The sequence below is a fragment of the Pongo pygmaeus genome, chromosome 4 (genome assembly GCF_028885625.2).
Source record: "Pongo pygmaeus isolate AG05252 chromosome 4, NHGRI_mPonPyg2-v2.0_pri, whole genome shotgun sequence".
In the NCBI taxonomy this organism is placed as follows: domain Eukaryota; kingdom Metazoa; phylum Chordata; class Mammalia; order Primates; family Hominidae; genus Pongo; species Pongo pygmaeus.
In genome coordinates this window covers 25,768,948-25,913,126 of record NC_072377.2, presented here as the reverse complement: position 1 = coordinate 25,913,126, position 144,179 = coordinate 25,768,948, and positions in this window count along the sequence as shown.

Sequence of the window (144,179 nt, the reverse complement as noted above, 5' to 3'; positions counted from 1 at the left end):
AACAGAGTATGCAAAGTCAATTATTTTAGTTTTGAAAATGGTATAAGATTATGGTCTGATTTTATTGTAAGTCTGAAACAAATAAAAATTAAGTAAACAAATCAATATTAAGCATCCTGAATTGATAATTATTCATTAATAATCGCATTATTCAATCATGTGATTAATACTTTAATTAATAATAACTTTTTTACATGCTGTACACTTTCACTTGCCAGAAAATATACATTATTAATGCAATATAGTGAAGCCACTAGGCAGTAATTATTAGAAAAAGTCAGAGTGTGAGGTCTGCACCAGCTCTGCCATTAGTGCGTGATAGGATGCTGAATACAGTTTATTCAACATTTTGCTGTTTGCCTTTTCTTTTGTAGCTCCAATTTTAATCTAGAACTATTTTTCCCAGTTTGAACAATTCAATTTAATCTTCCTTGTAGTGTGTGGCTGGGTGCGGTGGCTCACGCCTGTAAAACTCTCTCCTTTTTTTTGTCTGTCAGTCTGTCACCCAGACTGGAATGCAATGGTGTGATCTCGGCTAACTGCAGCCTCAACCTCCTAGGCTCAAGCAATCCTTCCATCTCAGCTTCCCAAGTTGCTGGGATACAGGTGTGAGCCATCATATCTGGCTAATTTTTGTTTAATTTTTTACAGAGACAGAGTCTTACTATGTTGCCAGGCCAGTCTCATACTCTTGGGCTCAAGCCTCCTCCTGCCTTGGCCTCACAAATTGCTGGGATTACAGGTACAAGCCACCACACCTGGCCTCTTTCTTCTTGTGATTGCCAGACAACTCCTTCTTTTCCCTCAGCACTTTAAATTTTATTCCAATTTCTGGCTCACATTGTTTCTGATAAGAAATTAATAGTAATTCTCATCCCTCCCCCTTCTCCCTCCCAATGCAATATGTCTGCTCTCCTACCTACTCCTTCTTTTAGATTTTCTTGAACTTTCCATCATCTTTGAAAATGTTTCATGACAGCCACCAATTATCAAGTATTTTTTCTTCCTGTCTTCATCTGGAAAACCACTTGCTCAAAGCTGAACATTTTGGTATTTGTTCCCTTCATCCTTGAAGAACCGGTTCATTTTTTAGTTTCCCGCTCTATGGTTAAGTTTCTATAGTTTCAGTTGCTACATTTGAACATGTGAAGTTCATAATGAATATTCAAATGGGTAGGTTGAGTAGGTAGTTGAGAATTTAGGACTATAGACTAAGCTACAGATATGTGTTTTATTGTGATCTGAATGTAGATGGTATTCAAACTCTGTTAGTGGATGATCATCAAGGAAATGAGTATAAAAAGAGAAAGCAAACATTGAATACTGAGCCTTGCAGTACTACAAAAGTAAGAGATTGGGAAATCAAGAGAAACTAACAAAGGGCATTAATAAGGTCCAACCTGTAAAATAGAAGAATTAAGAGTGTATGGTGTCCTGGAAGCAAGGATGGGAAGTATTTCTGAAGGAAAAAAATCATATAGGTCAAATGCTACTGATCTGACATTAGATGAATACAAAAATATGCTGTTGGACTGACACACTTGGAAGTTATTAGTGACACTGAAAAGAGCAGATATGATTAACTGTGGGAGATAAAGATTGCAGTGAATTGCTCAAATGAATCAGAGATAACGCAAACAAATGGAAAACCATTCCACGCCTATGGGTAGGAAATATTCTTATTATTAAAATGGCCATATTGCCCAAAGCAATTTACAGATTCAATGCTATTCCTATCAAACTACCAATGACATTCTCCACAGAATTAGAAAAAAAAAATTTAAAATTAATATGGAACCAAAAAGAGCCCAAATAGACAAGGCAATCCTAAGTAAAACAAACAAACCTGGAGGCACCACATTACTTGACTTCAAATTATACTGTAATGCTACAGTAACCAAAGCAGCATGGTACTGGTACAAAAACATACACATACACCAATGGAACAGAATAGACAGCCCAGAAATACAGCTGCACACCTACAACCATCTGATCTCTGAAAAAGCCAACAAAAACAAACAGTGAGGAAAGGACTCCCTGCTCAAGAAATGGTGCTGAGATAACTGGCTAGCTATATTCAGGAGACTGAAACTGGACTCCTTTCTCACACCATATACAAAAATCAACTTAAGATGGATTAAAGTCTTAAATGTAAAACCAAAAACCATAAAAATCCTGGAAGATAACGCAGGAAATAACCTTTCCGGACATAGGATCTGACAAAGATTTCATGACAAAGTTGCTGAAAGCCATTGCAACAAAAACAAAAATTGACAAATAGAACCTAATTAAGCTAAACAGCTCTACACAGCAAAAGAAACTATCAACAGAGTAAACAGACAACCTAAAGAATGGGAGAAAATTTTTGCAAACTCTGCATCCAACAGAGGTCTAATATGCAGGATCTATAAGAAACTTAAATCAATAAGCAAAAAAAAAAAAAAAAAACCTTTAGAAAGTGGGTAAAAACAGGAGCAGATACTTTTCAAAACACACACAGCCAACAAGCATATGAGAAAATGCTTAACATCACTAATCATTAGAGAAATGCAAATCAAAACCACCGTGAAATACCATCACACATTAGTCAGAATGGTTATTTTTAAAAAGTCAAAAAATAACGGATGCTAGCAGATTGCAGAGAAAAGAGAAGGCTATACACTGCTCGTGGGAATGTAAATTAGCTCAACCATTGTAGAAAACAATTTGAAAATTTCTCAAAGAACTCAAAGCAGAATTGTGATTTGACCCAGCAATTCCATCGTAGGGTATATACTCAAAGTAATATAAATTGTTTACCATAAAAACACATAGACATTTATGTTCATCACAGCAATATTCACAATATTAAAGACATGAAATCAACCTAAATGTCCATAAAAAGTAAAGTGAATAAAAAGTGTTACATATTTCACCATGAAATATTACACAGCCATAAAAAATAATACAATCACGTTCCTTGCAGCCACATGGATGAAACTAGAGACCATTGTCTTAAGGGAACTAACTCAGGAACAGAAAACCAAATACCACATGTAATTGCTTATAAGTGGGAGCTAAGCATTGAGTACATATGAACACAAAGCAAAAACAAACACTGGGGCATACTTGAGAATGGAGAGTGGAAGTCAGATGAAGATAAGAAAACTGCTTATTGGGTACTATGTTTAATACCTGGGTGACAATATAATTTGTACACCAAACCCCGATGACATGCAATTCACATGTATAACAAACATTCACATGCACCCCTGAATCTAAAATAAAAGTTAAAAAATAAGTTTGTAGTGAATGTTATAAAGAATAAAAGAAAAAATTGAGAGATAGTTAATAAATCTTTGCACTTTCATATAGACACATTTTATTCGCACATATATTTTCTTCATATACTTTGGAATATGTATTACAGAATAATGGTCCTCAAAAGATGTAGGCATCTTGTCCCCCACAATTTGACTGGGGCCCAGATTCAAGAATTGAAAAGTTACTAAATAAAGCTAAGTGATTTGCTTCACTTATCCATGAGGGGGCTGAGTGTGGTGGTTCATGCCTATAATTTCTGCACTTTGGGAGGCCAAAGCAGAAGGATTGCTTGAACCCAGGAGTTTCAGACCAGCCTGGCCAAAATACAAAGACTCCTATCTCTACCAAAAAAAAAAAAAGAAAAAAAAAAGAAAAGAAATGGGGCATGGTGGTGTGTGCTGTAGTCCCAGCCACTCTAAAGGCTGAGAGAGGAGGTTGGCTTGAGCCCAGAAATTCAAGGTTGCAGTGAGTTATGATAACACCACTGTACTCTAGCACGGGCAAGAGATTGAGACCCTGTCTCAAAATAAATAATAAATAGGCATGACATGCAGAGGCACATCTCTATTCAAAGCAAGATTATTATGATCGTGACAAATAAGTAGACTGCTTGAAGTATTGCAGCCAGCTCAATTTCCTTTATAATTGCTTATATAATATGTGAAATACAGCAGACAGCTTAAAGTAAATTATCATTTTAGAATTCGTCCCCGATTCTCCAACACATAAAATCCAATAAATGGCTTTCAGGGATATATTAAGTGACATGTGGTTTTATCTATTTCCAGAAGTAATGAGCCAAGAAATATTCATAAAATTTAGAAACAATTATTTGAGACACTGAAACGTAAGAATCTTAGTTTTTGTTTTTTTTTTTTTTTTTGGCAAACATATGGTTGAATAACAACAAAATAAAACTTTAAGGCCTAGTTTTTTTTTTTTTAATTTAATAAACCTGTATTGTGTTTTAATCATTTTATTCATGTACAGAAAATATATTTTTTAATTATAAAAATAGAGTAGTACATGTGACATCATGTTAAAAACTCTTAGATCTCACTTAATAAGTTTTATTTTAAGTTTTGGGGTACATGTGCAGAATGTGCAGGTTTGTAACATAGGTATACATGTGCCATGGTCGTTTGTTGCACCTATCAACCCAACATCTAGATTTTAAGCCCCACATGCATTAGATATTTGTCCTAATGCTCTCCCTACCCATGACAGGTCCTGGTGTGTGACGTTCCCCTCCCTATGTCCATGTGTTCATCATTCAACTTCCACTTATGAGTGAGAACATGCAGTGTTTGCTTTTTCTTGTGTAGTTTGCCGAGAATGATGGCTTCCAGTTTCATCCGTGTCCCTGCAAAGGACATGAACTTCTGTTTTTTATGGCTGCATAGTATTCCATGGTGTATATGTGCCACATTTTCTTCATCCAGTCTATCATTGATGGACATTTGGGTTGGTTCGAAGTCTTTACTATTATAAATAGTGCTGCATGCATCTTTATAGTAGACACATACGTCTGCATGCGTCTTTATTGTAGAATGATTTATAATCCTTTGGGTATATGCCCAGTAATGGGATTGCTGGGTCAAATGGTATTTCTGGTTCTAGATCCTTGAGGAATTGCCACACTGTCTTCCACAATGGTTGAACTAATTTACAGTGTAAAGTGTTCCTATTTCTCCATAGCTTCACCAGAATCTGTTCTTCCCTGACATTTTAATAATCCCCATTCTAACTGGTGTGAGAAAATATCACGTTGTGGTTTTGATTTGCATTTCTCTAATGACCAGTGATAATGCGCATTTTGCATATGTTTATTGGCTGCATAAATGTCTTATTTTGAGAAGTGTCTTTTCATATCCTTTGCCCACTTTTTGATGGAGTTGTTTGTTTTTTTCTTGTAAATTTAAGTTCCTTGTAGATTCTGGATATTAGGCCTTTGTCAGATGGGGAGCTTGCAAAAATTTTCTCCCATTCTGTAGGTTGCCTCTTCACTCTGATGATAGTTTCTTTTGCTGTGCAGAAGCTCGTTAGTTTGGCTAGATCCCATTTGTCAATTTTGGCTTTTGTTGCAATTGCTTTTGGTGTTTTACTGATGAAGTCTTTGTCCATGCCTATGTCCTGAATGATATTGCCTAGGTTTTCTTCTAGGGTTTTTATTGTTTCGAGTTTTGCATTTAAATCTCTAATCCATCTTGAGTTAATTGTTGTATAAGGTGTAAGGGAGTGGTCCAGTTTCTGTTTTCTGCATATGGCTAGCCAGTTTTCCCCACAACATTTATTAAATAGGGAATTCTTTCCCCATTGCTTGTTTTTGTCAGATGGATATAGATGTGTAGTGTTGTTTCTGAGGTCTCTGTTCTGTTCCATTGATCTATATATCTGTTTTGGTACCAGTACCATGCTGTTTTGGTTACTGTAGCCTTGTAGTATAGTTTGAAGTCAGGTAGGATGATGCCTACAGCTTTGTTCTTTTTGCTTAGGATTGTCTTGGCTATGCAGGCTCTTTTTGGTTCCATTTGAAATTTAAAATAGTTTTTTCTAATTTTGCAAAGGAAGTCACTGGTAGCTTGATGGGAATAGAGTTGAATCTATAAATTACTTTGGACAGTTTGGTCATTTTCACTATATTGATTCTTCCTATCCATGAGCATGGAATGTTTTTCCATTTATTTTTGTCCTCTCTTATTTCCTTGAGCAGTGGTTTGTAGTTCTCCTTGAAGAGGTCCTTCACATCACTTGTAAGTTGGATTCCTAGGTATTTTATTGTCGTTACAGCAGTTATGAATTGGAGTTCACTCAAAATTTGGCTCTCTGCTTGTCTATTATTTGTGTATAGGAATGCTTGTGATTTCTGCACACTGATTTTGTATCCTGAGACTTTGCTGAAGTTACTTATCAGCTTAAGGAGATTTTGGGCTGAAACGATGGGGTTTTCTAAGTACACGTTCATGTCATCTGCAAATTTCACTTCCTCTCTTCCTATTTGAATACCCTTTATTTCTTTCTCTTGCCTGTTTGCCCTGGCCAGAACTTCCAATACTCTGTTGAATAAGAGTGGTGACAGAGGGCATACTTGTCTGGTGCCAGTTTTCAAAAGGAATGCTTCCAGCTTTTGCCCATTCAGTATGATATTGGCTATAGGTTTGTCATAAATAGCTCTTATTATTTTGAGATATGTTTCATCAATACCTAGTTTATTGAGAGTTTTTAGCATGAAGGGCTGTTGAATTTTATTGATGGCCTTTTCTGCATCTATTGAGATAATCATATGGTTTTTTGTCATTGGTTCTGTTTATGTGATGGATTATATTACTGATTTGCATATGTTGAACCAGCCTTGCATCCCAGGGAAAAGTTGACTTGATCGTGATGTGTAAGCTTTTTAATGTGCTGCTAGATTTGGTTTGCCAGTCTTTTATTAAGGATTTTTGATCAATGTTCATCAGGGATATTTGACTGAAATTTTCTTTTTTTGTTGTATTTCTGTCAGATTTTGGTATCAGGATGATGCTGCCTCATAAAATGAGTTAGGGAGGAGTCCCTCTTTTTCTATTGTTTGGGATAGTTTCAGAAGGAATGGTACCAGCTCCTCTTTGTACCTCTGGTAGAATTCAAACACCAGATGTTCTCATTCATAGGTGGGAATTGAACAATGAGAACACATGGACACAGGAAGGGGAACATCACATACCGGGGCCTATTGTGGGGTGAGGTGTCGGGGGGGAGGGATAGCATTAGGAGATATACCTAATGTTAAATGACAATTTAATGGGTGCAGCACACCAACATGGCACATGTATACATATGTAACAAACCTGCACGTTGTGCACATGTACCCTAAAACTTAAAGTATAATAATAAAGAAAAAAGAAATAAAAAAAAAGAATTCAGCTGTGAATCTCTCTGGTCCTGGGCTCTTTTTGGTTGGTAGGCTATTAATTACTGCCTCACTTTCAGAACTTGTTATTGGTCTATACAGGGATTTGACTCCTTCCTGGTTTAGTCTTGGGAGGGTATATGTGTCCAGGAATTTGTCCATTTCTTCTAGTTTTTCTAGTTCATTTGCGTAGAGGTTTTCATAGTATTCTCTGATTGGGTAGTTTGTATTTCTGTGGGATTGGGGGTGATATCCTCTTTATCATTTTTTTGTGTGTCTATTTGATTCTTCTCTCTTTTATTCTTTATTAGTCTGGCTAGTGGTCTATCTATTTTGTTAATCTTTTCAAAAAAAAAAACAGTTCCTGGATTCACTGATTTTTTTTTGAAGGGTTTTTCATGTCTCTATATCCTTCAGTTCTCCTCTGATCTTAGTTATTTCTTGTCTTCTGCTAGCTTTTGAATTTGTTTGCTATTGCTTCTCTAGTTCTTTTAATTGTGATGTTAGTGTATCAATTTTAGATCTTTCTAGCTTTCTTTTGTGGGCATTTAGTGCTATAAATGTCCCTCTTAATACTGCTTTAGCTGTGTCCCAGAGATTTTGGTACATTGTGTCTTTGTTCTCATTGGTTTCAAAGAACTTATTTATTTTTGCCTTAATTTTGTTATTTACCCAGTGGTCATTCAGGAGCAGGTTGTTAAATTTCCATGTAGTTGTGTGGTTTTGAGTGAGTTTCTTAATCCTGAGTTTTAATTTGTTTTCACTGTGGTCTGAGAGACTGTCATGACTGCCATTCTTTTGCATTTGCTGAGGAGTGTTTTACTTCCAATTATGTAGTCAATTTTAGAATATGTGCTATATGGCACTGAGAAGAATATATATTCTGTTGATTTGGGGTGGAGAGTTCTGTAGAAGTTTATTAGATCCACTTGATCCAGAGCTGAGTTCAAGTCCTAAACATCCTTGTTAATTTTCTATCATGTTTATCTGTCTAAAATTGACATTAGGTGTTAAAGTCTCCCACTACTATTTTGTGGAAGACTAAGTCTCTTTGTAAGTCTCTAAGAACTTGTTTTATGAAGCTGGGTGGTCCTGTATTGGGTGCATATATATCTAGAATAGTTAGCTTTTCTTGTTGCATTGATCCCTTTACCATTAGGTAATACCCTTCTTTGTCTTTTTTGATCTTTGTTGGTTGAAATTCTGTTTTATAAGAGACTAGGATTGCAACCCTTGCTTTCTTTGCTTTCCATTTGCTTGGTAAATATTCTCCCGTCCCTTTATTTTGAGCCTGTGTGTGTCTTTGCATGTGAGATGGATCTCCTGAATATAGCACACCAGTGGGTCTTGACTCTTTATCCAATTTGCCAGTCTGTGTCTTTTATTTGGGGGCATTGAGCCTATTTACATTTAAAGTTAATTTTTTTTTTTGAGATGGAGTCTTGCTCTGTCGCCCAGGAAGGAGTACAGTGGCGCAATCTCAGTTCACTGCAACCCCCCACCTCCCGGATTCAAGCAATTCCCCTGCCTCAGCCTCCCGAGTAGCTAGGATTACACATGCCTGGCACCAAGCCCACCTAATTTTTGTATTTTCTGTAGAGACGGGGTCTCGCCATGTTGGCCAGGCTGGTCTTGAACTCCTGACCTGGTGATCCACCCACCTCAGCCCAGTGCTGGGACTACAGGCATGAGCCACAGTGCCTGGCCTAAGGTTAATCTCGTTATGTGTGAATTTGATCCTGTCATCATGATGCCAGCTGGTTATTTTGTACATTAGTTGATGCAGTTTCTTCATAGTGTCATTGGTCTTTATATTTTGGTATGTTTTTTCAGTGGCTGGCATCAGTTTTCCCTTTCCATGTTTAGACCTTCCTTTAGGAGCTCTTAAAAGGCAGGCCTGGGTGGTGACAAAATATCTCAGCATTTGCTTGTATGGAAAGAATTTTATTTCTCCTTTGCTTATGAAGCTTAGTTTGGTTGGATATGAAATTTGGGGTTGAAAATTCTTTTCTTTAAGAATGTTGAATATTGGCCCCCACTCTCTTCTGGCTTGTAAGGTTTCTTCAGAAAGCCACTGTTAGTCAGATGAGCTTCCCTTTGTGGATAACCTGACCTTTCTCTCTGGCTGCCCTTAGTACTTTTTTCTTTGTTTCAGCCTTGGAGAATCTGATGATTATGTGTCTTGGGGTTGCTCTTCTCAAGGAGTATCTTTGTGGTGTTCTCTGTATTTATTGAATCTGAATGGTGGCCTATCTTGCTAGGTTGGGGAAGTTCTCCTGGATAATATCCTGAAATTTGTTTTCCAGCTTCTCCCTGTCACTTTCAGGTACACCAATAAATCATAGGTTTGGTCCTTTCATATAGTCCCATCTTTCTTGGAGGCTTTGTTTGTTCCTTTCCATTATTTTTTTCTCTAATCTTGTCTTCATGCCTTATTTCATTAAGTTGATCTTCAATCTCTGATATCCTTTCTTCAACTTGATCGATTTGGCTATTGATATTTGTGTGTGCTTCATGAAGTTCTGGTGCTGTGTTTTTCAGCTCCATTGGGTCATTTATGTTCCTCTCTAAACTGGTTATTCTGGTTAGCAGTTCCTGTAACCTTTTATGAAGGTTCTTAGCTTCCTTGCATTAGGTTGGAAAATGCTCCTTTATCTCAGTGGAGTTTGTTATTACCCACTTTCTGAAGCCTACTTCTGTCAATTTGTCATCTCATTCTCTGCCCAGTTTTGTGCCCTTGCTGGAGAGGAGTTGCGATCATTTGGAGAAGAGGCATTCTGGCTTTTGTAATTTTCAGCATTTTTGTACTGGCTTTTCCTCATCTTCATGGATTTATCTACCTTTGGTCTTTGAAGCTGACAACCTTTGGACAGGGTTTTTGTGTGGGAGTCCTTTATGTTGATGTTGATGTTGTTGCTTTCTGTTTGTTAGTTTTTCTTCTAACAGTCAGGTCCTTCTTCTGCAGGTCTGCTGCAGTTTGCTGGAAGTCCACTCCAGACCCTGTTCACCTGGGTGTCACCAGTGGAGGCTGCAGAACAGCAAGGATTGCTGCCTGCTGCTTCCTTTGGAAGCTTCATCCCAGAGGGGCACCTGCCAGGTGCCAGCCAGAGCTCTCCTGTATGAGGTCTCTGTCGACCCCTGTTGGGAGGTTTCACCCAGTCAGGAGGCATGGGGGTCAGGGACCCAGCTGAGGAGGCAGTCTGTTCCTTAGCAGAGCTGGTACACTGTGATGGGAGAGTCCCTCTTGTCAGGATCAGCTGCTCTCTTCAGAGCCAGCAGGGAGGAACAATTAAATCCAGTGAAGCTGAGCCCACAATTGCCCCTTCCCCCAGGTGCTCTGTTCCAGGAAGATGGGATTTTTTCTATAAGGCCCTGACTGGGGCTGTTACCTTTCCTTCAGAGATGCCCTTCCCACTGAGGAGGAATCTAGAGAAGCAGGCTGGCCACAGCCACTTTGCTGCACCCAGCTCATACCTCCCAGCCTCCTTAGCACTGTCAGGGGAAAATCACCTACTAAAGCCTGAGTAATGGCAGACACCCTTCACCACACCGAGTTTGATCATCCCAGGTCGACTTCACACTGCTGCGCTGGCAGTAAGAATTTCAAGCCAGTGGTTCTTAGCTTGCTGGGCTCTGTGGGAGTGGGACTCACTGAGTGAGGTCACTTGGTTCTATGGCTTCAGTCACCTTTCCAGGGAAGTGAACGGTTTTGTCTCACTGAGGTTCCAGGTGCCACAGGGGCACAAAAAAATACTTCTGCAGCTAGCTTGGTGTCTCTAAATGCAGCCCAGTTTTGTGCTTGAAACCCAGGGCCCTTGTGGTGTAGGCACACAAGGGATTCTCCTGACCTTCAGATGGCAAAAATGATGGGAAAAGCATAGTAACCCAGCTGGGTAGCACAGTCCCTCATGGCTTCCCTTGGCTTGGGGAAGGAAGTCCCTGGCTCCTTGTCCTTCCCAGGTGAAGTGTCCAACCTGCTTCTGCTCTCTCTCTTTGGTTTGGACCCACTGACTAACAAGTCCCAGTGAGATGAACTGGGTACCTCAGTTGGAAATCACCCGCCTTCTGAGTTGGTCTCACTGGGAGCTGCAGACTGGAGCTGTTCCTATTTGGCCATCTTGGCCACTAAGTTTTTAAATAATGACGTTATTCATTTTATATCTTACCAGTGCATTTATAGTCACAATTATTTTGAAGAATTGCCAAGATATAATCAAGACCAAGTGATTTTAAAAATGTATGCTCAAGTATTTGATATTTCAAATTATAAGAAAAGAGAACTTTTCTGGTCACTTATATTTAAATGTCTAAATTATTTATCCCTAAAAAGATATTTTAATAGATTCAATGCCCAAAATATGCTTGATATCAGTTAGGGAAATATAAATTATGAAATTTGATTCAAAATATTTGGTAGTAAAACATCACCAAGTGGGGTAACTAAGTGTTGAACAGTATATTAAATTTAAATACAGATGATTCTTGACTTAACAATTCTTTGACTTAAAGTTTTTCTACTAAAATGTTGGGAAAGCAATACACATTCAATAGAAATTTTACTTTAAATATTAAATTCTGATATTTTCCTGGGCTAGCAATGCACAGTAACATACTATCTCCTGATGCTGGGCAGCAGCAGCAAGCCACAGCTCCCAGTCTCTTTCAGAATTATGATGGTAAACAATGGATACTTTATATTTTCCTGAAGAACCCTAGACCTGCTAATCCAGCAAATATCCATGACCCAGTATCTTTTTTTTTTTTTTCTGAGACAAAGTCTCACTCTGTCACCTAGGCTGGAGTGCAGTGGCATGATCTTGGCTCACTGCAACCTCCGCCTCCTGGGTTAAAGTGATTCTTCATGCCTCAGCTTCTCGAGTAGCTGGGATTACAGGCATGTGCCACCACCCCTGGCTAATTTTTTTGTATTTTTAGTAGAGATGGGGTTTCACCATGTTGGCCAGGCTAATCTCAAACTCCTGACCTCAAGTGATCCACCCACCTCGGCCTCCCAAAGTGCTGGGATTACAAGGGTGAGCCACCGTGCTCAGCCCATGTACCTTCTAACAGCTGTTCTTGAGCCTCATCAGAAGCGACAGAGGTTGATGACTGTATTAGTCTGTTCTCACACTGCTAATAAAAACATACTCAAGACTGGGTAATTTATAAAGAAAAGAGGTTTACTTGACTCACAGTTCCATATGGCTAGGGATGCCTCACACTCATGGTGTAAGGCAAGGAGGTACAAAGTCATGTCTTACATGGTGGAAGGCAAGAGAATTTGTGCAGGGGAGCTTCCACTTATAAAACCATCAGATCTCATAAGATTTATTCACTATCGTGACAATGGTATGGGGGAAACCACCCCCATGATTCAATTATTTCCAACTGGCCCCATCGTTGACATGTGGGGATTAATACAATTCAAGGTGAGACTTGGATGGGGACACAGCCAAACTGTATCAATGACCCTGTCACTATAATATCCTCATCATCCAACATTTAACTTTAGTTCAGTGCTTCAGATATTCTTCAGGCTCAGTATGCTTTTAGCTGCGTATATTAATGATGAGTACCCATACAACTGTTTTTCACATTTGGTGCAGTATTCAATAAATGACATGAGATATTCAACACTTTATTATAAAATAGACTTTGCATTCGATGATTTTACCCAAGTATAGACTAATGTAAGTGTTCTGAGCATGGCTAAGGTAGTTTAGACTAAGCAAAAGTGCTTGGTAGGTTAGGTGTATTCAATGCATTTTAGACTTAGACATTTTCAATTAATGATGGGTTTTTCAGTGCATAACACCACTGTAAGTCAAGGGGCATTGATATGGATATATTATGCAAAACTAGCTTTATAAACATTTTTCAACTGTTTACTGTATTAGAGATTTACATTCAATATGGTAAATAAAATAATTTTTTCATTGTTATTAACTATTCCTGAGACTCTGATCCTCATATCAATATGAAGGTGGGCCATTGTCCAGATATTGGCATCATAGAAAGCTCTTGATGTTATCAAGAAATAAAGGAACCAACTTTGCATCCCAGGGACAAAGCCTACTTGCTCATGGTGTATTAACTTTTCAATGTGCTGCTGGATTCAGTTTGCTAGGATGTCCTTGAGCATTTTTGCATCTGTGTTCAAGGATATTAGTGTGAGATTTTGTTTGGTTTTGTTTTGTCTGTGCCAGGTTTTGGTTTCATGATGATGCTGGCCTCACAAAATGAGTTGGGGAAAACTCATTCCTCCTCAAGTTTTTGGAGTAGTTTCACAAGGAATGGTACCAGCTCTACTTTATACATCTGGTAGAAATTGGCTGTGACTCTCTCTGGTCCCAGGCTTTTTTTTGTTGTTGTTAGTAAGGTTTTTCTTATTGATTCAGTTTTGGAACTCATTATTGATCTGTTCAGCAATACAGTTTCTTCCTGGTTTAGTCTTGGGAGGTTGTATGTGTTCACAAATTTACCCATTTCTTCTAGATTTTCTAGTTTGTTTGCATAGAGCTGTTCAAAATATTCTCTGATTGTTATTTGTATTCTTGTGCTGTCAATTGTAATGTAAACTTTGTCATTTCTAAATGTGTTTATTTGGATCGTCTCTCTTTTTTTCTTCATTAGTCTCATTAGTTGTTTATCATTTTTATTAATTTTTTTAATGGAGCAATACCTGGATTCATTGATTTTTTTGTATGGTTGGTTTTATTTTTGCATTTCATTTTCTTCAGTTCGGCTCAGATTTTGGTTACTCTTTGTCTTCTGCTAGCTTTGGAGTTGGTTTGCTCTTGTTTCTCTAGTTCCTCTAATTGTGATGTTAGGTTCTTAATTTAATATATATTTCTAGCTTTCTAATTTGGGCATTTTAGTGCTATAAACTTTCCTGTTACCCCTGCTTTAGCCATGTTCCAGAGATTTTGGTATGTTTTATCTTTGTTCTCATTACTTTCAAATAATTTCTTGATTTTTGCGTTAATTTCTTAATTTACCCAAAAGTCATTCAGGAAGAGGTTGTTTAATTTTCAACAAAATTATATACAATTTTGTAATTGTATACAAAAATCAACTCAAGATGGATTAAAGACTTACATGTAAAACCTAAAACTATAAAAACCCTGTTAAATAACCTAAAAAACACAATTCTCAATATAGGACCTAGCAGATATTTCATGACAAAGACTCCAAAAACCATTGCAACAAAAACAAAAATTGATAAATAGGACCAAATTAAACTAAAGAGCTTTTGCATAGTAAAGGAAACTATCAACAGGGTAAACAGACATCCTACAAAACGGGATAAAATATTTACAAACTATGCATCTGACAAAAGTCTAATATCCAGAATCTATATCAAACTTAAACCAATTTACAAGCAAAGAAACAACCCCATTAAAAAGTGGGCAAAAGACATGAAAAGATACTTTTCAAAACACATACATGCGGCCAACAAGCATATGAAAAAATGCTCAACATCACTAATTAGAGATGCAAATCAAAACCACAATGAAATATCATCTCACAGCAGTCATAATGGCTATTATTAAAAAGCCAAAAATTAACAAATGCCAGCAAGGGTGCAGAGAAACAGAATGCTTATACACTGCTGGTGGGAGTGTAAGTTCATTCAGCCATTGTGAAAAGCAGTGTTGTTTCCTCAAAACTCAAACTGGAGTTACTACTCTACCCAGAAATCTCATAATTGAGTATATTCCCAAAGGAATAAAAATGGTTCTATTATACCATAAGGACACATGCATGTATATGTTCATTGCAGCACTATTTGCAATAGCAAAGACACAGAATCAACCTAAATGCCCATTATTGGTAGACTGAATAAAAACAATGTGGTACATATACACCACGGAATATTACTCAGCCATAATAAACAACAGCAACATGGATAGAGATGAGGCAAACTAACACAGAAACAGAAAACCAAATATTGCATGTTCCTACTTATAAGTGAGAGCCAAACATCAAGTATACGTGGACACAAAAAGGGTAACAACACACACCCAGCCTACTTGAAGGGGGACGGTGGGAGGAGGGAAAAGATGACCCAAAATACCCATTGGGTACTATGCTTATTACCTGGATGATAAAATAATCTGTATGCAAAACCCCCATGAGAGGCAGCTTATCTATATAACAAACATGCATGTGTACCCCGAATCTAAAATAAAAATCAAAAAATAAAGAAATACAGGAACAATTTTATATGCTTATGACAGTTCTTTTTTCATGAGGTGCTACCTTGAGAAGTTAATCTTTTAGAAGGGAAAACTTCCAGAGGATAAGAGTTCTTATTTCTTTTTTTTTTTTAATTAGGGTATTTCTAGCTCTTGAAACAGCGAACAGCCAATATTAGCCATATACCAAATAATTTTCAATTAATTTAAAATAAAAAGCCTCACATATTTTTTGAGTTCATTTATAACAATTATTTACTTATAAATGTGACCTAAAAATATACAGAATTATGAACAGTTTATGCTTGTAAACATATACACAATTAAAACTAAAATCTATAGAGAAAAAAATCAACAACTGTATGTAAATATTTTGCATTATAGCTTATCTTCTCTGAATAGAAGTTTTTTTCTGAAACAAAGGTAAACATTACATAAATTTGATGTGTTCTGTTATAATCTTGAGTTAGAATTTATTATTAAATACAGAACTAAAAATTAAAAGTATGCGTATTCACGTATTTACAGTATTCAATATGATTGTTTTGACTTGAATATTATCATTGTGCCCAGTTCTCTATTTTGTCAGGACAGACAATTTCAAAATGAATCTCAAAATGTAATGCCAAAGGAAATAGATCGTGAAAAGACTGCTTTGCTTTCTGACAATTATGCTTGATACTATTGAACTGTTGGAAGCTGATGTATACCTATCAAGTTCCTACTGCAATTAAATATATTACTGGCTCAATATTAAATCTTGCTTTATTTTTTCTTATGAGTAAAAAACTATTACATAAATTGATTCTTTAGATTACAATGTTATTTTTGTGACATATCAAAGACAATATATAACCAAAAAATAAACTCATTGTCTGTAAAGATGAATTTTTATAGTTAATTTTTTGCCATAAAATATACCTCAATTGATTAAATATTTTGATACAAGAAAACGTTGGAGGAAAATTAACTCATGGCTACATCATTCCAATTATATGTGCATACCTGTACATTAACACTTAAACTTTCCTTCAGTAATGTCACAAAGTGATCTTTAATGTTTTAAATTATTTTTTAATTACAAAATATGACACGTAAAAATATTCTAAAAGTGGCCAGGTTACAGAGATGTAATAAACAAATATGCATGGATTGTTACCTACAAACAAGCTTAAGAAAATCACACAGAATCAGAGCAATTAAAAGTTATTGTGACATGCCCTGTCATATCTTTCTCCCTTTACAAAATAGATATGTAATATCTAGGTACATATATTCTTTAGTTCAATTCTTTTAAATATTTGTATGAATGTACTTTGATATATATATATATTTCATCCTAAATATATTCATTGAAACTTTTTAATACACATTCCTTTTAATTAGAGTAGCTTTATGTTTTTTCATGGTCATACAGAAATAATGAATACTGTATTCATCTACTTAAACTTTCATGGGCAGAATTTTTTGCTATTGCAAATGAAGATATCATGTGAATACTACCAGGTATTCTTTTAGCTATATAAATGGAGTACAATAGCTTTACTTACATTATGAGCATGTTCAGAATTATTTGTTAATGCCTAGTTGTTTCCTAAGGTTTTGGGGTTGTTATTTTTTAATTTACTTTGGTTTAATATCCTCACAGTACTTGTTTTATCCTCTTGGTATACTGAATCTTGTATCATTGTGTGTGATTTTACTTAATTTTTTGACTTATGCATATTATTGTCCAATAAGATATTACCTAGTCTTCTCTGGGTACGTATCTGCTTGGAATATGCCTATCTTTCACTTTACTTTCAACAAACAGTTGGCTTATATTTAGGTATGTGTCTTCTGAATGGCTTACAATGAAATATTTGGGTTTTTTATGAAGTTTGAGACTGAATGACTTTGAACTGGGAGTTAATATGTTTACTTTTAGTATGTTTTTATTCTATATCTAGATTATTTCTATCATCTTATTTTTTGCTGTCTCTGCTCTGCTTTTCTATATTCGTTGTTTCTTCATTCTTGCCTTTATTTGAGTTGTGTATATTCTCCTCTTTTCATTATTTTCCCTAAAGTTGTTCAGATATCTTTCATGTATTTCTAAATATTAGTGGAAAATTTGAAAATATAATTTAACTTAATAACTCTAAATTGCATTTAATAAACAATTTTGTTCACATACATCAATGCAAATGTAGATATTTCTTGAAATCATTTGGCTATAAAAAGGTTATTGAGATGAATATAAACACACTTCCATTATTCCATTTAGATAATTATAGATAAAAAACATGTTTGTGGCTAATTTTTAGTATTACATTAAAAAAAAAATCTTTGTGTGTGTGTGTGTGTGTGTGTGTGTGTCCCAGGCTGAAGTGTGGTGGTGCAATCTCGACTCCCTGCAACCTCCACCTCCTGGGTTCAAGCGATTCTCCTGCCTCAGCCTCTCGAGTAGCTGGGATTACAGGCATGTGCCACCATACCCAGCTAATTTTTGTATTTTTGGTTGAGACGGGATTTCACCATGTTGGCCAGACTGATCTCAAACCTCTGACCTCAGGTGATCCGCCCACCTCAGCCTCCCAAAGTGTTAGGATAACAGGCATGAGCCTCCGCGCCCGGCAAAAGAAAGATCTTGAGCTAGAAAAGTAAAATATTTGTTAAGTAATCTAAATAAAAATAAACCTCATAGGTAGTTGTTTATGCATGTAAAGGAATATTTTCAATGATAGGTTTTATTGGCAAAAAATAATATATTGAATTAGGTTAAGATGAATACTAATCAGCAGAAGAACATAATTTGAACACCAGAATACTTGGAAATGTAGATGCATAAATAATTTTGACAGCTTGATAAAATATAGAGGAAATGGACTGAAGTTTCACAAAAGCTTGAGTGAAGTGGGTAATTACAGATATTAAAATGGAAAGCATCTGAACTTTGAGCATGAAAAATTATTGGAAGTGGTTCCTGTTTATATTTCTCACAAAAGATGACATTACAAAATTTGTATATAACCCAAGTCTTCATGAATTCGTATAACCTTACCTAGTCTCCTAATCATCTCACATTCATGCAGGAAAATAAGGAATGAGAGTGTTGCTCAATATTCTCTGGTCTTTCACAATTAGTTGATTTAAATTTACAATGATTATGACAGTTTTCTTCTTCTGTTGCCCTTAATATTACTGCAATGCTGACATAATAAATGTCACCAAAATCTCAACCACTTAACATGATAAAAGTTTATTTTTTTCTTATGCAAGGTCTGTTTTGAAAACATAAGGACATCTGCAATGCAACCATAGTCCTTGTGGTAATTTAGCACTTCAAACAGCTTCAAATTTCACATCTCTCACTGCATTTGTGTTCTGTTTGTTCATTTCTACATTTGTGATTGATACAGTGCTTACCAAAAGTCTGGGCCTAATTCAACACCAGGAAATATAATCAGCTCATGTGCTTAGACTGAGAGAAGAAGCCAGAATAGAATACTAAAAATGTCCTATCCTTTGCTGCCACCAAAGAGCTTCAAGTCCATTTCAAAATAACACATGCTGATCACGTTTAAACAGAATGTTACCTTTCACATAACATATAGCTTCTACTCCCTAGTGATAGCCACAAATTACAGGTCAACGAATTTTTAAACTGTGATGCCTCAGAAGTAAAAACATCTAACCACTTTATATTCATTTATTCTATTAGTCACATTGGTAGGTCTACATAATAGGCTTACATTACTGTTTCTTGATACATCAACTTTCAGGGTATTGATTGAATTTATTTTTAAAGTATTCCAGCAGATAACTTTAGGGCTCCTTGTAATGCTCTAAAATACTTATTTATTTTTAGCCATAAAGAATGTTTCTGTCTTTCAAGGATGCTGCTTCATCTTCTGCACTACATTTATTTCTAAATGTTTTCTTTAAGGTGCTATAATCTTCACACTTTCAAATTATATTATTCAACTATAGTGATGGCAGCCTTTATTTATTTATTTATTTTTGAGATGGAGTCTTGCTCTGTCACCCAGGCTGGAGTGCAGTGGGGCGATCTCAGTTCACTGGGCTCACTGCAAGCTCTGCCTCCTGGTTTTACGCCACTGCCCTGAGTGGCAGCGTTTTATGGGTAAAGATTAATTAAAAACGGAATAATTAATGACAACATTTATAATACTATGAACATATGAATGCCATACCAAATTGGAAGATTTGGAATGAGGAGAAAATAAATCTTATAAACATACAGATAGCACTACTCAGGAATATTTAACTACCAAAAAATAGCCATAGGCTAGTAAACAAGAAAAATAAACTGTAGTTTACCAACTTATGATATTAGAAATATAATACTAATTTTACTTACTACCTTATATTGGCAGTGTCTTTTTTGATACATTTTTATAAAAATCAGTCAACTTCCTAACAACATTATTTAGGAAATGACATTAATTTCTTCTTAGACATTGGACACAATTGAATCCCTCATCTAACTTGGACCTATGGATTCTTAACCTTATTGAATAGTAATTATCCCTGAATAACTTCAACTGAACCCTTGGATAGTTCCCTTGTTTCCTTGTCATTTTTTCACATATCATTTTTTTCTATTCTTTTAGCATATTCTCTAATTACTTAATCCTTAGAGCATACACAGGTGGTAAAAATCTTAAGTTATTGATTTCCATAAATATGTTACTCATATATCATGGTAGGTGACATGAATGGGGTATAAAATTATAACTTAAACTATTTTCTTTTACAAAATTGAAGGCATTGCTTCATTTCCTCTATTGTGTGAACACATGAAAAGCTTTATGGCAATCGGATTATTGTTTTATTTTGTAAGTATGCCTTTCTTTCTAGAAGCATTTCAGTTTTTCATTCCATCTCTGATACTTTAAATTTCACCCACCCACCCACACACACAAGTGTATGCATTTTGGCCTCTTTCAGTTCAGACTACTTGGCAAATAGATGCTTTCTAGTTGAGGATATAACTTTGTTTAATGAGTATTTTCTGCTATTGTTTTTCAATATTTCCCCATTTATATTCTCTAGTTAAAATAGTAAGTGAGTTTGGACTGTTGAAATGGTCCTTATTTATTTAACTTTTATTTTCTGTTTGCCTTTTATTTGTCTTTGTTTTAGATTATTCAGAATTCTGCCAAATGCCCTTCATCTATTTAGTGATTATTTTCTAGGTTTATTACTCATATATATTTACACACTCTTTCTCCTTGTCTAAATGGTCCTTTTTAAACAATCAGACTTTGTTTTATGGGTGCAAATTTCTTTTTATTTTACACTACACTAATTTTAAAATATTGACAATTTTGTTTTTTCTGTTCTCTGGTTTATTTTTTTTTTCTCTAAGGTTTCTTGTACATTTCCATTATCTTGAATTTTTTATTTGAAAACTAGAAATCTTAAATTTTCTGGAAAATTCTTTAAAAATTTACTTACGTCAGAAAATGATTTTAATTTTTGAAAAATGTGTATCAAAAATGGAAGGACATTTTATAGAAGAAATCTACTTTTCTTACAATTTAAAATGATACCTATGTCTATATAGATTCATATATTTATATTTCTGTACCTAAAAATTCTTGCTGATAATAATCGACTTTTGTTCTACTCTAGTCTGGTCTATAGCCATCTTCATTTGTGTGTATATGTGTGTGCACCTATATGGTATTCTAACTCTTTTAATATTTTATACCTGTTCTTTGTTTTTATGTTGTTTTTGTTTATGTCTCTTTCTTTTTACATCTTAAAGTTAGTGGTAGGCAAAGAAGTCACAAAACACTTTATATCTTTTGCATCAAAGGTAAATGTGTACATTACATTTCTGCAATATATTTCTCACGTTTACCAAGATTTATTTTCAAATAAATTTCTTCCAAATTTTTTCATTTAAGTTGACACAAATGTCCCTAGAATAGTAGCCCTGATAAGTCAATTCTTTTATCTTGCAACTGCATCAAATTCACACTGTGGCATTCAGGTCCCCAGAGATTGTTGTCTTCATACTGGAACAGAGAAAATAGATACAGAATAAAATATTGTAAAGGTCCAACAGAGAAGTGAGGCAGATAAAATAGATCAGACAGGAAAAAATTACTTTACTCTCTAAGGTTATGATGGTTACTTTTTTTACTTTTTTAGTTAAAAAAAAGTAGAATTATCTGTCATAGAAAGGAGAAATTCATTAAATGTATAAGGACATGATATATTATAGAATTATTCCATATTAATTCCAATCATGGTATCTGTATTCAGTTTTCCTCACTTGTTTTGTCTGTCTGATTTTAACCTATTTGCTGCTGACCACCAGTTCTTCTAAATGCTGCTTAATGTGAGTTTAAGACCTTAATTCAGTTTCTAGTGGTCAACAGTATCCTAAGCCTCTATACTCAGTCCTGGTAACTTAATCAAAAAGAGGTAAAAATATAGATTGTATTTTATATACATAGCAGTGAAGTATGAAGTGTCAGATTTTGGGGATGTTGAGCCAGTTGTTCCAGTGACATGGTTATGTCACTTAAAACTATTGTGAGAGAGGTTTGGGAAGATGGCAGGGCAGGAATCATTGGGAATCTGGTTCCCCACCTAGACAAAAATTGTACTTGAAGAATCTGTGTAATATAACTATTTCGGAACTCTGGTATTTACTGATGGCTTGCAACTTCCAGGGGGATTCTTGGGCAATAAATTGTGATTAATTGTGGTCAATTTCAGCTCTTAACTGAAAGCAGCTACCCACTTAGCAGCTCCCACTCCACACACCCAGCTCTGTTGCCATGCACGTGTTCCAGGAGCAGGTTGCATGCAGCTTGGGAAAGCCAGGGTGAACAAAAATGACCATGTTCTCCAAATATCTCGGGTCTGTGTTGGATTATTGAGTGCTGCTTCTGATCACAGTGGTGCAGACAAAGATATAGCAGATGGCCTTTGTTTTCTTTCCTCCCCACATTGTTGCAAGCTCCTCTCCAGCTGAAGTGATTTCCAGGAGATTTAAAGGGCCAGAGGGTCCCCCAGCCCCTCCTATGTTTTTCTGTTTTTCCCCTCTTGGGATCCAGATATTAAAGACTAGAACATTCAAAAGCAATTGCACATATGGAGGAAATTAGAAAATGAAATCATAGAACATGCCCATGGTAAGGTACAGGCTTATAAAAGACCTGAGAAGACCTTAAGTTTACATCTCAGCCTGATCGTTGGCATAGGGACAGCTACAACAGCCTACAGAGTTGTTACCACTAGACCTGCCCTGCAAGAAATGCTCATGCAAGTCCCGCATGTTGAAATGAAAGGGCACAGACAGTAACTAGAAGCCGTATGAGGAAATAAAGATCTAAGTAAAAGTAAATACATGGGAAGTTATTAAAAAAAAAAAAAAGAATGGGCCAGGCGCAGTGGCTCACGCCTGTAATCCCAGTGAGAGATGACAACGTGCTAGCAGCCCTCGCTCACTCTGGGCACCTCCTCAGGCCTTGGCGTCCACTCTGGTTGCACTTGAGGAGCCCTTTGGCCCACCGCTGCACTGTGGGAGCCCCTCTCTGGGCTGGCTGAGGCTGGAGCTGGCTCCTTCTGCTTGCGGGGAGGTGTGGAGGGAGAAGAGCAGGCGGGAGCCAGGGCTGAGGGTGGTGCTCGCAGGCCAGCATGAGTTCTGGGTGGGCACGGGCTCGGCATGCCCCACACTTGGAGCGGCCAGCCAGCGCCACTGGCCTTGGGCAGTGAGGGGCTTAGCACCTGGGCCAGCAGCTGTGGAGGGTGCCCTGGGTCCCCTGGCACTGCTGGCCAGCCCCCGTGGCGCTCGAATTCTCACTGGGCTTCAGCCTCCTACCCGTGGGGCAGGGCTTGGGACCTGCAGCCCGCCATGCCCGAGCCCCCCTGCAGTGGACTTCCGTGGCCTGAGCATCTCTGACAGGCGCTGCACCCTGCTCCGCAGCGCCAGGTCCCATTGACTGCCCAAGGGCTAAGGAGTCCATGTGGCACGGGACTGGCGGGCATCTCTGCCCACAGCCCTGGCACGGGATCCACTAGGGAAGCCAGCTGGGCTCCTGAGTGGGGTAGGGACTTGGAAAACTTTTGTGTCTAGCTAAAGGTTTGTAAATGCACCAGTCAGCACTCTGTGTCTAGGTAAAGGTTTGTAAATGCACAGTCAGCACTCTGTGTCTAGCTAAAGGTTTGTAAATGCACCAATCAGTGCTCTGTGTCTAGCTAATCTGGTGGGGACTTGGAGAACCTTTATGTCTAGCTACAGGGTTGTAAATGCACCAATCAGCACTCTGTGTGTACCTCAGGGTTTGTAAACGCATCAATCAGCACCCTGTCAAAATGGACCAATCAGCTCTCTGTAAAATGGACCAATCAGCAGGATGTGGGTGGGGCCAGATAAAGGAATAAAAGCAGGCTGCTGGAGTCAGTAGTTGCAACCCGCTTAGGTCCCCTTCCACGCTGTGGAAGCTTTATTCTTTTGCTCTTGGCAATGAATCTTGCTGCTGTTCGCTCTTTGGGTCCATGCCGCCTTTATGAGCTGTAACACTCACCCGGAAGGGTCTGCAGCTTCACTCCTGAAGCCAGCGAGATGACAAACCCACCGGAAGGAAGGAACAACTCCAGACGCCCGCCCTTACGAGCTGCAACACTCACAGCGAAGGTCTGCAGCTTCACTCCCAAAGTCAGCGACATGTCCGAACATCAGAAGGAAGAGACTCCAGACACACCATCTATAAGAACTGTAATACTCACTGCGAGGGTTGGTGGCTTCATTCTTGAACTCACTGAGATCAAGAACCCACCAATTCCGGACACGCCAGCACTTTGGGAGACCGAGGCGGGCAGATTACGAGGTCAGGAGAGCAAGACCATCCTGGCTAATATGGTGAAACCCCGTCTCTACTAAAAATACAAAAAAATTATCCTGGGTGTGTTGGCAGGTGCCTGTAGTCCCAGCCACTCTGGAGGCTGAGGCAGGAGAATGGCACGAACCTGGGAGATGGAGCTTGCAGTGAGCCCAGATGGCACCACTGCACTCCAGCCTGGGCGACAGAGCTAAACTCTGTATTTATAAAAAAAAAAAAAAAAATGAATTTTTGTTCAGTTCTGGCAGGTATCTGGAGTAGGAGCGTGTCACTTTAGCCCAGTCTTTAATTTAGCTGAGTGAAAACAAGGTTTCAACCTCCTTAAAGTCTGAACTATTTTCAGTTTACTCTTATTAAGGGTCTTCCTTAACAGAGCCACCTGTATTTTTCTGAGACATATTTCTATTCCCAAGGCCTTTATTTTGTTTATTCTAAATTCTATTTTCTGTCTAGCTGTGTGAGAGTGCAACTAATATTGCATTTAGTTTCATCTTTGGTGCTTCTCAGTCTGCATTGCTTAGGTTTTAAGAAGAAATATAAAAAATCTTGGGTCACCTTTGATCTAGAACCTTCTTTTCTCAATCACTAGCTGCCTTGATAGCTCTCTAATGCTTTCAAAGACATCAGCATTTGCTTCTTTCTTCACTTTTTTTGTTGTTACTCTCAGTAAAAAGAATGCATTATTGCAAGGTAGTTCCATAGTAGGTAGAGGTGGAAGGAACTTCCTAGGGACTTTCTTAAAATAAATCAATACCTGTGTTTAAAGGGTGGCTTCAGCTACCAAGAGAGAAGACTGATTGAGCATATCATTCAACAATGCCAAAAACTATATTTTTAAGTATTCATTATGATAATTTCTTTGATTTAAGCAGTGTTGAGAAGTACATCTATTGCCCTATTGGTAGTAAATCAAGACGGAAATAAATATTTCAGAGGCAGAGTGATCAGAAAGGAAAGCTAAATATCTGGGTATGGGCACTCTGCTTTGTTTCCTCTATATTGATTAGAAAATTGGTTATTGTTAATGGCCATTAATAATCATGTTTAAGTATTTTGCATGTATTAACACATTTATTAACCTTTATAATCATCTTATGAGATACGTTGTATGATTTTCTTATTTCTACAAGTAAGAAAACTGGAATACATCATACGTTAAATAATAGTTCAAGATCACACGTCTGATAAGTGTTGATGCCTGAATTTAAACAGAGCAAACTGACCTTAAAGTTTGCTTACTTCATGACTATTTTGTCTCTTTTCTCTTTAAGTTATAAGGGAGAAAACATGGACTTTTGCCACTGTAATGAACTTTTTCACTTTATTTGTCCTTTTGATTTCTAATGCTGTACTTGCAAATTTTGTCATGGGATAAAAAAGTTGCATATTGCAAAGTTCTTTACTCAGCAACTCTTATGTATACTGGATGATATGTGAACTAAGAAAACTACCATAGTTTCATATCTCTGGATAGGACTGCATAATATTATTTTAATGCTATAACTTTTGTCTCATTCAGTAATCTGATTTTATACTCTGGCATTAATTTGTTCCAGTTTATTTCAAATCTCTTGAAGTATCATTTGTAAAGTGATCTTTTGGGGTGCTCTTTTTCATTTAGCATTCAACTGGATTATTATTGTGAATTAAATATTCAATTAATGTAACTTAAGGTTGTTTTAATATTGCTAAATGTCATTTTTATTTATTTTGAGACGGAAGTGTTCAAATTAAGTTTATTCTACATTAATATTAAAAAGTAAGGTTTATATATATATCACACTACATATGATACTACAGTTGATTCTGCCTCATAACTGAATTATATATTAAAGGTGATTTGTATATGCCACCAATATAACATGCCCAGGTCCTTTTGGGCTTTATTGTGAAGTGCATAGATGTTTATAATTGCTATAACTTCCTGATGAATGAGCTCTATTATTATTAAATGACCTTCTTTCTCTTTATTAATAATTTTCTTCTTACAGTCTATTTTACATAATGTTAGTATAGCCACCCAGCTCTCTTTTGATTACTGTTTTCATGGTATACCTTTTCCCATTCTTTTACTTTCAAATTATTTGTGTCTTTGGAGTAAAATATGCCTCTTTTAGACAGTGTGTTGATAGATCATATTTTAGTTTTTAATCAAACCTTCCAATTTCTGTTTAATTGAAAGGCTTGATCCATTTATCTTCTATATTATTACTGATAAAGACTATTTATGTGTGCCTTTTTTCTGTTTAGTTTTTATATGTCTGTTTCGGTTTTCATTTTTCTATTTCTTTATACTGCCTTCTCTGGAGTTAAATAGATGTTTTCTACATACCATTTGAATTATCTTGTTGGTACTTCTATATTCTTGAGTTATCATTATCATTATTATTATTTTAGTGATTACCCTGGGTATTAAAATGAGCATCTTAAGACAATCTAGTTATGAATAATACCAACTACAAGTGAGAGACAGAGGTAGAGGCTGGTTAGGCAGATAGAGAGGGAGGATCTTGGAAGTGGAAAAATACCCATGGGACCACACCTGCACAGCCCCCTTAGCTAATGGAAAGAAACGTGTTCAAGAATTTCCTCTTACGCCAGGGTGTCTGTTCAGAAGGGACTGCCCCAACTTAGGTGCAGGCACAATAAATTAACCTAAATGTCCTTAACTTGACCCGGCTGATTATTATGTCATTAACATAAAAAATAGCATTGTCATTTTATCCCCGTCTTGAGTTTCCCTAAGGCACTTGTCGGTAATAACCAAGATGGAGCCAATCTGGTCAACCCCAGGCATGTGCATATGCAACACCCTTAGGAGGGAATTTCACCTCTCCCATTTTGTGCAGAACCCAGAGAGGACTTTCTGGCTCTTGCCATAGAAAATACCCAGAACTCAGCCCCATTTTGGGCAACCTGCTTTCAGGCCTCCTCTCTTTGCTGAGAGCTTTACTTTTGCTTAAAAAATCCTATTCTACTCACTCTCTGGTGTCCACGTGTCTTATTCTTCTTGGTCATGGAACAAGAATTTGAACCTAGCTGAACAAAAGACTAATCATACTGCAACATTTTGGGGGCTTGTCTGGAATCATAGGAAGGGTGAGTAGGAGCAGACCTCTAACTTTTTACTTTCATTTCTGAGGCTTCTCATTCTCAGTTTATTTATTTATTTTGTTTTATTTTTTATTTTTATTTTTTTTCTGCAGATCAAATAAAATGCTGGGCTTCTGTTGGCAAGTTAAGAACAAACGACATGGCTGCCAGACTTAAGACTCAGAGAACAGGCTTGATGGGGAGGATTTTGTCAATCCCCCATCACTCTTGGGTGTTGGGAACATTGGCTCTGTTCCAATCCAGTTTATCTTTACAGAGGTCTAGCTATTGCTGTGGGATCAGAAGGAGGTCCTGGGGCAAATGTGGGTATCTGGCTAAACCTACATCTTGGTGTTACCCAAAGGCCCTTGAATTGACCCAGAACCCAACAGCCTGTTGTGTGTTTACATGAGAATCTCCAGTCTTCTATCACATTTTCTTTGTTTTGTGGCTATCATGGCTCTTATTTCTTCTTTGTATGCAGTGTTGCAGGTGTTTTTGCAAACTTGAGATATAATTTTGTTGGGTATAGTCAGCAAATGCATTAGTAACCAGAAATGCAACTCAAATAATTGTTGTCTTTGTAATTTTCTGGAGATAGGGATTTCAAAATCTAGATCCAAAGACCTCTTTATCCCCTAATGATAGCACCCAATGGCACTGCACAGGGATGGTTTCTCCCCAAGTCAGTATCCTCTCCATTTAAGCTGTTTCTTTTTCCCTGTGAGAGCTCAGCACTGCCCAGCGAATTTGGATAGCCCTTCTATGCGGCCAATTACTTTTCTCCTCTTAGGAGGCTTATTGTGGGGGTGCCCTCAAAGCCCCAGATTTCTCTTTTGAACCTCTGTCTGAAAAAGATTTGGACACAAAGTTACAGGCTAACATTGCAAACCTTATCAAAGTGCCTGAAGAGGTAAGGATTTGTTTTTGTGGGGAGACTTATCAGCCCTATTCCAGGGGAGCCCTAATTCCTCACTACAATTGCAGGAATGAGCCAAGCCAACTCCTTCATTTTCTAAGATACCTATTCTGCCTCTGAGTATAAGGATTCCTGCATGGGAAGAAGGGGCTATGTTTGGAAGTCAATCACTCCCATTTCCTAGAATCCTGTGATCTGGCTCTGTTCATTACCTATCAGTCAAGGAATGCTCTAAAAGATTTAAGGACACAACCTCCATTAGAGTTCCTTGCCCAAATTCGATCACTTCAATGTATTTTCCAAGCTCCAGTTTGGAAAATCAAAGGAAGAAATAGATCTGAGGGACCTCAAAGGTCATTGACACCAGAGGGCTGGGGCACAGCATAGGTAAATATGACTGTTCCTACTTGTCAACCCTCCTGGCCTGTGATTGCAAGTCACACTTGCATCCATGGATGGCAACTATGAAAGGCTCTGGGATCCAGAGAATACCGAGAGGGAATGAGGAGAGAGGGGACTTCTTTTCTCTCTCTCTCTCCATCCCAGGTCACCCCAAAAGTGGGAGGGAGACTAAGGGACACCTTTTCTCTCGTTTCTCTTCACAGGTGAGTAACAACCTATCTTCAGCCTGGAATCATGTCAAGTGTAGCCTGGATCACTGGGACTCCTTTAACCCTCAGATTCTAAAGTTTGCTCTGGGCAAGCCCCAACTTCACTCATGTATAGAGGCCTTCCAGAATTTAACTGAAGTATTTGAGCTCTCCTGGAAGGATAATATGTTACTCTTAAATCAAACCCTGACCACTACTGAGAAACAGGCAGCCCAGCAAACACAAAGAAATTCGGAGATGAGCTTTGTATCTCATAGTGCCAGAGAGGGGGAAGAGCCTTACCTAATTGGAAAGACAGCAGTACCACTGAAGGACCCTAAATGAGACCTTGATGATAACATGGGAGATGCACAAATTGGAGGGCTTACAAAGAACTAGAATTAGGACCAGATGAGAATACCTCTGCCTTTCTAGAAAGGATAAGAAGAGGCCTTGGTGAGGTGTACCTCCCTATCTCCTGATTCAATTGAGGAACAACTAATTCTGAAGAATAAGTTTACTACTCAGGCAGCTCCTGATATCAGGAGGAAGCTGTAAAAGCAAGCCATAGAAACAGATAGCACTTTAGGAAACCTCCTGGAGATGGCCACCTTGGTCTTTTACAATAGAGATCCGGAGAAGGCTCAAGAGAAAGAGAGAAAGCACAAGAAAAAAGCAGAGGCTCTAGTGGCAACTCTGCAGGCCTGTAAAACCCAGGATCCCTGAGGGGCACCTGTTAACTGTTAAGTGCCGAAAATCAGGGCACTTTGAAGATCGCCCATGTAGCAAGAGGAAGCCACTCCAACCCTGTCCAGCCTGTGATGGAGACCACTGGAAGGCAGACTGTTCCTGGAGGTGTAGGTCACCGGGTCCAGACCCAGTCTCACAAACGGTCCAGCAGGACTGAGGGGTCCTGGGGCTAGACTCCCCAGCTCCCACAGCTCAGATTAACGTTACCATTCAGGAGCCCCTGGTGATTCTGGAGTTTGAAGGGAGGAAGTTGGACATTTTTCTGGATACCAGAGTCAGCATTTTGTTCTCCTCTGCAATCCAGCCTCTCCTCCTCCTTCAGCAAAACCATGAGGGACATCTCAGGAAAGTCTTTTACTCAATATTTTTTCCCCTAAGCTATAACTAGGAAAACCTCTGTTTAACTCATGCCTTTTACATAAAAGCCCAGCTCCTCTGCTAGACAGGAGTACTCTAGCTTATATGGAAACCATGGTTCCAGGACAGAACTTCTGCCTCCCTCTGGTAGAGACTGATGCTGATCCAGAGGTTTGAAACTCAAGGCTCTGCACGCCAAGAACTAGCCAACAGCCTTAAAACAGACCAGGAAATAAGATATTTAGATACATCTTTCCAGGGTCAAGCCTATAATACCTGAAGCTCTGGACCTGGAACCTGAGGCTCTCATCGGCCACTACAACAGTAAACCTGTGGAAGATCTGAAATTCCTGTTTAAAAGAGCCACAAGATAAGTAAAGGCCTACCGCCTTCCTTTGGTAACTTTGTTACATAGTTCCTATAGACTATTGCTGCCATTTTCATATTTTTGCTGGTTTCTAATCTTAGTGATCCTTTGGGAGAGGTCAGTTGCTATTTGGAATCAGACCTCCCAACATCCATTTAAAAATTAGGGTTGTGCCTCCCCATGGATACGCTGTTTGATATTCTTCTCATGATTTTGCCTATTTTTACTGCTCTTGCTTTTGTTTTGCTCCTTATCGTAAAACAGCTTTGCCAAGGACCCCTTAACCTGGAACGCCCATGGGATTATCTACTTTTCTAAGTAGTTATGTCTCTTCTGGAATATAGTGATTTTCACAAGGGTGAAACAGCTCTAGCCACATTTCTTTCAAAGTGATTAGCCTATTTTACCTCTTATTCCTGTATTTTTCCCTTTCTAGATGTTCCTATACAGCACTTGTATTTGTTCCAAGCATATGTAAACTTCTTAGATAACTAATTTTTACCTCTGCTTATATTATGAATTGCTTTTTTATATTGGCTTTTTAAATAATATTGCAAGGTAGGAAATGGAAATTACCTATTCCAGCTATCTCTGGCTATAGCAAAAGTTCAGAATCAGTAATTGTTGGGTATGCCATGAATCTCCTGAAACGTCCACACAATACTTATACAAATTTAAACCCATAACCAATTTGTCAGCTCTACCACCCTTACCTGAAAGCACCAAAAACTCTAGGGTAGCCACAGTGCTTCTTCAGTCCTTTTGTTTCAGCCCTTCCATTTATACTCTCTATAAGGAGCCCTCCACTGGGAATGGGGACCTCCCTCAAACAACATATATACAGTCCCTCTAGAACAACTCAAATTATACATGTAGTAAAGAACTAAACTTTACTATTACAACATTTATCTTTAAGAGTACACTTTGTACTTCTGGCACATTTACAAGAAATAGTTTCGTAAGCCAGATGCAATTAACAGAAACCACTCTTTTTCCTAAATATTTCCAACTCTTTCATGAAAATGCAACAATAGTCCCAGAAATCCAAACATTTAGACGATCGGTTTGGTACAAAGATAGTGGGCCTACACCTCTATAAGAAAGGATTTCCTCAGTACTCCTCAATACTCTGTGTTTCCACCTGAAGACAAATAACATGGAACACCATATGTCAAGCAGCAGGGATCTTTACTTACAATTGTTATTCTTCCCATGCTTTTGCTTATCAAATGTGTAATGGAATTAGAGGTATTAAAACTTGTCAGAACAAGGAAGTTTGGAGAGTTAATGCCTACCTTCAATATATGTGGACAGATTCAATTGATGCCATTTTAGCAAAGCACTCTGACTTACAAAAGGCCAGAGCATGGGCTGGCACTTCTTGGGATCATTTAGGCAGATGTTTGCTGTAAGGGCGGGGCCCCCATGGAGAAACTCAGCTAGGGCCATGCAGAAGGGAAATGTGAGGTTGGAGCCCCCACGGAGAATTCCCATTGGGGCACTGCCTAGTGGAGCTGTGAGAAGAGGGCCACCATCCTCTAGACCGCAGAATGGTAGATCCACTGATAGCTTGCAACGTGCACTTGGAAAAGCTGTATTCAATGTCAGCCTGTAAAAGCAGGGAGGCTGTACCCTGCAAGGCCACAGGGGTAGAGCTCCCCAAGATAATGGTAGCCCACCTTTTGCATTAGCATTACCTGGATATAAAACATGGAGTCAAAGGAGATCATTTTGGAACTTTAAGGCTCATAAGTGGAAGGGACTTGCTTTGTCTCAGAGGAGACTTTGGACTTGGACTTTTGAGTAATGCTGGAATGAGTTAAGATTTTGGGGAACTCTTGGGAAGGCATTATTGTGTTTTGAAATGTGAGGACATGAGATTTGGTTAGGTGCCAGGGTGGATGATATGGTTAGGCTTTGTATCCTCACCCAAATCTCATCTTGAATTGTAGCTCCCATAATCCTCACTTGTCATGGGAGGGACCCAGTGGGAGGTAACTGAATCATGGGAATGGTTCCCCCATGCTGTTCTCATGATAGTGAGTGAGTTCTCATGAGATCTGATGGTTTTATAAGTGTCTGGCTTTTCCCCACCCGTTTTGGGCAGAACCCACAGAGGACTTCCTTGGTCTTGCCACATAAAATAGTCCCTTCTATTTGGTGAAAATAGTTTTCTAGTCCCTTCTATTTGGTGATAGCTTTCCTTTTGCTTAATAAATCCTACTCTACTCACACTCTGGTGTCTGCCTGCCTTATTCTTCTTGGTCCTCGGACAAGAATGCAGGCCTAGCTGAACTAGGGACTAAGCAGTTTACAACACAGTTGTTACATGCTTTTATTTCATATAGCACCATCCTTTCCTTTGTATCCACTTATTTCTATGCAAATTAAATTGTCATGGAGTATAAGTCCATCAATACTGTTTTATAATAATTGCTTTATGCAGTTATTATTTAAAACAGATAAGTAAAAAGTTACAAATGAAAATATGATGATAGCCTATTTTACAAATTTAGTCTTATATAGCTAGTTTTACTGAAAGACTTTCCTTCTAATATGGATTTAGGTTACTGTTTGTTGTCCTTTTTTACTAACATTCTGGAATCACTTTAGCATTTTATTAGGAAAAAAACTGTTAGTGTCAGTTTCTGCTTGATTTTGTTTCTCTGAGAATGTCTGTTTTTTTTCTCTTTATTTTTGCTGGATACACTATTTTTGGTTGATATCCTTTCCTTCAGCACTTCCAAACATTATTTTAACCACCATCTCTGGCCTCCAGATTAACTTACCTGTTAATCTTAATTAGTACCATTTCTATGTGGTAAGTCAAAATTCTGTTGCCATTTTCAAGGTATTTTGTCACTGACTTTCTAAAAATTTGACTATAGTGGATCCAAGGTAAATTTTCCTGTGTCTATTTTACTTGAATCTATTGAACTTCTTTGATAAGTGGTGATGTGGTTTGGTTGTGTCCCCACCCAAATCTCATCTTGAATTGTAGTTTCCATCATCCCTACATGTTATAGTAGAGACTCAGTGGAAGGTAATTGAATCAGGGTTGACAGTTACCCCAATGCTGCTGTTTTTATGATAGTGAGTGAGTTCTCACGAGATCTGATGGTTTTACAAGGTGCTTTCACCCTTTTGCTCAGCATTTCTTTTTGTTTCTGCCACGTGAAGAAGGACATGTTTGCTTCCCTTTCCACCATGATTGTAAGTTTCCTGAGGCCTCCCCAGCCATACTGAACTGTGAGTCAATTAAACTTCTTTCCTTTATAAATTACCCAGTCTCAGGTATGACTTTATTAACAGCATGAGAAAAGACTAATGCATGTGGATTAACGTTATTATGTGGAAAATTTTGGCCATCATTACTTCAAATATATATGTATTTTCTGCCCTGTCCTCTTTGTTTAACCCGCTGGAACTCCTATCATGCATATGTTGACTGTTTGATAGTGTCCTATATGTTTAATGAGATTGTGTCAATTTTTTTTAATTCTTTTTTCTTTCTCAGACTCTACAAGCTCTGTGGTATCCTCAGGTTCACTGATTCTCTTTTTTTCCAGGTCAAATCTGTTTACTAAACTTTGTACTTGTAACTTTAATTTTCAACTCCAGGAATTATGTATGTTTTTTACCTCCTTAATAATATTTCTTATTTATGAGACATATTGTCGTATGTATTTAATAATTTACCCATGGGTTCTTTTATTTCTTATAATATATATTTCACAGTTTTATTTATTAAAACCAAAATTCATGCTCCCTCAGGGATATTTTCAATGATTGCTCCTCCCCTCTCCCTTGTATACAACATATTTTTCTATTTCTTTGTTAAGATAGTAGTTTTGGTCAAAAGTTATTTATTTTAGACAATATATTGGAACAGCTGTAGTATCAGGTTCAATCTGCCCATGATTTGTTATTGTTACTGGTTTTTACTGTTATTGTTATTTCTTTCATTCTTAGATAATTGTTAGCAATTTTCCTGGACCAATTGTGTAGATCCTCCATTCTCTACAATGCTCAGACACTGAGGTCTTTGGCACCTTGTGTGTGTCTGACATAGAGGGATTGGATTCTTTTGTTTTGTTTTGTTTGTATTTTTTTGTCCAGTGTTATAAGGATCATTCCTGGCTCAGTACTCTTTACTGGCCTGGCAATAATTTGTCAGAAGTTTTCCTTAATTGCCTTGACTGTATTCTTTACAGGATGTCTGTGAGAAGGCAGAACTTCAAAATTCAGAAAGTTTTCAACAACTTTAAATTTTATTTTTATTATTATTATTATTATTATTATTATTTTTATTTTTATTTGCTTCTACTGGTCTTGAGGTCACCCAGAATGGAATTGCAGAGACCTTCTCTTTTATTCAAGTCTTTCCTGGAAATGTATATGGCGTTCTCCACGCAAACAGATTTTTAGATCTCCAAGAATATATAGTTTTTCAAAGTTCTTTGTGATTAACTACTTCTCTAGCATCTTAATTTAAATACTGTATTTGTTCTGGGTCTTGTTTACCTCAATTAAAGTCAGTTCTTAGATAGCTAAATTGTTGCCATTAGATTTCTATCCCTTTTGTTAATTCTCTAGGGGTAGACTTTTGTTTGTTTTCCTAAGCTGAACACTGAGTCAAATCAAATGGTCAACACACCATGTTAATGTATTTCCGGGAGCTGAAAGTCTGGGCAAAATATTGATTGTGCTTTGAAGGTAGTAACTTCACAATGGCTTCAAAATAGGTCAATCTGCTCTGTTGATTGTAAGGCTGAAGACTTCTGGACTACTCAACAGGGAACTCAGGAGAGAGAGAAGATGGGCATAGCCCTGAATCAAAACATCACAGGCTTCTTTTTCTTACTAAGGTTAAAATATTTCCACTGGATAGATTATTTTCTTTCAGTTCATTCTGTGAATTTGCTCAATTTCCAGACTTCTCAAATGGTTAAAACTAGTTGTTTTGTCCATATTTCCGTTTATTTTGTGGGTGAATACATTTAACACAGTCCTGTTTTGTCATTCAGGAAGTCAGCCTTTTTCCTTCATTATTAAAAAATAGGTATGTAATTGTTTCCCACTAAGTGTTATACCATATACAGCAGTTTATTTAACGACAAAACCTTAAGCAAGATAAAGGCATAGACATAATAAAAGTTACCAATAAGGGAAGATTTTAACGTATGTCTACTTGTGCCACACGTTCTCATTTTTCTTATGCGTACATATGAAGGTTAACATTTGTATGAAATTGACCATAAATCAGGTATAAATTAGAAAGATAGAAGGAAGAAAAGAAATTATCAATGCAATTCTTGACTACAAAATTTATGATGATCAGGCTTCCCCCCACTGACATGAAACATTGACTTCAGGGATACATTTCCATTGATTTTAGGCTGTCAAAAATGTTGTTTCTCAGTATGTGTGTAGGGCAAGTGTTTTTCAGTGACCAGGAGTCTAACTACTACAGAATTGATTACAGACATAGTATCTTTAGCTGCCCCAGTTATTGACCCATTCATGGTCTCCAATTGCCAGCATATACAGATGGCTTTAGTGACATAAACCAGGTGCTAATTTTGTATAACTGAAGTTATTATACTGAAAAACCTTCCTGGTCAATAAAATCTCTGTATTATGAGTTGCTAAGTTTCAAATGTAATTTTCAAGTACATGTATTTGAATTCACATTATTTAGACCTAATTTTGTTATCTCTATTTATCATTTTTTGCTGTGACGTCCTCCTAATATTGACTATAATAATTTTGAGTATTTTAACTATATGATTTTTCTATCATATTATGTACACAGTTGAATAAAGTCAAATTGGACAAATAATTTGCATTTAGTTAAAATAATCTACTATAAATTTTGAATATTTTATTTATGAAGCTATGCAGATATGCCAAATCAAATCAACTTTGATAACCCAATCATTATTTTTACGAGATTTCCATATGTACAGAAATAATTTTTAAGAATCACTGGCTGAAGAAAGTGACATAATTGAAAGCATTATTTTGAGTCATATTTTCTGAGATTGTAGGATAACTTGGAAATGATTCTATAAAGTAATTTCAACATACTAATAATCTTTACAGTAGCAAAAGTGATCTTTGTTTAGAATATGTGGTACCAGTTATCATTGCATTTTTTTTCAGCTCCAAATTTGATCTTTCTATCTGTTCTTTGATAATGGAGCAGGACTTTCTAATATTTCTTCTTTGCCTTCCAGAAAATGTCCTTGTTGACAGACAATACTGACAGGACATCAGGAGAGCAATTTTTCTTTTCTCTCCTGTTCTGGTATGCTCATCTAGCTGTGCCTTTGCACGGTAAGTGACTTTTTCCAACAGTAATCCCGCAGCCAGCAGCAAGTGGCAACTCCTTATGACCAACTTTCTGTAGAACACATACCTCTCTTTCACATAGTTTCTGGTGGTAGTTAGTGCTCCTGTGTAACACTTAGGACTGTAATTTCAGTTAAACTTCTACAGTCAGCTCTTGAGTTCCATGGACATCCCTGCTTCCTACTTAGCTATCAGCCTCAAAACACCCTTCTCAGGAGTCTTCACTGCAACCCTTTGGCAAGGAAATGAGTTCCATTACTGAATTTCAAACAAGTTAACCGTAATCCCCACAAGGAGCTTAGTAGCTAATTTTCCAGCATTCCAGAGCTTATCATATTACCTTGCAGACTGTGGACCAGCTCGTGCTAGAGACTGTTAGCTAGCTTCTTCACCATCTTAAGGGGCTTCAACCATACCTTATCTAGTGAAATCTAAATCCCAGTCTTGGGGAGCATTTTTTTCTTCACAGATTATTTTTTCTTTTGGTACAGTCTTTATCCTTATGGCTTCCTTTATAATTTTTGTTTTGACGATTTCTTGTTATGTTGATTTCTTGCTAATAATTGTTTATATTAACATTTCTCATTGAATTATGTTACTTTATATTTATTGCACTTCGACTACTACAGAATTGATTACAGACATGGATCCTAGAGACTGGCCCACAGATAGGAGATTTTGGGACTTGTTTTGTCATAAAATTTGCCTTGAGGGCAGTGCTGACCTCCTTACCAATAGGAAATAGAATGCTGGCGATATATTATATCACAAACAATTAAGTTTTCATTTGTGTTGTTTATGATAAAGTGGTAACTGAAGTATATGTCTTGAGAGTCCAAAGGGCTATTGCATTTTACCTTTACGGCAATCAGGATGACTGTAAGGCTGCATTTGGAATGGGCTCTTTTTAGTACACTTGACTGCTTACAGAGAAACACTGGCAAGTTCAGATAAATTAATTGTCAGATTAATTAAGTCACAGTGCAATAGCTGAAGATCTTTCATGACATCCCTAAAATAATCCAGTATTTCTTATAGCAACAGCTATGTTGTATTTTTTAATATATTTTAACAATAGTAGCCACAGCTACTATTGCTGAAAATCAAACACAAAGATTGATTATGGGTATTATAGAATTAAAAGTGCAGTTGAATTTACAGTCTCACAGAGTTTCTCATGTGAAGTTAAGGGTATTGTGTGGCAAGGAATCGGATCCTGAAAGTTGTTAGAGACAGCTGGTGTGACTCAGATAAAACTGGCACTATGAACTTCCAAGTCCCTCTGAGACTCACTTATCGGTGGAAGTCCAGAAGTCTTTTAGTGTCTGAAGTGAATAGGTTTCCTCTGCTTGGAAACCCTGTGATAACCTCAACTGGGGCAGATGTATTCAAAGAGGATAGCAATTTCTGTTAAGACCCACCATAAGCTTGTTCTGTTTCTGCTAGATCCAACACTATGATAGAATTAGCATGCTCAAAGTGTACATGAGTTAAACCAAGAGAAAATAGCATACATAACAAAATTGATTGATAAATACATGAGTGAGAAGAGCTTCTGAATCCATAAAAATCTTTGTGGTTGCTCTTGTTGTATGCAAGACTTACAAATCTTCTATGCCACCATTGGGATGGGCTCCCCAGTTTCAGGGGAGATTAAGAGAAGTCCTAGAATAGAAGTGACAACACTAATTCACCAACACAGATGGGCAGAGGAACTGTAAAGGGCAACAGAGGTGCGCTGATATTCAGCATGCCTTACCCCACAGTTATGCTTGATCATAGTGTCCCTGGAAATAAAATAGATGCACAGTCAACTACAGCAATGTTGGACATATATGGCAGAAAACTATATATACATATAAGCAAACAACAACTTAAGTTCTATTAGCCAGAAAACTTGGTTTGAGGTGCCACAGTAGAGATTTGCAGATTCTTTACCAGGTTTCACACCTGAGTCAATTCACAGAAACAAAGACTCTTGATTGGAAGCAAAGTTGGGTTTTGCACTTTTGCCATAACTTCACACTCTAAATCTTACTCTAAGTTTTCTCCAAAGGGACCTATGAATATTGCTAGAATGGCAGTCCATTGGAGAAAAACAAATACTTGGGCCTGGGTATGGTGGCTCATGCCTGTAATCCCACCATCTTGGGAGGCCGAGGTGGGCAGATCACAAGGTCAGGAGTTCGAGACCAGACTGGCTAATATGGTGGAACCCTATCTCTACTAAAAATACAAAAATTAGCTGGGCATGGCGGCAGGTGCCTGTAGTCCCAGCTGCTTGGGAGGCTGAGACAAGAGAATGGCTTGAACCCAGGAGGCAGAGGTTACAGTGAGCCAAGATCATGCCACTGCACTCCAGCCTGGGTGACAGAGAAAAACTATGTCTCAAAAAAAAAAAAAAAGAAAGAAAAGAAAATACTCTAAACATTCTGGGATAACTACACACTAGCTCGGAATTAACAATGAAAACCGTGACTCAAACATGTCATTGAGGCTCACTAGTTAAAACAGTATCATAGGAAGACTAGGTTATGGTACAAATGTGAGATAACTTCTTAAAATACAGAATTGGTCTTACAGAGGCTTTTGTATAGTACTATCTCCCCCATAGAAAGAATACAAAATTCTGGAAATCAAGGAGAAATATTAGAAGTGACCTTTCTCAAGAGTACACCTAATAACCAGTTTGTAGATTTTTTTTTTCTTTCTGTTCTGGCCACTTTGAACTTTTCTTTTGCTGGTTTGAATGTCTTGGTTGCCAAAGAGAGAATTCTTACAGGACACAATAAGACTTTTATTGAACTCAAAGAAGAGACATAGCCATTTCTGGCTCTTTATGCCACTAAATCAGCAGACGGAACACTCTACTTGCTGGAGTGATTGATTTTGATTAATAAGGGGAACAACATGTAAACAGCACAATGATAGGAACCCGGCGTATTCTTCTGGTGACTTAATTTTTCCATTCCAAGTAATAAAGGTAAAAGGAAAATTGCAACAAACAAGCAAGATATGAAGACTTTTGCCATCAAACAAGCAAGATATGAAGACTCAAACTAGTCTAGAATTCAGGTTTGAGTTACCTTGTTGGTTAAAGAATCTCAGTCAGTTGATGCTTTTGAGGAATGTAAGGGAAATACCTAACGGATAGTTGCAAAAGAAGTCATAGCCAGGCGTGGTGGTTCACACCTGTAATCCCAACATTTTGAGAGACCGAGGCAGGTGGATCACCTGAGGTCAGGAGTTCAAGACCAGCCTGAACAGCATGGAGAAACTGTGTCTCCACTAAAAATACAAAATTAACCAGGCGTGGTGGTGCATGTCTCTAATCCCAGCTACTCGGGAGGCTGAGGCAGGAGAATCGCTTGAACTCAGGAGGCAGAGTTTGCGGTGAGCTGCAATCATGCCATTGCACTCCAGCCTGGACAACAAGAGTGAAACTCCATCTCAAAAAAAAAAAAAAAGCCATAGATACTATATTTTTCAATTAAAGAAATAGAGACTGTACTAGCTATTCATATTCTTTGATTTCCATATTGATGTGTTTATTTGCATACAGTAATCATTTTTCTTCTCTCTTTTCTTCCCATTTAAAAAGTAATAGAAAAGTCATTAAAGGGTGACTATCAATTTAGAATTTAGGTGAAGTGGGTTAGCACTGTAACAGAATTTGGGGCACCACAGCAATGTAGCCACAGCAGTAACGACAATGCCTACTAAGACAGTGTATCTTTTTATTGTGAGAAAACAGGGAGGATGGCTGATATGATTTGGCTCTGTGTTCTCACCCAAATCTCATCATGAATTGTAATTCCCACATGTCAAGGGAGGGACCTGTAAACCCTACGTGTAGAGGGAGGAAGGTGATTAGAGCATAGGGGTGGTTTCCTTCATGCTGTTCTCATGATAGTGAGTCAGTTCTCACAAGATATGACAGTTTTGTAAGTGTTTAGAAGTGCCTCTTTCTTTTCTCTCCTGCTACCTTGTGAAGTGGGTGCTTGCATTCCGTCCACCTTCTGCCATGATTGTAAGTTTCCTGAGGCTTCCCCAGCCATGTGGAACTGTAAGTCAATTAAACATCTTTCCTTTATAAATTACCCAGTCTAAGGTAGTACTTTTATAGTAGTGTGAGAATGGACTAATACAGTGGCTATAGCTTTTTAGGCAGAAGCATAGACTTGTTTATTTATGTAGAGAAGTTTAAATATGTGTAGACTGACATATGGAAGCTGAGTAATTGAATAGCCAAAGGTGCTGTGTTAGTTATTAACTGATGGACTCTCTGCTTGGTAACAATGTACCTGCACCTTGTAAATATATATATATATTTTGCCAGCCAGCATAATGTTAAGCCTTGAAGTCGTGAATGCTAAAGGATTTTATTTTCCTGGTGATATGGTTTGGCTCTGTGTCCCTACCCAAATCTCACCTTGAATTGTAATTCCCATAATCCCCACATGTCAGGGGGTGGGGGGACCAGGTGGAGGTAATTCGATCATGGGGGCAGTTTCCCCCAGGCTGTTCTCCTGATAATGAGCAAGTCTCATGAGGTCTGATAGTTTTATAAGCATCTGGTATTTCCCCTGCTTGGACTCACTCCATCCTGCCGCCCTGTGAAGAAGGTGTTTGCTTTTCCTTTGCCTTCTGCCATGATCGTAGTTTCCTGAAGCCTCCCCAGCAATAGGAAACTGTGAGTCAATTACACCTCTTTTATATATATATATATAAAAAACAATTACCCAGTCTCAGGTATTTCTCCAAAGAAGCATGAGAATGGACTAATACATCTGGTTCCTATAGATGTGCTATTTTAGTTGTGCTTCTAGTCTATTCTTTGTGTGTGATTTACCAGTATTTTGGTGGACAACAACAAACAGCAATTCCCCATCTTCTCTCAGCTCACCCCTCCCCACCTGGATGATGGCCAGAGGTAACCTGCACCTTCCAAGTCTGTGGACAACAAGCCCTCACCTCCAACGCTCAGGATTCCCAGAAGCTTTCTAGTGAATTTAGCCAGTGCTTTCAGTGGACTTTCCAGCAAGTCTACAGCAACCCACACAAGTAGCTTGCCTGCAAAATTTTATTAGAGTACCAGCAGGTAATTTTACACCTACCAGCTGCAGCTCTGACCAAAAATGATGGAAAACTTCACCATTCTTTGGACTTCAATGACTCTCTCCAAAGAGGTCTGATCTGATCCCCATCCTGCCTGAGGATTCTCCTCTTCAAAATGTGTTCCTTCCTTGGATGCCTGTGTTGAAACCTAGAGTAGCCTTTAGAGTTCTCTCTTTTCCTCCATGTAAGCAATTCCCGATTATTCTAATCGCCTTTTAATAACTCTTTTATTTCAAACTTTCTCTGTTCAAATACAAGGGGTGTTTGGATTCAATCATAAATGCATGACATGAATTCAGAATACATTTAGAAATTAAAAGTGTAGCACATCTTTGATATCATTCTTAGTTGTTTGAAAACAAAAAGAAAAAATACACATTTTCTTGCTCATAGCATGAAATACTTTACAAGATAAATATTAACATGTTTGTATAAAAAAGTTCCTGCTTGATATCTCATAGGGAATAAGATTTGAAAATGAAAGTTGTATGAAATTCCTGTTTCTAAAAATCTCTGCTCTTTACCTGAATGAACAATTTAGAGGAAGATAATTTTGATTATATAAGTCTGTTGGTCACAAGATTATTTTTTCACACTTGTTATAACTGAAGAGCCTGAGACTCATGATGCATCTTGTTCCTCAGTGTGTCAATCACAGCTTTAAGCTCTTTCTATAATGATCAGTAAAATGACTATCCTCTGTCAGAACATGCTTTGAATTTTATCTAGAGTAATGTACAATGGAATATAGTTAAGTAGTACATGACTTTGAGAAAAATAAAGATGTTAAAGCATTTAAAATAGTTTCTGTGTATGAGCAACAGGCATTGATATGATTCATCAATTAGCCATCAGATTTTGTCTTTAATGGGAAGGGGACATGCCCCTGGTCAAGGTGGCTATTCTCAGCTCAAGAATTTCCGATGGATTACCAGGGAGGGTTGCTCTCAGAAGCTGGAATAGAAAGCCCTTCATTGCTGGAAGCGTAGCTGGGTGTTGCATCACAGCATCCACGCAGTGAGTGAAGGCTGACGTGTGCTCTGGGGTTGGTCCTTAGGCTGCTTTTCATTATGGCATGGGTAGTCTCCCTTTCTCATGGATGGTTCCAGCCACAAACAGTACGACCCTCTCCCACAAATTCTGGAGAGACATCTTCTGACATTAAGCCCACAGTTCTGTGACCTTCTCCTGGCTCAATGTGTGTGTGTATGTCTGATCCTGTGTGTCTGAACATGTTTCTGGGGTGGCATTTGATCTGTGGAGAGGGCCTGCTGTTATGATCCGTCACTTGTCACTTATGCAACATCTCTAGGTATGGATGGATGCAGCCCTCTGTTTTAGTAGAAATATTATTTTAAGAGTGTTTCGGAATCTGCTTTTAGTGTTCAGTATAATGATACCTGCTTTCTACCATTTAGTGAGTTAATTTATCTGTCCTTCATACTTTCCAGAGCTATTATCTAATTATGTAGTTTTTATTTATAGCCTAAATTCTTTACCTTTTCTGTTATTCTCAGGATTCATAACTGACTGCGGGTGGCTAAAGCATGTGCTTTTTTTGCTAAAATGGAGGGTGTGGTTGATAGTTTTACATTACGGTGTTCATGTGTTACTTAGGAACTTAAAAATCTGTATATATTTATGAAAATTTTTAAGAGTAATTTTTAAAAGATTTCCTAAAGTTATTTGGACATCCTATGTTAATTCACAAGCTTCACAATTCAGTGATTTTAATTTACAGGAATACATTTTTTAAACTCAGCAATCACTAGTCATAAAACATTCCATTTCTCTAGAAATAAGTAATCTTTTTCATCACTGTACCTTTTTCAATTTTCTAACTTTCATAATTTTTCTATTTACTGCTCTTCATAAACAGCATTTATTTCTTCAAGCTATTCTTTGAACACCAAATGACTACAATTTATCTTTCTTTTATATAATATTTTGATACATTAATAATTTATTCAAATGGAATTTGTGTTATCCCTTAAGCAATTCACTTTTGTGCCTTTTTATCAACTTATGACTGTATTAGTTATCCTTATTTTGAAGCCGACAAATTGAAATTTCAGGAATACCTAGTATTCTTGTGTTTTACTTTATTGCATTTCACAGACATTGTGTTTTTTAAAAGTTCAGAGTTTGTGGCAACTCTGCTCTGAGCAAGTCTATTGACGCCACTTTCCAAAAGCCTGTCTGTACTTTATGTCTCTGTGTCAGCATTTTTCAGCAAGAAACTATTTTTAAATTAAGGTATATACATTGGTTTTTAGACATAATATTATTTCACACTTAATAGACGATAGTATAAACATAAACTTTATATGCACTGGAAAACCAAAAAAATGTGCTTAATTGCAGTGGTCTGGAACCAAACCCATAATATCTCTAAGATATATTTGTATTTAGTTTGAAATTCATGTCATTTTCTGTAGCATCATTTTCAAATAAATTGTTCATAAATAATATACTTGTTATTTTTAATATTGTCTTTCTATTCTGTGAAATTTGAAATAGAAGAACTCATAGCAAATATCTACATATTTTAAATGGCAGTATGTCTATAAAACTGACAATTTTAAACTGTTATTTCATCAATAAAATCCTTATTAAATGTCAATTTGAATATTAAATGTCAGATAGTGGGAATAAAGTTAGGGTATAAAGGTAGAAACTCTGTTAACAATAAGATAAGTAAAAAATAATGTAAATAAGCTTGGTGCCATGGTTCAGACGTGTAATCCCAGTACTTTGGGAGGACAAAGTGGGATCGCTGGAGGTTGGGAGTTTGAGACCAGCTGTGGCAACACAGTGAGACCCCTGTCTGAACAAAATATAAAAATAAAAAATTAGCCAGACATGGTGGTGTTCACCTGTAGTCCTAGCAACTTGAGAAGCTGAGGTGGGAGGATCACTTGAGCCCAAGAGTTTGAGGTTATAGTGAACCATGTCACTGCACCCCAGCCTGGGCAACACAGGGAGACCCTGTTTCAGAAAAAAAAAAAAAAAAAGTAAATGCTATTTGAATTTTCGTTGATGTAAATGGTACTTGATTGATAATTGTAAGCAAAAGTGTTATGTTGTCATTTTTGCAACATAATAATGTAACAGTTTTAATAATTATCTTCATAAGCACCTTGTTCTATTTTTTTTTTACAATAAGGACATTTCTTTTCAGAATATATATTTATTCATTTCTTGTATTTATATGTACTGTTCTCTTTAGTATACAAAGCATGAGACTAAATGCTGTATATAAAAGTGTACAAAAGTGGTGATCTAATACATAATATATGTATAAAATTGGTGACCTAATACATAGGAGCCTTAAGGGTCAAGCAGAAGTATAATGGAAGCAGAGAAGAGGTATTAAAATAAACTCAGTAAGCAGTAGACAAAGCTGGAAGACCAATAATTCATTTTATTTTCTAGATTAAAAATTACTCTATAGATATTTAGTTTCGCTTGCACAGAACAGAGAGTGTCAAGATGGCGGTAATAAGAACAACTTTCCCAAAGGAATGTGAGACTATGCGGCCTGAAGAGTGAATGAGGAGAGGGGCGAGTACACTGTGCTCTTCGCTGCTAACATTGGTCAGATAAAAAGCGACTTCAATTATGCCACTCTAATAATCAAAACCAAAAAGTGCGATCCCATTAGCAAACAGGAATCCTTTTTATAGTTTTTTTTTTCTTCTTCTTTTTGAGATGGGGTCTTGTTATGTCGCTCAGGCTGGTCTCAGACTCCTGGGCTCAAGCGTCCTCCTGCTTCAGCCACTCACACTGCTGGGATTGCAGGTGTGAGGCATTGTGCCTGGCCTGCAAACAACAATTTTTAAGAGTAGGAGTTTGCACACTTTCAAAATGTTTTGGGGTGATGAGAGTGTCTTGGAAGCAGATAGACGCTCCACGATCATGTGAATGAACCAAATGACACTTAATTGTGGGTGTTAAAATAATTAATAATTAATTTTACATATTGTAAATTGGACCTCAATTTAAAGCAAATGAAGATGAATGGAATATAAATATTTTGTCCTCTTGCTTTGGGCCAAGGTATCAAACAGCCGTAGCCAATATGCTCCCTTACATGCTTATTTTCTTTCAATATGTGCCACTGAATTTGTTTTAGTAAGGATTCTCCTTCCACCAGTGCTCTTTTTCCTTCAAAGAATTAAATTCCTGATAGAAACTTTGTAGGGAATTCTTGGCACTCTGCCCTTACAATCCTCTTGCTCATATTCAAAACAAGAAAAATACATCAATAAAAAAATGTTCACGCGCTTTTCTTCTTTTCCAGGTATTCATTCTGTCAGATGAAGCCACAAGAGAAATTAGATTTGTTACAGAGGAAATGAAAGAGAAATGAGGAGTTAATGTTCAGATTTAGCACACAGATGGCTCATTTCAGTCCCTAGAATAGCACTGTCCAATAGACATATAATGTGAGTCACACAGATAATGTTAAATTGTCTGGAAGGCATAATTTTTCAAAACTAAAAAGAAACATTAAATTAATTGTACTTAACCAAATATGTACAAAAAATTTCATTTGAACAAAAATATTATCCAGCTATTTTATATTATGTTTTTCATAAGTCTGTAAAATGTGGTGTATATTTTACACTCATGACACATATCAATTTCAACAATCTGCATTTCAATTACTAAATGGCCACTTGTGAGTAATAACTATTGTATTAGACATCAGAGCCCTAGAAAATACTTAAAATGCAAATGGTCATACATTTTTGTAAAAAGCGATTTAAAACTTATTTAAAATATTTAAGCTTCTTATATAAGAGGCAGGCCTGACTGCTTGAATGTTCAGTTTTATCATATAACACAGCTAAACACTACAATGTATAATGGAATGAGCAGCCCTCATTCTTCCAGGAAGCAGGGAAATCCTGTACTTTTTCTTCTGAAAGTCAGAAAGGTGAGAAAATTGTAGGAAACAAAGTGAGGGAAGCATGCAGTCAGACTGGTTGTATCTTGGCTACAGACTGCAAATTAAAATTCTGAAGAGGATGGGTGTTCATTAGGTTAACTGAAAACTTAACTGTAATTGTAAGGGTCAACCAGTGTGGTCTTATGCCAAAAGCATAGTTATGAAAAAGAAAACATTATGTGTATTACATGTGTAGACAAAAAGAATGATAACTCCCTGTCTTAATAAATACATTTTTGGTATTTAGTGGATATAAAAATCCCATATTTCTGTGAGTGATTAAAAGAGTCACTGAGTTGAGAGCCTTCTGGATAGAGGCAGTGGACATTAACCAAAAAAGCTAGTAAGCAACAACTCTTTATGCAAAGATAGCATGAAGAGTGTTCATTCGGAGATCTGCAGGTCAAAGCATGTTAACAAAGCAGTATCACAGTTCTTGCCTGAATCGTAAGACTGCAACAACTTAAGTTTTCCCTTTTTCAAGGGCAAGAATGCACATTACCTACAGACCTGGCCAGACTATTCATCTCCCTGTAGGGAGTCATCACTGCACAGAAGATAAAGCAAAGACCAGTGTTGAAATATCAACATTACTCTCTAGGTACAAACAAAACCAGGCAAGCCTCTTATTATTTACACACACCTTAAAACCCAAACAAAACAAACCAGAAACAGAACATAAACAAGAAGTTCTCCAAAGGAGACAGGCTCATAGACCAGAGAAATAGAGATTGTTTTAAAACCCAGAGACTAGAGTAAGTTCGTTGGTAAGTTAAATGTTCTCCCACAACCCATAGAAACTTAAGAAGCTGCAGCTTTTTTGCAGTTTTGTGTGTAAACTTGTCATCTTGTTATGTATCTCTATACAATTATTTTGCAAGATCCATGTTATTCTTTCCCAAATAGAGGAATTCAGGTCAATCCTTCCATTCAATCTTTATAAAAAAGTAGAAGAAACAGAAAAACAAATATTCATAAGGGATCCAATTTTAAGGCATCTTCTTGTTCTCTTTGTCCCACGTCACGAATGTTCACTCAGCATTGACCTTCCTTAGTCTCACAGTCCTTAAGCTACTCTACAAGGCTACATGGTAGAGGTACTCAGACACACACAGGACATTACCCTCAATACATTGCTTCAAAAATTAGATAGTCTTTTGTCCCTAGAGCCAGTCATTGCTCAAGCTTTCAAAGCCTTACTTTTAAGCAATCTATATTCCATAGAAACCACACCTAGAACTCCTTAAATGGATGAACTCTCCCACATTGCCCTTCATAAAGAGATCTTTCTGCAGCTGTTTGCACATACACTTACCCTGCACTTATAACTACCTCTTATTACACCCTGTCTTATCATTCACTCATGAGTTATCAATAATAAATGTCTGATACTAAGCACATACCAAAGTCACGCACTGTTCTGAGGAATTTATAATCATCTCATAATTCTTCAAAAACAATTCTTTGAGGAATGTAATACCATTTCTTACATTCTATAGATCGAAACTGAGTATCTGGAAGTTGAGTAGGGACTAGCACTACATTCTAGGCAGGTGAACTCCTACACCACGCATTTTGGTTTTCACAGTGCCCTGCAAGCAATGTCCTTTGCAAGTTTAGGTTTTCTTACTTCTTTTCCAGACTGGAAGTATTCATTCTTGAAAATCACTCCACTGATTTCAGACACTCTCAAAATAGTTATAAAATAATTTCCTTGTTGCATTTATGTATGTTGTTGCTTTAGAAACAAATATAAAATAAAACAAAACTGTGATCAATTAAAAAATAAATTAGAATAATAATGGGAATAACAAAGATAATTTAGTTACAGTTGTAGTCGAAATTACAATTATACGAGATATAATTTTAAGTCAATTTTTCAAAAATAGGAGAAATATTTTGATATTAATTACGTAGCCAAGTTTGAGTCACAGTTATAGAAGCAGGGATTCATTAGTCTCAAAATGTAAATTTTCAATCATTTTCTACTCCCTAAAATGACTTGTGTAAGATTAACTTTATTTGTTCCTTAATTTCTTAAAGGAAAACATGTTTAAGAAAAATTCACCACTGGGTCCATCATATCTTTGGTCTTTCTGTATTGAAAGGTTTTTGAAAAATGCCTTTATAATATTTTAATGATATCAGAATCTTCATGTCTTATGTTTCTTCTCCAGTAGTCTTCGGTAGGGTAATTATTTGGAGAATTAATCTACTTTATTCAAACTATCAAATGTAATGTTTAGTTGCTCACAATGTTCACTTGTTACTTTAAGCTTGTCAGGAAGATTTGGGATAATACTCTTGTTTGGTATTATTCTTTTTTGGAAGAATTGGAAACATCTGATTTTGGAAATGTCTCTATTTAGTCTCTATCATCTTGCAATAAATTTATTAATTTAATAAATCTTTTTAGATGGACTATGGTTAGCTTTCTTGATTTGCTCTATTTTAAGTTTGTTTTCTATTTCATTGTCTCTTGTTCCAGGTTGGATTATTTCTTCATTGTTCTTCAGATTTGATTTTCCGGTTATTTTTCTAACTTTCTGAAATGAAAAATTCAGTCTTTAATTTTCTTCTGATTTTTCTTCTCTAGTATATATGTTTAAGGCTATCAAATTATCGCTAAGCATTACGATAGCTGCATCATACAAGAGAGAATATGCCGTGGCTCCCATATTATCATTATGTTCAAATATTTTTAAAATTTTTATATGGTTATTTAACTTTATATTTATTTAGCAGTGTATACATTTTACTCTGCAAATTTTTTTTTTCTGGTTATCTACTTGTTTATTTTTAACTTAAATCTGATTTTTGTTTAAGTTCTGAAAAAACACAAAAGATTTTAATATTTTGAAATTGGTCATTTTCTTTATAAGTCAATGTGGTAAATGTTGCATAAACAATTGAAAAGAATGTAATTATGCAAAGTGTCCTATAAATGCCTATTAGGTCAAATTTAATAATTGTTTTGTTCACACATTTTACAGCCGCACTGATGTTTTGACTGGTTGTATTAGCTGTTGACGAAAATGTGTTAAAGTCCCACCACCAGAATTATGGAATGTCTGTATTTAATTTATTTCCATCAATGTTTATTTCATATATTCTAAATTATATTATTGGTTATATTCAAAATGATTGCACATATAATTATAAAATTAAAACAATAAATATTTTAGAGGGGGCTATAGAAAATAGATTTATGATAATAATGTGGGATAGATAGTTTTAAAACATGTTTCACTAAGCACAATCTGTTATAGGAAAACACAGGCTATAATAAAATTGAGAACACTTGTTCTTCAAAAATTACACTTAAGGAAGTAAAAAGACAAGCTACTAATTAATGAAAGATCGTCACTGTATTTATATTGATTTATTTTATACAACAAATGAACAAGAAAATGATAAATGATCCAAAAAGCAGAAAGAAGAAATGAGTATTTCACATTAAAGCATATTTAAATGGACAATAAGCATCCTTTTAAAAGATGTTTAACTCCATCTACCACCAGTGAAATGATACAAATTTTCACAAACAAGAATGGCTAAAATGAAAATGAATAACAATTCCAAGTTTTGGCAGGGATATGTACGTCTAATATTTTATACGCTGCTGGTGAGGGTATACATTTGAACAATGATTCTGGAAAAATATTTTTCATTATCTTCTAAAATTGAACATATGTGTATCCTGTGGCCCCCTAAGTGCATTTGAAGATATATACAAACAATGAATTAATACCCCTGTTAATTAAATTATATTTACTAAAAAGCTTATAGCTATACTATTTATAATAGCACTCACTTCCCCAAAATATACTTTATTCCCATCAAATTTGAATGTATAAATAAAATATGGTATATAGATACAATGAAATGCTGTAAAACATGGCTACCAAAACTTAGAATACATTATCTGTGTACAATCATGAAGATTAATCTCACTAACAAAATGCTAAGCAGAAGAAGTCAGACACAATAGAATATTGACTGTAAGCCACAATTTATCTAAAGAATGATTTAGGTAAAATAAATTTACTTGAAACTAGGACTATGGTGACACTTGAGATAGGTAGTGTCTGGAAGGGAGCATGAGATGGTAATTGAAATAGTAGTAGTATTTTATTTCCTAATGTGAGTTACGATTGTTGGTTGCACATGTGTGTTCAATTTGTGCAAATTAAGCAAATTATGATTGTGACATACACATTTTATTATATGTATATTAGATATTATATATGAAAAAAGTTAAAATACACAAGGCAATATCATCAGTGTTTCAAATAATAAATTATTTGCTCATATTAATTTTGGCAAGCATGTGGATTAATGAAGACAATACAAATTTTTGACAATCATCTTAGAGATATTTTCAGTACGATTCAGTTTTAATATAAAGCTTTTGGTTTTGTTTTTTTCCAGGATGGCAGATTGGAGGCAGTGTTAGCATGCCTCTCTCACTTGGACAGACAAAATAGTGTGTAGAGATTCACAGCATAAGATGCAATGCAGGAACTTAACAGAAAAAAAAAAAGAATCCATAGACCTTTTGAAGGCAGCGGCAGGCTGCAGCCTACTCCATGAGACAGGCAAAAATCTGTAAGTCCCAGAGTGTGAGACGGAGAGAGACTGCCTTCAGGATGTACATTCCCACCAGGGAACCTAAGAATTCGGGCCAAGGGAGAAGACCTTAACCCTACCCAGAGCTAGAACTGATTTAGGGAGCAGTGAGAAATGTAAACGTAGAAGCAGCAGCAAGAAAGGTCTTGCAAGTATTCCCAGTATCCAGTGTGGACTGAAGGAAGCCATTCTTTTATTATTATTATTATTATTATTATACTTTAAATTTTAGGGTACATGTGCAGAACGTGCAAGTTAGTTACATACTTATACATGTACCATGTTGGTGTGCTGCACCCATTAACTCGTCATTTAGCATTAGGTATATCTCCAAATGCTATCTCTCCCCCCTCCCCCACCCCACAACAGTCCCCGGAGTGTGATGTTCCCCTTCCTGTGTCCATGTGTTCTCATTGTTCAATTCCCACCTATGAGTGAGAACATGCAGTGTTTGTTTTTTTGTCCTTGCAATAGTTTGCTGAGAATGATGGTTTCCAGTTTCATCCATGTCCCTACAAAGGACATGAACTCATAATTTTTTATGGCTGCATAGTATTCCATGGTGTATATGTGCCACATTTTCTTAATCCAGTCTATCGTTGTTGGACATTTGGGTTGGTTCCAAGTCTTTGCTATTGTGAATAGTGCCACAATAAACATAAGTGTGCATGTGTCTTTATAGCAGCATGATTTATAATCCTTTGGGTATATACCCGGTAATGGGATGGCTGGGTCAAATGGTATTTCTAGTTTTAGAACTCTGAGGAATTGCCACACTGATATCCATAATGGTTGAACTAGTTTACAGTCCCACCAACAGTGTAAAAGTGTTCCTATTTCTCCACATCCTCTCCAGCACCTGTTGTTTCCTGACTTTTGAATGATTGCCATTCTAACTGGTGTGAGATGTATCTCATTGTGGTTTTGATTTGCATTTCTCTGATGGCCAGTGATGATGAGCATTTTTTCATGTGTTTTTTCGCTGCATAAATGTCTTCTTTTGAGAAGTGTCTGTTCATATCCTTCGCCCACTTTTTGATGGGGTTGTTTTTTTCTTGTAAATTTGTTTGAGTTCATTGTAGATTCTGGATATTAGCCCTTTGTCAGATGAGTAGGTTGTGAATGTTTTCTCCCATTCTGTAGGTTGTCTGTTCACTCTGATGGTAGTTTCTTTTGCTGTGCAGAAGCTCTTTAGTTTAATTAGATCCCGTTTGTCAATTTTGGCTTTTGTTGCCATTGCTTTTGGTGTTTTAGACATGAAGTCCTTGCCCATGCCTATGTCCTCAATGGTATTGGCTAGGTTTTCTTCTAGGGTTTTTATGGTTTTAGGTCTAACATGTAAGTCTTTAATCCATCTTGAATTAATTTTTGTATAAGGTGTAAGGAAGGGATCCAGTTTCAGCTTTCTACATATGGCTAGCCAGTTTTCCCAGCACCATTTATTAAATAGGGAATCCTTTCCCCATTGCTTGTTTTTGTCAGGTTTGTCAAAGATCAGATGGTTGTAGATATGTGGCATTATTTCTGCCATTCTTGATTATATCTCACAGGAGTCCTTGGGCAAGCCAGCCAACCAGCTCAGGGAGTAGTTGCAGGGTAAAAGATGCTCCCAAATGAATTTTGTGATATAACCTCATGTGGGGACCAGTTCCCTTGACTAGAACCTGAGGGATGAGCAGGAAAGTTGCTGCTGACACTAGTGTAGGTGCTGGGTGCCTGGCCTGCTAGCAGATGGGGAGGACTGTGGTCTTACAGCCGCCTTTGTTATCTCTGGAAGGAAAGGTTATGGCCTGGGGCAGGTTTGAGTTCTGCACACAGGCTGTCTGGATATTAACCCAGTGTTGTTAGCTGAGCGCTGCTGGAGTGAGATCTGCCTTGCCAACTGCATGGGAGTTGGGTGAGGCTTCCTGCCACCTGGTAGTCCCTATTCCCTTTCTGAACTCTTCTGTGTAGCAGAGGCAGTTCTACTCCTCTCTGGAACCTTACCCAAGTGGCCTGAGGACCAACCCCTGACCCTCACAGGGGCTGAGACTTGCCCCTCTCACAGAGAGTCAGAACACAGACCTGCCTAACCCTGCCCCCACCTGGTTGTGCCCTTCCACCCACCCTGGTAGGTTAAGACAAAAGACATAAACCTTTAGGAGCTTTACAGCCCCGCTCATAATCTGAGAAACCAGAATTCTTCCCCTGGACAACTTAGGGCAAACTTAAACCCCACTGCTACTACTGAAGCTGATGCTGTTTTGCAAGCATCACTTCCTGTCTGGAAACCAACCAACAGTCCATTATAGCATCTTTAGGTAGCCTAACACTATGCCTAGGGAGGAGAAAATGGCTCTGTGACCTCAGCTATCACCAGTACCTGTAACACCCTGGCTAATCAGAGGTCCCGAGTCTGTCCACATGACAAGTTCACTACTATTATAACCAGCATTCGAGAAAACCAGCACACTAAGCCTATATACAACCAAGGAATCTCACAGAGTCTATGTCACTCCCCTTCCACCCACATCAGAACTAGTGCTAGTACCCACTCGTGGAAGACTTGAAGACAGATCACATCTCTGGATTCCTTGCAGACACTTTCCAGCACCAGCCTGGAGTGTGGTAGTCCCACTGGGTAGCTAGACCCAGAAGAGCAATAACAATTACTGTAGGCTGGCTCTCAGGAACTCCTACTCCTAGGGGGAGAGGGAGAGCATTGTATCAGGAAGCAGCCTGTGGGACAAAAGAATATGGACAGCAGGCCTTGAGGATCAGATCTTTCTGCTGGTAGGAAGTTTCTTTCAGCAGAGACACAATTGCAGTGCTGGACACAGCAGGGAAAGTCTGCATGTCTCCCCGAACAGTCAGCCTATGGATAGCTTTCCTGGAGCAATTCAGGGTGATTTCATCCCCACAGGAGGAGCCCTTCCCAGGTTCAGTCTTGCACAAGAGGCAGAGTCACAATTCCTGTCTACTTGGAACATCAACATTTCTATAGACAAAAATAAGTGCCTGTCTGATCTCAATAGTCTGAACACTGGGACAAGAGTGAGACTAGGAGGCGGATAGCTTTCCTGCAGGCCTGGCAAGGGAGCTGAGGTAGCTCTCACTTTTCATCCGGATAAAACCTCGGTGCATCTAACTGAGAACTCTTCATCCACCTTCACTAAGGTTGGGACCTCTGACCACCACTGAGCATTACATATATGCACCTGCTTTAGCTGCAACTGGTTCCTGCCCAGGGATGCCTCCCCTGCTGGCCTGAAGCCTGAACCATCAACTCAGTAAATAAAATATTGAGGAAAAATAAAATAAATTAAACAGTACACACAATGGGGGAATGAGATAAGCTTCAAGACATTCTTGCCATTTCAAACCTATAGAAGACAGTGAATTTGCCCACACATTAAGTCCATAACTACTACAGAGAGCATCTGAGAAAGCCAGCACACAAAGACTATAATCAAGGAACTCATACAGTTTTCACTCCTAAAAGCACAAAGAACCAAATTAAGCCATAACAAACTATAAACATTAAAATTACATCCTTAAGAGGAGAGAAAAGAAATTAGAAAAAAAAAGTCATATCAAAAAATAAATTCAAAGATAATTTGAGAAAATAGTCTACCCAAATAAGGAACAAGAAGAGAATTCTGTAATATGACAAGCAGGTTTATTATTAAGCTACTTAAGGAGATAGCAGAGAAAGGTGAAAAGCAACATAAAGGAATTTAAAAAAATAGTATATGAATTAAAATTTCCCAGAGAGGTAGATATCGAAAAGAAAAACCAATGAGAACTTCTGGAAAGGAAAGACACACTGAGGAAAACACAAAATGATGTAGAAAATTTCAACAATAGATTAAAACAAGTAGAAGAAAGAATTTCAGGTCTTGAAGACAAGCCCTTTGAATTAAGCCAATCAGACAAAGATAAAGAAAAAATAATCAAAACAAATGAACAAAGTTTCCACGAAATGCAGAGTTATATAAATTGGTCAAACCTAAAATAATTGGCATTCTTGAGGGAGAAGAAAGGGCTAAAATTTGGAAAAGTTATTTAAGGGACTACTTGACAAAATCTTCCCTGACCTTGCAAGTTATTTAGATCTCCAAATAAAGGAGGATGAAAGAACTCTTGGGAAATTCATTGCAAAAAATAATCACCAAAGAACATAGTTATCAGATTATATACATTCAAAATGAAGGAAATAATTCTAAGAGCTATGAGACAAAAGCATCAGTAACATATAAAGGAAAATCTTAGATTAACAGCGTATTTCTCAGCAGAAACCTTATAATCCAAAAGAGATTGGGATCCTATTTTTAGCCTCCTTAAGCAGAATAATTGTCCACCAAGAATTTTGTATCCAGTAAAACTAAGCTTTTTAAAGTAAGGAGAGATAAAGTCATTTTCAGACAAACAAATGCTGAGAGAATTTGTCCCTACCAAACTAACTCTACAAGAAATGTTAAAATGAGTCTAAATCCTGAAACAAAAACTTAATATAAACCAAATAGAACCTTCTGAAAGCATAACATTCACAGGGTCTATAAAATAATAACACAATGAAAAAAAAACAAAGTATCTAGGTAACAACTAACATGATGAATCTAACAGTACCTCACATCTCAATATTAATATTGAATGTAAATGGTCTAAATACTCCACTTAAAAGATACAGAATGGCAGAATGGATTTTAAAAAATCACATACCAAATTTCCTCTTTCTTCAAGAGACTCACTTAACACATAGGGATTTCTATAAACTCAAGGCAAAAGAATAGAAAATATATTCTATACAAACACAAATAAAAATTTAGTAGGAGAAGCTATGCTTATATCAGACAAAACAGACTTTAAAGAAATAGCAGTAAAAAAGACAAAGAAGGATATTATATAATGATAAAAGAATCTGTCCAACAAGAAGATATTACAATCCTAAATTTATATGCACCTCACACTGAAGCTCCCAGATTTATAATAAAATTACTACTAGACCAAAGAAATGAGATGGACAACAAAAAAATAATATTGGGGGACTTTAATACTCCACTGACAGCACTAGACAGATCATAAAGACAGAAAGTCAACAAAGAGCCAATGGACTTAAATTATACCCTAGAACAAATGGACTTAACAGATATTTACAGAAATTCTTCCCAAGAACTGTAGAATATAAATTCTCATCGGCACTTGGAACATTCTCCAAGATAGGACCATATTATAGGCCACAAAACAAGTTTTAATAAACTTAAGGTAATTGAAATTGATATATCAAGTACTTTCCCAGACCACAGGGAAATAAAACTGGAACTCAACTTCAAAAGGAACCCTCAAAATTATACAAATACATGGAAATTAAATAATCTGCTCTTGAATGATTTTTGGATTAACAGTGGAATCAAGATAGAAATTTAAAAAATTCTTTGAAATGAATGATAATAGTGACACAAGTTATCAAATCCTCCAGGATACAACAAAAGCAACACTAAGAGCAAATTTTGTAGCATTAAATGCCTATATCCAAAAGTCTGAAACAGCACAAATGGTAACCTATTGTCACACTTCAAGGAACTACAGAAACAGGAGCAAATTAAACTGAAAGCCAGCAGAAGAAAAAAAAATCAGAAAGATCAGAGCAGAATTAAACGAAAGGGAAACTGGAAAAATACAAAAGAAAAATGACATACAAAAATCTGGTTTGTTGAAAACATAAAAGAAAGTGTTGGACCCTTAGGGAGATTAACCAAGAAAAGAAGAGATAAGATTCAAATAAGCTCAATTAGAAATGAAACTAGAGACATTACAACTGATGCCACAGAAATACAAAAGATTATTCAAGGCTACAATGAACACCTTTAAAAGCACAAACTAGAATATCTAGAGGAAATGAATTAATTCTTGGAAGCATCTAATCCTCCTACATTAAACCAGGAAAAAATAGAAATCCTGAACAGAACAATAACAAGCAGTGAGATTGAATCAGTAATAAAAAAAACTGCCAAGAAAAAAAAAATGTCTACAACCGGGTTGATTCACAGCTGAAGTCTACCAGATATTCAAAGAAGAATTGGTACCAAGTCTACTGAAACTATTCCAAAAGATACAGAAATAGGGAACTCTCCCTAAAGAATTCTGTGAAGCCACTATCACCCTAACATCAAAACCAGGAAAGGACATAACAAAAAGGAAACTAGAGACCAATATCCCTGATGAATATAGATGCAAAAACCTTGAACGAAACACTGACATCCAACAGCACATCGAAACAATGATATTTCATGATCAAGTGGGTTTCTTTTCAGGAAAAAAGGGATGGTTTAACATATTCAAGTCAATAAATGTGACATATCATATAAACAAAATTAAAAACAAAAAACCATATAATTATCTCAGTAGACACAGAAACAGCAGTAGATAAAATCCACTTATCCCTTTATGGTAAAAGCTCTCAACAAAGTAGGCATAGAAGGGACTTACCTCAAAGCACTAAAAACCATATATAACAAATCCACACCCAACATCGTATTGACTGAGGAAAAGTTTACAGCATTCCCCCTGAAAACTGGAAAAAGAATAGGATGCCCAATTTCATGACTTCTATTCAACATAGCACTGGAAGAAAAATAATGCAAGAGAAAGAAAGGGCATCAAAATTAAAAAAGAGGAAGTCACGCTGTCACTGTCCTCTGATGATATGATTACATACCTAGAAAACCCTAAGGACTCATCCAAATAGCTCCTAGATTGGATAAACATATTTAGTAAAGTCTCAGGTTACAAAATTAGTGTACACAAAGCAGTAGTACTGCTATACACCAACAACAACCAAGCTGAGAATCAAATAAAGAATTCAATCCCCTTTACAAAAGCTGCAAAAAACCACAAATAACTAGGAATATACTTATCCAAGGAAGTGAAAGTTCTCTACAAGGAAAACTGCAAAACGCTACTGAAATAAATCATAGATGACACAAACAAATAAATGGAAACACATTCCATGCTTATGGATGGGAAGAATCAATATTGCAAAAATCACCACAATCCCCAAAGAAATCTACAGATTCAATGCAATTCCCATCAAAATACTATCACCATTTTTCACAGAAGTAGAAGAAACAATTCTAATATTCATATGGAACTAAAAAAGTGCCCCAATAGCCAAAGTAATGTAAGCAAAAATAACACATCTTGAGGCATGACATTACTGGAATTCAAATTATGCTACAAAGTTATAGTTATCAAAACAGCATTACACTGGTGTAAAAACAGGCACTTAGACCAATGGAACAGAAAAGAGAACCCAGAAACAAAGCCAAATACTTACAGCCAACTGTTCTTCAACAAAGCATACAAAAACATAAACTGGGGAAAAGAAACCGTATTTAAGAAATGGGGCTGGGTAACTGGCAAGCCACTTGTGGAAGAATTAAACTGGATCCTCATCTTTTCCCTTATACAAAATCAACTGAAGGTGGATCAATGACTTAAATCTAAGACCTGAAACCATAAAAATTGTAGAAGATAACTTTGAAAAAACTCTTTGGGACACTGGCCTAGGCAAATAATTAGTGACTAGGACCCCAAAACAAATTAAACACAAACAAAAATAAATAAATGGGACCTAATTAAACTATAAACCTGCTGCATAGAAAAAAATATTTATTTTGCTATGCAGAGTAAACAGAAAACCCACAGAATGAGAGAACATATTTGCAAACTATGCATATGACAAAGGATTAGTATCCAGAATCTGTAAGGAACTCAAACAAATAAAAAGAAAAAAAAGCAAATAAACCTGTCAAAAAGTGGGTAAAGGATGTGAATAGGCATTTCTCCACAGAAGATATACAAACATTTATCCAAAGAAGATAAAGATACACAAACACATTAGTGTGCTCAACATCACTAATTATCATGTAAATACAAATTAAAACCACAATGAAATATCACCTTACTCTTGCAAAAATGACCAGAATTTAAAAGTCAAAAACAATAGATATTTGTTGGATTTGGTGAAAAGGAAGAACTGTTACACTTCTTGTGGGAATGTAAATTAGTACAACCACTATGGAAAACAGTATGGAGATTCCTTAAAGAACTAAAAGTAAATCTTTCATTTGATCTAGAAATCTCACTACTGGGCATCTATCCAAAGGAAAAGAAGTCATTGTATGAAAAGGACACATGCACACACATTTATAGCAGCACAATTAGCAATTGCAAAGATATGGAATCCACCTAAGTGCCCACTGACCAATGAGTGATCAATAAAGAAAATGTAGATCAATAAAGAAAATAAAGAAAATGATCAATAAAGAAAAACTACTCAGCCATAAAAAGGAATGAAACATTTGCTGCAAGTTGAATGGAGCTGGGGCCATTATTTGAAGTGAAGTAACTCAGGAATGGAAAACCAAATACCATATGTTCTCATTTATAAGTGGAAGCTAAACTTTGATGATTCCAAGACATACAGAATTATATAATGGACTTTGGGGACTCAAGGTCAGAGGTTGAGAGGGGAGTGAGAAATAAAAGATTACGTATTTGGTACAGGGTACACTGCTTGGGTGATGAGTTCACTAAAATCTCAGAATTCACCCCTATAGAACTCATCCATGTAACCAAAAACCACCTGTACCCCCAAAACTATGAAAATAAAAAAATAAATAAATAAAAGTTACTATAAAAACCAGAAACACTACTTCTGAGTAAATGACATAGAAGTTCTTGCAACTTTATAGAAGTAAAAAGGCATATGAATGTTTATAGCATGATGTTCATAATAATAAATCACTGAAAATAGAAAAGTTCCATTTGTAAAACAATATCACATATAGGTCAATCTTTACATACATAGATATAGATAGATGTAGAACTCAGAAACATAATTTTGAGTGGTAAAACACACTATATAATAATGTCATATGATATTGCACATGCAAATATAAAAATTTCATAATACCATGTTTTTGAGGATTCTATATATACAGTGTATGCAAAGGTAAACAATGCATTTGAAATATGACAACTACATTTATCATAATAAACCATTTTGATAAAAAAAAGAAAGAATAGTCACTGAGACAGGATTAAATCATACTAATTTATTCTGAAACGTGTCACTTTATATATAGAAAAAATGATCAACTTAAGAAAAACCCTAATAGATTATGACTCTTATTTGTGGGTACGTGGTTGCTATGGCTTGGAAGTGATTTGTCCCTGACAAAACGCATGTTGAAATTTGATTCCCAATGTGGCAGTGTTGGGAAGTGAGACCTAGTAGGCGGTGTTTGGATCACAGGGCAGATCCTCTTGAATAGATTAATGCTGTCTTAAGGGAGTGAGTTCACAAGCTGGTTGCTCCTTCTCTTGCTTGGATTCCTTGCAGATGCCCATTTCCTTCCTTATGCTTTCACTATGAGTTTAAACAGAGTGAGAACATCAGCAGATGGGCTGCCCAATCTTGGACTTCCCAACCTCCATAATTGTGATCCAAATACACTTATTTTCTTTATAAGTTACCCTGTCTTGCATATTCTTTTATAGCAACACAAAATAGACTAAGAAAATGAATAATTGTAGTTAATTTCTCTGCAGCCAGGAGATTAATTTCAGGAGATTATTATACTAGTTCTTGTTCTGTCAATGAAAAGTTTATGAACAAGGAAAGCACTTCCATTCTGCGGTAAATTTCCTCATATGTAAAATGGAGAATTTGACTTATATAATTTATAATACCATTTCACAGAATATATATCTTTTTACTATTCTACTGCAAACATAAGCCCAAAATATGTTATGAGATTTACAAACTGAATCTGCATAAAACACCAAATCTCACATTTATTACATAGCTATTTTCCTTGTTATTCACATAGCCAGCAACTATACATTTAAAATCTTGTTTTAAATCAAGTTGTAGCTCCTACTGGAGAAAATAAGTGGATAGTAATTTGTCTAAAATATCATCTTTTAATATGCAGCAAATAATCAATTATGCCATTCTCTTCCATCTGGAAAAATCTGCTATCATAGTACCTCCTAGTCTAAGACTTTATGTCATTTTAGAGGAAGCAAAATATAAAATGAAAGTTTATATTTATAAGCTACATAAATACAACATAGTCTCTGCTTTACATTTAGTATACATAGGATCACTACTGGATTTGAGACTAGCACTGTAGATTTTCTTTTTCTGAGATAAGGTTTATATAACCTGTTGTAAATTCTAGCTGGTCCAGCATTTTAAATAATAGTGTATAGAGATAAATCCTTTAGGTTGTTTAAGGATACTTAGCTTATTTTTTTTAAACTATTACAGCTAAGACTGTAAATTAATTTTATCTTTTGTGTGGTTAACTTTATGTGTCAACTTGGCTAGGCTATGGTGCCCAGAAATGTGGTCAAACATCCTGTATATTCCTCTCAGGGCATTTATGGATGAGATTGACATTTAAATTGGTGGACTTTGAGTACAGCAGATTGCCCTCCATAATGTGGTTATGCCTTACACAATCAGTTGAAGCCTTGAATAGAATAAAAGAATGACCTCTTTCCAAGCAAGGAGAGATTCTATCAGAAGACAGCCTTTGGAGTTAAACTATGACATCAGTTCTTTCCAGGGTTTCTAGCTAATCAGGTCACCCTGCAGATTTTTTTATTTATTTTTGTTTTTTTTTTAGATGGAGAGTCTCTCTCTGTCATCTGGGCTCTAATGCAGTGGCATGATCTCAGCTCACTGCAACCTCCACCTCCTGGGTTCAAGCAATTCTCCTGCCTCAGCCTCCAGAGTAGCTGGGATTACAGGCACCCGCCACCATACCCGGCTAATTTTTTGCATTTTTAGTATAGATGGGGTTTCACTGTGTTGGCCAGGTTGGTCTCGAACTCCTGACCTGGTGATCTGCCTGCCTTGGCCTCCCAAAGTGCTGGGATTACAGGTGTGAGCCACGGCACTGGCCACACCCTGCAGATTTTGTTATTTATCACCCTTCAAAATCACATGAGCCAGTTCCTTAAAATAAAACTCTATGTTCATGCACATCCTATTGGTTCTATTTCTCTGGAAAACTCTGACAAATACATCTTGCTAACACCTAAATCTAAAGTTGATGCTTTTAATTCATTTCTAGGTAATGATACAAAATGTCATTCATTAATTTAAACAGTGAAGTTCTTAAAAGTCATTAAAAGTCTTTATATTATTGCAAATGAAAGTTTTGCTACTTTGATATTTTCCATCAGTTGCATTCAGTAGGTTTTTTGTTGCTGTTACTGTTTTTTTCAGTCTCTTCTACTGAATTCCTATGCTAGGTTCCAGAGGTTGAACAGCGGAACGACTTTCCCAGCATCACACTGGATAACATAACTGGAGGTTCCACGACATTAGCATACCAGCTCTTCACACAGACTGGTAGCAGACATTAGCCAAATAATCTGGATGTCTGTGGTACTTCCCTCCTGGAAACCCTTGCTCTGGACTGAAAAGGGCAGTGAGCACAGCAAGAGTCTAATATTATGGAACAAAGACACTTCTATATACAAAGTCCACTCAGAGCTGTCAAAAGTTGAAGCACAGCTTGGCTTTTGGACAACTGGCTTTGACCCATCATACAAGTGTAGTGTATGAAGAGATGGTCATCGTTATAGAAGCAAAGAGTAACTGGGCTGCCCTGGACTTTTTGAGTATGACTAAAACTATAATATACCACAACTAGAATATAATCATTCTTTTTCCCTCATTTCTTCTTTCTTCTCTTCCGTCTTTGCTTCAGTCCTTCTTTCTTACTTTAAATGCATTTATTTATTTATTATCATTATTATTTCAGAAATAGGGATCTCACTCTGTTGCACAGGCTCAAATGCAGTGACTATTCACAGGCATGGTAATCACATACTACAACTTTGAACTCCTGAGCTCAAGTGATCTTCCCACTTCAAGTCTCCGGAATAGCTGGAACTATAGGCATACAACCAGCTTCAATGTATTTATTTTTAATTATTTTCTAACTGTGTAATTCACACATGTATATACATCCTATTTTTAAATATTTAAATGTTTCAAATATATCTTTAAAAACATTTGGATTTCTTTATTATAGGGTGGAAAAGTGGACTGTGTTGATTGAAAGAAATATTACACACATACTACCTATTGCTTTTCAAAGAGGCTTTACAAGTTAACATTCATAACAACTATGTATGAAATTTCTATTTTCTTATACTCAAATTAGAATTGAATTTTATTAAACTTACTGGGTTTTTCGTTTGTTTTTCGTTTTTTTTTTTTTTTTGAGACAGAGTCTCACTCTGTCATCTAGGCTAGAGTGAAGTGGCACCATCTCTGCTCACTGCAACCTCTGCCTTCCGGGTTTAAGTGATTCATCTGCCTCAGCCTCCCAAATAGCTGGGACTACAGGTGCATGCCACCACGTCTGGCTAATTTTTGTATTTTTAGTAGAGATGGGGTTTCACCATATTGGCCAGGCTGGTCTCGAACTCCTGACCTCATGATCTGCCTGCCTTGGCCTCCCAAAGTACTGGGATTACTGGCATAAGCCACTATGCCTGGCTTTAAACTTATTGTTTTAAATTCCATTTCTCTCCAGCTTTCCACTAACTTGGAGTAGCACTTTCCATTGACTTGGAATAACAACTTAATTAAATTGGCTATATATGTATAAATAATGAGTTTTTGGGGGTTTTTTTGGTTTGTTTTTGTTTTTGAGATGGAGTTTCGTTCTGTCACCCAGGCTGGAGTGCAGGGGTGCAATCTTGGTTCACTGCAACCTCCTTCTCCCGGGTTCAAGCAATTCACTTGCCTTAGCCTCTCAAGTAGCTGGGATTACAGGCGTGCACCATCACGCCCAGCTATTTTTGTATTTTTAGTAGAGATAGGGTTTCACCATGTTGGCCAGGATGGTCTTGATCTCTTGACCTCGTGATCTGCCCACCCTGGCCTCCGAACGTGCTGGGATTACAGGTGTGAGCCACCGCGCCTGGCCGAGTTTGTTGTCCTTATTTGGTAGTTTTTCCACTGTGCCATTAACATTTTGACAACAGATTTCTACTTTAATTGTCACTTTCTGTATCTATATTTATATATTCATTTTATATTTCCTTGACTAGAACTTATCATTAAACTTAAAAAAAAAGTTCTATTCTCAAGTAGCTCACTTTACAGTAAAAAAGCCAAACAACAAATAGGCAATATGTCAGAGAAAGATAAGGGCTAGAAAAGAAGATACAGCAGGAGCAGCATTAGAAAACAATAAGGTTTTATAAAAGACATCATGATAAGATGACATTTCAGGAACGACCTGAAGAAAAAGATAGTGATCTAGAAGCAGATTTATATAGCAGTCAAGAGGAAGGAATTCCAAGTAGAAGTTAGAGAATGTGCAAAGGTCCTGAGGTAGCAGCATGCCAAATGTATTTGAGGAACAAAAAAATAAATATGGGCAAAGAAAGTTAGGGTGACTAGGCAGAAGGTAGTGAAAAGTTATATATGATGACAAAGAAGATCTTTTTGTTTGCTTTATAAATGAATGAGTACATCCTATTTGCTATTAGAATAATCTAATGGGAAGGAATCAGTGTAGAAAAATAATTTATGGAAGAGAGAACCATTTTCTGGGTCATGATGGAATAAGTGAGAGTATTGGACTGAGCACAAAAATAGGTAAGCTTTCCTTAGCAGGAAGAACAAATAGTCCCTCTGTATTAACAGAAGAGAAAGCTGACTCTGTCCTGAGTGTGTGGAAACATGCAGTAGTACACATGACAGTTCTCTTTTAATTGTCTTTAGAGTCTCAAAGAGAACAAGTAGTACCACTTAACATAAGGAGTAGGGAGAGAGTATCGAGGATTTAGAGAGAGGTGCATAGCCAGGAGCACTGACACACATCTGTAATCTCAGCTACTCGGGAAGCTGAGGCAGGAGGATTGCATGAGTCCAGGAGTTAAAGTCCAGTCTGAGTGACATACCAAGACCCAGTCTGTAAAAATAAATAAATAAATAAATAAATAAATAAATAAATAAATAAAATAGAGAAAGGAAGAAAGAGACAAGAAAGAGAGGGAGAGAGAGAGAGAAAAAGAAAGAAAGAGAAAGAAAGAGAGAAAGAAAAGAAAACAGTATGAGAATATAAAAGAGTGATACAGGAGAGCAGAAAATTAGTAGACAAAGGAAATGTAGTAAGTTAGCATTGAGAGCTTAGTGGATTTGCAGTCAAATTTAAAACAAAAGTAGTCAGTATAATTATGTATTTTTCTACAATCAGGGTCCAAGATCTGAGGAGGAAGAATGTCAGATTAATGAAAACTTTTTGCATAATAATGTTTCTATCTGAGCCTAGCCCTTTTTAAAGTATATCATTTAAACATTTAAAACAGAGAACTTAAACATCAGCTTCCTCTCTTCCTTCTACAGCTCCTCCTGATGACACTATGATTTTCAAGTATTTTTCAAGCATTTTATTATTCTACTTCAAATGCAGGCTCTTTCTTATCCCCTGTAATTTCCAAATCTGTGTTTTTTCTTAGATTTATTTTCACCTCTACATGGTAATTCTTTGCTATTTTCTCAAAATAAATTACCTCTAAAACTAGCAGTTGTAAAAGTTTTATAATACTTACATGGATGAACTAAGAATTAAGTCTTGGACTGGCTCCTACATGTAATGAGTTTAAATTTAGTTCTTGTCGATTAAAAGAGTCAAACTCTGTAAAATATTTAAAGAGATGAATTCTGAGCCAAATAAGAGTGACCATGACCCGTGAGACAGCCCTCAGGAGCTCCTGAGAACATGTGCCCAAGGTGGTCGGGGTACAGCTTGGTTTTATAGATTTTAGGGAGACATTAATCAAGTACATTTAAGAAAAACATTGATTTGGTTCAGAAAGGTGGGACAACTCAAAGCAGGGGGGCTTCCAGGCTATAGGTGAATTTAAACATTTTCTGACTGACAATTGGTTGAGTTTATCTGAAGACCTGGAATCAATGGAAAGGAATGTTTAGGTTAAGGTAAAGGATTGTGGAGACCAAGTTTTATTGTGCAGAGGAATCTCTCAGCAGACTTTAGAGAGAGAACAGGTTGTAAAATGTTTCTTATCAGACCTAAAAGGGTACCTGGCTCTTAGTTGATTGTCTACTGGATCTGTAAAGAAAGGAAGGAAAACAAAGGGGGAAGGAGATTCTCTATAAAATGTGGATTTTTCCCACATGAAACTTTGCAGGGCAATGTCAAGGTATGGCAAGGAAATATATTTTGAGGTTAAATATTTTTTCCTTGTCTCATAATGTTATGCCAGAGTCAGACTGAAAAGTAAGTCACGATATATAGGCTCAAATACAACCCATCTGATGAGAATTTATGGTTTGTAGGGGATGAATCTCTAGACCCCTTAGGTAGGAATTTGGGCAAGATAAAAAAATCACAGCTGAGTCCTCAGTCCCCACTCATGGCCAAAAAGCATCCCACAGAATGTGTATGCAGGCCAACAACATCAGATCCCATGGCACTAGGAAGGGTCATTCCTAGAGTTGTCTGATCTGGTCATTTGGTGAGGTCCTATCGTGCTAGGAAGGTTCATTCTTAGAATAGCCTGGTCGATGGTAATAGTTTTAAATATTAGCGATTTGGATACTGGTGGGAGGACATGGTTTGAACTGATGTAATAGCCAATTGTTTAATGGGTTAGATGGAGTCAGGCCTAGGGTTTAGTCTAAAAAAAAAAAAAAAATCCTGGATCAGATCTATTTTCTGAGCTGTCATGATCCAGGTCTTTAATTTTGCCTTTCCTTCTGCTGTATCTGGCATAACATTTACAAGAGATATATAATGCTAATACACTGACAAATACCATAAAGATAGCAAGGATTAGGCATCCAAGAAGGTTACAGGTAGAGACAGAGGGCAGTGAACAACTTAAGCAGCCACAAACCCGAGGCACGTGTCATCATACTCTTTGATAAGACTCAAAATGTGTTTACCCTCCTTATCAAGGGTTATTTGGACGTTGTGATAAAACTTACTTGAGAATTGTAGGAACAACATTAAATTAGAATTTTAAAAAGTTAATTTCCTTTCCAGCCAATTTATCTCCATAAATATAGCATCCTGAGGAAGGTATAAATTAAAAGCAAGAAACACCTTGTCCTCAGTGTCTCAATTGTTATAGACTTGTTAACAGTAGACAAATCTATTTTCCCCCAACTTTTGTGTTGCACCATATACTGGTATTTGGGAGAGAAAAGGTCTTGTCACATTCAAAGTCGTGTAATTCTACAGTGTCATTTTTTCTTTGGCAGGAGTCCCTATGGCTGTGGGCCTTAAGTGTCAAAAGACTTATAGCCAATTAATTGTTCTAGGCCAGATAGGAATGGATGTGGACAGGCATTTGTTACTTCTTAAAATTATTATTTTAAGTAAAAAGACTGACAGTAAAACCAAAAGGAAAAGTTACAAGACTGACTTCTTTTTAACTTCTATGTGTTGAGCTGCTGTGAGCTTGGTTTTTGTTATAGACTTATAGTTAGCTATACAAAACAGAAACATTGTTCTGAAAAATTAAAAAATAGATACATATATACATAGATAGATTTATCTTCACAACTCATAATTGGCAGTATTATCCCAAGAGGCTTTGTTACAAGGTATTTTATGCTGTTAGTACATATTTTCCTTTAATTTTATAATAAGCCAAAAATTTTTATGGTTGGAGTGGACGTAAAAGTGACACATTGTAGTTTAGAAGGCAACTAACCTTGTTTTGCCAGCTGTTTAGGCATTTTTTGTACCCATTTCTTGATTTGGAGGGTTTGATCTTGTCCTAAGCTTATCCCTCAACACCAGCCCTTACAATCTTACACGCCCACTTCTTCTGCAGTAGTCCCTGGGCCTAGAGGGAGGTAGCTTGTATAGTTTTAGCAGCTAAGCATTAGCAGTGAAACAGATCTGGGCCCAGTGGGATGCCAAATGAGGGAGATTTATATCTCTGGTTTTCAGAATACTGTGATTTTTGTTTCCTTGGAAGTAAAACAAAAAGATAAATAACAATCATCATTTGACAATTTTAAGAGTAATTTGTATGTCAGAACAGAAAACGGAACCTATTCTATTAGGGCACCAGCTAAAAACATGACGAAAAATTAAAATCTGGTCCTTTCTAGAGGATTACTGTAGCCAAGAAATAATGATTTACTCTGTACTCAAAAAGTTAGGCCTAAAATCTATTATTAAATGTTATGTTTTACCCTTGAAACAATTTTTTAGCTGCATTTTTTATTAAAGAGAATATTATAGCAAGAACAATTTGTGTGCAAATTTAGTTTTAGGCTTATTATGCTTGCCTGATTATTTGCATAAAATGCAGCAAATAATTGACTTGCCATATAGACTCCTTTAAAGTTGGTTTTGCTGAAACTTTACCTAAAAGTAAGCTATTTTAGTTTCAGTTTTGGAAAAATAACCAATGTCTCCAATTGTTAAAAAAAAAAAATTATTGAACTTATGCAGACAACTATATTGCCATAAAATTACAATCTGAATTTTGGAGGACTCAGAAAGGTAAATTTGCTTACAAAAACATACTTTACCCAAATAACGAAAAAGAAAAAGATTTTTATGACCCCCCTTTAATCAGAGTAGCAGCTTTTAAGACAAGATGTTTGTTTACTTTGGAAATGGTATTTATAAACCAAACAGCCCATAAGAGTTATTAGACACTATTAGAATTTAGCAGCTTTTCCCTATTAGTCCTAGAAAAAATGCTCTCTGCTTATAAGGTAGCAATATTTTATGTAAATCAATTTTATTTCATCATGGAACTTTTTGGGAAACATTATTTCCATCAGTATAGGGGTAGCTTCAGCTAATATTCTGTAGCAAGGCAGTAAATATCCCATCAAGTAGAAATTCTCTAGCTCAGTCGTTGTTACTGAAAAGTACTCACGGTTTTGTCATCACCCCCATAAATGCTCCACACAAAAGGCTATGCGGTGGAGGATTTACATGAGCAGTTGCAAATGTCTTTAGTTTTATAGTACTAGAAAGGGGAAAACATCCCCCAGTTAGATATAGTACCCATTTTCATAAGACATTTAGATAAAAGGGGCTACAATTACCTTATATAAAGCTTGAAACATCTTATATTTTATAATTCTGTTATCTTGTATGTTTTTATGTTCTGGTCCCAGGAAGCCTTTTTTACTCCCAGACCATTTTACCTTTTCTGGTGAAAAGGGTTTGGGTTCCCAGCAGGGAGTTACATCTGTAAGACCTACGAAGGAAAGCAGATTAGATAAGGCTTCTTACACAGATCTGTGATTCTGTGGGATGGGCACCCCTGTAAAAGGGCCCTCTTAACCCTCAAATTTACCATGTCCTGGGTAATAGACATATTTGTTGGGAGGATATTCCAGTTATCATAAAGCCTAGTCCAACATGGCTTGCATGTGAAACATATCAACTGCTTCATCTGGGGCACTTCACTTGGTATTTTATAGGGAGGGTTGGGCAGTCCCCTTCTCAGGGAAAGACAGATCTTATAATGGAATTATCTGGCCCACAAGGCTGATTACTTTCTCAGGATAACCCCCTGTGCATTTGGATCACATATACTCAGTCATTGTTCACGAATGAGCTGTGGGTCTTGCATTAATCCAAACAAGCTCTAAATTCTATAGCATTTAAAATTAAGAATTTTGCCCTTAAAGTGGTTATTTTTACAATCCAAAATCCACTATAGTAAACGTTTTTTCTGATTTTTGGTTGTTGTTGTTGTGGTTATTGTTTTTCAAAGCTGAATGAAACCAATTTACAAAATGGAACAATTCCTTTACATTACACCCTTTGGTTATAAATAGTTACTTGATTTTGCCATTCCCCCATATCAACCATTTTCTTGGTAACCATAGGGCTCAGAGTTTTGTTGCCATAGATTTCTTTTTTTTTCATTTAGTTTTATCTGTATAATTTCCTTCATTATAAAGCAACTCTTAAATAGTTCCTTAACCAAAACTCTTACATTTTTTTTGAAAATTGACATCCATGTGTTTTATAAAATTTTACCCAAAGTGTATTTTATGCTCCTACTCTTTTAACTTTTAGTTACCCAAATTTCCATTGCAGGGGGTCAAGGAACTGAGGTGGGATTGAAACTTCAACCAATCAAAAGGGACTTTCCCCTAAGTCAAAATGAGTCACAGAGGTAAGCTGTGGATTGAAACTTCAACCAATCATTCAGGGAGTTTAAGCTCTAGCTGCAGCCTGATGTTTTTCACCAGTCAGGCCCGCAAACCCACAAGCGGACTGAAAATAAGCTAATTCTATAGGACAGAAAAAGGAAAAAAGGAAGGGTCATAAGTGTATATAAGCATAAGACACCTAAGCCAGAAACAGCAACCCTTCTGGGTCCCCTTCCAAGTGGAAACTTTACTTTCATTTTCGCTTTATTTTCACTTTTACTTTAATAAAACTTGCCACCACACACTCCTTGGGTCCACACATTTCTCCGGTCAAGCTGTAACACTCACCACTGCGGTCCACGGATTCATTCCTTGAAGCCTGTGAGACCACTATCCCTTCGATTGAGAAAAGACCTTTGATAGGGAGAAGACTTCTCATTTCAGGTATTTATACCAATAATTCAGCATTTAGCTGTTTTCATTTAAGCCAACAATATATCTTAAGCATATACAAGCAAAGATTATTCTGTCTTGGGCTGGGTTTTATAGCTTATAACCCTTATGGCAAATCTTATAGTATTTTGCAGAAATAAACAGGAAACCACTTGATCAATAGATGTAAACAAAATACTAACATTCTAAAGACATTGCTGATATTATCTTACTAATAATTTTAAAGCCTGCTTATTTAGTAAAGATTTCACTTAAGTCACGTGAACTTGAAAAATCATTTGACTAGTTTTTTTAAGCCAATTAATTAGAGCTCTTCATATATTTTTAGTAGTGAAAATATTGTGTAAACATACATAAATAAATAGATGTATTTAAGCATGCTGATAGAAGTATTTTATAGATTCATGAAAGACTTCCTTTTCCCACTTATTTTCTATTTTGGAAGTTCTTGATAGTATGTTACATCACCCTAGGCAGTTGTCAGCTATGTAGCCCTAAATTTGCATATTAAAGGAAACAACTCAGGTGAAGATCAGAGAGCAGAATTTACATCATAAGGTATGGGGAGAAAGTCTGGTGTGCTAGAGGGAAATTAAAATAGATTCAGTTGCCAATTGAACATAACATTATAGAAGTCTATTATAAAGGTCTTTAAATACATACACACACATACGAACAGAAACTTCCCATAGCTATTACTTGAGTACTTTAGCCATGAGATAAATTCAACTTTGCCAGGTTTCAAAAAACACTGTTAGATCCAAACAGTGGTTTTTATCTCGGTAGAAAAGTAACAGCAGATTTAAAGCATGCAGAAAAGAAAATAGAGAATGAGAACTTAGAAACTCTATAGTTTCCAGGTCGACCTTAGGACTCTTTTCCCTTAATGTAAACTGTGCCCAAAGACCATATTACTTCAAGTAGAGGTGCCATTAAACCTACGGAGTGCTCTAAAGGGGGTCATTCTCCTGGTTTTCTCTTTATTCTTAGTTAATTCCGAGAGAAAAGCAATTGAGAAGACTCTTTAGAAATGCATCTCTGAACTTGAATTAGGATCCTTAAACAACACCTTCCCAGGAAAAAAAAAAAAGCTTAGAATAAACCAAGAACTGTCAACCAAAGGGAAGTCCAGGGCTCAAGAGGACTTACCAGTTTCACTGGAGGAGAAGCTTGAACTCGGTGGGGCTTCAATGGGCCCCTGCTAGTATCTTAGCTCCCATTTCAAGCAACTCCTTTGGGGTCCTGATTCTTCTCTGAGGCTCCATGTGTTTGGGCGCCAGATTATTCTCAATGAAAAGAGTCAAACTCTGTAAAATATTTGAAGAGATTTATTCAGAGCCAAATATGACCATGGCCTGTGACACAGCTCTCAGGAGGCCCTGACAACATTTGCCAAAGGTGGGGGTACAGCTTGGTTTTATATATTTTAGAGAAGCATGAGACATCAATGAAATACATTTAAGAAAAACATTGGTTTTGTTCAGAAGGGCGGGACAACTCCAAGTGGAGGCTTCCAGACTATAGATCAATTTAAAGATTTTCTGGTTGACAATCGGTGGAGTTTATCTGAAGACCTGGGATCAATGGAAAGGAATGTTTAGGTTAAGGTAAAGAATTGTGGAGACAAAGTTTTATTGTGCAGAGGAACCTCTCAGATACCAGACTTCAGAGAGAGGGCAGGTTGTAAAATGTTTCTTATCAGACCTAAATGAGTGCCTGGCTCTTAGCTGGTTATCTTCTGGATCTGCAAAGAAAGGAAGGAAAACAAAGGGGAAAGAAGATTCTCTGTAGAATATGGATATTTCCCACAAGATACTCTGCAAAGCAATTTAAAGGTATGGCAAAAAAATATATTTTGAGGTTAAATATTTTTTTCTTGTCTCATAATGTTATGCTGGAGTTAGATTGAAAAGCAAGTCATGATAGGGTCAAATACAACCCACCTGATGAGAATTTATGGTTTGTAGAGCATGATTCCGTAGGCCCCTTAGATAGGAGCTTGGGCAAGATAAAAAATCAGAGCTTAGTCCTCACTATCTATGTCTACCTATGCTTATTTCTGATTTTTAACTCCCTATCCCACTTGCACATTTCTTATATAGCTGAATGTTGGATATTTATGTTATCATTATGTTTTTATGCACATAAACTGGCTCAGACAGGACTAATATCAAGGTCTGTCAACCATATTTTATTGTTTTGAGTTACCCCAACTAATATCAGTAAAGATACTGATGAAATTCTATGAAAACCCTCCTTTTGTTTGAGACAGAGTCTTGCTCTGTCATCCAGGCTGGAGTACAGTGGTGTGATCTCAGCTCACTGAGGCCCCTACCTCCTGGGTTCAAGTGAGTCTTCTGCCTCAGACTCCCAAGTAGCTGGGATCACAGGTGTATGCCACCACACCTGGCTAGTTTTTATATTTTTAGTAGAGACAGGGTTTCACTATGTTGGCCAGGCTGGTCTTGAATTCCTGACCTCAAGTGATCCATCTGCCTCTGCCTCCCAAAGTGCTGGGGTTACAGGTGTGAGTCGCTGCACCAGGACCTATGAAAGCTCTTTTTAAAAAGTTCTGGAGAACACAGTAAAATTTGTTTTTTGTTTTGTTTTTGTTGTTGTTTCTATTTCATTGAGTTCTCCATTTCCCAGATGCTGTATAGAATATTTCTGTAAAGAGATTTAAGAAGATACTAAAACTCAATCAATTTAGGAAACATTTCAATAATTTAGTATGAATATAGTGTTTGATAGAATGTGAAATAGAGCAACCTCCCTCACACACATACAAAGACAGTTTTCAATATTTTAAAATACCATGGCCATGTCATCTAGGGTGACAACTCCAGCTACTCAGTGATCCTGAGCCCACTATCCTTTTGAATAGAAGAACTATTTAGTTCAGCAAAATGCATTATGCCAGGCAATATGGTGGCTGTTGGGAATAATGTACTAGACAATGTATCTTTTTACATAAAATATTTAGCCTAAAGGTAAATACAAAAATCAAAAGCAAAAGCGTTATACATATATAAAAACAGAGCAAATGTTGATTACAAGGTATATAATTATATAGCAGTATAAAAAGCAAAAAGTTAAGTCAATGCTATGTATCTCTAAAGAATTTGCAGAGGAAGTCATGTTTAGTAACAGATATGAAGAATTTTAACTTATTTAGACTATATTTGAGTTTATAATATTGCAGACAAGAGAATATAACTTTGGGAGGCCGAGGTGGATGGATCACCTGAGGTCAGGAGTTCGAGACCAGCCTGGCCAACATGGTGAAACCCCGTCTCTACCAAAAATACCAAAATTAGCCAGGCGTGGTGTCAGGCACCTATAATTTCAGCTACTCAGAAGGCTGAGGCTGGAGAATCACTTGTACCCAGGAAGCAGAGGTTGCAGTGAGCCGAGATTGCAGCATTGCACTCCAGCCTGGGTGACAAGAGTGAAACTCTGTCTCAAAAAAAAAAAAAAGAAGGAATATAACTATGTCTTTGAGTCAGGAGAAAACCTATGTTTGAGAACCTGAATAGAAAAACATAAGAATTAAGGGGATTGTGGCATGTGGTGAGATGTAGTAAGGAGCTAGATGAAGCAAGATGTTTTAGATCATTTTAAGAATAATGGATTTTTTTTCCTAAAAAATAATTGAGAAAGTTTTAAGGTGTGATGTGACATTCTATGATTTTCATTCCTAGACATCTTGCAACATGGGTGATCATTTTGAAGGTGTCAAGAATGGGTACTAAAATAGAAAATAAAAAGCTGTTAAAATATTGCAATTGAAGAAAATTGGTAGCCTGGAAGAAGCTAACCTATTTTCAATCCACTAATATTTTCTTCACATTTTAATATTTGGAAAGGTAATGTTCAGTTTTTTCAGAGAAAAAAAATCAACCTTTATAAAATGTTTATTTAATGGGTCAGCAAGTCTGAATTGTGAAGCTTTGTTTTATATTTGAAAGATTTAAAGTGATTACAATTAGTTGTCACCGTGAAACTGGTTACATGTCTTTCCCTGCAATAAAGCCAATCCACAGAGAATTATAAAAGAGGTAAAATTACTTTAAATTTAAGTAGCAGCTCCTAGAATAATAAAGCTTTACTATAAATGAATTATAATCATAACATCCATAAAAAAATGTGCATCAATTGATCATACAAGCCGTTTGCCAGAGTAGTACCACAGAGGTTACTTAGTAGAATGTGGATTTTTGCTACAGCTATGTCATCTACTAACGATTTAAACTCGGGTAGGTAGTATAGTTTGGATCTGTGTCCCTACCCTAATCTCATGTCAGATTGGAGGAGGGAACTGGTGGGAAGTGATTGGATAATAAGGAGGGTTTCCCCCTTGCTGTTCTCATGATAGTGAATGAGTTCTCATGAGATCTGATAATTTAAAAATGTGTAGCATTTTACCCTTCTCTCTCTCTCTCTCCTACTCCACCATTGTAAGATGTACTTGATTCCCTTTTACCTTCCTCCATGGTTGTAAGTATCCTGAGGCCTCCTAGCCATGATTTCTGCACAGCCTGCAGAACTGTGAGTCAATTCAAGTTCTTTTTTTCATAAATTACCCAGTCTCATGTAGTTATTTATAACAGTGTGAAAAAAAAAATGAAGACAGAAAATTGGTACCAGGAGATTGGGACACTGCTATAAAAATACTTGAAAGTATCGACTTCAGAACTGGGTAACAGGCAGAGGGTGGAACAGTTTGGAGGGCTCAGAAGAAGACAAGAAGATGTGGGAAAGTTTGGAACTTCTTAAAAATTGGTTGAGTTGTTTGACCAAAATGCTGATAGTGATATGGACAATAAAGTCCAGGCTGAGATGGTCTCAAATGGAGATGAGGAACTTACTGGGAACAGGAGTAAAGGTGACTCTTGCTATGCTTTAGCAAAGAGACTAGAGACATTTTGTCCCTGACCTAGAGACCTTTAGAGCTTTGAACTTGAAAGAGATGATTTTGGGTATCTGGCAGAAGAAATTTCTAAGTAGCAAAGTATTCAAGATTGACCCTGACTTTTTCTAAATGCATACAGTCATATGCTTGAAGAAAGAGATGGTCTGAAATTGGAACTTACGTTTAAAAGGGAAGCGAAGCATAAAAGTTTGGAAAATTTGCAGCAAGGCAATGTGGTAGAAAAGAGAAACCCAATTTTGGGGGAGAAATTAAAGCCTGCTGCAGAAATTTGCATAATTAAAGAGGAGCTGAATGTTAATAGCCAAGATAATAGAGAAAATGTCTCTAGGCCATGTCAGAGAACTTTACAGCAGCTCTTCCTATCACGGACCTGGAGGCCTAGGAGAGAAAAATGGTTTCTTGGGCCAGACCCAGGGCCTGTTTGCTTTTTGTAGCCTCAGGACATGGCACCCTGTGTCTCAGTCATTTGAGCTCCAGCCGTGGCTAAAAGGGGCCAACATACAGCTCAGGCCATTGCTTCACAGGGTGTAAGCCCCAAGACTTGGTGGCTTCCCCATGGTGTTGGGCATGCAGGTGCACAGAAGGCAAGAGTTGAGGTTTGGGAACCTTGACCTAGGTTACAGAGGATGTGTGGAAACACCTGGATGTCCAGGCAGAAGTCTGCTGCAGGGGCAGAGCCCTCATGGAGAATCACTAGTAGGGCAGTGTAGAGGGAAAATGTGAGGTTGGAGGGCCCATACAGAGTCCCAACTGGGGCACTGCCTAGTGAAGCTGTGAGAAGAGGGTCACTGTTCTCCAGACTCCAAAATGGTAGATCCACTGACAGCTTGCACCACATGCCTGGATAAGTCAGAAGAACTCAACACCAGCCCATGAAGGCAGTGGCAGGGTGTACCCTGATGAACCATGGGGGCAGAGCTGCTCAAGACCTCAGAACCCCACCTTTTGCATCAGTGTGTCTGGATGTGAGACATGTAGACAAGAAAGATTGTTGTGGAGCTTTAAGATTTAATGACTGCCCTGCTGTATTTTGGACTTGCATGGACCCTGTGGCCCCTTTGTTTTTGCTAATTTCTTCCATTTGGAATGGGAGCATTTACCCAATGCCTGTAACCCCATTGGATCTTAAAAGTAACTAACTTGTTTTTGATTTTGCTGGCTCATACATGGATGGGACTTACCTTTTCTCAGATGAGAGTTTGGACTGTGAACTTCTGAGTTAATGCTGAAATGAGTTATCCCTGGGGGACTATTGAGAAGGGATAATTATACTTTGCAATGTAAGAAGCACATGAGATTTGGGAGGGGCCAGAGGAGGAATGATATTGTTTGGATTTGTGTCCCTGCCTAAATCTAATCTTGAATTTGAAGATGGGCCTGGAGGGAGGTAATTGAATTATGTGGGCAAATTTTCCCCTTGCTCTTCTCATGATAGTGAGTTGTCATGGGATCTGATGGTTTCAAGGTGTGTGGTACTTTTCCCTTCTTTCTATCTCTCTAGCCTACTCCTCCATGGTAAGACGTGCTTGATTCCCCTTCAGCTTCTGTCATGATCGAAAGTTTCCTGAGGCCTTCTAGCCATGCTTCCTGTGCAGCCTGTAGAACTGTGAAGCAATTAAATCTCCTTTCTCCATAAATTACCCTTTCTCAGATAGTTCTTTATATCAGTGTGATAATGGATGAGTACAGTAAGTCACTTGACCTTATGAATAAGTTTCTTTATATCTAAAATGTCAATAGTAAAAGCCCTCAATTGCAGGGCTGTTGTGAGGATTAAATAACATATCATGTGTGACAGTTTAGCAAAGTGCCCACATGTATACGATTGGCATAAATGAGTTACTAATGAAAACATGGCAGTTTCCATTCAAACATTTTCCAAAAGATAACATGTATTCTTTCCATAGAATAATTTATTTATTCACTACACACTAATAAATTGTGAATCTGGATTTATCCTTCAGATTTTATAAATTAGTATAATAGAAGGGATGAAACATTTGAGAGATAAATCTACTCATGGTGGGATGGCTAGTCTGTCTCTGTGGCAGGAAAACCAATGTCATAGCCCAGATAACAATAAATGCAAAAGAGCAATGCCACCAATAAAATCTCCCTGAGCAAGCAGCCACAATTATCTCGGTATCATCACTTTAAATTTTCTTACCTTTTTTCCAGACAAAGTTTTTACAATAGCAGATTTAAAAGGGAATGCTGGTTTAATTATATTAATAATCATCTCTATTCAACTAAAAGTGTATAATATTTACTATAACTATAAAATAACATTTAATATATACACAGTGATGCTATGATGCATTTATGATCATATTTGCTACTCACAAAAGCAAAATATATTTGTGATTTCATTTTCTCTTAGTGTAAGACTTTCAACTTTTGTATTAATTGCAGGAAATAATTACCTAATCCCTCACTTCTCTATAAAATGTGCACTTAAATTCTATTTATATATATAAAATTGTAGTATAAAATCATCAAGTTAGAAATTCAGATATGAAAGCAAATTTATCACTTTGTACTTGACCTTTTTTGAATAGCACTACTGAATGGCTTCTCATTTTCAAGCCAAATACACACAGTCATACTGTGAATAAAATATATTATGAATAAATATATTAATGTAATATCTATATCTAAACATTGAATACAGCTGTATAATATCAATGTTTAATATGTATATAATATTAAGTGTTAATTTAATATGTACTTTCAGTTTGTCATTTTTTTTTTTTTTTGGCAAGCCTAACTCCCTTACAGTTTTGCAATGCAGAATTGAATTTTTTATTTCCAAATTCTCTACCACCTAAATGAAATGAGAAAGACTATTATACCTTCAATTTGGTGTAATTCATGGCATATTGCTTGTACATTTTATTTACCATATATATCTTTTCCATATTAAAGATTATGAAAGATAAACCTAGATGTATTTTATGTAATGGCAAAAAATAACTTGAATAATAGTTCACAATTTTATATATTCAAACACAAATATTTACTTTAGCCCCGCTATTTGTATGTAATAGATTTGTCAGAGTTATTCAAATGTGTATCTGTATTTAATCATCTATTTTACAGAAGAATATTTTTACCATAATTATCACTATGATTTAAAAATAATAAAAACAGTGAAGATAACAGCACTGATGTTCTGTAATTATTGTTAGATCTCATGTATAAATAGAATTTATTCTAGCTATTTTTTTCTTTTTGAGCAAGACTGCATTTCATATGTGATCTGCAATGTTAGAAGGAATAATTACACATGGTTCTAAACAAAAATCTTGAATAATTTGTTTCTTAATGTGTGATATCATTGGCAATAACTTAGCTAGTTTGTTCTCTGTTGCACTTATATTTTAATAACATATTAACAGCAAGAATCGTGCACTAAAATATCTTATTTGCATACAAAGCATATTGACTCAAATTGACATACTAATTTATTTTTGTTGTAAAGGGAAATATGAGAGTTTGATATTTATACTTTTCTGTTTCTTTAGAATATGATTTTAAAAAGTAGCTGTCAGTAAAGAAAGTTTAGATGTCAATCAGAAAATATCCTGTAACATCGTGAGCTATATTGATGATTTTATTAATTTAATGGAAAATTACAGGACAAGCAATACTGTAGAATTACTGTATGATACAAAGGACTAGATAATACAATTATTATTTTTTTCTGATCCAAGGATTGGTTATTTAGGAGTAATTTTTTAGGCTGGATGTGGTGGTGCACGCCTCTAATCCCAGCACTTTACAAAGCCACAACTGGTAGATCACCTGAGCCCAGAGTTCAAGACCAGCCTGGGCAACATAGTGAGACCCCCATCTCTACAAAAAAAAAAAAAATTTTTAAAGCTTGGATGGTGGGCATGCACCTGTGCTCTGAGCTACTTGAGAGCCTGAGGTAGGAGGATCATTTGAGCACAGGAGCTCAAGGCTGCAGTGAGCCATGACTGGGCCACTACACTGCTTTAGCCTGGGCAACAGAGCAACACCCTATCTCAAAAAAAAAAAAAAAAAAAGTACTTGTTAAAGTACAAATAGTTGCATTGAAAAAGTATAAGCAATTATTAGGGTAATTATATTTGCAAAATCATATCATATGTTAGTGTGTGTGCATATATATACATATATGTATGTAAGTCTAAAAAATATCGTCACAAAATACATTACTTTTATCAGCTGGTACTGTATACCACAAAAAATGCAGAAAAAATATAGACTGAGCTATCATTTAGAACATTAGATTATATTGATAATATCTTTAGGTATCAGGGTGCAAAACTAGGCTAGTTTTCTACCTAATTAAAAATAATTCATTTTTATCAAATATTTTTATATATAAAATTATATTTTCTCAAGGCAATATTTTACAATCAATTCCCCTATTATTACCATACAAATTTATGCCCCAATAATGTTCCTGATAAACATCAGGAACATTTTCAAGGCATGGGTGGCATAACCTTTGCTTTTCTTTTTTTTTTTTGAGATGAAGTTTCACTCTTCTTGCCCAGGCTGGTGTGCAGTGGCACGATCTCTGCTCACTGCAACCTCCACCTCCCGGGTTCAAGTGATTCTCCTGCCTCAGCCTTCCTAGTAGCTGGGATTACAGGCATGTGCCACCACACCCGGCTAATTTTTCTATTTTTAGTAGAGATGAGGTTTCACCATGTTGGCCAGGCTGGTCATGAACACCTGACCTCAGGTGATCCACCCACCTTGGCCTCCCAAAGTGCTGGGATTACAGGCGTGAGCCACCGCGCCTGGCAGGGTGGCATAACCTTTGAACTAAATGCAACAAATGAAATTTTAACTCATAGCTTTTAGTCATTAAGCACTGTAATTCTGTGATATATTTTCCAGATTAATGTGAATATTTTTCCAAAGACAACAATCGAGATGACCTCCATTTTGAAAATCAATAGATCAAAGGAATGTTGATGGTTAGTGTTTTCAAGGAATAGGAATGGAGACAGTGGATTTAAACAATGGTGTTCTCATTAGTTAGCAAAAGTGAAAGTAAAATATTCTAAAGTAAAATATTCTAAAATAAAATAGAAGAAAGTTGCTAGTGAATATTAACTTTGTTGATAAATACATGCATGATCAGAGAGGGCTTTTTACAAGGACCAAATGCTGGTGAACACAGGGAAATAATATAAAGCAAAGCAGAGTTAATTTCAGTCACTGCTAGGAGTAGGCTGACCAGCTCCTCATGCCAATTGAAGTGCTTTCAATTGAGGCATCAGAAAATTGAGGCTTTATGTAAAAATATTATTTCATCTGTGAAATCACATTTTGCTCCTTAGAATAATTTCTGAAATCAGTGTTTGAATTCTTTCTCAACCACATTTTTATGTCTGAAAACCACAGAACATTAAAATGACAAAAAAAGTGATTATTTTCTCGCTTCTCAGAAGGATGGCATAATTACAGAGGCTGATTTAAAGCAAAAGTCCTGTATAATAAAGAAAAGATAATTCCTCAAATTGCCCATGAAATATAAAAGTTTTTATGAACACAAAATTTTTGATTTACTGAATTAGATTAAAGGAATTTTGAAAAGAATGGCGTATTCTCAAATATCTGGGCACTCATTTCTTTCAGCTTTTAAGAAAGCTGTCATTCTAAAGGTTAGTGTACGATGTAAAGAAAAATTTGCAGTGTTTCTCTTTACAGTTTATCTTACATTGATACTAATTACTCTAATCTTATTTATGTTGCAAAGATTGAAATAGCTAATATAGTATATCCTTATCTGGAGGTGAAGAGGAAAATACTAAAATTGTGTGCATACTAACTGCAGAATTTCTAATCATCTATATTTAATTTTTCTAAAGGCAATAAAATGTGATTAAATTATAATATCAGGATTTTTTGCAGGTAATTTCTCTTAAAAAAAAGCTGATATCTAAGCTTTTTGTTGGGTCATGTTTACTACCATATTTTTTATTTAAATTGCCACTCAAAACCAATTATTATTACTGTTGTCTATTTTAAGACATAAAAAATATATACGCACTTTCTCATTGAATTAAAGTCAACATGCTGTTTTGACGCACCCAAATGCTAGGCAATAAAAACAAAGTTTGTAGCTGACCTGGTAGCTACAAAGATCTCCTCTGCTCATGACATCTCATTTCATACAATTTTGTTTCATTAGTTCCTCAGTTATTATTTTGTCTTTCTTATGTAAAAATACCAATTCAGTTATTATGTTTTCCCTAACCATGCCAGCTTGCAGCACTCTCATCCACCAGTGAACTTATATATGCCATGCTTTCATTATTATTCAAACCATTTGATGCTATTAAGTGTAATTATTTTAATCTTTGTTATATATATTTTTTACAGATATCCCACATACATTGTAATTTTTTTTCAGGGTATCCTACCTCTTTTGAATATTCTGGACTCTCCCCAGCATTCTGAAGATTACCATGTACGTCTAAATGTTTCAGTAATTGTTTGTCAATGGGTTATCCGAGTCATTAGTGAGGGCATTGCTGAAATGATAAGACCATAGTGGTGATGGTATAGTTTTTTTAGAGTCTGTAATAGCAAGCCAATTTATACTTTATTGTATCCAACACATTTTGTCACAGTAAGTAACCCTCAAATCATGTAATGTTGGATTAAGAATTTGGAAGAGATCAATATTATTCACCCTTCTATTTTTTAAATCTGTATTTTTGTTTCTATCCTCTATTATATGTCAGCTACATTTCATTTATTATTACATATAAATTAGAGCTTTTATGTCCTCTATATCGGCATTTCTTTAAAGTTTTAATATCATTTTCAATAGAACTACAGTATGTATTCCTATCAACAGATCAAACATGATTTTTTTCTCCTTATGAGTTGAGTGCATTACATTATCGATGTTATCACATGCAATCCATAGTTACGTTTATCTTTATTCTTCTTTTATACAAATAACAGATTGCAAGAGAATTTATGATTTCATTGTTCATGCTCAAGGCTTTTTTTTCACAATTGATGGCTCACACATATCAAGGAAATATTGAAATTCATTTTTATGATGACCCTTGTCTTTTGCAATAAGCCATATCACCTTTAGCTTACACTGCAGATAAAAATGATTGACAGACAAGACAACCATTTACCATTTATTTGAAGGTCAACGTCATATTTTGAAAAATGTTAGCTGCCACTAGAGAACAGTGTTTGCTTTTAAAAAATAAAGCATTGCAAAAATTGTAGGTAATGTAGTTGATGCTTAACTCACTATTTTCATAGATTGGCATCAATACCAGAAATAAAAAAAATTATAGGACTTATACAGAGGAGGCTGGGAATGGTGGCTCACATCTGTAATCCCAGCATTTTGGGAGCCCAAGGTGAGCAGATCACTTGAAGTCAGGAGTTCGAGACCAGCCTGGCCAACATAGTGAAACCTCATCTCTACCAAAAAATACAAAAATTAGCTAGTCATGGTTGTGTGTGCCTGTAGTCCCAGCTACTTGGGAGGCTGAGGTGGGAGAATCGCTTGAACCTGGGAGGCAGAGGTTGTGATGAGCTGAGATTGCGCCACTGCATTCCAGCCTGGGCAACAGAGCGAGACTCAGTACCCTGCCCCCACCAAGAAAAAGAATTATATAGAGGAAATTTACATGGATCATTGTAAATATCCCCATTGTTTGTAAATATACAAACTATAATAGATGAATCTATATTGCTTGTTTATAATCAGTGATTTCACATTGTAGAGTACAGAAAGAAACGTCTAGTTTAACATTCTATTATTAGTTTTTTTAATCTTGAGGAAGTTACTTGTATATTTTATCAATGTCCTCATCTGTAAAATATGGGTGATAAAAATAATAAATTAGTTTATTTCTGAAGATTCTTTACATATTGATTATCACATAAAGACTAAATAAATGTCAACAGTAATAATAATAAATTATATTTTCTTAGAAGAAAGATTTTTAGTAAATCTATGTTTATCTATATGGTTATTGAAAAGACACACTAATGGCTTTTAAAAGCTTAATTATGACCACAAATATTTAACATCATCCAGCTAAGCCATTCCACTTTGATGCACTATTGACTTTCCTAGGGATATTATTCCTAAAATTCGTATTTAAACATGAATTATTTTGGATTTTGCTACTCGATCAGAAATTCTACTTGATTTAACTGTAAAGAAGACATTATCAATGTCGTTTTAGAATACAGAAAGAAAGAATGAAAAAGAAAAATTAAAATAATTATTTCAATTAATAGTTCCATCCCTTCAATCAGTTAAAAACAGGCACTATTAAGGCCATCCTCAAATAAGTAGTCATCATGCTTGACATCATTTATTGAAGACTTTACTTATAACTTTAGACTACAGAATAAATACAATCAGTTTTTAGAACAATCCGCAGGGTGTAAGATATATTTGTACTTTCTATGGTTGAAATGTGCTCCTGCCGATTGAAAGAAAAATACCGATTGTAATTCTGGTTTATTTAAACACAAAAGAGTTTTCTTGTTTTCAAAAATTAATTTATAGGATATGAACAATGAATACACATATTTTGTTCAGATTTTTCATGACTTCACATTACTGCTATAGAAAAAAATCTTGCATTTAATGTTAGAAATTTATTAATTTCAAATATTTTCCTTGCTTTAGAATACAACACTTCAATACACCCTCAAAAGAGAAATAATATGTCTCTTATGCCAAAGCAAGCATTTTAAAATCCGAAAACATTAATAATCTTATGTTGCATGAAGTAATAAACTTTTGCTAAAAATGTGAGGGATGGGTCATTAAGAAATCCTTTTTTTCTCACATATGCCCCACGTTTAACCACAGGCCTTCTGCCCATCGCCTATCTCCCAACCCCAGTTCCCATTTTTCTTATATAATAAATAAATAGCATTCTATGGAACACATTCTGGAGCCATATTGATTATCAACTTAATTATTACAATGACAGTAGCTATGGTCTCACTAAATTTCAGATGATTTCTCTAAGAGTTTATAGTAAAGAAACTAAAAGCAAGACTATTTATTTCAAAGGCACAAATGCTAGAGATTTCATTTTTCCAGATCATACAGGAACAAAGGATAAATTCCCACATTAATAACAAGAGATTTTGTTAATAATCTGGTATAAAGCAAATCACGATTCACCCAAACTTTCTATAAAGAAACAAGATTGGCAGTAAACTTTAAAAGATGTGAATCAAACTGCACAGAATGTGCACCTGTGTTGCTGCATCTCCCAAATGGTCCCGTATTTAATGCCTGCTTCGAAATCACGTGAATAGTTTGTTAAAACAAAAAATCTTTTCCTGTATCTTTCTTTAAATCTATTCAATCAAACTTAAGTTTAATTAAATAGGCCCAGAAATTTGTTTTAAACTCTCATCCCAATTGATTCTTATGCACACGTTAGATGAAGCATCGCTGCCTTTATAAATAGAAAAAACATGCAATTTTAATTTAAAACATATATATATAATTTATATTTATATGTAGATAACCTATCATGCTTTAAAAATATCATTATGGCTTAGATATGGTTTGTGTACCTTCATCAAAACTTATATTGAAATTTGTTACTCAATGTGGTGGTGGTTGGGAGGTGTGGCTAGTGGAATGTATTTGGGCCATGGGGGTGGATTTCTCAGGAGAGGCTTGGTACTGCTGTGCTTGTAGTGAGTGAGTTCATCCTCTGGTGAGATTAGGTTAGTTCTCCAGAAAATGAGTTAGTTCCTATGAGACTGGGTTGTCATAAAACCAGGGTGCCCTACGGTTTTCTCTCTTCACATGTGTCTAGGAGAAGTAATTCCCCATTGACCATCTTTGCCACGTTATGACATAGTACAAAAGGCCTTTTCAGAAGTCAGGACTATGCCCTTAAATTTCTGAGAGTGATAGAGCCTTGAGATAAATAAGCCTCTTTTCTTTATCCAGTCAGAGCAACAAAAATATACCGTGACAAATGCTGTATTTTATATTTTTCAAGTGAGGCAACATTTTGATATGTAATATTATACCTTCATGTTCAAATAAGGTTTGCATCAATATTAATGATACAATATACACAAATATTCTAAAATGTCCAGAGTATTTTAAATAATTAAATGAATTTACATAAAGAAATATTCTAAACCCAGTGTCTCAGGAAAGAACACATTTTTAGAAACCTGTAATGCTTATTTTGAATTTGTGTTTATTCTCTGTGTTTGTATTTTGATGGAGAAAAAAAAAATCTTAGAATTAAGTGAGCTTAAAATTTTCAATCAGCTTCATTCTAACACCAGGAGTAAGAGAAATATAAATAAAAATAAAATATATTTTATGCTCGTCTTCCAGTTTGGGGGACAGACAGTGTGGCTGGCACTTAAGATATAGCTAGATGTGATGCAATAAATTCACCTATTTAGACCTAAAATTGGAGAATGATTTAAGTTCATTTGTATCCTGTTATAATGTGTACACAATTTAAATTTAGCCTAATGAAACATTTTAGGAAATTAGTAGATATAGGAATGAAATTTTAGATATAGTTAATATATGAGAAAAAATGATAAGTATGACAATTACTAAGGAATAGTATTTTAGCGATATCTATGCAAAGAGTATGAATCTTATTAAAAATGGAAAAATGGACATTTAACTAAAGCCAAAAGCCACCTTCAATAATTGGCAGACTGCCAGGCATATAAAATGATATGCTAGGGATTAATTGGCAAAGAGAGACTGGATGGAGTGCAATGACTTCAAAAGAAATCTACTTCTCAGAAATGTAGTGAGGCACACGGGAAAAATAACATGGAGAGTCACCCCTGCAAATACAGAAATTGAAGTCTCCATTTTCTTCTTCATTTGAGCTGGCAAATGTTCGCAGGGAAACTTGCCTCAGGGAAAAATCTAAGAATTAGCATATATGTAGCAATATCTGTTCTCTCAGATAATATATTAATATAAAAAATTTCCCTGAAAGATGTGTAAGTAGAGCCAACCAAAAAGAACATAAAAATTGTTTTAGATTAATATTTTATTGTTGTTTTCAAAGAGCTATTTAAAATTTCTGTGTAATACCTGTTTTACTTGCCTAAAATGTAACTTTGCAGGATGAAATCACATTTCATTGGTTACTATGGTAGGCTACTAATGGCCCCCATATGGTGTCCAAGTGTAAATCTCCAGAACCTATGAATGTTCCCTCTTATAGCAAAAGTTATACTGCAGATTTGATTAAGTTAAGAATATTGAGTAGCAAAGTTTTCTTCTGCATCATTAAGGTTCATCTGACATAATCACAGGGGTCCCCATAAGAAGAGGCAGAATATTAGAGAGGAGAGGCCGATGTGATATGAAAGCAGAGAATGGATGGATGCACTTTCAAGATAGAGAAAGGGGTTATAAGCCAATAAAGCCCCTAGCAGCAGAAAAAGACAGGCAAACAGATTCTTCCCTCTGAGCCTCCGAGAACATAAGCTCTACTGCCACCTTGAAACTGATTTCAAACTTCTGACCTTCAGAGCTTTCGGAGAATAAATATGTGTTCATTGAAGACGCTAAGGTGGTGGTGATTTGTTACAGCAGCAATGGGAAACTAATGCAGTAATCAAGCAAAAACCCCATTATTATTAATTTTTGAAAGCCTATCATTTTCTCCCTGTGTATTCTCCCATAGTAACTAGGACGTCCAATTATTGGAATTGTAATTTTTGTTTGCAAATTTGTGTGTGAATTTTTGTTTTTAAACAAATAATTCTCTCAAGAGAGTTTCATAAGACTCTATAGCTTTGTTTTGCTTTTTTCCCTCTGCAGAACCTAGTACACTGTCCATACATGTGCAATAAAGGTTCTGTAAATTTCCTAAATGAGTGGATGAATGGAGAAAAATTTAAAAAAATAAAACAGCATAAGTAAGAATTATGTTTCTTTTACTTTTACTAGCAGGCATAGATTACAAAAGAAATGTTCTTTATAAGAAAAACTCTGATCAATTACAGTATGCTCCTTCCTACACACTCATAAAATAAACTTTAAAATATTACAATATCCTTGTCTTCTGGAAGTGAGTACAGGTTGAAATGAAGATATATTTTCCATTAATTCTTAGTGGATTTTAAAATTTCTTTTGTTTATTGCCAATTTTCTTCATTAAAATGTAATTTTGTGGGTGAGAGTGTTAAGAATTAAACTATTTTTAGCTATTAATAATAATGCAATTATCGAAAATAAGAAATGAAATAAATTTCTGCATTTGTTGTGAAAAGACCACAGTGAAGTTCTAAGCACTGTGAAGAAGAGTGAAGAAAGAAAAGGTTTCAAACTATCATGCATTTCTAAAAAAAAGTTTCAGTGAAACTAATAGAGAGGCTTCAAGCCAAAATCACCCAGTCAATCTGTCTGAAATGTCAAGGGAATAGTAATATCTTTGTAACACTACTGTGCTCAGTTTATTTGAGTTACCCATGGAAGGTGTGTTCAGTACAAATTTGGATGTAGCAGCTAGGGATGTTAATCAATTGCTATTCTCAAAATAGGAAATGTGACACGCGTATTTTTATGGCAGCCAGTTTCTTGTATTATATATGTGACTTTTTAATGTTGAGAGTTTTTTTGATGAAAGGATTATAGATAGAAAAAGGAATTAGAACATGAACAAATAGAGACAAATAATCTGTACCAAGGAACAAAGGTAAACTCTGACCTATATACCTATATATATATGCCATATATATATATATATATATGTATATATGGCAGTGATTGTAAATATTACAGAAAATAGAATAAAAAATGCATGTATTTATACAATTGGTTTTAGGAGATAACAAATCAATATTTAAATAAGTAATTAAATATAAACAAATTAGAAATTCAGCTTCTTGCAAAGACAAAAGGAGAGAAAATGAATTTGCCTCCTACCTAAAACAACTGTAAAGCAGAGCAAAATATATAAACAATAATTTACAACACTGGACATCAGACAATGAATGACACTAATCTCTAACAGGCCCAACAATTGTTGCAGTTTATTGCCTGGAGATAATTCTCCCTCCAGTAGAAATGATCTCATGGGGACTTAAAGAGCCAGTGTCCTATTTTTCCCCTTAATTTTTATTTTCCTGTTTTGGGAGTCAGACATTAAACAGTAGAATATTTTTAAAATAAAGGTATATACAGAAAAAATTAGAAAGTGACTATAAATGTCTAGAGAGAGGTCCAGTTTCAGAAAGATTTTGAGAAAAGTGATTGCGGTTTTTGCCATTACTTTTAATAAAAAACCATAATTACCTTTGTGACAACCTAATTTTTTTTAAAGTTAAGCTGGTATAAATTCAAATTACAATGTTATAACTTTAGGATAGTAATGTAATCCTCATGACAACCCCAAAAGAAAGAGCCATTGAATATACACACAAAAACAATGAGAAAGGAGTTTCAACATTTCACGATGAAAAAAGTCCACTAAACACAAAAGAAGAAATAAATGCAGGTAATGAGGAACAAAAAGCTATAAGGCACATAGACAATAAATAGAAAAATGAAGGAAGTACGTCTTTCCTTAGCAGTAATTATTTTAAATGTAAATGGATTAAACTCCAATCAAAAGATAGGCAGAATGGATTAAAACAAACTATGATTCAACTATATGCTGTCTATAAGAGACTCAAGACAAACCTGCACATCCTGCCCATGTACACCGGAAAGTTGAAATAAAAGTTAAAGAAAAAAAAAGAATGAAAAAAATAATTTATTGAAAGTAAAAAATGGAAACAATATATTATGTAAACAGTTGTAAAAAAGAGAACAAAGTTGGCCATATCAATCTCAGACAATATAGATATTAAATTTAAAAAATGTTTCAAAGATTCAAAAGACATTGTATATTAATAAAAGTTTTAATTCAGCAACTAGAAATAGAAGTTATGAAGATTTACATATTTAATGGCAGACCATTATAAAATATAAAACAACACTTGTTATAATTTAGGGGATAAACAGGCAACAGAAAACTGTAATACTGGAGGAGACTTCCATATACTACTCTAAATAATGAATAAAACAACCAGACAGCAGATAAGTAAGGAAATAGGAACATTTAAAAAATATCAATAAATTTACTTAATCAAACAGGCATATATAAAACACTCTACCCAACAGCAACACCATACAAATTTTTGTCAAGGGCACATAAAACATTTTACAGAATCGACCATATAATACACCATAAATGAAGTGTCAATAGATTTTAAAAGATAGACATCATACAATGTATTTTCTGTAATCACGGTAAAGTTAGAAACCAATAGCAGGAATAAAACTGAAAAATTTACAAATTTGTGGAAAATAAATAATACACGCTTAACCCATGTGTCATAGAAGAAATCACAAGGGAACATAGAAAACATTTAGAAACAAATGAATATAAAAGCAGAGTATACCAAAATTTTGGGGATGCTGCAAAGACATAATTTAGGGGAAAATTTATAATTTTAAACACTGACATTAAAAAAATAAGAAATATCTCAAATCAACAATCTAATTTTACTACTTATTAAAATAGAAAAAAAACCCAGAAAAGATAGGAAATAAAGATATTAGAGCATAGATAAATGAAAAATAATAATAGTAAAACAATAAAGAAAATCAGTAAACCAAAGTTGCTTCTTTGAAAAGATAAAGAACTTTTTGCTAGATGGTATGACAAACCTTTTGCCAATTAGACTAAGAAAAAAAGAGAGAAGACTAAAATTTTATTGAAATGAAAGTGAAGAAATTACTGATAATTTTCTGGAAATAAAAAAGGATTATAAGAGAGTAGTATTAACACATATGTTAACAAATTGGATTACCTAGATGAAATGGACAAATTCCAAGAAACATGAAATTCACCAAGTGTAAATCATAATTAAAAAAATTTGAATAAACCTACAACTAGTATGGGTTGTGAATAAGTAATAAAAGTTTCCTTATAAATAAAGGCCCTAAACCTGAGAGCTTCACTGGTGAATTCTATCAAGTATTTAAATAACAGCACCATTCCTTCTCAAACTTTTCCAAAAATTTGAAAGTCAGGGGTCTTCCTAACTCATTCTATGATGCTAATGTTACTTGGACACCAAAGGATGCAAATCCTCCACAAAATACTGGCAAACTAAATTCAGCAGCATATTAATAGAATCATATATCATGACCAAGTGAGATTTATTCCTGATTGCAAGGATAATCCAACATATAAAATTAATCAACATAGTAGACCACTTTAATTGAATGAAATGAGATAAAATCATGATTCAATTGATGCAGAAAAAGCAGGTGACAAAACTAAACTTTTTAATGATAAACACATCTGAAATACTAGAAATAAAAAGAAATAAAACTACCTAAACATAATAAGAACCATATATAAAAATACATGGCCAACATGATGAAATATGAGCGATATTTCTCTAAGATCAGGATCTGAGCAAAGATGTTCAATTTCACCACGTCTATTCAACATAGTCATTCTAGCCAGAGCAACTATCCCAAAAATAAATAAAAGACATCCAAATTGAAAAGAAAGAAATACAATAAAATTATCTTTATAAGCAGATTATGTAAGTTTGTATGTAGAACCCCAAAGATTTCACACAATAAATAAATATAAAAAAATTTAACTAATAAATGAGATTGGAAACCTAGCAAGATAAAAAGTCAACATGCAAAAATAAATTGCATTCTATTCAGTAACAATGGACAATCTGAAAAGGAAATCATAAAAACAATCCCATTTAAAGTATCATCAAAAATAAAATAATTAGGAATTAACACAGAAGGTCAAAGACCTGTACAATGAAAACAATAAAACATCACTGAGAAATGGTAAACAAAACATAAATAAATGGGCATGCATTTTATGTTCGTGAATTGGAAGAATTAGTATTGCTAAGATGTCAATATTAAACAAAGCAATCTACAGTTTGATGCAATCCCTCGTGAAACTCCCCCCCGCCTTTTTTTCGCAGCAATAGAAAAACACATTCTAAAATTCATTTGGAATCTGAAGGGTTCTCGTATAACCAAAACTATCTTGAAAACAAAGAACAAAACTGGAATACCCACAGTTCCTGATTTCAAAAATTACTACAATTTACAGTAATCAAAACAATATTTACTGAAATACAAACAGATACATAGACCAATAAACTAGGGTAACGAGTCCAGAAATGCACCCTCACATTTGGATTTTGACAAGGTTGCCAAGACCATTTAATGGGGAAATGATGGTCTTGTCAACAAATAGTGCTGAGGAAACTGGATATCCTGATGCAAAATAATAAAGTTGGACCTTTAAATAACAGCAAATACAAAAAATTGACTCAAAATGGATCAAAAACCTTAATGTAATGTGAAAACCGTAAAACTCTTAGAAAACATAGGGCAAAAGTTTGTGATGTTGGATTGACAGTAATTTCTTAAATATAACACAAAATGCACAGGCAACTAAAAACAATTGACAAATTGGACTTTGTAAAATTTTTAATAAATTATATAACCAAAGACATTATGAATAGGGTAAAAAGGCAACATACCGAAAAAGAGAAAATATTTGCAAGTTATTTATCTGATAAGAGATTGACATTCAGAATATTTAGAGAATTCCCCAGTCTCAAAACAACAAAACCCAATCCAATTCAGCAATGGACAAAGGACTTGAGTAGATGCTTGTCCAAAGAAGAAATACAAATGGCCAATAAACAGAAAAATATGCTCACCATTGCTAGTCTTTAAGAAAACACAAATCAAAAGTATAATAAGATACCACCTCACATACTTTGGATGGCTACTGTAAAATAAGAATGAAAACAGCAAATAGGGGTGAGGATGTAGAAAAGTTGAAACCCTTGAGTACTGCTGCTAGCAATGTAAGATGGCGTATCTGCTGAGGAAAAAAGTATGAAGGTTTTTCATAAAAAAGAAAATATTAATATATTAGTAGTTGTTATGTAATCCAGCAATTCCAGTTCAGTCTTTATATCCAAAATAGTTAAAAACAGTGCCTTGAAAAAATATTTGTATGCCTATGTTTATAGTAGCATTATTTAATGTAACTAAAATGTGGAAGCCACCCAAATGTCCATCAACAGATAAATGGAACAGCAAAATGTAGTATATATGTATAATGGAATATTATTTACCCTTTAAAAAGAAAACTGTGACATATTATACAGCATGGATGAACCTTAAGTACATTACATGAAGTAAAATAATCCAGTCACACGTAACTGGAAATACATAGACAAATACTATATACTATATATATACTATTTGTGTAGTATAGTATGAATCATAATGAGAAAGTGGAAAGGTGGTTGAGGGTGTGATTGGAGAGTTATTGTTTAGTGGGCAAGAATTTCAGTTTTATAAAATAAAAAGAAATATAGAGATGAATGGTAGTGATGGCTGTACAACATTATGAATGTGTTCAATACCACTGAACTGTACATTTAAAAATCATTAGGATGGTAAATTTTATGTTATGATTATTTTACCTCAGTAAAGAATAATTAACATACTCACATAAATTTAAGTCATAAAATATAAAAATTATCTAATTAGAAATGCAAATTAAAACCACAATGAGATACCATCTCACACTTGTCAGAATAGTTATTATTAAAAAGTCAAAAAATAACAGATGCTGGCAAGGTTATGGAGAAAGGAGAAAACTTATATCCTGTTTGTGAATGTAAATTAGGTCGGCCACTGTGGAAAGCAGTTTAAATATTTCTCAAAAACCTGAAAACAGAATTACCATACAACCCAGCAATCCCATCATTGAGTGTATACCCCAAAGAAAATAAATCTTTCTACCAAAAAGACACATTTACTCTCCTGTTCATCACAGCACTATTCACAATAGCAAAGACATGAAATCAGCATAGATGCCACCCAATAGCGAACTTGGATAGAGAAAATGTGGTGAATATACACCATGGAATACTACACATCCATAAAAGAGGAAATCATGCTCTTTGCAGCAACATGGATACAGCTGAAAGTCATTATCCTAAGCAAATTAATGCAGGACCAGAAAATCAAATATCACATGTTGTCACTCTTAAGTGTGAGCTAAACATTGAATACATATGAACTCAAAGATGAGAACAACAGACACAGGGGACTAACAGAAGTAGGAGGAGGGAAGGAGGGGGAGGGTTGGAAAAACTATTGAGTACTCTGCTCCGTACTTAAGTGACAAGATTATTTGCACAACAAATCTTGGTAACAGGCAATTTATGTATGTAATAAAACTGCATATGTCTGTCATTAACCTAAAATAAAAGTCAGAAAAAAATGCTCTAATTAAAATTCTAGAACTAAAAGCTACAGTGCTTGAGATGAAAACCCATAGAATGGGATTAACAGTGTATTCTGTAGTGGGGAAGAAATGGTAAGTGAATTGGTGTTTGTTAATTACAGATAAAATTATTATCAGATACAGAATTTATAACATTTATATTTTAAATTATATAAAGAGAGTTCTGGTCCCAGGACAAGATAATATGGCTTTACCTTTTCTTGTTCTTCTCTTATAAATAAAGCAAATTACTATGGGAATTATTCAACAAACATTGTAAAAAGACTCTAAAAGAAATAAACGAAAAGAGTGGTCAGGAGACATTAACAGTAGAGGACCAACACGACGCTATGGAAAGTCTTCTGGATTTCTTTGTATTCTCCCACATGTCACAGACTGGGTGAAACCTACAAATAAAAAAAAATACTAACAGGAATTAGAAATAGAAAAATAATATGAAGAAAAAATTTTTTACAGCCAATAAAATAGGAAGAAGTAAGCCCAGAAGGGACTTGATAGGAACACCGGTAACCAGTAGAAGTGGGAGTCTAATCACCTGCAGCAATGGAAACATCAGAACGTGGGCAAGCTCTGCCCCCAAACCAACCGCTCCTGCCCCGCACACACTGACAAGCCAGTTGGTCTACAGTGGTGTTATCAGAGAGAAAAGCCTTGGTGGGAAAAGCCAGGTCTCAAACCACATCAAGTACAGCAAAACGGAAGGACTCCTTCCATTTTGTTTAGGAAGGGGAGAGTATTGCAAGCAAAGCAAGCATCTGCTGGATAACTCCCGGCACTCCACCTAGTGGCAGAGAATCAACAAAACCATGTTTTCTGGCGATGCACCCAGCAGCAGCCGGTTAACAAGTGACATTTACCGACGTATATGGACACACACGTACAGAAGTACTTTATCATATCATATGCAGAAAAAAAATCTAGAAACAGACAAGAAAATATCATATGTAGAAAAAATATAGAAACAAGACAAGACGATCAATTGTGTCAATACAGATGAATTGAAAGTATTTGACAAAGTTTTCTAAAAATCCACCATAACATTATTCAACAAATAATTAGATTTTCTTGAAACAATTAAAAAATTTTCAGCATATAAACCAAAGTCATAAAAAATGGGATAGATGTCAGAATTAAAAAAAAATACATTAACTGAAATGAAAATTCAATGGAGGGGCTCAATGTTAGAGACAATAGAATCAGAAAACATAAAGACAAGTAAATAGAATTTACTCAATCTTAACAACAGGAATAAAATATCATTAAAAATAACATCACCTATAAGGGACTTGTGATAAATTAAGAAAATATCTAAATTTATATCATCAGAGTATCAGAAGGAGAAAGAATGGAGTACAAAACGTATTAAAAAAAGTTGAAATTTTCCCATTTGTGCCAGAAAACATAAACTAATAGATCACCAAAACTGAACAACTCCCACATAGGACAAACCCACAGAAATCCATGCTAACATAATTCTAAAATTATAATGCACTCAGGGAGAAATGACACTACTTATAAGAGGATATCAATTTGAATGAGCTTAGATTTCTCTTGTGAAACCATGGTGCTGGAAGAACATGGCCTAATATTTTCAAGTATTCATAGAAAAATTTTAATGACAAATTTGGTACCCAATTAAACTATTCTTCAAGAAAGAAGAAAAAAATTACATTTTTAAATGAAGGAAAAGTTAGAGAATTTGTTGGCAGCAGACATACATCTTGAAAAATGGCTAAAGGAAGATTTTCAAACATAAAGAAATAATAAGACATTATGGCTTGAAACCAGAAAAGATAGAAGACTAGAAAACAGGAATTAGTAAAACTGTAGATAACTAGAATATCCTTCTCATAATTGTCTTAAAGCATATTTGATGGTTGAAGCACAAATTATAACATCTACTGTAGAGGTGTTTGATATACAGAGAGAATATTACTGATTCACTTATATTTAAAAAGTAAGGGAGTAGAATAATCAAAGAAAAGTAAGGTTCAAATATTTATTCAAACAGGCAAAATGCTGATAACTGGAAGCTGAGATAACTTATGTGTGTATATTTTAATATTTACAGTGACCACCAAGAAAACTATTAAAGGTGATGTCCAAAAGAATATATAAGTAAATACAAGAGTGAACACTAAGAAGTGTTCAAATAACCCACTGGTAGGCAAAAATGTGTGACAGAGAGGCAAAAAAAAAAAAAAAAAGTGTGAGAGAAACAACTGAGGACAAATTAAATTGGCATTCTTAAGCCCTACATATCAATAATTATTTTATATATAAATGGTATAAATACATAAGCTAAAAAAATTGGCAGAATGAACATAGAAGTACAACACTACCATATTTTGTTCACAAGGAAATAACTTTAAACCCAATAACATAGGTAGATTCAGATTGAAAGGATAAAACACTTTCAATTATTTTTAAAAATAGCTTTTAAAAGCAGAAGTGGCTATATAAATATCAGAGCGGTCTTCAGAGGAAATAAAATTACTAGAGGCAAAGGAAGATATCACATTATGATAAAAGGATGAATCCACATGGGAGCTATGGTGATTATAACTGTTAGAGTGGAAAAGATAAATGGACAAATCCACAACTGTAAATAAGGAGACTTTAACAACCCCTCCCTGCAAGTGATTCAAAGACCTAAAATTAGTAAGAATCTAGAATATCCGAACAAGACAAAAAATTAATGGTATCCTTAATATATACACTAGATACTATTAGTATTTTATATAGTTAACTATTAGATACTATTTTATATACACACACATATGATTTATAATATATACATTTATATTTATGTGTATGTATGTGTGAGAACTTCATCGCATACCTGGAGAATACATTTTTCCCCCAAGCTCATGGAACACTTGCCAAGATAGATCATAAACTGGAGTGTAGAACAAATCTCAAACAGAATGCAATCAGTGAAAATAGTGAAGTAGAGGAAGGCCGAAGGATCCATCTACTCACAGCAACATTGAAAATCAAGCAAAAACAATTAGAATCAATTTTGTCAACTCTGGGAAATAGTCAAAGGTTTACAGCAATTATTTAAATGCTGAAACCTGCACACTCTGCACATGTACCCCAGAACTTAAAGTATAATAAAAAAATAAAAAATAAATGAATTTTTAAAAAGGCAACTTAAAATGGTAACAAAGTTTGTGGCATTTTTACTCGTGCTTACCTTATCTCCTTTCCTGGCTCTGAGGATTTTTAAAGATGGCAGCATATGGTACCCGTGTAGGGTCCTCGTCCCTGGTTCTTGAGGGAACATAGCAAAATTTATCATCAAATAATCATATGTGTCTCATTCTCTGTCTGGGAGCCCCGTGAAGGTATGACACAAGGTGCTGTTTAGCATAAATCAGAACTGACTTGGAACAAATGAGTAGTGAGAGTTCCTTGAAAGGCAAATGAACAACCACCTGTTCCCTGGGGCAAAATATTTAAGTAGAAGCAAAGTATAGAGCACTGATAGCCTGAAATGTAAAGCTGAGAGGAAATTTGCTTATTCATAATTAGGGCATTCAAAAGTCCACCTGTACACTGGGGGATTGAGAAAGTGACATGTGTACTCAGGGGAAGACGTAAGTTCAGAAAGGTAAAGAACTGAGAATATCCTAAGTTTTCACCTCTGGCTGATCTGTAGGCTCAGTTAAAGCAATGTTTCAAAAATGTTTTAAAAAATTATCTGTTCAAAAAAATCAGTAAAGAAATTAATTTTTTCTGAAAGTAATGAGAAGGAATAGAAGAAAGAAACAGTTGGCTTGCTGTGTTTATATTTAGAGAAATATTTAAACATGATTTTCAGATAAAAACATTGATAATCAAATATGAAATTAAATATAACTATATTTCAGTAACGTATTTGAACCATTTGAGTAATTTAGTCATTAAACTGTCGTTGTATAATTGATAGTAAACATGTTATAATGGAAAAGAAAACTAACCTTCAATAGTTAAGCTCTAAATTCACACAAATACATATACACATCAGTCATTTTAATAAGTACTTTATTTAAAAAAACTGTCATATTTTAAAATCAGATGTGTAATTTTACATATATAAGTTGAATGTACTTAGTTTCTTTTCTTAGCACAAAGAGCAGTAAACATGTTGTATATTCTATAAGTATAAAATCATTAATGGACCAAATAGTGATTATTTTTATTTTGCCTTCTTTCCTTTGACATGCCAAAATTAAAATTAATTTTATGTGAAAAAACTTTCTAACATGAATTATAATTCAAACACAAATAATTTCATTTTTTAAAAACCAAATTTGTGCAATGTCCAAAGGCATTTTATAAAATAAGAAAAATTAATTCATCAAGTAAACAACTAATTACAGTGTAATAATAATAGTTGCAAGCATGAAAAATATTTGTTTCTTCTTAATTAAGGAAGAACAGTCTATACAGTATAACTGCACAGTATTTTAAAGAAAATACATTATGAAATGAATAGCCTGTATTACAAAACACTTAAAAACTGCTTCTTATTTTTGTGCTTATTTTATAAGTTGTAAAGGTTTATTTGTCAATATTGAGTAAAAATTCCTACTTGCTAAAAATCACCTGTTTTTCTGACATTTTATTGAATTCAAATTTTTAATGTAGAACATTCAGGTTTGCAAAGCCTAATAGAATAAAAGACAATATTTATGGCAGTACACACTTTACCAGTACATATTAAAATTTATTGTATTGGCTTACATTCTTTTCACACTCACCATTCAAGAATCTTTCCATAGAACTTCAGCTGAGATTCTTGAATGGTGAATGTAAATTGAGCCTTAGTTAAAACTGAAAACATTTGGTCCACAATGTGTACGTCTGTTTAACAAAAAACTGGCTCCGCACCTTATACTACAACCATATTTACCACATAATCAACATATCCTGTAGCAGAGAAGAATTGCTGCAAATTCCCTTTAAATAATCTCATTTCAATATACCCTGTACCTTGTTTTTCTAATAACATTCAATTGCAAATGTACTTTTATATCAGTTTTTCTTTAAGTAGTTAAAAGACCTGTCTAAAGTGTTTTTGAAGCCACAGACGTATAAAATTGCCAGTGAATTTAAATAAGTATACATTGAGATGTAAATAATATTTTTACTTCAGCAAATGTTTAATAAGGACCACCTTTGTGTAAAACGATTTGCTGTATTATAAATGAAAAGCAAAAAAAAAGCCTGAAACTACTTCAGCAAATTTGAAGCTGAATAGCAGAAGACTGGTGTGAACACAAACACCTCAACACTGCTATGACACAGAAATAATAAAATTGTATTTACATGGAAAAGCAGGATGAATTGAAGTGTCAGGAAAAGCATAGCTTAATTTGAACTGAAGGAATAAAAGAATCTGGAAGTACTACAATCAAAAAGTTGTCATTTGAGTCACGAACACTGAATGGAATTTAGACATATTAATATGAGTGAGAGAAAGATGAAAATAGAGAATCTTTTTAAAAATAAGAGCTTCATTATGTCACTGAGACATTCATTGTCTCTGCATTAAACCAGATAATATGCTGTAAGCACAACGTGCATGTGTTAATCACATTTATAATTTGTGCTATTGCTCATTCTAGTTTAAATTTGGATTTTTCTCTAATCTACCTCCACACAAATCCCAATCATCCCTTAAGAAATATTCAAACCAAGTGTCAAGCTCAAGCCTTATTGTTCTATCCTTGGAAATTATTTTGTCTTCATTTACATATAGCATGTTGATATTTGAGATAGCTTGTTTTTGATGATACTGTGTTTGCGTGTATATTGTCCTATTTCTGCTCTAAGGCCTAAGCACTATGTGGACAGATGCCTAATTGTTCCAGTTGCCCAGGGCTCCGTTACTAAGTAACACAAACTGGGAGACTAAACACAGCAGAAATTTATTCTCTCATAGTTTGGAAGCCCAGAGGTCTGAAATCAAAGTTTTCTGGGGGTTGGTTTCTTCTAGAGGCTCTGAGGGAGAATTTTTCCCATACTTCTAGCTTCTAATGGTTGCCAGGAAGACTTGACCTTTCTTGGCTGATACATGAGTCACTGAGATCTCTGCCTTTGTCTTCATATGACCTTTCTCCTGTATGTCACATGGCCGTTTCTCCTCTTCCTATAAGGAAACCAGCCATTGAATTTAGGTTCCACCCTAATCCACTATGACCTCAGTATAACATAACTACATCTGCAAGGATTCTCTCTAAATAAGATGACATTCTGAGGCTCTGTATGGACTTGACTTTTGTGTGGACACTTGACAATTTGCTACAAACATTAATTTAATCAATGAGCGTTTGATGAGTGTCTGTGTCTACGATGGGACAACACTGAGTTTATATGCACTGTTTGATTGATTTTTTTATCCGTTCACAGAAATGAAAAAAAGTGACATTAATTTAATTTTTAAAAAACAGCTTACTTTCTCTATATTATCTTGCATTTCAAATTAGTTATTAAAATGTGTTATATTGTTAATTTCCAATAGTCAAGAAATCTGCATTTTCAAAAATCACAGGTTTTAAAAATTATTACGATGAATTCTTTTTTCCCTGAAGCTTATTATAAAATGTTGACAGTAGTAATTAAGTCACATCTTCAAAGTTAGAGTGACAAGAATCTATTTGACGTTATCTAAAAATCAAGACAGAAAAAAAAAGTAAGGTTAAATGCAAGTCATGTCAATATGAAAAGGAAAAATATTTGGAAGCTTGCTTTTGCTCTGAAACTTTTAGTTAAAATGCTTTACTCCAACTCTCACAAGGTCAACATGGTATCTTCAAAAATGTATAAACCTTAGGCTTTCCCAAAGGTGCAAAACCATAAAACCACAATCACAGAAACAACCAGGTTAAAAAATAAATAAATAAATAATCAAATATCCTTCTAAGACATTGGAACTTAGAGTGGTAGCTTAACAGAATTAACATAAAAATTATCCACAGGCAAACCATACGTTTAAAACATTTCGTGCAGCCAACACATTATCATGCATATAGAACAAGTAGAGATAATTGCTGAGAAGATAATAATTATACATGATTGAATACATAAATGGGCTTATGTGTATCATTGATCTCAACTTGGAAGTCAGTCAAGAAATTCTATCATTAAGAAGAATGTTGAAATAATATTATTTCTGTTCATTCTCACTTCAGTACTAGGATATTGAATCCCATTTTTCTTAGGTTGGCTTCATACCAACTACTAAGTCCCAGAGTGCATTTCCTTTTCTTACTTGACAAAAAATGCCATTTAATGATAATGTCGTTTACTATGTTAAAATGTGAGTTGCTGTAATTTCGCCAATGGCCTTTATTAATTCATTTTTATTTTCTGTCTGGAAACAAGTTTAAAGCAAGTCAGGCTGGCTAGAGTTAGAAAACATTTTGGCTACATCAACACTACAAGACTGGGGACTTTGAGAAAGGAAGAGTAAGCACTGGCACTACCTCACTTAGAGCACTTTCACCTCCAAGGGAAGAGGTTGCTTCCAGAAAAAGTTCCAGAGATCTGAAGTTGGACTAATGGAGAGAAAAAGGCGTTAATTTTCCAGAAAGATACACTCCTGAGGACATACCGTGGTATTCACTTGTGTGAAGAAAGGTAGGCAGAGAGAGTGGGGAGAGGAAGACAGTTAGAGAGAGAGAGACCAGAATATAAGTCCATCTCTTACAGCAATGTTGCTCTAAATTATTACTGTCCCATGGCTTATCAATATCAGAACTCTGACTACCAATCAGACTTCCAATTACACAATGCATTCTTATTTAATTAAAGGCTTTGTCTTACTGACACACTACAATAAATAGCTTACTTATTCACTATAAAACCTAACAACTGCATTTACAGTTCAAGATAATACAAAGTGAGTGTAGTATGATGTAATTATTTTGTCTCTTTATGGTTCTAGCTTCATTCAATCTGTTGAAAAAGTGAAGAACACAATTTTTCTGTACTCTAACCTATCACTCCCTTGGCACCTGCTTTTTTTCTCATCAATACTATTTTCTCTTCTATTTTATTTTTCAGTCTCTTCTTAGGGTTTCTCTCACAACTGTAAAGATAGATGTGCCAGAGCCAGTTTTCTTGAATTAGAGAAGATGGATGCAATTTAATGTATGAAGTAACAGTTTTAAATTAAACAATCACACCCACCATCAGAATCATTGCCCTCAGCTATATTTAGATTAACATATCATTAAGGAGGTGCACAATCATGATCCATAATGAAGTCCTGAATTTCAGGTGGTCAATCAATATTGATTTAATTAGCCCTTCATGCAAACTAAAAGCCACAATAAGAGGACTTGCAATAACAATATATACCAGTGAAGAAAACAAACACATAAAAATTAAAAAAAATATAGTCATGGTCATGTGCCTCGTAATGATGTTTTAGTCAATGATGGATCACGTATATGATGGTCTTCTCATAAGATTATAATCATGTATTTTTACTGTACCTTTCCTCTATTTGGATATGTTTAGATGCACAGATAGTTACTATGTGCTTTATCACTTACAGAATTCAGCACAGTAACATGCTGTACAGGTTTGTAGCCTAGATGCAATGGGCTATACCATACAGCCAAGGTGTGCAGTAGGCTATACATCTGAGTTTGTGTATGTACACACTGTGATGTTTGCACAGTGTTGAAATTACCTGACAACACATTTCTCAGAACATGTCCAACAACATATGACTGTAAATGTAATAGAAAACTTCAAAAATTCTGATTTATGCTTGAATCATTTTTCTAAATAGTTACTATCAAGGATCACTGATATGGTTTGGCTGTGTCCCTACCCAAATCTCATATTGAATTGTAGTTCCCATAATTCCCCATGTCATGGGAGGGACCGTGTGGGAGGTAACTGAATCATGATGGGGGACTGGGAGGATTCTTTCCTGTGCTGGTCTCATGATAGTGAATAAATCTCAGGAGACCTGATGGGTTTATAAAAGGGAATTCCCCTGCACATGCTCTCTTGCCTGCTGCCATGTAATATGTGACTTTGCTCCTCATTCACTTTCAGCCATGATTGTGAGGCCTCCTCAGCCATGTGGAACTGTGAGTCAATTAAACCTCTTTCCTTTATAAATTACCCCATCTTGAGTATGTCTTTATTAGCAGCATGTGAGCAGACTAAAATAATGACTTTCATTATTCTCAAAACAATCGTTATTTAGTTGTCCTTATTTTAAATAGGATAAAGTGATGCTTCACCAGTTTTTTTTCCCTTATTCTCCCTAATTCACATACCGGAGAAATTCTGAGGCAGATATTCAAATACAAGCAGTCATATTCCAAAATCTAAAGAGTAGTTCAAAAACAGCTCTACTGGTTGTTAATGAGCATAATTCTCAAAATCAATTACTGCAATGACTAGTAAACTATAATTATTTGTACACTGAGTTCCAATACATAAATGCATATTAACATTGGGTCAGTAATGGGAGGTATAGAATATAATTTAAAATTTGATCGGGGCCCAACATGGTGACGTATGCCTGTAATCGCAGCTAATCCAGAGGGTGAGGTTGCTGGATCGCTTTAGCCCAGGAGTTCAAGGCTGCAGTGAGCTATGATCATGCTACAGCACTTCATTGTGGGCAGCAAAGCAAGACTCCATCACAAATTATATAAATAAATAAACACAATTTAAAAAAATAAAATTTTGGTAGAATATTCATTCAAAGACTTTAAAATGTATTTTGGAAAATTGCTTAACACATTAAGGGATATATATATAATTATTCATGGTACGTAATATATCATTTAAATATATAATGATATATAGTATAATATATAACTATGTATTATGTACAGATATACCACATTTAATATTTTAATGGTACAACATCTTGCATATGGATTTCAGTTACTCATTGTGATATAGCAAAAATATCATTGGAACAGTGTTTGTAATAGAAGTGAGAATGCTCTGTATTTTACTACAAATTTAGTTTATTTCTTTATTTTTATTTATTTATTTATTTGAGACAGAGTCTCACTCTGTCGCCCAGGCTGGAGTGCAGTGGCACTAACTCGGCTCACAACAAGCTCTGCCTCCCGGGTTCATGCCATTCTCCTGCCTCAACCTCCCGAGTAGCTGGGACTACAGGTGCCCGCCACCACGCCCAGCTAATTTTTTGTATTTTTTAGTAGAGACGGGGTTTCACCATGTTAGCCAGGATGGTCTTGATCTCCTGACCTTGTGATCTGCCCGCCTAGGCCTCCCAAAGTGCTAGGATTACAGGCGAGCCACTGCACCCGGCCCAAATTAAATATATTTCTAAATGAATTTATTTTGTATGTTTTATATTGCCAATGAAAGCGACGGTAAAACTGCAATTACTTTTGCACCAACCTAATATTTATTCCAGTTCCAACAAATCAGATGCACAGTATTTGAAATTAAGACATTAGGAAATTACTCTTATTTCTGAAATGTAGCAGCTTTTTCTGATTAATTTGAATTCAGTTATGTACAATTACTCAGAAAGACATAGAAATAAATAAATATGGATATGATCTATTGGTTCACTCGATTTTAACATATGCTGCTTTTCATAAATGTTTTAATTAATAATTAGCATTTTACTTGCCTAATGTATACTCCTTGTAAAAGAATACAGCATCATACAATGTTTTCAAATGTTAATGATGAATTAATGATATATTTGCACATATTATTTGGTGTTTTAATTGCAGTATATTGCCAATCAAGGCAACTAAACAAAAAATACTTTAAGATAGTTAAAAATAATCCAAACAAGTAGTCTTATTAAAACCCTTTTGCATTAACATATTGGTACAAATTGTGAATAGTAGTGATTATAATGAGGCAGGTGGCTGGAGTTATCAGTTTCCAGACAGCTGGTAGAGCTGAAGTGAAAACCAATTATTCAATTTGGCTTCCAAATTTTTATTTGTTTATTCTGGCATATACTGGCATTTTCTTTCCCATCTGGATCTGGTAAGTTCTTTGAATAAGTGGGAGAATTAAATCAACCCACCGAATTTTGATTTAAACATTACTTTTGTGTATTTTTTTTTGCATGATCTGTCTAACAAAAAATGTAAAAACCACCTGTATCATTAAGACTCTTTGAATTTTATATAACATTATCATGTGTATTTAACAGTGAAAAGTTTGTATTATAGACAACAAATTCTCCATTAGAATTTCAATGAAATTCATGAATTAATGATAAATACATGAACACATAAAATTCAAAAATTACCATTTTTCCCCAAATGAAACACACTATAAATCACACTATAATAGCATACAAATAAAAACATGTAAATATTTTCCTTGAAATAAGCCTAACAATAATTGGTACTAAGAGTTTAGAAAAACAAAATAGAAACACCTTTCGGTATATAAGAAGTTTGTACATGTTCGAAGTGTTACCAACAAATGAGAAGGGGCTGAAGTTACCTTTGTAGTAGATTATATGAATAACACTTGACCCAATGAGTGTATAAAAATTAAAGTTGGAGAAAATATCACAACAAATGAAGCATACCTCAAATGAATATGAAAATTTAAATATCAAAGCAACATATAGGTCAAATAGAAAAACATATGCTCTTTTAGCAATCTTTAATTGACAAAAGTCTTCTAAAGCAAAAATCTAAAAAATACAAATTTTACGGTTGACAAAAAGAATTAATTATATTACAAAGTAAGTAACAATTTCTGTGACATAATGGGTATCATAAACAATTCAATGATAGCTAATAATCTGAGAAAATATCATTCCAATATCTACATTTGAAATGGGATATTTACCTAAATTATATGAGAAAATCATGCATTTAGCCAAGATAATAAGAAAGCATTCAACTACGTACGGTTCCAAGAGATATACTTTAAATATGATGATTCAAACAGGTGAAATTGAAAATATGGAAAATTGTATGCCATAAAAAAGTAAGCATAAAACACTTTGTATTGTTATCAGACAAAGTGGACTTTAACAAAAAGAGTTTTCATCTTCATTGACATAAAAGTGGGCATTTCATATGCTAAAAGAATCAATTCATGTGGAACCCATAACATCTTAAACATATACAGACCTAAAAATAGTGCTTCAAAATTCATGGAGCAAAAACGGAGAAAATAAAAAGGATAAATAAATTTTCAATACTACTGGGATCAGAGACATTAGTTTCACTCCCTGAGTAATTATAGAACCAGTTAGACCAAATATGTGTATATTTATAGATATAGAGATAGATAGATTGATAGATAGATAGAGATAATCAGTAGAGTTGTAGAGGATTTAGGGAATGTTATTTACTAACTTGATCTATTTTATATTTACAGAGAACTTATCCACCAAACAGTAGAAAAACCTAATTACTTCCAAATGACCACGAAATATTCACAAAGACAGACAATATTCTGGGTCACAGACCACAAAGATTGAAATCATACACAGTGTATTTTCTGACATAACAACATTAAAATAAATGTAAATATCAAGAAAATATTCAGAAAAGAACCAAAATATTTGGATATTAAAAAACACTTTTAAATAACTTATAGTTCTGAGAAGAATAAGAATTAATTAACAGGTGAAATGAGCAAATCCCTTGTATATGGCAAATATAAACAGTTGTCCATAACTGACACCAAACAAATTATTTTGTGTTAACCAGTTACATTTGTTAACTACTTTGTTAACAAAATGAACAAATGTGTTTGGTTTAAATTCTACATGTTAAGGATGTTGAATCTGTAATCAAAAACCTGCCTTCAAACTTCACCTCACATTATTTCACTGGTGTATTACAAAAATAAAAATCAATCTACAGATTGTCTTTCAATAAATAAAAAAGAAAATATGCTTCCCAATTCATTGTAGAAAGCTATCACACTTCTGATACCAAAACTGTATAAAGACATTGCAAAAAAAAATTTTTTTAAGTATATCACACTGTTAAACATAAACCTTATTTTAATATTTAATGAAATGAGTCTTGGAAGATATCAAAAAGGTAAAGCATAAAAATTGAATCTGTAATCAAAAAACTGGCTTCGAACTTCACCTCACACTATTTACTGGTGAATTATAAAAATAAAAATTAGAATTAATCTACAGATTGTCTTCCAATGAATAGAAGAGACAATATGCTTCCCAATTCATTGTATAAAGCTATCACACTTCTGATACTAAAACTGTATAAAGATATTTCAAAAAAAACATTTTTAAGAAGTATATCACACTATCACACTTAAACCTTCTTTTAATATTTAGTGAATCAAGTCTTGGAAGATATCAAAAGGTTAATACATAATAGCTAAATGGACTTTAGTTATGCAAGATTAGGTCAACAATACAAAATCTCTGAAGGCATAACTTCAGAAAAGAGATGAAAAAGAGAAAACCCATGTGATCACCTAAATGGGTGCAGAAAAGGTATTTGGCAAAATTCAATACCTATTCATTATAAAACTTGTCAGGAGCTTATGAATTAAAGAACTTTCTCAACCTAATAAAGATTATCTATGTAAATGCTATAACTCACAGCATTATTAATAGTGAAAAGCTAAATGCTTTCCCTCTATAATCAATTGGTTAAAGGAAAGGATTTCAGTTCTCACCACTTCTATTCAATATTTTACTGATATTACTAACAGATTAAATAATGCAAGAATTAAATTATAGGTATACGTTTAGCAAAATAAAAATAATAATAATTCTTTGCTTTTTGCAGAAGATATGATTGTCTATGTAGAATATCCCAAGCAATCTACAGCTATCTACTCAAATAGCAAATTAATTTTACAGGGACATGGGTCCAAGGTTAGTACATATAATCATTTCTACATATAATAGCAACAAACGATGAGAAAATATTACTGAAGTATATGTATTAGTCCGTTTTCACAGTGCCAATAAAGACATATGTGAGACTGGGTAATTTATAAGGAAAAAGAGGTTTAATGGACTCACAGTTCCATGTGGCTGAGGAGGCCTCACAATCATGGTAGAGAACAAGGAGAAGCAAGTCACATCTTACGTGGTGGCAGGGAAGAGAGTGAATGAGAGCGAAGTGAAACGGGTTTCCTCTTTATCAAACCATCAGATCTTATGAGACTTATTCACTACCATGAGAACATTATGGGGAACAACGCCTCAATGTTTCAATTATCTCCCACTGGGTCATTCCCACAACAAGTATTATGGGAGCTACAGCTTAAGATAAGATTCGGGTGGGGACACAGCCAAACTATATCATTTTGCCCCGGCCTCTCTCAAATCTCATGTTCTCACATTTCACAACCAATCATGCCTTCTCAACAGTCCTTCAATGTCTTATTTCGTTTCAGCATTAACTCAAAAGTCCACAGTCCAAAGTCTCATCCACAACAAGGCAAGTCCCTTCCACCTATTAGACTGTAAAACCAAGAGCAAGTTAGTTACTGCCTAGATACAATAGGGCACAGGTATTTGATAAATACACCCATTCCAAACTGGAGAAATGGGCCAAAGGGGCTGAATGCACCATGCAAGTCTGAAATCCAGGGAGGGGGCAGTCAGATCTTAAAGCTCCAAAATTATATTCTTTGACTCCACGTCTCACATCCAGGTCACACGGATACAAGAGGTGGGTTCCCATGGTCTTGAGCAGCTACACCCCAGTGGCTTTGCAGGATACAGCTTCCTTCCCAGCTCCGTTCATGGGCTGGCATTGAGTGTCTGTGGCTTTTCCAGGTTCACAGTGTAAGCTGTAGGTGGATCTACCATTCTAAGGCCTAGAGGATGGTGGCTCTCTTCTCACAGCTCCACTAGGCTGTGCCCCAGTGGGGACTCTGTGTGGGGTCTTCAACCCCACGTTTCCCTTCTGCACTACTCTAGCAAAAGTTCTCCATAAAGGCCCTGCCACTGCAGCAAACTTTTGCCTGAACATCCAGGCATTTCCATACATCCTCTGAAATCTAGGCGGAGGTTCTTAAACCTCAATTATTGACTCCTGTGCACCAGCAGGCTCAACGCCACATGAAAACTGCCAAGGCCTGGGGCTTGCACCCTCTGAAGCAACAGCCTGAGCTGTACCTTTGCCTCTTTTAGCCATGGCTAGAGCAGCTGGGATGCAGGACACCAAGTTCCTCAGCTGCACACAGCAGAGGGGCCCATCAAACAATTTTTTTCCTCCTAGGCCTCTTCGCCTGTGATGGGAGGGGTTGCTGTAAATTTCTCTGACATGCCCTGGAGACATTTTCTCCATTGTCTTAGTGATTAACATTTGGATCCTCATTACTTATGTAAATTTCTGCAGCTGGCTTAAATTCCTCCTCAAAAAATGGGTTTTACTTTTCTATCACATTGTCAGGCTAAAAATTGTCCAAACTTTTATGCTCTGTTTCTCTTTTAAAACTGAATGCTTTTATCAGCACTCGGGTCACCTCTTGATTGCTTTGCTGCTTAGAAATTTCTTCCACCAAATACCCTAAATCATCTCAAGTTAAAAGTTCTACAGATCTCTAGGTCTGGGCAAAATGCCATTGGCCTCTTTGCTAAAACATAAGAAGAGTCACTTTTACTGTGGTTCCCAACAAGTTTCTCATCTCCGTCTGAGACCACCTCAGTTTGGATTTCATTGTCTACGTCATGATCAGCATTTTAGTCAAAGCCATTCAACAAGTCTCTAGGAAGTTCCAAAGTTTCCCACATTTTCCTGTCTTCTTTGAAGCCCTCCAGCCTGTTCCAACCTCTTTCTGTTACCCTGTTCTAAAGTTGCTTCCACAGTTTTTGGTATCTTTACAGCAGCGCCCCACTCCAGGACCAATTTACTGTATTTGTCCATTTTCATGCTGCTAATAAAAATATGCCCAAGTCTGGGTCATTAATAAAGAAAAAGAGCTTTAATGGACTCACAGTTCCATGTGGCTGAGGAGGCCTCACAATCATGACGGAAGGCAAGGAGAAGCAAGTCACATCTTACATGGCAGCAGGGAAGAGAGAGAATCAGAGCCAAGTGAAAGGGGTTTCCCCTTATAAAAACACCAGATCTTGTGAGACTTATTCACTACCATGAGAACAGTATGGAGGAAACTGCCCCCATGGTTCAATTACCTCCCACTGGGTCACTCCCACAACGCACAGGAATTATGAGGTCTACAATTCAAGATGAGATTTGGGTGGGGACACAGCCAAGCCATATGAAATACCCTTAATGAAATACATTCTGTGAAATATGGTCTAAGACTCTATATTAAAGCATTACAAAAATTAGAGAAATTCAAGGACATATAAATAAATTGAGAGATAGCCTATGTTCATGAATTGATAGACTCAGTATTGTTAAGACATCCATTTTAAATTTTATCAACAAATTGAATAAAATCCAAATCAAATTCCAACTGAGATTCTGTTTGTTGACTTTTAGACATAAAAAGTTAATTCTAAAATTTATTTGGAAAAGCAAAGAATCCAAAATAGCCTAAACTATTTTGAAAATGACAAACTCGAAGAAATTATACCCAGTTGTAGCAATACTTCCTACAAAGCTACTGTTATGAACTCAGTGTGGCATTTATGTAAATACAGACAAACGAATGGAATAAAAAAAGTCCAAAATAGAGGTATATCTGGTCAGCTGATGTATGGCAAAGATGCAACGTACTTCAATAGAAAATGACTAATTTGTTAAACAAATGGCCCTAGCCCAACTCATTATATATAATGAAAACATAGAATACTAATCCCAAATTTGACACCATATAAACAAACGAATTTTAATGGATCATAGGCCCAAAGGTAACATCTGTACGATTTCTAAAGAGTAACACAAAAAGTTTATTAATAGAATCTTGAGTAGAAACAGATTCCTTGAAAGAACACACAAAATCACTAATCATAACATTTAAAAATATGACATATTTGTTGGGCACAGTGTCTCATGCCTGTAATCCCAGACTTTGGGAGGCCAAGGAAAGAGGATGACTTGAGCCCAGGAGTTAGAGACCAGCCTGGGCAACATAGTAAGACCTGGTCTCTACAAAAAAGAAAAAATAAACAAAATTAGCCAGGCTTGGTGGTGAGCACCTGCAGTCCCAGCTACTCTAGTGGGAGGACCACTAGAGCCTGGAGGGTTGCAGTTGCAATGAGCAGAGATCACATGACTGCACTCACTCTAGCCTGGGAAGCACAATGAGACCCTGCCTGAAAAAAATGACAGTAAAAATCATATGTTAAACTTTACCAAATTAAAATTACTCTTAAAAATCTATTAACATAATCAAACTGCAAGCCACAGGCTGAAAAATAATATTTGCAATACTTACATAGTATTACAAGTCATAGCAGTTGTTACCAGGGACAGATTTGTAAGGAACTGATTGACAAGGAGAACTAAGAATTTTCTAGGGTGATATAAATGTTCTATTTCTTAATAAGTGTTTTGGTTCAAGGTAATAGTATTCATTTGCCACAATTCATTGAACTGTATCCTTAAAATGTACATTCCTTTTACCTAAATTATACTGCAAAAATCTTGCTAAATATGTGACTTGATATCTGTAGAACAAGTCATCCCATATATACTCTTTTATTCAAGACATCCTTTGCTCTTCTTGGCACTTCTGTTTCCATATAAGTTTTATCATGAAAAAATATCAGAAATGAAGATATAACTTTGCTGGTGAGACATGGATTTTACATTTATGGTAAGTTTGTTATCAACAAATTGACCTAGAAATTACACACTACCTTTTGATTTCTTCCTTGTTTTAAGGAAGTTAAAATTATACTCTCCAGATGCATATTTTTCAGTAACCATTAACATTTTCCCATGACTTATTAGATCATGTCTAAATTTTAAAAAATCAGCCTCTTCCCCAGAGATTGGTGGGCTCATATATACTCATACAGAACTATAAAATTTAATTCTTAAATATTTTGAATTTTGTCAGCTAGTTGACATAACTTTGGTATCTGAAAATTTACAATAGCAGAAGTATTTACCCAAGGAAATTGTCATATGTACAAAACAGGGGCCTGCCTGCCTGCCTGCCTTCCTTCTTTCCTTCCTTCCTTCCTTCCCTCCTTCCTTCCTTCCCTCCTTCCTTCTTTCCTTTCTTCCTTCCTTCTTTCCCTGCTCCCTCCTTCCACTCTCTCCCCCACTCCCTCCTCCTCTCTTCATCCCTCCCTTTCTCCTTCCCTCCCTTCCTTCCTTCCTTCTTTTTTCCTTCCCTCCTTTCTTCCTTTCTCTCTCTCTTTCTCGGTTTTCCTCACATGTCTGGTTGTTCAACCTTTACCACACATCACTGCCTTTAAGGTAGTACAAAGATGTTAGATCCATGATGCTTTGTCTCCTATTTCAATTCCTCCTCTTTCAGTCTATTTCTCAACAAATAAGAAAAGTGATTTTCTTAAAATGTGTATTAGGCTATTTTACTTACTGTGTAAAAAATACTCCAAATGGTTGCAAATGCTCACATAACGAACTCTAAAGATAGTAAAAGGATTTACAACTCGTCGAATAATTTTTATTACTGTCTACTTTTATTAATCTCACCATTTATTTTTCAGAGATCAACATTGTCTGTCTGACTTCCTATGATTTCTTTTCCCCCACACCTTTATTAAGGTATAATGGTATAAAAAATTCACATAATTAATGCATACAATTTGATGAGTTTGAATGTATGTATAAACTCATGTTACTATCATCACAATCCAGATAGTAAACATGTCTATCACCTCCAAAAGCTTTTGTGTGTCCCTTTGGCTTTGTTTGTTTTTGTGGTGAGAACACCTAAAATGAGATCTGCCCTCTTAAAAAGTGCTTAAGTACTTAAGTAAGTAAATTATTATTTACTATAGGAATCATGTTGCATAGTACAACTTACTCATATTGTATAACTGTAGCTTTATATCAATTAAACAATTTCCAATAGCCCTCTCTCCCATTCCCTGGTAATCAACACTCTACAGTCTACTTCCATACCTTTGGCTATTTGATATGCCTCATATAAATTATGTGCTCTATGTACTTCTGTGACTGACTTATTTCACTGAGCACAAGTTCTTTCAGGTTTATCTATGTTGTTGCAAATAATGGTAGGATTTCCTTTTTTAAGACTGAATAATATTTTATTGTATGTGTATACCCCAACTTTTTATTCATTCATCTGTTGATGGAATTTGGGTTGTTTCTATGTCGTGGCTATTATAAATAATTCTTCAATGAACATGGAAGTGCAGATATCTCTTTGAAAACCTGATTTCAATCATTTTAGAGGTATACCCAGAAGTGAGACTGCTAGATCTTTTGGGAGAACTATTTTTTATTGTTTTGAGGACCTTCCATATTGTTTTCCATAATTTTATTTAATTGAGGTAGAATTTTATGGTAAAATTAACTACTTTAAATATATTTAATAAATCTGACAATTTTGAAACTATGTGTCTGATTTTAAAAATGAATAAGAAAAATTGAACAGAAAATAACAGAAACCGTGCCATGGTGTTCAATATGATATATTTTAATTTCTCTAATATTAGGACCTCAGAAGATTTGTAGCTTTTTTAAAATGACAAAATGTGTGTGTGGTGGGTGGGGAAAGACATTATGTTTATTTGAATGATGTACGTTGAGATTTCTGGGGAAGAATGTACATTGGTCATTTCTTTTCCTTGCAGGATGCACAAAGAGCAGTGGTTAACATTGAGAGAGTGCCCTCATGATTCTGAGAGCAAGACTACCTAGTAAGAAGGGATACCTTCCAGATCTTAAGCTAAGAGGCTGAGAAGGTAGTGGGAAAACGAGGAAAGGGAGAGAAGAATAAATAATTATTTGAATGTACAAAATTTTCAAAAAGTATTCACGGACACAGTATATGATATCTCAAGCATTAAATTTACTTGAAAGTACACCAATTTTAAGATTGCTATTTCCAGTCCTTTTGTTAATAGAAGATAGTTTTAGTTAAAACCCAATGAAAAAGTTTCAGTGAAAGCCGGATTCATAAACATTACACACTTAATTAGGTTATGAAGTATTAAAATAGCAGTTATTACATTATAACTCTATGAACCTAATAAAAGCATAAACTTTTTCAAATTTTAAAACAATTAGTTTTATGATATCTACTTGTGTTGCAGACTCATAAAATAGACTATTCAAGTTAAAAGATTATTTTTTCAAATTTACATATGTCAATTTAAGTTAAGCTTTTAATTTTGCATAATATTGTACATTTTTTAAGTTAGTTAATAGTTATTTTAACTTTGGCTTAAATAAGATATTTTCTTTGTTAAAAAGTGTAAAGAAGTTTCAAAGACATTATGATGCACAAATGGAATTTCAGATAACAATAATATTTAATTATTGTTGAATAATTTGTCTGTAACTAAAGTATAAAGTCATTAATATGGGGCACAATTTGAAGTCATTTTCTTAAATGTAATGATACAATATAAGGAAAATAGGCTGGAAATCAAAGTATTCTCTCACTTGCTCTAAAACTGGCTTGAGCTAGTTATTTAACTTTTGTCTGCCTTAGGTTCATAATTTGTGAAGTTCTCTTCCAGCTATAAATTCTCATGTCTATGAAATTAGACCTAACTGTCCTCATCAACTCAATACCCTAATAGTTGTTTTATAACACACAATTCATTCACAGAGTTTCTAAAATCTCAATTATTTCTCTGTATCAATGTTGAATTCTATATTCTTTTATATTTATTCACCAAGTGTCACAACAGGAATCTGTACACATATATTAAAGTGAAGAATACTTTCAATAACTTTTGAGCAAAAATATGACAAATAAACTTTGCTTTCTTGTACTATCTACAAATTTTGAAAATATTTTTAAGCCGAAGCATCTACAAAGAGTATCAAAAATTTACAGTCGCTATGTAACATGAATTAATCCAGAAAGTAATATTTTCTTGGAAATAAACATCTTAGATTTTATAATATGTAGATTGTATATAATTTATTTTCAAATGTCATGAAGTTAAGATATTCAATCATAATGTTATAGAGACAGGAATGATGTCAGAAAAAGATTGTGAAAATTTGTAGATACATGTAATAGATAACTTTTTATACCTTATTTAAACGTGAAAATCAGGCTTTTTAAAAGTAATATACATGAGACTATCTGGGAAAAGTTGAAAGTCAGCAACAAGCGCATATAAATAAAACATTAATAATAAAAATGAATTGGTTACAGTAGACTTCTGGTATGATAATCTATTTAATTTATTTGTTACTTATTACCTATACTTTAGAATAAACTGAATGATTACATGCCCTGTAGATAGTCAAGAGTTTAAAAAAATTATATAGTCCATATTTTTCTTTGTTCTTTTCCTTTTGTTTTCCTGGGGAGGATGTATCTTGGTGAACAGAGAGACATCTTAATCTGCTGGTTCACATGTGGACTGAATTTTAAACCAACTAGTTGAATAAGCAAAGAGTGTTATTTATAACTTTATAAAATATTACAAGAGTTCTATGGTAACATTAATTCATTGCTAATTCAGCATCAAAAATAATTTCCTGAATTTGTAAAGTATGTGAATTACTGATGACTAGCAGCACAATCCTGATAACATTGGGAAAAAAACAGCCACTGAAAATTCAGCAGCTAAAAAGATTTCAATTTGTATACTAATAACTTCTTTATATATTTGGAGAAATATTACCATTGATACTGTATTGAGTTTAATGATGGTCCCCTCAAAGACATGCACACCTACAACTAGAAACCTTATTTAGAAAATGTTATTTAGAAAAACAGTCTTTCCAGATGTATTTAAAATAAGCCACTCAAGAAAAAATCATCCTAGGATAATTTAGGTGGACCCTAAGTTCAATGACAAGTATCCTTACAAGAGACAAAGTGATGTATCTACAAGCCAAGGTTTGTAGTAATTTGTTATGAAATCCCTTAGGAAACGAATACTGATACTTTAGCAACAAAGAAAAATTTGAAAAGCAGGAATAATATTTTCTAAATGTATTGTTATTAATCGGTTGTCACAGCATTGATCACCATTTTATTATTCTATTCCACAATGTGGTCTCACAACTACTTAATCTTAAAATTGATAGATATCTTTAAATGTAGCCTACAATTATTATACTTTTTTCCTGTTAAATAAAGGACTTTCAAGGATAAAATGGTTAACTCTCATGCCTGCTATATATATAAACTATATGAATAGCTAAAGGGATGAAACATAGTTTCATATTTCTCTAATCTGTATAAGAAATGTATGATGCTGATGATTTTCCTGGTATACACCCATATTATTTATTTCAATTATTTTAATGTAAAAATATATGATTATTATTTAGTGTGTCACAAAGAAAAGAATAAAAATTAAAACATAAATAAATACCTCTAGACCAACATCTCTAAGATTACATTTGATTTTTCAATATTGAGGCGGATTGTTTTCCAAAAGTTCCCACAGCAATATCTCTATTTCCATATACCTTGCCAAACCTATCCATTTTTATCAAATGTTAGAATCAATTTTGTTTCCTTGAATTTGAAGGAAGGAGGATTTTGACTCTTCTGTACAATATGTATGACAAGTGATATTGTTTAACATTCTGAGGCTATGCCATTAAAAAGAGACTCTTTCTCTTTCTCTCTCTCTCTCTCACCCTCAACCAAGGAACCTATCTTTCATGTAATAAAGAAGTCCTAGTCTCATGGTTAGCCTCCTTGTAGGTGTTCCAGTGACCATCCCAGCTAAGGTCTTAGCCAAGATCTAGGATCAACTGCTAGCCAAGTGAGTATGTGAGTTTTCAAATTCCCTAGTCTTCTAGGCTTTCAGGTGAGGTACTATCCCTTGGAGAAGTAAAATAAGCTGAGCACTATGTGAATTCCTGGTCGACAGACTCAATAAGCATTGTAAAGGGTTATTTTATGCCACTAAGTTTTGGAGTAATTAGTTATGTAACCACAGCTACTGGAACAATTATATTTCTGTATAATTTTCAGTGAGTATCATTATATCGGCTGACTCATATTCAGTATAAAGAACAAAAGCATAGTGGCCATATGTTGATTAAACACCTTTGATGAAAATAACCACAAATCAGCACAGTAAGGGAAAAGCCAGTATAATGTTTCATTCTGAAAGAAGGCTCAACAATTCTTGTAAATATTTTTTTTAAAAAAGAAAAAGCAAAGTTTTAAGCATATTAGTTAGTTCAATGACATGAGAACTGTTGAAGATTTGGTTGAGAAAATTCCTATTCCATGTCTCTGGTAGAAGTGCATATACTATATACAGAGGTTTTTTTGAAGTGAGAAAAAATGTAAGAATATATTAGCGTCGTATCAGTGTTTTTAAAGCTTTTGCTTAGTATGTGTTATTCTCTCTTATTGACTATAAAGCAAATGTGCAACAATACTTTTGAGGTACTCTCTGGATGACTAAATTACATGCATCCAGCAAATATTTAGAGATCCTAAAATATATACATTTGTTTTTCACAATAAGTATCTCTTATCTCAATTATTTTCTATATAGTCTAAATTTAAAATAATGTCTTTATCAAGATTTATGTTTATGTTCCAAAATTGCTAATGGGAAATTATCCCTACTTTCCTTGCTTATGACTAAAGGCAATGTGATTACAACAAGCTGTCAGTTACGTAATAACACATGTCCATACACACACACATATTTGGCATTAATATAATTATCTCTTTTTCAGGATTTAAAATCAATTATAGACCAAAGTTCACCAATTCCTAGTAATGACCTTATATCCTTAAAAATGTAAGCTTGGAAACAGAACACACGAGAAGAAATAATTTGAACAGTTCAATAAATAAGTTACAGGTTTTATATAAAACTAATTAATCTTATAAATAAACCTAAGCAAAGAACAAAATAAGAACACATTGTTTATAAATTATTCTTATGCATCATGTTTTTAAATATGTCAGATGTTTCTAAAGTTATAAAAAGCAACAATACTGAAGCATTGTCTGGAAAACAATTATATTTGGAGTGAAGTATAGAAAGTTTTACATTAGAAAACTTTGGTTTATTTTTATAAATTTACTTTGGTTTATTTTTATCTCTAGAAATATGAGGTCAGTGACTATAATCAGATGTAGGGCATTTCTTTATGAAGTTTGAAACCACTAAACATCTTATGGAAGCTATTGATCTCTAACTTAATCTTTAAAAATATTAAAATTATTGTTTTTTTCTGGTCATAAGCATAAACTAAGGGATTGAATTATGTTTTCAAAAGCACTCCAATCCTAGGCTATCAAGAAAATTAATTTGTATAATCCATTTTTAATTACCTCAGGCTGGTAAAACCTTCTGAATTTTGCTATTTATTTAAAATCGGAAACTATAAAGTGAATAATAATTTTTATTAACTTCATTGCCTAGGTCATTAATGAACTGCTAGTTGTCACATCTAAGAGATATGTGTCAGTCTTCATCACCCTCTTATTCTCATATTTAATTGATACTTTTCCCCTCTCTTCTTGAGCTCTCTCTTCTCTTCCACTCTGTTCTGCGGTGTCTCTCTCTCTGGCCTGTCCTGTTTAGTCTGTGTGATCTTCTCTTATTCCATCTACCATTTACATGTTGGAGCTCCTGAAGTGTCTCTTTTCATGTACACAATCTGTCAGGAAGAATCATAAATTTATCTGGGTTGAATTTACAAATTGTACCATTCAGCTGATGAGTGAATTAGAAGAATTAACAATGGAGAAAATATTAATACTTTCTCTCATGGGATTTTCAGACTTAGCTTTAAAGAAACAAGTTTAAATAATTTTCAATAAAGTTTACTTCCTATTTATTTGCTTGTTCACACACACGCAAAAACTTAGGTTATTATAGAATACATTATGGCCAATCCTTTATTTCTGATAATAGAAGTATATCTATCTATTATCTATCATCTCTCTCTCTCTCTCCATATACATCTCCATATGCTTTTCCATGTGACTTTTCCAATTCCAGAAACAGATGATAGAATATATTTCCCTGACACCTTGATGTTTGGCTTAGCTCAGTGAGTTATTTTGTCACATGATATGATGAGAGCAGATATTGTACATGTTACAATAAGCTTTGGTTTGCTTTTTTGTGTTTTTCTCTAACCCACCATGAGAGAAACAGAGCCATTGATTGCAGAATGAGGAAAATTGAGGAATAAATTTGAACCCAAACTTCAGCATGGAAGCAAGCCTTGGCAAGCCAGCAGAAACAGAGCTGACTCATAGATACATGTGCAAGAATTTTTTTTAATTTAAATGTTAACAATTTGAAGGTTTGGTATTCATCACTTTGCAATAAAAAACTAATATGGTAACAATGGATACTAATCCCAAGTTATCAGTAAATCATCTGTGTAAGCAAAATGCGCACCATAATAGTCTTACCCCAGGATGATATTTTAATTTTCTAACAGTGTTATCCTCCTTCTCTACTCCATTACCCGCAGTATTGTTTAAACAAAAGCAATGCATTATTTTTTTATTACATAGAGTAAGAAATAGTGAACTAATGTTTATTTATTGCCTAGTGAGGCAAATTTTAGTAACACATTAAAAAATACCTCTTTGTGTATCCCTTCTTACCAGCACAATTACAACATGAAATTATTACAAGATAAATTTAAGAAAGTCTGATTCACAACTATAAGAGAAACTTCTAAATCTTCCACGAATCCAATTGTTACCTAAGCATTACTATCTGTCAGTACCATACCCTTATAAAACCCTAATTTTTTTCCAAACAAAAATTCTTTTAACTTTCTTCTTAAAAATCTGTCATTCTTGTGTTTATTGTGTGAAATTGTAGCACACCAATCAACAGAACTAGATACCTGAGAAACAAATTTGACTTGCAATAATTATCATCTTATACTAATTTGGCATCTTTGTGTTTTGTTTTATTTATTTTATTTTTTTGAGACAGAGTTTTGCTCTTGTTGCCCAGGCTGGAGTGCAATGTTGCCATCTTGGTTTGCCGCAACCTCTACCTCCTGGGATCAAGTGATTCTCCTGCCTTAGCCTCCTGAGTAGCTGGGATTACAGGCATGTGCCACCATGTCTGGCTAATTTTGTATTTTTAGTAGAGACGGGGTTTCTCCATGTTGCTCAGGCTGGTCTGCATCTCCAGACCTCAGGTGATCTGCCCACCTCAGCCTCCCAAAGTGTTGGGATTACAGGCGTGAGCCACCACACTCAGCCAACATCCTTGTGTTTTTAAGCTCATCTTTTTTTCTCTAACCAAATGATCAATCTCAGAGATTCAACAATATGTTTCTTAAAAAGATGCAATATTCTAATATATGCTTTCTGCATTCCTTATGATTACACCTTCTAGCAACAACACTTAGACTAGTTTTAACTAGTATTATTTTTCAAGCATTTCAGATGTAAAAGAAAAAAGTATTTGAAGCAGCTTTCAATCAAATTAGAGGTTTATTTTTCCAATGTTGACGACACACCCACGTAAAGGTGACATGTGCCACAGTATGATCTGTGGCCTGAACTCTTCTCCAAAGAAGGTTTTTAGGGCTTCAGTATTTAAAAGGGAAAAAGTTGGCGGAGGGGGAAAAAAAGAAGAAGGCAGAGTAGACAAATGGGGCAAGTAGTTACATTCATTTGAGGCCTTGATTAGTACTACATGTTGTGGTGAAAAGATGGGGCAGAGGAAGAGTCAATTATGTATTCATCTCACGCTCAGTAAATCTGCACTTTACTTAACATAATGTAAACACAGAGTTGAGGCAGAAGTCAAATATGCATTAGTCTCAGGGTGAGCAGAGGGGTGATTTTGAGTTTCCTCTTGTCCTATACCTATGAAGATAAACAATTCATCTACCTTGTCAGGGTGAGGGAGATCACCTAGCAAGATATATGTATAGGAACAAAAGGAAAAGCAGGTTTTCTGTGACTCCATTTCCAAGCATAACTTTTCCTTTTGGCATATTGAGTTTGGGGTCCCAAGATTTTATTGTCCTTTCACACAAACATTGTTCTAAGCTCTCTATATTAACCAAATTTAATTCACATAGCAATCCTGTATTTGTTTATTTTTGTTGTTATTGTTATTTTATCATTCCCCTACCCAATCCTATGTTAGAGATGAAGAAATTGAGGCACAGAGATACTTAGTTTCCCAGGTACATATAGCTCACATGTGTCAGGGCAGAGATTTGAAAATAGGCAACCCATTTCAAGAGTCTAGAGGTAGTTAATTTAGTCATTATCCATCCTATATTGCTCCCCTATACTGTGTAATAATAAATAGATTATGTTGCTCTTCTTCTTATAAACCTTCTGTGAGGCTTCTTATCACCTTTAAAATAACATGATGTAGGTCTTATAATATGACAAGATCCTCTATGATTTACTCCTTCCTCTCTCTCTCTCACTTCACATCCATCCTAAAATTGTGCTTAGTAGACGAATGGAGCAAACTTCTTACACTACATTGTTACTGGCCTTCCATGTTATCTCCCTTGTGAGATTTGAGAAATTTGCCCCTTATCTTGTTTACTTTGAAAACTTTCATTCTTTCTTTAGGATTTATCCCTAAAGCTGAAGCACGTACTAAGAGATTCTAAATCAGGCAGCCAAACTGGAATAGAAATCTCTCTTGCAGACTCTCCTAAGTCTGTGTGTTATGAGAATTTTTTGTAGATACTTGGTCTTCTCTCTGTCTCACCCATTAGGGTTGGAGCTATTTTGGGTCAGAAATTTCGACTTCATCTTTGTTTCCCTAGAGCCTAGAAAAATATTAATTTTAAATAATTTTAATAATTTTGTGACAGTATATAAACATAGTAAGATAATATAAAATGCTACATGTGTATGAACTATTATGATAATTAAATATCTTAATTTGTTGCATCACATTTTTTTTTTCACTGAGTAAGACTTTTAGTGTCTGGTGTTCTGACACAGTCCTAGGGAGATTGGGGTTATCACAGAATGAGTGTGGCTATCAACAACACAAAAGCCTCACTTACTCTCAAAAGTCCTTTTGTTAGAATAATATGAAACAGCCAGTGGAAATTGAAAAGTTGAGTATGATTTTAAAAAGAAAAGAAGGAAGTAACGAAAAGGACTGGAAAATACAGTAATACATAGTGAGAATTTTGATATATTGAAATGAAATCCCCACCACCTTTGGTCTCTATCTATTGCAGGGCTTTTGAAAAGGATGAAACGATATGAATTAGTGTATTCAAGCTCTTTCAATGAGATTTCAACAATATGTCTCAGCAAGAAATAAATAACTGAGGTGTATTTTTCCCGCAGATTCCTCTCTTCTTTGAAGGGAAGATAAATTAACTGTAACACCTCTCTTTGCTTGTGGTTCTGAACTCACCAAAGTTGTAAGAGCAGTTTTTGTCCACATGCTGTTTCTGGTTTTTTTTTTAAGCCAGGTCAATGACTGACCTTGCCACCTTTTCCATTCCTTACAGGTGATTAGAATGAGAATCTCACGACATTTCAAGTTGACCAATTAACAAGTGACCCAGGACTATTTTGAATAGTATCTGTAGTTTTCCAGAAACAGTAAATCACACATGCACACACATAGAAAATATATGGGAGTCGCTAATGTTAAGGATGATACATCTATATATTTGCTCACTGAGGAGTACTTGTTTGGAATTTTTCTTTATTTTCTACATTTCAGAGGACAGATGTTGTATCACTGCAATGATGCAATGGATATAAAAAACAAGTGTGATGAGAGGACCCTCAGAGCCCACTGAACTCACAAATTGACACAATAGTTTTCTACCTCTCATGTGTTTACCATATCTCTTGAAACTGAAGTAGAATCAAATTTAGATGCTGGGATTCACATGCAGATAAAAACAAATTTTCATTATTTTATGCACACAAGCTGACATTTTAATTTATTTCCCCAATTTGCCTAAGCAAAAATTTTATTTTATTTCAATTCAGTATACTCAGTCAGATCTAGTGATTTGATTAATATTGCCATTATTGTCCAATTTATAGTTTAATCACTTTGGAGGATATAGGCAGTTTTTCATTGTTTCTTCCAACTTCATCTGTCCCTTCTTTTCACTCAAGGGCATAGGCTGGTCACCCAAGCACTGGTGTAGTAAACATTGTCTTCATAAATCTCCAACTGTTGAGTCATCTCTTGATTAGTTTAATTTATCTTGGCGTCCTGGCTAGCAGATGTTCTGCTTTGCTGGTCTGTGCTGGTGTTGCCTGCTTTGCCCCTCTGTTCTGCTGTGTATAATCCTGGCCTTTACTGCTGCCTACTGCTGCCAATTGTGCACAGCAAAATTCTACCTTCCCTCGAAAGGAAGCTCTTTTTCATTCCCTCATGAAACCTTTGGCTTATTAATCATTCAGTGTTCTACAAGAAAAGGTCCCAAGTGTTTCTCTCCACCACATCAGTGCATGTTTTGTTTGTAAAGCTGTCCTCAGGATAATCCCACAGGATAATCCCCCATTTCTTGACTACTGTTCCAAAGATTGTTCCAATCTTAGTGTGAATCTTAGTGACATCTTACACTGGATGTTAGGTTTCATGAAAGCTTTTAAAATGAACAAAAAATTTATTTCTGATTTGAATTGTGATAGAAAGAGTTCTAAAATGCTACCCTTATGTTTTCCTACCAAAATCCATGCAACACTGTTTATAAGTCAAGTCCCCAGTCCCCAAGCCACAGCCCAGTACCAGCCTGTGGCCTGTTAAGAACTAAGCAGCCCAACAGGAGATGAGTAGTAGGAGAGCCGGTGAAGCTTCATCTGTGTTTACAACCACTCCCCATTGTTTACATTACTACTTGAGCTCCGCCTCCTGTCAGATCAGCAGGGTATTAGATTCTCATAGGAGCCCAAACCCTGTTGTGAACTCTGCACGCAAGGGATCTAGGTTGTGTGCTCCTTATGAGAATCTAACTAATGCCTGATGATCTCAGGTGGAACAGTTTCATCCAGAAACCATCCCCAGCCCCAGCACCACCTTCTGTGGAACAGTTTCATCCAGAAACCATCCTCAGCCCCAGCACTCCCTTCTGTGGAAAAATTTTCTTTCAGGAAACCTTCCTGGTGCCAAAAAAGTTCTGGGCCACTTGATTATATGATGAAATATGAAACCCGTGACTGTTACAGTACATGACAAAGGGATGTGGCATATGCAATTAAGGCTACCAATCAGCTGATTTTGACTTATTCAAACGAGAGAATATCCAGGTGGGCCCAATCTATCCAAATGAGCCATTTAAAAGGTGAGTTTTCTCTAATTCATGATAGAAAGGGACATACGATAGATTTGAAGCATTAGAAGGATTCCTAAGTACTATTGCTGGCTTGAAGATGGAAGGGAGCCTGCAGCAGGGAATAAGGGATCCTAGAAATTGAGAGCAGGCCCCAGCCAGTAGCCAGGAAGGAAATGGTGGCTTCAGTTCTACAACTGTATGCTGCAGAATTCTAATTAACAACCTGAGTGAGCTTGGAGGCATAGTCTTTGCCAAAGTCTCTAGACAAAAGTCCCACCTGGACAGCACTTTGATTTCAGCCTTGCAATACTTTAAAACATGAGCATTCAAGCCAGGCCAGACTTCTGGCCTACGAAACTGTGAGACAACAAACCAATCATCTATCTCCAATTCTGAGTTATGTGATTAGTGTTTTTCTTTTTCTTTTTTTTTTTGAGTAGTTAAGTTTGTGTTATTATTAGATAACAATAATATCTATATTATTGCTAATAATTATAACTAATATGTGTAGGTTTCTATATAAGAGTTTCTTGAAATAGTAAAGCCATGTTGATGCAGACAACCAAACAGAAAGGTCATGCTAATATAGACAGTAAGATGAGCAAATGTCTCAGGTTTCAGTTCTCACTGGAATTGTTTTTTATACTGCATTGCCGCAAAGAAGAAGCCCACAGATAAAAATGTTTAGTTTCAAAAATGCATGGAAAGAAGATGACATTTCATGCCACTAAAATGTCCTTAAAAAGTGAGATTATTTTAAATATTATATTTTCCCTGCTAGTAAATATATGAAACTTACTCAGGTGGGTTAAGCTTCTTTTTTTTTTTTTCCCAAAGAGGTAATTTACAAAAATAAGATTATTATAAAATGTTTCCTCCACAGTGTGACAATACGTTAGATTGTTTGTACAAATAAAATTCTCTTCTATTAAATTGTCTTTCTTTCTTAATTTATATCTGAACAAAATTTAGCGATGACAGTATGTAAATGTCATTTGTTTCACCCTTGATATAGAAGTCAGACAAGATAATGTCTACAGAAGAAAAAACCATTTTCTTTCAAATTTGTAATCTTGTCTGTGTTAAATTTATATATACATGTAATTTTAAAAAGTTACACAGTTTTTTAAAAATATGCACTTTTTTAAACATTATACTGAACACCAAAATTGAGAATTAAATAATAGTTGAAATTATAAATAAGATCTAATTTTGAGGTTCACAATTTAGGGCTTACTGATTTTACTCTTTTTATTTTAATTTTATTTTTTTGAGAGGGAGCTTTGCTCTGTCATCCAGGCTGGAGTGTAATGGCACCATCTCGGCTCACTGTCACCTCCACTTCCTGGGTTCAAGAGATTCTCCTGCCTCAGCCTCCCGAGTAGCTGAGACTACAGGCATGCACCAACACACCTGGCCAAATGTTTTTGTATTTTTAATAGACATGGGGTTTCCTATGTTGGCCAGGCTGCTCTTGAACTCCTGGCCTCAAGTGATCTACCTGCCTCAGCCTTCCAAGGTGCTGGGATATAGGTGTGAGCCACAACCCCAGCTGCTTACTGATTTTAATGTTGGAATTTGATTAATTATTATTTAATTTTTATTTTACAAACAATTCATGGTTATTATTAAAGTATGGCTAATGTTGGAAAATTATAAAGAAACAAAATATTTGTGAAACTACCACCCCAAATAATCATGATAGTTTACCAGGATACATGTTGGGGAACTTATTTATTTCAATACAATAGGCTATTTTTTTTTAACTATGAGATATTTCTGATGAATTTTCTATCTTGTTTTATTTGATGTATTTTCATATTGCTATAACTCTAAAATTTTTAATATATATTTCTGTGTATTTACATATATCAGACTATATACCTAGCCATTTCTCTTTTCAGGAAATTGGTTAAACATTTTGAATTACAGTAAATTATACGGCAATATATGCCTTTGATATATATCTGTCTTTTTTGTTTGATATTGTGCTGTTAATCGCTAGGGCTTTGAATGTGACAAACCGCTACATATAAGCTAGATATTTAAAACAAGTTATATTTTGAGGATTTTCACACCGGATCCAGCAGCACATCAAAAAGCTTATCCACCACGATCAAGTTGGCTTCATCCTTGGGATGCAAGGCTGGTCCAACATACGCAAATCAATAAATGTAATCCATCACATAAACAGAACCAATGACAAAAACCACATGGTTATCTCAATAGATGAAGAAAAGGCCTTCAGTAAAATTCAACACCCCTTCATGCTAAAAACTCTCAATAAACTTGGTGTTGCTGGAATATATCACAAAATAATAAGAGCTATTTATGACAAACCCACATCCAATATCATACTGAATGGGCAAAAACCGGAAGCATTCCCTTTGAAAACTGGCACAAGACAGGGATGCCCTCTCTCACCACTCCTGTGCAACAGAGTATTGGAAGTTCTGGCCAGGGCAATCAGACAAGAGAAAGAAATAAAGGTATTCAAATAGGAAGAGAGGAAGTCAAATAGTCTCTGTTTACAGATGACATGATTGTGTATTTAGAAAACCCCATCGTCTCAGCCCAAAACCTCCTTAAGCTGATAAGCAACTTCAGCAAAGTCTCAGGATAGAAAATCAATGTGCAAAAATCACAAGCATTCTTATACACCAATAATAGACAAACAGAGAGCCAAATCATGAGTGAACTCCCATTCACAATTTCTACAAAGAGAATAAAATACCTAGGAATGCAACTTATAAGGGATGTGGAGGACCTCTTCAAGGAGAACTGCAAACCACTGCTCAAGGAAATAAAAGAGGACACAAACAAATGGAAAAGCATTCCATGCTCATGGATAGGAAGAATCAATATCGTGAAAATGGCCATACTGTCCAAAGTAATTTATAGATTCAATGCTATCCACATCAAACCACCATTGACTTTCTTCACAGAATTAGAAAACACAATGTTAAATTTCATGTGGAACCAAAAAAGAGTCTGTATAGCCAAGGCAACCCTAAGCAAAAAAAAAACAAAGCTGGAGGCATCATGCTACCTAACTTCAAACTGTACTACAAGGCTACAGTAACCAAAACAGCATGTTACTGGTACCAAAACAAATATACATACCAATGGAACAGAACAGAGGCCTCAGAAATAATGCCACACATCTACAACCATCTGATTTTTGATAAACCTGATAAAAACAAGCAATGGGGAAAGGATTCCTTATTTAATAAATGGTGTTGCAAAAACTGGCTAGCCATATGCAGAAAACTGAAACTGGACCACTTCCTTATACTTTATACAAAAATTAACTCAAGATGGATTAAAAACTTAAATGTAAGACCTAAAACCATAAAAACCCTAGAAGAAAAACCTAGGCAATATCATTCAGGACATAGTTGTGGGCAAAGACTTCATGACTAAAACACCAAAAGGAACAGCAACAAAAGCGAAACTTGACAAATGGGGTCTAATTAAACTAAAGAGCTTCTGCACAGCAAAAGAAACTATCATCAGAGTAAACAGGCAACCTACAGAATGGGAGAAAATTTTTGCAATCTATCCATTGGACAAAGGGCTAAGATCTAGAATCTACAAGGAACTTAAACAAATCTACTATAAAGACACATGAGCACTATTCACAATAGCGAAGACTTGGAACTAATCCAAATGCCCATCAATGATAGACTGGATAAAGAAAATGTGGCACATATACACCATGGAATACTATGCAGCCATAAAAAAGGGTGAGCTTATGTCTTTTACAGGGACATGGATGAAGCTAGAAACCATAATTTTCAGCAAACTAACACACGAACAGAAAACCAATCACTGCATGTTCTCACTCAGTGGGAAGTGGGAGTTGAACAATGAGAACACATGGACACAGGGAGGGGAATATCACACGGTGGGGCCTGTCAGGAGGTGGGGGGCTATGGGAGGGATAGCATTGGGAGAAATACCTAATGAAGATGACGGGTTGATGGGTGCAGCAAACCACCATGGCACGTGTACACCTGTGTAACAAATCTGCACGTTCTGCACATGTATCACAGAACTTAAAGTATAACAATAATAAAAAAGTTATATTTTACAATTTTTTAAATTTTTGAATGCTAATATGGTTCATTATTTGATTTGATAATTATTACTGTATTTTATATCCTCTTTTGCCCATTTCATGTTTAATATTTATCTAATGTTTTGATTTGTATAAAATAGATTAAACTTTATTTACAATAATGATCTACCTATCATTTCAAGTTGATTATGTAAAATTTTTAAATGTTCAAGCAGAATTGCTTTTCAATTAAAATATGTTAATGGTATTTAACATTTTAAGAATAGCTGCATTATTTTAATTAGTTAATTCTCACTATTTTATAATCTCAATAGTGTTCTGACAATTTCTAGCTATTTTTAGCATGATGAAAATTTAGAGAAATATTAAAATGTGTTTTCATATTTCCATTTTGTTCTGACCCTCTCAAAAACTTTAATACATTTTCTCTAACGATTATGGTGGCATTAATATTCAATCAAAATCATCCAATACATATGTATTATTGCATAAATTTATACTATACATTTATGCATAAATTATAAGTGCTTTTGAGCTGTTTCTAACATTTTCTGTACCTGACATCAAGACAACTCTTTTAATATTATTACTATTACTACTACTTCTAGTAACTACTTAGAGTTATACTAACGATAATTTATACACTATGTTCTAAGCACCAGCTTAAATATTCACATGAATGAAACGGATTTTTTGTTTTCTATATTATAATTGGGAGAATAGGCTTTAGCCTCCACAAAATTTTTAGGTTGTAGTTAAATTTTTTGTAACTCTTCTTAGGTAGCCTAAAAACTTCTCATAGAATTGGTAAACATTTGAAGCCTATATATGTAGGCAAAAAAAACTCCAAAAACAAAAAGGAAAGACAAACAGAAAGAAAAATCATCTTTCTGTTAATGTTTTCAATGAAACCAGCGCCTTTCATTTTTTTGTTTGAAAATTTTAAAATAATAATAATTGTATATAGGAAATTCTGAGTATGACACACACAAAAGCACACAAGCAACCTTAACCTCCAACTACATGTAACGATGCCTCACAATTACAGGCAATGGTATAGCTTGCATCTGGTGATTAGCACCTCTCTTCTTTTTCTAATTCATGTGGCAATCAGAGAGCTGAGAAATCAAATTCCTGAAGATAGTCCATACCAGAAAGAACCTGTCAGGAAATTGTGCTCCCGGCTGTGCCTCTGGAAATGTCTTATTAGTGCTGAAAACTTCACTAGCCTGACTATCTAGGTGATATATTTTTAAAAAATTTAAAATAAAAATTACATGAAACTATTCTTAGAAATTTTCATATCTATCGCATACAGACTAGCTACTTATAAAAAGACAATTGTTTTTTCAGAGGAAACGAAGCCATTCTACATTTGTGATAAGCAGTATGATATTTTTGTTTTAGTGACTCTAGAAGTGCCCTATTTCTTACCAAATTGATCGCTCCCTCGCCCTAAGCATGGAAAAAGTTCAGCCAATTTCATTCGGCATTTAAAAAAATATTTCTGCTTCATACTAACGTGCAGTTGGGTGGCATATATTTATCATTCTCTGTGTTTATTTGATTTTGGCCATCAGATACAACTTTGTGTGTTTTTGCTATGTTTCTTGCAAGTTTGTTAGTAATGTCTTGATCACTTGTCTGTTATTTTAGAGATCTGTATTTTTAAATAATGTGTTAAATTAAAAAATGCAAATTTTAGAGTGGTCTAAAATGTTTATTCTATCAGTCATTTATTCAATTCTCCATTTATTCATATGTACGAGGCAGTTTATTATAGACCGTGTGCCAGCACCAAAAACACTGCAGTCATCTTGCAAACATGATTCTGGTCCTAAGAGAGAGTTTGTTCAGGGAAAATCATGTTAATGAGACTACTAAATAGCATCGTGAAAGTTATGGTAAATTCAAATATAAGCTGCTATGAGACCAAGAGGGAAAGTGTAGTTAAAATATCAAAATCATTCTGGAAACATTTATCTAAAATAAGAAGTATCTTTGCCCACAGTTGTTAATTCAGCTAATGTTTGAATAAAAACAAACTCTGATTAGTAATTTTATTTTTGTATTTTTAAACAGTATGTATGTGTATTCTTTTGATAACGAATTTCCTGATTTTCTGATAATTTTTGTTTCTAGCTGATATACTTGACTCCCAGAGGTAGATCATTTGTATTTGCTGACATATATTAACTGTTATTCAAAGATTTTTTACTCACAAAAATACTTAGTTTTGATTTATTTCTAACCCAACATCTGCAACCCTGGCTTCCTAAGTTTCATTAATGACAGGAGTAGCTTTGCTTAGTGTTTTCTCACATTATGAATCCATTATTATTATGTTTCTTTCCATGTTCAAATATTCTATATCTTCAAAGGTAGATTATTTTCAGTTGAATGGCAGTTTTCAGCTGGCAATTTGTCAAAGAGTCATATTAGTAATATTTTAAAAAATAACACATATTTATAATAAGTACGTGTAATCTCAAAAATAATTTCTGCTGTCAAATGTCATTTGTAAAGAAAATTCTACATTTTCATATACAAATAATGATACACTTAAAATATATACATCTGAATTGAGATATTGTTAAAATATCAAGAAATAGATACTTTCTTATAAGGAAAACCCTGTGCTGATTCCATTGGGTTCTTTATTATATAGCTTGATATCTGCATAAATTGAAAAATAAAAGCACCACTATTTCTTTAAAATGTATAATATTGACATGTAGGATAAATATTGTTTTTACCGTGATTATATAAAAGTGTATATGATTATATAAAAGTGTGCATGATGTACACTTTTATATAATCACAGTAAAAACATAATATGATTACTTTCCTTAAGATAATTTTTGTAGTGTGTTGTAAAGTGTGTTTCAGTACATGAAATCTTTCCTGTAGCAATCACAGCCTCCTGGGGTTCCAAAATAATCTAGAAAAGCATAACAACAAAGAAATTTTGCGGATCTTGGGGGAATATGTTATCTTGATAAAAGGAGAAAATTCTCTGGAGAGAGAAATTTGAGCTCTTAAACATTTCCCATATGAGTACAAATCACATAAAACATGTATTTCCAAGGTACCCCATTAGAAAATGTTAAATACTTGTGTCTTTTGAATTCTAATAATTTATATGACATTCATAGCAGATAGAATGTATTTCTTGAAGATTACAGTTTACTCTAACATTTATATACTATGATATTCCCTTTTCTTTAGCGTCAGAGAGGCTACGTGCAAGGGGAATATTAGGAATTAGCTTGAATCTCTTAAAATAGTTATCTAAGCCGTCCTCGCAAAATTGAAGGCATGCAACCCATGGGATTTATAGGATAATTCATTGTGATTTTGGTACAGGAATTATACATTATAAATTTACATATGTGTGTCCGTGTGGTGAGTATGTACAGAAACACATATAGACTCATATTTTTTAATGTCTGTCTTATCTGTACATTAAAATATAAAAAGTCTCTATGGATTTGGTATTATACCTACAGTTCTTCAACATCGTAAGTAAGTATGGAGATAGTGGAAGTTAATGTTCCAATTTTTAATTTACTAATAGGAGTGTATGGATAAAAAAAGTTTTTGAGATCATTGATCTAATCAAAAAGAAATACAAAATTAAACATTTATATGCAGTTAATTAGATGATCAATCAATCTGTCATGAAGATAACTGCCAAACTGTTAATATTGGATTAGAATATGGGGAGGCAGACATAATTTGCCAGCATAATTTACATGATTTAAAATATAAGCCTTGGACTTCCAGCTTCTGGTCTGGCATGTAAGAAGCTTGGAAGTCATTAATCCATCCTAACAACTAGTAAAGACTGGAAAAACTGAGAAATCAATAATTCTTCTTAGATCTGTCAGAGAAGAGAGGTCATAGGACAAACTGCAGCCCTCAAAACTGGAAATATAGACAGGCAGATTCAGAATATCACAACTTACTGGAGCCAAAACCTATAAGAAACTTCTGCAGGAACCAGTGTGGGGGTAGAAAAATCTATCTATAGATTACTAGGCCTCAGTGTGGCAAGTTTTAGTTAAAATCTGCAGAGGGACCCAGACTAAGGGGATACCCACACTTTTCTGACTTTTATTTCCAGGTTCTCAACCAGACTCCCACAGTGAGCATTGGAGAAAAAATCCTCTCATTCTTTTAGTCAGGAGAGAGGGGAGTAGCCATTTTGAAATACACCAGAACATTCTGTTCTCCTAAACAAGACCTGGTCTCAAGAGAAACTGTTTTACCCAGGTTTAAGCTATGGGCTATTTTTTTAATTTTCAGAGCCTAGCCTACCTGGGAGATAGGAAATAACTAATTCCAGTCTACTCTAGCCTATCAGGTGAGAGATGGAAAATGCCTGCTATAGTTTGTCTGTGTTCCCCTCCAAATCTCATCTTGAATTCCCACCTGTTGTGGGAGGGACCTGGTGGGAGGTAATTGAATCATGGCATCAGGTCTTTCCCTTGCCGTTCTTTTGATAGTGAGTAAGTCTCACTGGATCTGATGGTTTTAAAAAGGGGAGTTTCCCTGCACAAGCTCTCTCTTTGCCTTCCACCATCCATGTCAAACATGACTTGTTCCTCCTTTCCTTCTGCCATGATTATGAGGCCTCCCCAGCTATGTGGAACTGTAAGTCCATTAAAACTCTTTCTTTTGTAAATTGTCAGGTCTCAGGTATGTCTTTATCTGCAGTGAGAAAATGGACTGATACAACATCCAACTCTAGCACTCTCAAGCCTAAGCGGGCTTCCTGTCCTACCTAAAAGATGTGTGTGTGTGTGTGAAAGAGGAATGAGAACCTGTGAAGTTCACGGTCCAGAGACACAAGCTCACTAAAAGACTGAGACCTAGTTATAGATCTACAGAATTCCTCTACCACCACACTTTTCCACATTACAATACTAAAGACCTAATTTATCACAGTTCTTTTTACCCAATACTCTATGTCCAGCTATCAGTAACAACTTATAAGAAATACTAAATGTAAAAAACAGTTTGAAGAGACATAATGAGTATCAGAAGCAGACATAGATGTGGTGGGGGTGATAGAATTATGAGACATGAATTTAAAATAACTATGATTAATACAGTAAGAACTCTAATGGACAAAGTTGACAGCATCCAAGAACAGTAAGGCAATGTAAACAGAGAGAGTTACATATGTTGTTTGCACACACACACACACACACACACACACTTTAAATATGAAAATCCATGTAGATTCAAACTAAATACATGTAGAAAGATTTACCACACTAACTCTAAACAAAATAAAGGTGGAATAACTATATTAATTTCATACAGAGCAGACTTCAGAGTAATAAAATTATCAGAGATTAAATTGGGGAATTACATAAAGATAAAACGGTCAATTCTCCAAGAAGACGTAACAATCTTTAATGTGTATATGCCTAACAACAGAATGTCAAAATATATGAGGCAAAAACTAATAGAACTGCAGGGAGAAATTGATAAATCTATTAAGATGATTTGAGACTTTAAAACCCCTCCGTAAGAAACGATTAGATCCAGAAGCCAAAAAATTGTAAGAATATAGCTGAATTCAACAACACCATCAATTAACTGAACATAAGTGACATCTATCAACTACTTCATTAAAAAATGGCAGATTACACATTCTCAAAACTCACATGGAACATTCAGTAAGACGAACCACACATTCTGGGCCATAAATTCACCTTATCAACTCACTGTTTTTTTAAAGTAGAAATTATGCAATGTTTTCCTCAGACAACAATGATATTAAACTGATATTAATCAGCAACAGAATGAAAGCTGAAAAATACACATCTGAATAACACATGAATCAAAAAAGAAATCTCAAAAGAAATTAAAAGAACATTTAAACAAAATAAAAATGTGAATGCAACCTCTCAAAAGCTATGGTATGTAGAAAAAGCAGCCCTTAGTGGAAAATGGATAGCATGAAGGTCTATATTAGAAGAGAAGAAAAATATGAAATGAATAATCTTTCACATTAAAACTATAAGAAGAAGAGCAAATTAATTTCTAAGTAGAAATCATTAAAACTCAAAACACGGAATAAATATAGAAATACAATGAAGACCAAATATGGTTCTTTGAGAAAAAAATTATGAAATCAATAAGCCTCTAAACAGACTATGAAATAAAGGAAAAATATACAAATTACTAAAAATCAAACGTGAAGAATGGGATATCACTATACATCAAATATATGAAAAACTCTATGCCCATAAATTTGATATCATAGATAAAATGGAACAATTTCATGATAGACATAATCTACCAATGCTCACACAAAATGAAACAGGCAATTTGAATAGGCTTGTCGCTATTAAAGTAACTGAATAAATAATTAATGACTTTGGAAGACAGAAACACCAGAACCAGATGTATTCTATTATAAATTCTACCAAAAATTTAAGGAAGAAATTATGCTCTTATCTAAAATCTCTTTCAGAATACAGAAGCAGAGAGAATACTTTTTAGTGCATCCTCTGCAGTCAGTATTACAAAATGCCAAAAATAGACAAAAACATTAAAAGAAATGAAAACTACATACCAATATCTCTCATGAACATGGACACAAAAATTCTCAACAAAATGTTAGCAAATCAAATTCAGCAATATATAAAAAGGATTATAGACTCCCACCAAGTGGGATTTATCCCAGGTATGTTCAACATTTAAAAATCAATTTGTGTAATCCATCACATCAACAAATTAAAGAACAGAAATCACATGATCCTATCAATAGATGCAGGAAAAGCGCTTGATTTCTGGCTGTGTGGCTCAATGGATAGTGCATTGAACTTCTAGAGACAAAAAGCACTTGACAAAATCCAACATCTATTTATGACAAAAAAGAAAACAAAACAAACAAAAAGCCACAACTTCTCAGCAAACTATATATATAGGAAGATTTTTTCAATTCGATAATGAAACAAACAAACAGACAAACAAAAACCGCACACACACAAACTAACCTCATACTTACTGGTAAGAAACTAGAAGTTTTCCACTAAAGAACAAGGCAAGGATGTCCCCTCCCCACTCCTTTTTAACAATGTAGTAATAGTCCTAGCTAACGTAATAAGGCAATAAAAGGAAATAAAAGGTATACTGATTGGAAAGGAAAAATATATTTTTTTTCTGGAAAAGATGATCATCTATTTAGAAAATGCAAAGTAATTGATCGAAAACTTCCTAGAAAGAACTAGTAAGGGATTACAGGAAAGTTGTAGGATGCAGGGTTAATATTAAAAAGCGGATCAATTTCTTTACACCAGAAATAAATAAGTGGAATGTGAAATTTAAAACATGGTACTATTTAAAGAAGCACTCCCAAAAGTAAAATATGTAAGTATAGATCTAACAAAATATGTACAAATTCTATATGAGGAAAACTATAAAGCTCTGATAAAAGACATCCAAGAAGGACTAAATAAATGAATATATATTCCATGTCCATTGATAGAAAAACTCAATATTGCCAAGATGTAATCTCTTCCGAACTGGATTTATACATTCAATGCAATTCCAGACAAAATCCCAGCAATTATTTTGTGAATATTCAAAATACAGGCTCACATAAACATAGTCAACTGATTTTTCGCAAAGGAGCTAAATCAGTCAGTAACAATGGAGAAAATGTAGTTTCTTTTTTTTTTTTTTTTTTGAGATGGAGTCTTGCTCTGTTGCTCAGGCTGTAGTGCAGTGGAGCGATCTTGGCTCACCACAACCTCCGTCTCCCAGGTTCAAGCGATTCTCCTGCCTTACCTTCCGGAGTAGCTGGGACTACAGGCTGTGCACCGCCATGCCCAGCTAATTTTTGTATTTTTAGTAGAGATGGGGTTTCACTATGTTGGCCAGGCTGGTCTTGAACTCCTGACCTCATGATCTGCCTGCCTCGGCCTCCCAAAGTGCTGGGATTACAGGTGTGAGCCACTGCTCCCGGACCATTTTTTTTGAGACACAGTTTCGCTCTTGTCATCCAGGCTAGAGTGCAAGGTGCAATCTCAGCTCACTGCAACCTCCGCCACCCAGGTTCAAGCGATTCTCCTGCCTCAGCTTCCCAAGTAGCTAAGATTACAGGTGCCTGCCACTATGCCCAGCTAATTTTTTTGTATTTTTAGTAGAGACAGAGTTTCACCATGTTGGCCAGGATGATCTCGAATACCTGACCTCAGATGATCCACCTGCCTCAGCCTCCCAAAGGGCTGGGATTGTAGGCATGAGCCACCTGTGCCTGGCCCATCCAAAATATTTTTAAAAGCCACTTACAATTTAGCAATAACAAAGTAACACTGACTGAAAAATGGGCAAAAATACTTTACTAAGTAAGATATAAATATGGCCAGTAAGCCAATGGTAAAATGCTCAACATAATGTGTTGTTAGAGAATTATGAACAATAGCAACAATGGGATATCACTACACACCTATTAGGCCAAAATCCACAACAATGACAACACCAAACACTGAGAAGGAAATGGAGCATCAGGAACTCTCATTCACTGCTGGTGGGAATGCAAAGTAATACGGCCACTTTGGAAGACAGCTCAGGAGATGATTCTTACAAATTAAACATATAATCTAGCAACTAGTTTCTTTGGTATTTACCCAAATGAGTTGAAATTTATGTCTATTCAAAAAACTACACGTAATTGTTTATGGAAGATTTATTCATAATTGCCAAAACTTGGAAGCAACCAGATGTCCTGCAGTAGGTAAATGGATAAATAAACTGTGATATTTATAGACAATGGAATTTTATTCAGCATTGCCTTAGTCTATCTTTGCTACTCTAATACAATACCACAAACTGGGCAATTTATAAAGAACAGAAATTTATTTCTCAGAGTTCTAAAGGCTATATATAAGTCCAAGATCAAAGTGCCAGCATTTGGTATCTGGTGATGGCCTTCTTGCTGAATATTCACATGGCAGTAGGAAGAAGAGAGGTTGAATGATGTGTCTTCACATAACAAAAGATCAAAGGAACAAGCTGACAAGCCAGCCATATCCTGAGTGAAGCTTCTTTTATAAAGACCTAATCCCACCAATAAGGAAGGAGTCCTCAGAGTTTAATCACCTCTTAAAACCCACATCTTAATACTATTACATTAACAACACCTAGATTTTGAAGGGGAGACATGCAAACTATAGCAAACATTAAAAGTAAGTTAGCTATTTAGGCATGAAAATACATGGGGGATCCTTAAATGCATACTGCTAAATTTCAAGTCAATCTGCAAAGGCTACAACTGTGTTAGTCCAATCATAAGCTATTTTAGAAAAGGCAAAATTGTGGAGACAGTAAAGGCTCAATTGTTGCCAGGAGTTAGAGGGGAGAGAGGGAAGAAGGTATAAACAGGTGGAACACAGAGAAATTTTAGGCAGTAAAATTAATCTGTATAATACTATAATGGTAGATACATGTCATTATACATATGTCCCAACCCATTGAATGTACAACACCAACAGTAAACCTCAATGTAAACTATGGACTTTTGGTGAGAATGATGTGGCCATATAGGTTCACTGATTGTAATAAATGTATCACTTTTGTGCAGGAATTGGATAGTGGAGGAAGCTGTGTATATGTGGGTCAGGGAGTACATGAGACATCTCTCTACCTTTCTACTCATATTTGTGTGGATGTAAAATTGCCATAAAAAATAAATTCCATCCATATACATATAAATTATATACATATAAATTATATACATAGAAATTATATACATAGAAATTATATACATATTAAATTCAAGAGTTATGTGTGTGTATAAGGAATGAGTCTGGTGTGTGACAATGTCTGAAGAAACCTAAGGGAGAAGACTACTGGAATAGAATTTCTAGGTGGCAAATAAAGAAAGAGGGTAGCAATGGGCACACACACACACACACACACGTGAAGTTGAATGTTAAATCTTTAATATTGCATGTTCATACATTGTTTCCTGTCTTCCTTGGTACAGTAAATTAATTCCATGAGGGATGAAATGTGATTTTAAAAATCTGGCTTCAGTTTGCAACCCTTAGTGCGTATTTCTCCTTGAGATATTTAATTAATATGCTTGAATAAGTTGTCTTTAAAATAAAATAACAGTAATTAGTTACATATAAAATTCATGATATAAGTTAATTGAGAGAGATATGAATGTACAATCTCTACAGTACTATATTAATTTAATCTAAGAATGTGTACACACACAAACACACACATATATGTGTGTGACCATTGCTACCCTCTTTCACATATCTCTACAGTACTATATTAATTTAATCTAAGAATATATACACATACAAACCCACACACAAATATATATATATTAATTAAAGCATATTAATTAAATATCTCAAGGAAAAATACACACTAAGTTAAGGGTTGCAAATTGAAGCCAGATTTTAAAAATCACATTTCATCCCTCATGGAATTAACTTACTGTATCAAGGAGGACAGGAAACAGTGTATGAACAAGCAAAACTAAACATTTAACATTCAATTTCAGCCAATTACTACAGAAAAAAAAACAAAACAAAAAACAACAACAAAAATTATCCTTTGATCCGCCACACTTAACAGGACCAGACTATGCTCATTGCTACTCTCTTTCTTCAGGCCTCACCTACAAATTGTATTGCAACAGTCTTCTCCCTTAGGTTTCTCCAAACGTTGTCCCCACACCAGTCTCATTCCTCATACACACACATAACTCCTGAAGAGCAATGACCATCAGTCATAAACGGCTAACTTCTGTTGTGCATTAATAGAAATATTTATGTTTTTGTGAGCCTCTCCTGAAAAAAATAATTAAAGAAAACTTTACAGGAAGTTTTCTTCATGTTCTGTTAATTTATCAATACCCCCAAGCAAGGAGGCAGCAAACAACCTTTTTTTGCCATCAATAAAAAGATATGCTTTTTACAGATACCCCTTTTCTGGATATTGCCATCTCTTTTATAATATGGGAAGTGAAAGAACAGATTTGATCATTGATTACTGAGATCATCTTAGATTGGATGGATGTAACAGATTAAAAGTGGCTCACTTTTTGACACTTGTCTCATAGATGTATGACATGTAGATGCTTTGACTTGTGCAATATGGTTGAAGTAACACAATGCCAGTTCTGAGCATATTCTATAAAAGGACGAGTAGGTGCTAATGTGTTCTCCAGGAAACCTGAATCCTCCTGTAAGAAATGCAAATACCTTTCTGTAGAGACATGTGGAGGGGTTCTGGGACTACAGGAAGTAGAAGAGAGGCCCAGAGGAGCCTAGACTTAATAGCCATCCATGCTCACACAGGTATATGAGTAAAGACATCTGAGACCCTCTAACTTTGGCAAGCAATCTGATGAATACCTTGATAAGCCACAGTCAATGCTACATTAAGGAGAGGAATCAACCTGCAAAGCCCTAGTCTTGATTCTTGACTCATAAAATTATGAGATCTAATAAAACTATTGTTTTAAGTCACTAATTCTTGGTGATCATTTTTTTATGCAGCATATATAATGAAAACCAACTTTGTACCTGGATATTTTTTCATGTTTGCTTTTTCATTAAGACCCTATGAGGTCTTTCCTACTGTAAAAGTATGTGTTCTCATGTCAATGAGCTGATGTTGCAAGGGGCGAATATAGATTCTGCCAGTTAAAAACTTATGAGTATTCTGACTATGGATTGAAGATCTAGGGGAATAACCACAACTGCAAAATATCTATTCACTGGTTTCTCCATGAAATAGACTAATGAAAAAAACAAAAACAAAAACAAAACAAAACAAAAACCTACTACCCAATTTGCTGTACCATAGCAGCATATTTTAGCTATAGAGATTAGAATTATCTCAGGGATTATTAATGATATTTCTCCAAAGGTAGGGTTAATTCACTTTGCTGAAGACCTAATTACATTGTACCATAGCCACAGGTAAATTTAGGGATATATTTATAGTTACATTTTTGTAACCATGCTGCAGGTTATACTACCAGGCACCTACCTCCTTTTATCTCTCAAATTCACGAGTGCACTGAATTGTTAGAATTTAATTGACATCGATGATTATAGCTCAATGGAATAAGAGAAATGTTATTGTAGCTATATATTTTCCCATATACAAGAGAAAGAAAAATGAAAGTTGAGAAAATTAATTCAGGTATTTATTATAAAAGGATATTTGCACTTTTAACACTGATATCACTAATTTTTTAAAGAAAAATTCTACCAAAGACTTCGGTCTTTAATTTGTAATTTATCTTTAATTTTTGAAAACTAGACTATGTCATTGCCTTATTTTAACATACTTTCATCTCTCAAATCTTTCTTAGTGGCTTTGATCTTTGCAATTCCTAAACAGATTTGTTTTTTCATTATCAACAGAATACATTATTTTATATACCTTAGAACATGCTTCACCACTCAGGAAGAGTTGAAATTAATCCAGCCTTCTACTGTTGTTTTTTTCTTCTACTTCATTGGAAAAGCTCTCAATATTAAAACATTGCCACCCTTTTAATATAACGTTGCCCAATTATCTAAGCAGAGATTTTCACTCCAGTGTTTCACAGTGTTTTCAATTTAATAAAATTCTACCCCTATTGATCTTTACATTGTGCTACCATTGTCTTAAATTTCACAGATAGAAAAATGAATCTGAAACTGATCTTATTCTTATTGAGCACAAAGTTGTCTAATCACTTGTTATTCCGTATTTTAAAGAAATGCATCTGTTTTTATTTGTAACATTAACTCACATACTTTTGAAACATAAAATGCTTTGTTTATCTTATTTGTTTTCTCTATTTCAAACAAAGAATTCTAAAACCAAGAATTCATCACAATTTTTCAAATAGTCTTTGTCATGCAAATCAACACATTTGGCCTGTGGTAAAAAAAAAAACAAAAAACTGTTATCTGTATAAAGTTTAATGGATATATTTTATGAGAAATTATGTTGGCTTACAATCAAAAAACACTTGGTAAAATTGTCATTATCTATCTGCGTCAACTTGAGCAGGAAACTTAGTCATTATAAATGTCAGTTTTTTGGGAAGTAAAATAAAATACTTTGATTTGCATAACTAGATGAACTTTTTAGGTTTCTTCCAATTCTAAGTTTAGATGTCTATATATCATTCTTGCAATGTGGTTGTATTTTAAGCCAAAAATTCGGCAGTTATAAATGTTTATTTTAGACTGTATGCTTCATCTTGCAACAAATCTAAAGGGACACAGTAAAAGAATAATTGTTTTTTTCATGAACCCTTAATTCAGCTTTTTAAATGTTTACATGCTTAATTTCATCAATCGGACATTTAGAATGAAATGAAAGCCAACCCTCCAGAAAATTTTACTTCCCAGGTGGTGTTAAGATGGAATGTGCTGGAAGTAACATAAATTACTGATTTAAGAGCTATTGAAAAGAACAATGTTTTTTTTCAGACAACATTAAAATAAACCAATTTCTTTCAGATAAACTTTATGTGGTACATATAATTAATTTAAAAGACAAAGTAGTGTAGAAAATAAAATATAAACATCAATAAACATTCAGAATTATAATCTATATGAAAATCATTAAAAACAGGGGGAAACCATTTGATATTATGTAAGTAAATAAACTCACATAAGTGTAGGGAGTTTATTACATTCTTGAGATTTGGGAGTAATCTTTTAGCAAAAATAAAAAAAATAAAAAAAAAAAAGATGAAATTCCGATAGAATCAATAAGTTATCTAAACAGGAAGCAGATTTTGTTTTGAGAATAATAGCAAAAGTAAATAGCTTTCTATTTTACTCAAGAGTAGAACACAATAAGCATTTTATTTCATTTCGTTTATGAAAAAGTGAAAAAACGTTATTTATATTTTTATATTTTTACCATAAAACTTCACGGGATTTGTTTAATTTTTATTACTTACACATAACAACCAAAACTAGTTGAAAATGAGAATTAATTACATAAAATACATCGTATCGTTGAAAACGTATCATTGAGGACTTTTAAAAAAACTTATACTAAAGATTAATATAAGTATAATACTAATCTTATACTAAATACTCATCTTATACTAAAGACTACTCAAATTGTGCCTCCTATGTGAAAAAGGAAATCTTACTTTCTCATATGTTTCCTTTTTCATGTGACTCATTGACTAACTTTAACATATACTGTCTAGATTCCATGAATGAATATTCAAGCACATCTCTCAGAAAGTGACATTCTCAATATTGGATTTATAATCATCTTTATGGAAGGGTGGATGGCTGAAATAGTAGATTAATTTCAATTCTTCAGTGCTCAGAGAATAGTTTATTCAATTTACCTATTAGCCAGTGATTTTTAAGTGAGGCACTGAATCTGAATTTGTTTTTGCTGACAGATAATTTCGTTTATGCTAAATAAGTATCTACTATAAATATTTAGAATGCATTTTATTTTACCAGTTCCAATAATATAGAATGTGTTTTCACTTTCCAATTATTATTATTATTATTATTATTTTTTATTTTTTTAGATGGAGTCTTGCTCTGTCGCCCAGGCTGGAGTACAGGTACAGTGGTGCTATCTCAGCTCACTACAACCTCCGTCTCCTGGGTTCAAGCAATTCTCCTGCCTCAGCCTCCCTAGTAGCTGGGATTACAGCTGTGCACCACCACACCTGGCTAATTTTTGCATTTTTTAGTAGAGATGGGATTTCACCTTGTTGGGCAGGCTGGTCTCGAACTCCTGACCTCAAGTCATCTACTCGCCTCGGCCTTCCAAAGTGCTGGGATTACAGGCGTGAGCCACCACGCCCAGCCCCAATTATTTCTTTATAGCATAAAATGTATTGCTCCTTAACTGCATGTGTACATAATTATACATATACACATACTATATGCATTTATAAAAACATACATGCAATACATATATATTTATACCTATATACAATAAGCATATAATTTTTTGTGTACTCAATTTATGTTTCTAAGAAATGTTTTGATCTGACAATGGAGTTTATTGGGCTGCTAAAATATGCTGTTATTGCTTTAGGTCTGATAAATGAGAGTAAAATATTAATAGAATAGTAAAAATAGTAAAGTATAAGAGAAATTAAAAAAGATCATTGGTATAGGTAATACTCTCATTGAACTTAAATATCACTATACAAAAATTCAGATATAATAATTAGCAAAAAATATTTGTTAAAATGTCTAATGTTAAATATATGGTCATATATTGAAATAATCTTAAAATATTTTATTATCTCAAGTAAGAAAGGACATTTAAAGAAGTGGAAGAAGGTATTTATTTTTCTAAGTGTTGGGAAGAGGACCAAGCGTGATTAGAGCTCCTCTAGATTTTAAGTATATCAACAATGAATAGGCTCTTCATGATTCAGGTAATTATTGTGACAGTAAAAATCTATTTGTG